The sequence below is a fragment of the Xiphophorus hellerii genome, chromosome 6 (genome assembly GCF_003331165.1).
Source record: "Xiphophorus hellerii strain 12219 chromosome 6, Xiphophorus_hellerii-4.1, whole genome shotgun sequence".
Lineage (NCBI taxonomy): Eukaryota > Metazoa > Chordata > Actinopteri > Cyprinodontiformes > Poeciliidae > Xiphophorus > Xiphophorus hellerii.
The window spans coordinates 9,057,724-9,166,689 of record NC_045677.1 but is presented as its reverse complement, the minus strand read 5'-3'; the positions used below and the strand labels follow the sequence as shown (position 1 = coordinate 9,166,689).

Here is a 108,966-nt window from a genome sequence, read left to right as displayed (position 1 = left end):
GAGTTACATTGCCTCCCCTCATCCACAGCACTGATTATGTGTTTGGTAAATAAATAATCTGTACAGTCACTTGACGTGTGGTGCACATTAATGTGGACCTAATAACATAGGTGCAGCAATCCGCTGTGTTTTCCCAATTTAGCTTCCATGCTAGTTAATACACACACGAAATATTACACAACAGTTTTAAACACATATTTCCTCCAGATACATTTGGTATTTTCCACCCTTAATGCCACTCGACAGAGGTGTGCTGGTTAACAAATTCAACATAAAGACAGGCGAATATCACACAAGCCTAGTTTATGCACTTTACCTAGTGCTAACATTAGCTAGCACGATATGCTACCGGGGATCGCGGCAGACAAAATATAAAAAACTTGTCGTCACAAGTTGTGTAAGATTTCTTCTTTGAAAACTGGGTGGACACTTTAGTAGCTGCTAAACGGAGTAATTTTGTGAAGATTACTTACCATTCACATTCTGTGTCCGGCCACCGAAGCCCTGCAGTTCTGGACAGAGTTCTGAGATCGCAGGGAGTCGGAGTCATCCGCTTTAGTCAGCGCTAACCAATAGGAACACGTCTTACATCGCTTACATCGTCTTACATCTTTAGGCCCCGTCCAGGATGTTCATGTGAGATTCGCAACCAAAAAACGTTGAGTTCAACCAAAAAAAAGAGAGCATCAAAAAAAAAAAACTTAGACTCAACCAAAAACTTAGGCTGTCAACCAAAAAATTCTGATATGCAAAAATAAAAGTTTAAAAAAAAAATTAAGGATTTTAATAATTTAAAAAAAGCTTTTTAAGCAATTTTTTTTGTTTAAAAAAAAAATAATTCTTACAATTTGATTGAGATACATTTTTTGTTTGAAACTTTTTTTTTTGTTGAAAATCCAAAAATTTTGATCACAACTCTATATTTTTTGTTTGACCTGATTTTTTAAAATTATTTTTTATTAATTTATTTATTTTTTTGATTGATTTATGAAACAAATTTAACTCCACAGCAGACTTTCAGCCGTGGGCTCTTGATATCTTTGCTCCGTCCCTGTCAGCTGCTCTCTGGTTGTGATGCGCATGCGCTCAATCCAAAACACGCCTCTTCCCTTTGGAGAAGGCCATGTGGTCAGGCTGCGGTTGGTAAATAAATGCTAAATGGCGACTTTCGCCTAGGACGGGTTTTTCGGGGATAAACTCTTGACTTCTGTGAAGCCATTGGGGCCAAAATGTCTGCGGACGTCGTGAACATCCAGGCGCAGGTGGAGACGGTGCTGAGGGCTCTGGTCAAGGCGGCGTCGGTGGAGTTGATCAAACTGTTTGAGAGCAGATTCCGAGCGGAGCCTGTGGCCGCGGGCCGCGCAGAGGAAGAGCAGCGAAACGTAAGCGTGGAGTCGCTCTGCGCCGTGTGGAACGGGGGCAGCAAGCGAAGCGTCGGCGTGCAAGTGGAGGAGGATATCAAGACAACGGTGGAGCTCGGTGGGTTTGCGTGTTTTGACTTCCATGCACAATGATGGGATAGGGTTAATGCTGCGCTTCGGTGCATGAGGAAACCCGAAGAATACTTTTTTTTTGTGCTTAAATGCTTAAAGCAATCGGTGCATTTTCGCATATCTTGCCTGCATCCGTCATTCCTGCAGAACCGGATTAGTTCTCCGAGTAATCTCTGTCGCTAAAGAATACATTTCCTTCGGTGTCATGACCCCTCCCCCTCTTCTACTCTCCAGACTCTTCCCTTCTGCTTGGTGCGAGTTGCTTGTGGGAGACCAATAATGTGGAAGTGGAGGGCGGTCTGGTTCCGTCCGAAGTCCTTCTGGCTGAAGACACTGACCCTCATTGGGCACCTCAGGAGGATCAGGTCGGTGGGGGCTTACAACCTGTATAAGTGGAGCTGGACGATATCGCTGAGAAACGTATCACGATGTGAGCATTCATATCGGTCGATATCGATAATTATTACGTTTTTTTTGTTTGTTTTAAATATCTGAAATACTTCCAAACTGGTAGTGACATAACCGCTCCTGTTTTATCCACAGTTTTCACTCCATGCTGCTGCTGCTGTTTTATTTTTATGAAGTTATGAGGCAATGTGGCATTGTTCTCAAGAAGTTGTTGCTAGGTAACCAGTACTTGCACTTGTTTGCAAGTGAACTAGTACAGGGGTTCCCAAACTTTTCCATGTCGTGGCTCCCCAAAGAGCATTGACCTCCAGCGGTGGAGCCCTTTTGCACATTTACAGACAGTGCTGCAAAATATGTTAAGAAACATCAATTCTTACAATGTTTTTTTTACCCACCATTCAATAATTATTACAAAATGTAACATAAATGCTTCCTCATATGCCTGATATTAGATGGCCATGAGTCCTGTGGTGGAAAATTTTATCAGACAATTTGTGGTGGGTTTATTACCAGGTATTACTTCTTTTATCACAATCTCCTTTTTTGATTATAAGAAAATATGTAATATTTCATATTAGTCACATCAAATTTTATTTTATTCCTGCAGTTCCTTTGGTTTTTTTCTGTTAAAGCCAGTAACATTTCTTGCTTTAGACGCTAGTTTATGGAGCAAAGCAGCTTAAAGAGTTTGACATGGCAGCCGATCAGAAAATGAGCATCACAAATGACATTGAAATAAATTATTTCATTCTACTTTAATGTGTTGCCTTTAAACAGGAAATCTCACTAGGTCTGGTAAACAAGTTCTATTGTTTTCTGTTCTTATTTGATCAGGTTAAAGCAGATTCTGTGGATGCGTTGGAGCTGAGCGGCCTCGAGCTTGACTCTCTCATTGATGATGATGCTCAACTTAAGGATATTTTACCTGGTAAGCACTCGCATGAACTGATGAACATTGCTATTATTATCCTGTTATTCTTGGAAAACAAGAATAAAAGGATCTTGATGGAGTAAAAAACAAAAAAAAAAAACACTCCTCACACTGTTGGTTTCACCTACAGTTACAGTAAGCTACTGGTAAGAAATGGGACGCAATATGTTCATATAAATCATGTTTGGTAATTGTACTGTAGCTTTACTTTATTTCTCTAATGGTAGAAATACTTTCAAGTCTAATGCTGTACTGAACTTTACTTGTCGACTACACCAGAAACTTCACATTTGGAATTTGCCTTTCAGTCCGATTGCTTCTTATAAATTGTTTGAAGTTACAGCTCTTAAACATTTTCACAAAATCCTCTCACCGCTTTGTCTGAGAAGCTAGCACAATGCGGTCCATATCTGTGACGGGAAACATGGCTGGTAATCTGAAAAGTGTGGCAGTCATTTGCATCCAGCTTCTTTTTGTGTGCTTAAAAGAAGCATTCAGCTTATAAATATCACAATATCTATATTGGGATATTTGGAAGCACCTCCAAATATCACAATATTATCTCACCTCTTCCAGGTGAGACCAGAGCCGAGTTGTATTTATTCATTCAACCTTAAGACAAAAGGAGGTTGTCGGTTATATATTGAAAGATTTTTAACACCCAGTGTAAAACACAAACTCATTTTTTAACAGAGGTACTGTTTTTTTTATATTCCTCATTCTGCACCCTCACTAGAAGGTGTTGTATGCGTTTATGGACGACTGTGTAACCCAAGCCGGTCTTATGTGTTATCAGTAGATATGGTTATGTTAGCAAGGACACAAAAATCATATATCCATAACAACCGGTTGTCTTCAGGAATTAAATAAGTAGCAAGCAGCAATAATCTCAGCATAAATTCAGCCTGGTTTAATTTATTTTATTTTTATTACTTTTGTTACAAATCGTATTCATGTACTAAAATGTCCCAGTCAAAGATTATACCTAAATCTTTTTCGAGATCTCGTCTTCATTAAAAAAAAAAAACAAGAAAAAAAATGTAAATTTGTGAAAATGTCCCATCTGCTTGCAGTTGATTGCGCTTGATTTTTTTAAAAGCCTTTTAGGGTAGAGAGAGAAACATAACACATGGTTTCACTATTATTTATTTTTTTCATTTAATTTTAGTGAAACATTTTGAAACCAAGCTATATATTCCCTTTATTTTCACAATCACACATTGTTTTTTTGTGGTTCATGAAATACATTAAAGTTTGTGGTCATAAAGGGACAAAATATGAAAAAGGTCAAAGGGTCCTTTTGCAAGCGTACTTGTGTATATTGGCACTAAGCATAACAATGAAAGAAACTGTGCTGTATTTCAGTCTCTGCAGATGAAGGTTCTGGAACATCGCAGTGTGGATCTACCCAGATATCACCCGCTAAGCAGAAGCCTCTTCTGATTCAACCAGATACGAGACACACGGCTTCTGGGGAGACGGTGAAGTTTGTTTGCCCCTTAATCCTTACGCCAGACTCTTCGGCTCCTAAAGCTGAGAGTTCAGAGGAGCCCGTTCAAGCTGAGCCCCAGCAAGCCTGTGTCAGCACGGCCAAGGGGACCGCCTACAGCCCGTCGCCGTCCGACGGGGCCGTGACCCCAGCGCAGGTCGGCGTGTGGGAGCGGATCCACTCGCCGAAAGACTCCAAGAACCATCTGCAGATGAAGTTGAAGCTCACCTCTCCAGATCAAAAGTTGCTTCTTCCCTGCGAGGTACAGCTGGTCAACATGCTCACAATACCAGAGATAAAGACCGAGGGTGACGACGCCGCGAAAACTCTCAACGCGAACAACAAATCCGGCAGGACTATCCCCAAAGACCTGCGTCGGCACCAAGGTCCCCACACTGGCCATCGCCTCTGCTGCTTCACGAGGTGCGACAACGACGTCTGGCGCCTCCAGAACATCGTCACACACTCCCGCGACGGATACGTCTGCGGCAATTGCGGGAAGGCCTTCAAGCGCCGGAAGATCCTCCGGCGGCACGAGCGTTTCCACACCGGGGAGAAGCCGTACGGATGCTCCAAGTGCTCCAAGACGTTCGCGCTGAGGAAGAGCCTCCGCCGCCACCTGAGGTTCCACACGGGCGAGAGGCCACACTCCTGCCCGCAGTGCGGCAAAAGCTTCCGGCTGCGGGACAATCTGAAGGCGCACCTGCGGTTTCACAGCGGAGAGAAGCCTTTCAGCTGCATCACCTGCGGGAAGATGTTCCGGATCATGAGGAATATGGAGAAACACAAACTGAGCCAGTGCGATTTCTTCATGCCCTCATTCAGAAAGATCGCCGGCTTGTCGCTGTGAAGGCGGCGGCGGTGGTCACGCGCCATTGTCTACCTCAGACTGCTAACACTGGACTGCTCATGGAGACTGTCGTCCCTTAACGCAGAAGAAAGGACACTTTACGTCAAAGGTCTCAAACTGCATTCCTCGAGGGCTGGAGTCCTGCAACTGTTAGATGTGTCTCTTGTCTTACACACTTGACTTCAATGGTGAAACTGCGTCCCTAACATTCAGTCCAGCTCTCCAGAGCTCTGCTAATGAGCTAACTTTGGAACCAGGTGTGCTGAATGCAAAGAGACACCTAAAAGTTGCACGACACGGCTCTTGAACCCACGAGTGTGAGACCTCTGCTTTAAGCTGTATCTAATCCATATCAGCTCCTGATATTTTGTTTCTACTGTAGCGACACCAGTACTGGTGTCAAGGGGTCATTTTTGTCTGAACCCAGCTGAATGTGGTTTTCTACTTTTTACTTGTTTCTCCTCTTGGATTTGTCCGGTTTGTTTCAGCTCTGGGGCAAGGAAGAGTAAATCAGATCAACTCTTAACGCCCAGCAAATGCGATTGAATCGGATGTGACACGAACATAGTTTGGCTTTTTGAAACTAACTAATTCCAAAAAGCTTTATATAACCTTTGACCCTTTCGCAGAACACTTTATGCTAGGACATTTTGCGAGTGCGTTTTCTGAGAGGACTCTGAGCTCAACAGTGCGGTCGTGATTGAGTCGAAGCAGTTGACTCGGGTAATGGTTAGCTCTCTTGGCAGTTTGTGGGTTGATGTTGCGACGGCATTGGTCAGCCTCCCGACGGTTTTAAGAGAAAATGCACCGGGGCTACCGTCACGAGACCTTTGAGACGCATCCTTTGTTGCCCATTAGCACATTGGACAGGGTTTGCCAACACAGAACAACTCACAGGACTTTGTGAAGAAGCTGTGGTGTGTTTTTACCCTTTAAAATATAAGATATCTGACACTAATTTCACTCATTTCTCTCTGGCCCCACTAAGTTCCCCTCCAGGCCTTCTTTGGTTTCACAATGCCACTTTTATTGGTGCTTTCTTAATCATACCAGGCAGCTAAAGAGGTTCTGTTTGTGGCAATACGAGTATGGAAGAGGCTCTGACTTGTTATGAATCTGATGACTTACCTTTGTGTTTTCTGAATGTAGATTTCTTAACAATTCGCTGACATTCTCGTTTTTGCCAAATGGCCATTCCTTTCCTTAAACTTATAACATTTGCTTTCAGTTTTGTGTCACAACACTTTAAGGCCTACTTTCATTTGATTTCCTTCAAAGAAAAAATCGTTGCATTTGTTTGTTGGTCCAAATTTTACGTCCAACTGAAAACGGTCACTGTCTTTGGTCACATGATTTATGACCTTCTTTGACGGCGTTTCAGATTATTAGGGTTTGTTTTTTTTTAAGCTTATAGTTCCTCACAATCGGATAGGTGCAGCAGGTTGCTATGCACTCTGCAGACTCACTTGCAGTTTTAGACGGGTTGTTTTAGTTCCTGTTTTTGCTTTTGCTTTGTACAAACTGAACCGATCCATTTCGAGTTTGTTTTTTTTTCTCGCCATATGTGTGTTTTTTGTTCTCTATAACAAACCAGGCTAATGACCATCCTATGAAAGGCTATGTCATTGCTTTCCTTACTTTATTAATTATTGTTAGCTTTAACTCCCTAAGCGCTAGTTTTATTCCAGCTGCTGATCACTTCGCTCCTGTATAGTTTGTTTTTCTTTTTGTTTTTTGTGTGTGTCCTCGACTTTTCCGAGTATGAAATGAAGCCATCTGCCACATGACTGTTTATATGGACCATGGTGGTTACTGTGATCTTTTTTTTTGCTTGTTTGTTTTTTATTAAACAGTCGTAGTCTTTCAAATTTTATGAGTCGAGTGGCGGAAACAGATCAGAACCAAAGTGAACAGAAATAATGTCAAATACAAAGCTTTAAGAAAATAGCGTAGTTCTATTGTGTGTGACTGTTTGTATGAACATGTATCTCAATAAATCATAAAAATAGCCAATCACAAAGAAAAACCTATAATGATAAAGTCTTAAGTCCATAGTTTATTGATGGGAAAGGGAGGAAACAGTAACATGTGGATATGAAAGTGAAGTTACTCTGTGAACAAAGTTGGTGAATGAAAAGATTTTTTTTAAAATGCCATATTGCCCACTTTAGATGTTTGCAGGAAATACTGAGGCAGGAAGTGGAAATCAGTGTTATGTCTGTTGTTGCACGAGGAACTCTGCGCCTGGAGAACAACAGCAAGGGTTTCTGGGTAACGGGACCAAACAGTTTCTGAGATGCTAAACTTTATGTGTATACTTGTGTATGTTTTTTTTTTGTTGTTTTTTACTTTTTACTGGGGTTTTTTTTTACCTTACATTTATGGGGTTTTTTGCTTAAAGATTACTGAATATATATAGACGCCCCCCCCCCCCCCCCAAAAAAACTCATTTTGTCGGGCTGGTTAGTTTCTAAAACCAGTTCCAGAGGTGAGGGACTGAACCATCACCACTGTTTCATTACGGTCATTCAGACGTTGGTTGTCTTTTAAAGTTGCTCAAGGATTCAGTCAAACCTGCAGGTTTAAGAAGTTAAAATATGGCATTTGGTTGCAGTATGAACTACTCCAGTGAATGTTCAGGAATTTTTTTCAGCTGACCCACCATTCATCTCTCAAGATGTTCTTCAAAACATCTCATTTATGTTGTTGGATTTAGTCGGGTCAGAAAAAAATTGCAATCTTGAGAACATTCTCAGTTGTGTTGTCATGAGATTATAACTTTGTGTCTGAATGGCCTTGACGAGCTGTCAAGCTCACCTTTTGATGGGTTTTTATTTTTAAATGCATTTAAATCTAAACGAATGATGAATCTAACCTTATGTGTGCTTTGCAAAGACTTTTTCAAAAGTTTTTATGGTTCTCAAGATGTACACTTTATATTGACAAATGTCCGTTTTTCATCTTTTTTAACTGCTGTTGGTAAATAAATTGTTTTTGTCAAACCTAAGAATTTTGTGAAAGATTTATTCAACTTTAAATGCATCAAAGCATGACATTGTGTTAACTGCTGTGTAATTTGTGATCTTTTAAGCAATTTAAAACTCTCCAGACATGAACAGAACCACATTCACAAAAACCGTTTAAGATGACAGTGTTGCGTTAAAATAAAAAATAATTCACTGCAAGTTTATATCAAAAAGGTATAGGTTAGAAAGTTAATTTACTTTTAAAAGAACTTAGAATAAGCACGTTTTTGTAGATGCACATAAAACCTGTTGATGCTTGAAGGTGTGTTTAAACCCAGCTCTGTGCTGCTGCATTGTCCAGAGCTTCAGATTTTTTTAATTTATTTTTTTAATCTCATTGAGCGATTCTTGGTAAATAAAGGTGAAATGGAAATGGCAGCCGCAAACTTGGATCTAAGGTGAGTTTAACACTGACAACACTTTTCAGTATTTTATTTGTGTAAAAAGTTTTTATTGTGAAATCCTAATAGATTAAAGCTTGCACTTTGAAAATGGACAAGCTTTTCAAAGCTTGTGTAAAATATTACGTGGTATGCGTAATATTTTACGTATACCACTTAATACGTAAAATTACGTATTTTACTTTTTAACGTAGTACCACGTTAAAAAATGTAAAAAAATTTTAACGTGGTATTACACTTGGTATATTAGTTCAGTTCCAATATTTCCTCATTCTTTACATGTAGGAGTAAAAAGTAAGTCTTAATTATTAAAGTGTGTATTAATTATAATATATGATGGAAATTATTACATAACCTTAGTTAAAATTGCTGCACATCTGTCTTTTGATTAATTTGTTCATAACTAGTAAAAATTATACTGTAAAATAATTGTGCTAGAACTAGAATTAGTTGTGCATTTAAACATATTTTATCAGATTGGTTGGTCTGCCTTATTTTGATTACTTAATATCGTTCACTCTCGATAAAATTAATCCTAAAATTAGCAAATTCTATGTAAAAATGATGAATATTTTTGTTGAATGTAAACTTCAGTATTTAATTTCTTAAGAAAACTACTTCTATAAAATCTGCCACTCTCAATATGGCGGACGCGATGACGTATGGTCCTAAGCCACGCTTTTATCTGCGTAGTTCATGACCTGTAGACAACGTGCTTGTGGGATTTCTCATTGACGTAAATTCTCAACGTAAATTGCTAATTTTAAGAAAAAGAATTTAAAAAATTATGTTAATATCACTGGACTACTTTTTTGTGTCCAGACAATAAATATTCACAAATCCGCGTAACGACGCGAGAGGAAAAACTGCTATTCTTCATTTCACGTGGCCTGAACTGGGACCGTCACGTGATCTAGTAGGCCCCGCCCCACCAGGAAGTAGAGCTGTGAGTTTCACTTTCACTCTAAACTTCAACCAAAAGCACCGATGTAGCCACCCTTTAACGCCGCTTTGAACCCGCGTTTCTGTGCCTGAGTTCATAACTTTTTCTAAACAACCAGAATATAGTGGTAAATAAATCAACAGCGAAGCAGGGCGGTAATATCCCTGCAGTTAACTCTACTCATGCTCAGCAGCAGGGGGGTCAAGGATGGAAGATGCAGACCAAACCCGGTGGGGGGAACTGCTAAGGTGTCCGGTGTGTCAGGACACCTTCAAGGATCCCCGCCAGCTGCCCTGTGGACACAGCATGTGTCTGGACTGTCTGACCAACCTGCTGGACCACTCCACGGACTCACCTTTCCGCTGCCCGGACTGCAGGGCGGACTTTGGACAGGTCGTCGAGTTGCAGAAGAGCTATGCCTTGGCCAGCATCGCAGAGGACTTCAGGTTGATCAAGAAGAGGAGGGTATGTGTTAAATAATTCAGTTGCACGGACCAGGCTGATATAAATTTACAGCTTTCTTTGAAGTCGGACATGCATACGACATACCTATGCCTCTAACTCTAACTTTCATTTGATTTTTATGCAACACAGTACTTTCGTGTTGCGTTTACAGAACAAGACAACAACAAACATAAAAATAATAAAGTAGATGTTTCAGTGCTGTTTACCAAGCAGAGCTGATTTACGGAAAATTGATCTAGGAGGACGATTAATCACATTAATCGTAATGAATCAATTATTGGAATAACCGTCAACTAATTTAGCAATAGATTAATCATTAACTAGAGTTTCAAGCCTTAAAAAAATGCAGTCGTTGAAAGAGCAACATACTGTATATTATTATTTTGTTTATTTATGCATTATTTATACCTTGGATGGAGTAGCTTGTCAGCAAGTAAGCAATTTCCTCCAGTCTATTCTATAAAAGCAGTAATTAAGCCAAAACTGTACAAAAAATACATTTAAGATAGAAAAAAACATTATTTGTCCACAGATCTGTTCTATACTGAAGTCCTCAAGTGGCATAGCTTTAGCTTCAATTGGTTCAAATTCTGTAAAAGAAAGGTATTAAGTACCCTTTGCTATCCAATCATTAATATGTTAATCAAAAATTAATGAACAGATCAGTCCTACAGTGTGTTGATGTCTGCTTGACTAAACATCAAGTCAAGCAGAAAGCTCGACTTGCAGATGTTAGAAGTAAACATACTTCTAACATCTGCGGATGTAAGAAGTATGCAGAGGCATTACTACAAACGATCAATGCTACTTTATTGCATTTTAAGCAATGCAATGTATGTTTTCTTACTTTAAAATAAACAATTAAATTGTGTTTTTGTTAACATTTTTTAAGTATTCTAATCTTGTATAAAATAGAGTTAAAAGTTGAAACGAAAAAGGTTCAGTGTTCCAGTTTCTCATCCGATTAATCACCAGAATAATCGGCAGAAAAATCGATTTCTAAAATAATCGTCAGTTGCAGCCCTGTGTGTATCTGTTCTGACCTCTGGCTGATCGATCGCTTCCTCGCAGGAGACGCTGGCTGAATGCGTCTACTGCGACTGCTGTCCCGAGACGAAAACCGCTGCCTTCAAGTCCTGCCTGAAGTGCGAGGTGTCGCTGTGCAGAGAGCACGCCAAGGACCACCTGGAGCTGCGGGCGTTCACCGGACACCCACTGGTCGATCCGCTCAGCGACCTGCTGGAGAGGAAGTGCCCGGAGCACCGGGACCAGGTGCTGCGGTACTACTGCAGCTCGTCCAGGCGCTACGTCTGTAACATGTGCGCCCTGGAGAGCAAGCGGCTCGGCTCGGCCTCGGACGCCTCCGCCGTCCTGCGGCGACAGCTAACTGTGAGTTCAGCGTCGCTCCTACAGCAGCAGCGTCATCAGGTGAAAGCTGATCGGGGTATCTGTATTCAACAGGACTACATGGACCAGCACTTTATGACTCTCCAGCAGCAAATGAAAGAGTCTATAGATGCTGTAAGCAGCCAATATGAGGTAAGTGATGTTTTCTAAAGCTCACTGGGTTTGGTTAGACTTAGAGTGAAGGTCTACAACTGGAGCTACAACGCAGTGATTTAGGTCAAAGCCTATCCACGTGTTAGAATGGCCCGAAACCTTTTGGGAGATGTTGAAAATGGCTGTTCAAAGATGTTCTCCACCCAATCCGACTGTACCCGGGCTAATTTGCACAGAAGAATAGACGCAATTTTCAGTCTTTAAGTGTTGCGACGTCAACGGAGACACTCCATAGAACACCAGAAAACTGGAGTTGAAGCGGAAATTGGTGTCACTCAAAATCACAGGAAACTTAATCGAAATTTATGACTGAAACGTGACTAATTTATGTTAGCATGGTTCGTACAAGTGCTTGAAATCCTTCGAAAGGCTTGAGTTTCAATTAGGTGTTTTCAAGACTTGCAAAGTGCTTGATTTCTGCATAAAGTCCTTGAAAGTGCTTGATATTCAAACTGCACAGTTTTGTAATAAAGTGCAATGTAACGTTTGATTCAAAGCCTAAATTTGGAAAACACTGTTTACAGTAAATTTTCACACACTTGGTACAAAGAGACACATTTTTGTTTCACTAGTAGACTAAACCTTTCTTGCTTTAGGTCAGATAGAATCACCAAAATTATTTCTATTTACTAAATGCCAGAAAACGCAGCTGGAAAATTTCTTAGAACTCTTTTTTTGTAACTTTCTTTGTATATTTTGGTTAAGCATTTAATTTGAGCATAAAATTGACCTTAACACAATTTGTTTGGATCCTTTATTGATCTGTGTAACTGAAATAAAGTTTGCCTTACATTTTATATTTTAAACAATGTTATGATTCACAAATGTCTTTGCCAGTCAGATTTCAATTTATTTATTTTTTCTTCTTAAATCCAGAAACGGAAAGGAAACCCTCTTGATCGTCTCAACGGCGTCACGGTGGTCCTGCTCTCTCTGTGGTTCATAGTTCTCTACTACGGTGAGGGAGACGATGCCGGGCCCTGAACCGGGCGCGATCGTTCTGCGTTACCAGATAAAACCGTTGACGTCCATGTTTTGTTTCTCACCAGCCTACAGCTACTCTGTGGAGAACCAGACGCTGTCGGACGCGCTGGAGAGGCAGCAGAGCCGTGTGCATCACATTTATTCCAGCATCGCAGGTGAAACTCCGCCGTCACACACACACATCAGAGCCAGCAATATTGGATTCGATGATGAAAAGACTGTGTCTAGCTCGCGTCTACTAAAAGACGTCAGTCTCCGTGTCCAGGTTATGCTTAGTAAATAGGGAATGTTAGACTAAGAGATAGAAAAACAACTAGTTGTTTAGAAGTTTCAACTTTCTGATCCAAACATTTTTAAAACACGTCGGCTGTTATGTTCAACCTGAGAGTTGTCGACTCGGAGTGAGGGAGGACACAAACTTTCTGACGTTTCAGAAAGTTTGAGCTAACCTTGAAAAGTACAAAAAAAGTTTGAGAGTTTGAAAGGCAGGAAATCAAGTGATTTAGGGAAACTCTGCTAGTGTTGCACCACATCTCAAAAATGTAACAGCAACGGGCGCAAAAAGTGGGTATGCACTGTTTGTGATGCGTACGGGTGCTACGCTAGAAGGGGCGCCAGAGCTATGGCAGAAAACTGATTTCTGGTCGGCATTTTCTGTTTTTAACAGACGTTTGTGCTTGTGTAAACGATCTGATCCATTACAAAGGCACGCCCATAATTTGTCTACATACATCTCAGAAAGTTCAAAGTTGCGTCCGTTGTCAATGTAAATAGTTTGGAGCCTGCTCTCAGTAAATATTTGCTTCCAATTCTTTATTAAAGGTGTGTTTTTTCATCATTCAACCCCGAAAACGGAACAGTTTTAAAGTGGAGCTCATGTTCATTTTGACTCAGTCCCATCTTCTTCCTGCATAGGACACATGGCTGATCATCCTCTGAAGAGGCTTTCAGAAGACAAAGACGAAGGTATGGATGTGTCCCTTTAAATCAGGTGGTACTCACGGCGCCCCCTACTGGTCAACAAGGTACCGCGTGTAAACAACCGTTTAGTTGCCGAGGCGAGCTCAAAGTACGATGCTGCAGTTAGCCTACCAAAGGATTGTGTTTAAAAATAATAACAAATGAATTGCTTAAAAGAAAAGCTGAATCAGAAACGAGAACAGCAGGACAATTTATAGGATCGGAGGAATTTATGTCCATAGGAATATTTTTCAGTTTCTCAGGGTGAGTTGCAAAACTTTTGTTGTTAAAACACTATTAGTGATGCATAGCATGTAGATCTGCTGTAGGTCTGCGGCTGAGCTGAGTGGGATGTAACAGTGAGGAGGTGGTGAGCATCGCTGCGCCCCCTGCTGGCTAAATGCATCACCTAAAACAAAATTATGTCAGGGTTAAAAAAAATGTTTTTGTTTTTGTCAAAATTCTGTTATTCTTTTATTATGCTTCTAAATTACAAAGGAAAAAAAAAAAACAAAGACAATGAGTTAAAAGACTCATATTTTCATTCAGCCGTGTCGGGTTAAGTGGTCGGTGAGAGTTTGTTAATGAGTCAAGTGGTCCTCAGCCTGAAAAAGTTTGAGAAAAAATACTCTAAATGTATGCACAGATGTGGGAATGTGTGAGTGTGACCCTCTGTCGAAACCTGCTCTGTCAGGGACTGTCATGTTGGACCTGGACACCGCCAGTCGTCTCCTTGGACTTTCTGCTGACCTCCGGACAGTGGAGAGAGTCAGAGCGGCGCTGCATTATCCCAACAGCGACGGCCGCTTCGACCAAGCCCCGCAGGTGCTCTCCGCCCCGTGCTTCTCCTCCGGCGCCCACGTCTGGGAGGTGGAGGCCGAGGGCTGCTGGGACATCGCCGTCTCCTACCGGAGCGTCCCGCGAAGGAGCAGAGACGGCAGCAGCGCATTCGGACACAACTCGGAATCGTGGAGCCTGTCCCACAGCGGGCAGGGCGAGCTGTTCGCCTTCCACGACAGACACAGAACGGCTCTGTCCGGACCGTTGCGCAGCAGCAGAATAGCGGTGGAGGTGAACTTTGAGGAAGGCAGAATCGGCTTTAGCGCCGTGGGCTCCACCGAGACGCTGCTGTACGAGTTCAAGGCGGAGCTGACGCAGCCTGTGTGTTTGGGTTTGGGCCTCCATCACGTCGACCCGCCCAGCAGAGCCTCCATTGTGAAGGTTTCATGAAAGCAATAAGACACAAACTACATGGAGCCTGGTGGCCTTGCGCTTCATTACAGCTCAGGAACAAATATTAAAATAAAGAGGTTTTTGATTGTATAAGTAGATATTTCTGGGTTTTGATTTTTCACAATATGAATGTTAAGTTTTACGACGGAGCTAAGAAAATAAAATTAAAACAAGAATTTATTTTTTATAATGGACCAAGGTTTTTTTTTTTTTTAAGCATTTCAAAGTTGTTTTAATAAAGTTACAAGGTTTTACTTTGAGAATAATCTAATTCACTTTCTAAGGAATTCTTTAAATCACTGTTTGATTGACTTTATGTATACAATAGTGATGATGGAGTATTAGGGCCATACTAAGAAAAAATCAAATAAAATTACGAGAATAAAGTCATAATTTAACGTTAGTAAAGTTGAAATAATACGAGAATGAAGTTGTAGCATTACCAGAACAAAGTAACATTACCAATTTATTCTCGTAATATGACTTTATTCTCATATTGTTACTTTTTGTATTATTTTGACTTTATTGTAATTTTTAATAGCCGTAACAGTCATAAACAAAACACAGAACACTTGACACAAAAAGTTTTTCAAATTATAATGATTTAAAGAATTCATAAGAAAATTAATTAGATTAGTCTGAAAGTAAAATCTTGTAATTTTATCTAAACAACTTTGAAAATCCTGGGTTCCGTTTCACAAAAAGAAATTCTCGTCATCTGATAGTGTTATCAGATAACCAAACAATTCTTGTGGGATATCAGATAAATTATTCCTGATTCCAGCCTGAAGCGTTGGGATCAAGTCACAGGAAGGAAAACCAGGATGGGGGTTTGAGAACTAAACACTTTTTTCCCTCCCAAAGGAATTTATCTGTTTCAGTTCATCCAGGAATGACCTCTGACCTTCTGAGAGGCAGTAAATTGCAAAACTGTCCAAACAAGCCCTCTCGACCATAAACCCACACAATTAGAAGTGCTACACTGCTGAGGAAGTTGAAGTATAAAACTTGTCTCCATCTTGGATGTGAAACTATGCTTACTACCAACTCACTGCTTTCACATGGTCCTAATGGGTTCAAGAAGTTTACATGTGCAGGGAAAACCTTCAAAACTAAGAAGGTTGATTCAAATTTAAAATATTAATGGAAAAGGGTGGAGGAAGGAGAGACCGTAGTTACGTCTGGAGACGTCTGCTCCATTGGCTTACAATTGGGATAAAGTTTGTACTGGCTTTTGTATTTATTTTTCTCATCCATCTTTTTTTTTTTTTCTTACAGTAAACCGTTTCAGGTTGATTTTTAAGGAAGTTGTTTATGAAAACTATCTCCGGCGGTGAACCTGCAGCCTGATTTGTTTTGTGCGGTGAAAGGCCATCCGCCCACGGCAGGAAGAAATCATCTGCCCAGAACTCAAATTTAAAACGTGCATAACTCCAGAAATGCATAAGAGAAATATTCATTCTATGTTATGTATCCATTATGCTGTTTCAAACTGTCTGGTTTATATCTATCTAAAGTTTTAAACAGCGTAATAGTTTTGACGAGAACCGACAGGCTCCGTAATTCGCTTCCGGAGATTTAGAGGGAACCTTTCATCCTGAAAAAATGTAATTTAAAACAAATAAAGAATCAAATGGTCCTCTGCTACAGGTTTTTTTTTTTTGTTGTTTATTTAAAAAAAAATAAACATGAGAATTTAGAAACAACTAAACAGCCTGATTAAAAGATCGTACAAAAAAAAGGCATTAGCCCACATGGGAAGCCATCATCAAATACCAAACATACAAACAAATGAAGGCATTTAATGCTAAGCTGGTCTGGAGCTTATTATTTTGTTCACTACTGGGAATGATTTTTATTTATTTTCTGTCTTAAAAAAAAGAAAAAGTAAAATGTTACTGACTTTTCAAACTGTACTAGCTGCCATTAGATCCTCCGGTAACAGCGTTGGCCGTCTCCACTTCTGGATCGGATTTACTGACACTTGTCATTTCTTCCCCCAGAAAACTCGCTGCTAAACTACAATCTAGCAGCTTTGGATGCAATTTACATCCAAAGCAGCGACAACAATCACCACTTATCTTTGTTCCAGTTTTCCAAAACACAAAAACAGATTTTTCAGCTGACTAGTGTTACTAGCAAAATAGTAACTGATATATGTCGGTTGTTGTGTCTGTGTCGATCAGTAGAGGGCGCTCTTCACTTCACCGTCCCCAGGTTCTGGTTCTGGTTCTGGATGGAGCACCACGCCTTGAAGACATCCCTACGAAACAACGTGTTGGAATTTTTACATTTTCTTTTTTATTCTGATGGCTCAAAACAAAAAGTAAAAAACAAACGAGATGACGTCTACACACCTGCAGTGAGTGGCCACGCACTCGTTGCTGCAGTACTCCTGGTCCCAGTCCTCGCTGTCGATGGCCGGGTTTGTGCAGCCCGCTCTCACACACATGCTCTTCACCGAGGTGGCGCCGGAGGACGCGCTCACCTCCATCACGTCCTGGAAACAGGAGCACAGCGTTTGCACATGTGAACGCTGCGCTGCAGCAGGAGATCGTGCGTTTACCGATACATGTGCGGTAGAGTTTCACATTATTGTTGCATTTGACAGCTTGGATTAGGGATGCACATAATTAACCGACTTCACTCATTAATCGATAACTTGCATCTCTACTTTTTTTTTTATAGATATAGATCTGAAAAGTGTGGCATGCATTTGTATTGCACTGCTTTTTATTCTAATCCCTACTTACAAACCAGCGCAGCCTTCAGAAGCCCCCTAACTCGCAAACATCAAGCAAACCTTTTGGTCAACATGGTGGACAGGGCAACCCGATGTTAGAAATACGGAGGCTGCATGGAAGCTGGTCGGAGTCAGAGGTTTACCTCGTCTGAATCCAGAATCTCGGTGATGTCGTCGTCGCTTGTAGCTGCAGCAGAACTCCCGTCTTGCGCCGGCTGCACAGTGGTAGCCGCAGCAGCAGCAGCAGCAGCAGCAGCAGCAGCAGCAGCAGTAGCGGTGGGTGCGACTACGCTGGTGGCCAACCTGTCCTGAACCGACGCAGGGACTATTTTGATCTGGAGCGGAGGTGGAGGCGTCGCCGCCATGGTGACCGGCTGGCCCAGCGTCATCGTCGCTCCCTCTCTGGGTTTGGCCTGCAGCGGCGGAGGGGCCGGCGCCATCTGCTGGAGCCGCGGCGGGGGCGGCGCATTCTGCATCTGCTGCAGAGGCGGCGGCTGGCGGGCGGCGCTGGACACCAGGAGGGTGGGCTGCACGGCGCCGACCCCTCCAGATAACAGCGTCACCACCTGGCCCCCGGCCTGCAGCAAATGCTTGGGGATGATGATCTTGGTGACGGTCTGGGTCGGAGGCAGGACGGCGCTCGGAGCGCCGGCTGGGTTTGCGCCCGCCTGCGGAGGAACGTCCAGGATGATGTTGGCCTCCATGCTGATCCTGCTGCTGGCTGAGGGCAGGAGAAGGGCCTGCTGGCCCGCAGGAGGAGGGGCTACCAGGGTCAGATCCACCACAGGGGGGGAGGTCTCCATCTCCACAGAGGCCGGCTGCAGGGAGGGAATCCAGGTTATAGGGATATCAGTGGGAGAGCGAGACACTGATTTGTTGTTCCTTCGCAGGACAGCATGGCGTTACCTGAGACAGCTGGCTGGCTTTGTACGTTGCCAGCGCCTTCAGGTACTCCTTCTTGGCTGCTTCCGTTTTCTTTTTGTAAACCTGCAGGAAACAACAAACCGTCGTTCTGGATTAGAGCTGAGCGAGAAATCGACCTAATCGATTAATTGAATTTTTGCTTTTGGAAAATTTAACTCTTGGAAAATCTGTTTGTTTTTTTTTCTTCTCTTTTCTCCTGGGATTCAAAAGGTCAGAGAGATGTCGGCGCAGCCAGGGCGGCCATCTTGTTTTACAGCTTCTGTTTAACTGGACTTTGAGTTCAGGTCCACAATGCAGTGGAATATTAAGGCCAGGTTACATATTATATATATAAGTATATATTTATATATATATAATTATGAGAATGAAGTTGTAATATTACCAGAATAAGGTCTGAATCTTATAAGAACTCCAACATAAAAGATAAAATATGTTTTACAGATAATATTTAGTTTTAACACATCAGCATCAGAAGCTGATGATTTGAAATAATCGTGTGAACAACTGTGTCTATTTCAAAGAAAGAACTACAGAACCTGACTGGTCTCATCAGATGCTGAGAAATAAGCTTTACTCTCAATAAAAACAACCATATTGCAATTTTAAAATGATTTTTCTTTTGCTAATATGACTATGTTCTCGTAGCCTCGTTATAATTCTCCATCATTCAACTCGGGAGCCATAACTGACATAAAAGTAAATTTTTGAAAACATTTTCTGTCATTTCATTTTTAAGAAAAGAAAATAGGCAAAAGAAAAAAAAACAAAAGACTAAAATCGGATCTGGTACAAAAGAAATCTGACTTTATTTCTAAGCCACATTGCCCTGTTCCTGTTTCTAGACGTTAATCCTCCAGATATCAACAGAAGGCAAACGGAGCACCTGTTTCTGATCGTCCGCCAGGCTGTCCCACATGGACGCCACGATCTTTGACACCTCCCCAAAGGAGGCGTTGGGGTTCTGGCCCTTAATGGCCGACTGGGTGTCTCTGAAAAACAGAGCGTACGCCGAGACGGGCTTCTGCGGCTCGTTGGGATCCTTCTTCTTCCTTCCTTTCTTTCCTCCCGCCGCCGCTTCGGCTGCCGAGGCCAGAGCGGCGGGTTTCCCTCCGACCCGCCTGGCCGCTGCCGCCGGGGAGGCAGAGGACGGGGACGCGGGATAGGGGGACATGTGGGACAGGACCGGGGAGGAGGAGATGGACACGGGGGAGTCCACCAGCACGCTTCTCTGTAAGAAGAGAGAAGGTGGGTCAAAAAAATGTAAAAATCAGTGAAGCAGACAGTTACAAATAAAAACAGTAATATAAATTATTAGGAATTGATGTGATAGATCCAAACAAAGCAGGACTTGAGGATGAAAAGAAAGGAAAGTTTTTTATTTTGGGGTTGGTCAATCAAAAAAAAAAAGGATTCTCAATTGTTTGCAGATTATATTAATGGATCTCTAATGTAAATTTACAAAACATTGTGCTAAAAAAAAAAAAAAGAAAAGAAAAAGTTTTTTTTATGTTGTTGGAATTAAATTTTGGAATTATGAAAGCACAGACTTATGAGAGTGTAGTTCAATATGAGTTTTCAAAACATTGATAAGGAAATATCTGACGGCTACAGGCATAAAAACCTTAACATGCGTCTGTTTTGGATTGTTTTCTGTCATTTTATGTTTGTTAAGTGATTTTACATACAAGAAGTGATATGTTTGAGGGTTTTATAAGTTGGAATGATTTACGGAGGGGCGTTCTAGTTTAATTTGATGAGAAGGACAGGCCTAAATATAAGCCTTCTGCTTCTACTTGTACCTTTTCAGTCAAGTTGTTGAAATTGTCTCAGTGCTTTGAAGTAGGAACAGCAAATTATTTGATTAACTGAATAAAAAAACCAATAAATCAAAAAGAAGACAATTTGAAGTATGATTGGAACGTGACAATGTTTACAATCCACCGCATATAATCCTCGTTACCTTGAAGTCATCCATGTCCTCATCCTGCAGGGAACCGACTGGAGACGAGGATATTAGCAGCTGCTCCTCTGGCGCATCCGGATGATGGCCCGGGTTACTTCCCCCGAGCTCCAGCGTCAGTTCTGACGGGTTCATGCCGGTCAGCTGGCTGCCTTCCAGGAGACCGTGACCTAATTCGCTCAGCTGAACGTCGATGGTCATGGGAGGAGAGCGGCTGAAATGTGAGCCGCTGGAGTTCCCCATCTCCTGAAGAGAAAATAGAGAGAGAAAGAAAAATCCAGGTTTCAAACAGCATTCAGATTTGACTGATTGATTGACTGATCCCAGAACTCACCAGGGCAGAGGAGCTGAGAAGGGCTCCCCCTCCAGCTTGACCCATTGTCCCGAGGTTCAGCCTCTCCAGACCTTGAGACCCAAAGGTGGAGGCGAACGACGGATCATTGGCTTCCACCACCAGGTTGCTCACCAGGCTCCTGGAGCTGGAAGAGCCGCTGGTGTCGTCTGAGCCGTCGGTCAGGTCAAAGTGGGACACTGCCTCGCTGATGCTGAGAGCCTGGTCTGGATCCAGGGATATCGGTGGGATCTCGAACACCTCATCCCCGAGACTAGGAGTGTGAAATGTCTGCTGCATCTGGAAAAACACACACACACACACACACACAGAGATAGAGATGGGTTAAAAACACCACTAGAAATTAGATGGTTCATCAACGAAGTGACTCGCTAACCTCTGCTGATAGGAAATGATGCCCAGCTCCACTAATGGTTAGATAGCTGTCGCTGCCTTCAGAAAACTGCAACAGATAAATAAATAAAATTGAACTAACTACAGTACAGCGGAGACGGTTTATAAGCAGGCATCCTCGGATGTAACGTTACCTTGTTCTCCTCAGAGTATCCGCCGTATGGCTGGGTGTCCATAAACTCCGTGTCAACATTTGCAGGACAGTCATCCGCCAGCTCAGAGTAAAACTTGAGATCCATTTAGACTTGTTTCTCGAGTCAAACTATCACACTCTTTTAGAAGCTATTCCTCTATTCAGCTCACAAACTGGGGCTAACATCTGTATCAATAGTCGCTAGCAGCTAGCTAGCTAACTAGCAGCCAACAGACGGTTAGCATGCTGCTACAGCCGGACACATATTAAAATAACTTAAATGAGATAATATTTGTGTGATTTATAGTTAACAACAGCTACATAAAGTCCGTTTTGATAATTAAATTTAACGTGTTGGTCTTTTAACAGCCTAAAGTTGACAAGCGACCCTAAACAAGTATGTTCGTCGATGTAATACTACTAGCGCCCTCTAGGGGATGGAGGTAGAAGCTGGTGCTGCGTTTGTGGACTTTCGTAAAAATAAGATACGGTTAACTTTGTTCACTCGGAGCCATAATTTATTAGCGAAGAAACGGGGAGGTTTAAAGCTTCTTTTCTCGCTTTTTAATAGAATTAAATAAAATGAATAATTTAGGACGTGTTTCACAAGTTCCTGGCCAGCGAAAATGTAATGTCTGTTTTTGGTTTTCACAACTGTTGCCTGTATGATGTGTTTATGATGGGTTTTTTAAATGTTTGCTCGATGTAAATAAAGCACTTCGTGTTGCTGAAATGTGCTATACAAATAAACTTGAGTGATTGATTGAAAAAAGAAAGTAAACGAAAGAGCTAATAATTTTTAAAACTTTGTCCGGGTTTTTGCTTACCCAGCCTTTACATTATTCTCTGTGAATTATTCAGGCACAAAGCACATAGAGTAAAATACAATAAGCTGAAAACAGGAACTGGACATAATGAATAAAAAGCAGTTGAGAAAGAACAACTTTGCTAGTATTAGAATTTTAAGAAATTGTAACTGGTCTTAGAAAAATAAGAAAAGAAAAATCTTATCTTTTTGCAGCTTTGTTTTTTAGTTGCATCTCATAAGCCTTTTTGCTCATTTTGCCCTTAATGTGGTCATATGGTTGCTCCTGCAGCATAAATAATATTTGCATTCACTAATCTCATCCTCAATTCTTTGACTTTGGAGAACACCAAACTGGTGCAAATGATAGAAAACCTTGTGTGATGAATTAGAACAAAGACTTGGTACCAGGCTTTCTCATCCAACATCAGTGTCCGACCTCTCAAAAGCCCTTCTGGAAGAATAGTAAAAAATACACATAAAACACTCCTTACCTTGAGGCGACCTTTCCAGAATTGAAGCTTTTATAGCAGCAAGAACTGGATATGTGAAGAGTGTGTGAAGGGAAATTAACCAATACTTTCGGCAATTTAGTTTCCCTTTTTTCATCCTTCCTGTGGTGTATATTTTGAAATATCCTAGTTTAGTGTGATGGACTTTTAACCTTCTAATAAAACTTTTACTAATTTATTAATTTCCTTACTTGGCAACTTAAATCTTCTTTTATATACCTTTAATTCCACATCATCACCTTCCTAAAATAATAGTTTAGGTCACTTTTTTAATACCAAATCTTTTGCCAAAAAAGAGGTAGGGATTTTTTTTTTTTGTGCCAAAAAATTACTTGGGAGCCATTATTTTAGGAAGGTGACAATTTGTTGTAGTTTTTTACTTTATGGTTGTTTTATGTTTAGGTTTCGACTTTATCTAGTGATTGAGAAGTTCTACAAAGAAAAAAAAAAAAAAAAGAAAAGATGAGCAGAGCTGGAAATCAAAAGGTTTGTCAGTTGCTGCTTCACAGAATAAAAACAAAAAGAAAATAGATGCAAGTAGTTTTTGGTATATTAACTTTCCACATTAAAATGATCCAATAAATAATCATCTGGTTTAAACAGAGAGTTGTTCCAATGTGTTGAATTTATTGTATCCAGTTGACGTTCTCCTTTCCGCTCAGGTCGTGTCAAAAAGACGACGCACACAGGAGGGTTTGCTTTCACTGTAGATTGCTGTTATTCATATCACAGATACAGTCAGATCATAAAACAAGAATAATACCTCACAGCCGTCATCTTTGCACCATAGTACACAACTGACGAGCTCTACATTATACAATACACCCATTCTCCTCGCACTGCTTCAGTAACTAATAACGCCATTTTCCTCTCTCCCTCCCTCCCCACAACCCCTCCCCACAGAGTGAAAACACTAACAGTATATCCACACACTGGACCCCCCACACCCCCCAATCTGGCCCCCCAAATTAGTTCACAGGCTCCTCTGGAAAGGAGTTCTGCTCAGTAAATGTATCCAGTTTCATGTAGCGTTCGAGGACCAGCTTTGAGGTTTTTTTTTTCTTCCTTTTTTAAAGATATGAAAAGTGTGTCTATACAGCGAGGGTCCCCATTTGGTCACGTTTGGGAATGTGACGGGAATTCATGGGTTCGGATGGAAGAGAAGGAAATAAAAACGACGAGAGAGACGCCACGAGGAAGATCGAGAGGAGCTTGGTGCAGCATGACCGCGATAGGAAAAAAAAAAAAAAACCGATGGATGCACACTTTGCTCCTTACACAGAACTAATCCTAAATAAAACAAAAGAATAAAGGTAGCAAAAAAAAAAAAAAGAACAAAAACAATTAATTTGTTACATGTTGGTAAAAAAAAAGAAAAGAAAAAAAGAGAGAGATCTCGGAATAGCATGATTTCATTTTGAATGGTGGGGGCGCGAGAGACGAGTCAGTTCAGTCAGTCGTCTGAGCTTGATGAAGAGTCAGAGTCCTTCTGCGCCATGATGACGTCATCCAGCAGCGCCTCTTGATCCGAGCTGTCGTAGTCGCCTTGGGAGAGGCTGTCGCCGCCCTCCATTTTGACGTCAAAGTCCGGGCTGGTGAGGAAGTGGTGGGACGTCTCCAGGTCCTCCTCGTCCATCATGTAGGCTCCGTCCGAAACCAGAGTCTCTTCTTCTACGCCGTCCACGGTGGGGTCTTCGGGCGTGGGCTCGGGAGTGTGGTAATGGTGATGGTGGTGGTGGTGGTGGTGGTGATGACGCCGCCGGTGGCTTTTCTTCGGGATCTCGGAGTGCTCTGTCAGCAGGCGGTGGAAGAGGGACTCAGGCAGCAAACCCTGCAGGAGGAAGAATAAAAATAAAAACATCTGTCTAAGCTATAAAGAAGCTAACAAAAAACCCAAAACGACTGTTAAAGGTAATTCTTTACAGCATGAAGAATAAAATATTTAGCGTACTGATTTTTGAACCGTCTCAGACCACTCGGGTGCAACGGCGATATTAGGATTCTCTTCCAGATACTCCTTCAGATCCTGCAGCATCGGACAGAAAGCAGCTCCAACCTGCAGAGAAATGTCGGAATGTCAGCTGGTTCAGCTCCAACACGACTCCACATAAAACTTCCAGACTTTTCCAGAGTTTCTAGTCGTGTCATTTTTAAATGGAAAACACTGAAGTTCATCAGATGTTGATGACAGATGATTCTATGATGAACAGGATTTACATATAGAACCTTGGAGTTAAGGAAGAACAAATGAAGGGAACTAATGACACAAGAAAGGAATGATGGAAAGAAAAAACAAAAAGAAGATAAAAAGACAAAACAGACAGGAAGACAAAAGACAGAAAAGAGAAAAAACAGCCAAAAAAAGATTGACATAAAGACAGAAATACAAGAACAAAAATATAACTAGACAAAAAGACAAACTGAAAGAAAGACAGAAATAAAAAAAGAGAGAAAAATAAACAAGAGGGTAAAAAGGAAATGAAAATGACACAACGGAAGAGAAAAGAGAAAGATGGGAAGAAAAAGACAGACAAAAAGAAAAAAATGGAAAGTCAAAGGAAAAGACAAAAAAGCAAGACAAAGAAAGAAAAAGACAAAATGACAGACAAGAAAACAAAAGATAAACAAAGAGAAAAAGTCATAAAGACCAAAAAGAAAGACGAAGAATGAAACAAAGAGACGCAAAGAAAAATGACAGAATGAAGGAAGATGGGGTCAAAGGGACAAAAAGGAACATAGAGGGAAGAAGAAAACGGCGTCACCTTCTTTCCCGTCAGCATGTTGATGACCTTGACCTTTTCAGTGCCTGTAAGGGGTTTATTCGCTCGCCTCCTCCTCTTCCTCTTACTCCTGTTCACCAGCAGCTGGTTCACAAAACACAAAACTGAATTATACCCTGGAAGTGTTGAAATACACGCCTGAAGCCCGGGTTACCATACAAAACAACACTATTCTGATTCTTGATGTTAAACAGCCAGGACTTTACCTCCAACATGTCTCCTTCCACCTCATAATCTGGATTCTCTTTCAACCACGTGGGGGGGTCCCTTCGTCGAGGAGCACGCTCCAGTGGGTCATGGAGGCCGTCTAACTCCGATAGCTGAAAGAGATGTTACAGGTTGGTCAGCTTGGTGTTTGCTTTAAGGACGCTCAGTTAAAATGTAAACCTAAGTTGGAGTGTTTTCACAGCTCATAGTCCGGTAGACTCGGCTACTGCAAAATTTGTCACATTTTCAGATGCTGCGGTTCACTTTCACACTGCACTGAGCCAAACAAAAAAAACATCTTTGAAAAACCGGTTCACCTCCTTGTCTGGGGTGGCGCTGCACCAAGAACCACTGAAGGAAACAACATGAAAATCTCAGAAGAAGACATGAGCGCAACTTGCTTCTTCACAAAATGTAAAATAAATAAATGTTAGAGCAGTGGTTGTAAGACTTCTCATTTGTCTTTGTTGGAAGACGACAAGAGATTTTGTCCACTAGCGTTAGACGCATGTTTGTTTTGGTTGCGTTTACCCAGAATGCCCTATGCTATCATAAACTTCCTGGTTTTGGCGCAGACTCCGCTCAGTTTGCATTCACATATGCATTCAAACCACACCACAGTTCACTTCCCTAACACTGAGACCTAGGCTTTTAGGTGGACCAGAATCAATTTCTTGGTACGCATCAGAGTTCGATTCACACCTCTGACAAACGGACTGGATTTTCTATAAAAACTGAATGGATTTTGATTAAATTGGACTAACCAAGGTTGGTATGAATGCACCTTAAGAGCTTGTAACAGCATACTGCTAAATAAAAAACCCCCCAGATCAACAGAACAGGAGAATAAACCATGACGTCATACCTCTTGGTCTTTGCGTTTCTTGCGCCCGCTGCTCTCTCCCCCTGACCCGTTGGGCAGCAGAGCCTGCTTGGAGAACGTCAGCTTCAGACCCTCCTCCTAAAAGGATGACAGAGTCAAAGTTATGGATCCAAGTCGGTACCACCATGAGGAAAGAAGCGGATCGCCAACACCGGGCTAGTCTTCCCGTATGACGTCACCTTGAGGAGTTTTACGGTGAACTCTCCGTCCTCTCCCTCCGCCCCGATGCCGGTCGGTGCGCTGCTGGGTTTCCGGATGACCCGGGTGTACGCCATGTCCTCGCTCACCAGCTCGGAGCTCGGGTTGAGCTGGGCTTCGGGGATGTAGCGCCGCCCCGAGGGCCATTGACCCGACAGCACCAGGTGACACAAGTTGTCCAGGCGGTTGATCAGCACGCGGTCCTGAAACAGGAAACAGAACGTACGCCGTTAGTTTGAAGAAGCTATTAGTAGATTTTTGGTCTGCTGTAAATATTTTTTTAGGTACCTTAGGCCAGTCGACTCTGATTGGCTCAGGTGGAAGTATGCTGTCTTGAGATGGAGTCATGGAGAGCAGACTGTTTTCTTCATCCACGTCTCTTACCTTCATGCCCCCTAAAAGTGAGAACAGTGTGAATGTGAAGTCTTTGGTTCTACTTCCTGTTGTTTTTATTTTATTCCATCTATGGACTTACCTCCTGCTACTTCCTCGTCACTGTCTCCGCTGTCGTCGCTGCTACCGGATCGCTCTGAGGACGATGAGCCCGAGTCGGAGTCTGAATCCGAATCGGACCCTCCTTCGCCTTTCCTTCCAATTTTTTCTGTTCTTTCTCTGCTGTTTTTGAAGCTCCAGTCTGGACCCTGTGCTTTGCCGCCATGGGGACTCAAGGGCGTGCTCTGCAGGTCGCTACCGATTCTCCCTCCAAACAGTAGGGCGGTCTCGTCGGCCCCCTCCCCCTTCGCTCCAGGTAAGTCCATCTCAGACTTGGGCTGGCTAAGCGTCATGATGGGCGGAGGAGGAGGAGGTGGAGGTGGCGGCAAAGCCTGCTGGTTCTGGATGAACTCGTCGCGAGCGGAGTTGAAGGTGAACTGCGGGTCGGAGAAGATGGAGAGCTCGGTGCGGCTGACGCCGTGGAGCGAGGCGCCGAGCATCAGTTGCCGGTCGTGGTCCGGCATGCTCCACCAGGCGGGCAGCTCGGAGCTGCGCGGCGCCAGGAGGAGGCGCTCCTCCAGGGAGGGGTGGGGCAGGACGCGCTCGCGAAGGCGCCGCAGGAGGCTGATGCGGTACAGCGTGCGGGAGGCACGTTCCTCTGTGATGGGAGCCACAGTCTGAGTCAGCTCTGACGGCTCTGCGGACAAAAGCAGGTATTCTGTTATTGCAGGACAAACTGTTCATTGTAGTGAAAACTAGAAATCTACCAATCATTTTCCCTGATAATTATCAAACAGCAATAATAGATTTTTTTTTATTCCTTAGATGCCTTCAACTTTGAGTGCGTTGACTCCAGCACTGTTTAGTCCGCTTTAACAAACTCTAGTTTACTTGCGTGGACCGTTCGGTTCGTTTGGGGGAACGCGCAATCGAACTCAAAAATGCAAACTCTGGTCCACCTACAAAGGTAGGTCTCAGTTCAGTTGAAGTGAGCTCTGGTGCGGTCTGAATACCAGTGGATCGGAGAGTGCTCCAAAAGCAGGAAGTGAACTATAGCGCAGTGCAGTCTGGGTAAATGGAACCAAAAGAAATGCACAAGCCCAGCTTTAGCGGGAGACGTTGATAGTAATCTTTTACCAGAACAAAAGTAAAACCTTACAACTGCTAAAATCTGATGCTACTCAATTTTTATTTACATTTCCAGTAGAAGGAAGCTCCGCTCAGTATCGTCTCCAGAAGATTTTGTTTCGTTTCCTTCAGTAGTCCTTGGTGCAGCGCCACCAGATGTGAAAACGCTCTAAAATAGATCCAACATTTTGGATCTAGAAAACGCCACCATTTTAAGTAGATAAAAATCAGGTAAATGAGGATCGTCTTGAAATTTATTTTTGTTAGAACAGAATTAAGCCAAGTTGGTGAATCTCGAATGAAAAACAACATTCAGACTGTAAAGCAATGAAATAAAAAACCTCAAAATAAACAGCAACTACCTTCACCACGGCCTTGGGGGAGGTGGCACACTCTCCGGCACATCGCGACGAATGAACGGAAGTATCGACTGAGGCTCTCATCGGTTTTTTTATCCAGACGGGCAAAAGTTCGGAAACGCGTCCAATCAAACTCCGCGTCCCCCTCCTCTGAGACACCCGGCTCCTTCTTGATCTTCTCCACTCCAAACGTGGAGACCACGCGGTAGAAGTCGCTCTCTTCTCTCCGCGTCCACCTGTAGAGAAGGCGTGAAAAGACGCTTTTTGGAAAAAAAAAAAACACACTCTAAACTAAACCAGTCGTTCCAGAATGAAAACATAATTGTTAAGTAAATAATCAACGGTTTACCGTTGCTGTCGTTCCTGCCGTGCGATTTCCTTCAGTTTGCTGGCCTGTTCGCAGCGCCTCCGCCGGCGATCCCCTTTGGCCTCGGCTTCGATCTTCAGCTGCTCCTGTCTGTAGCTGCGTTGGTACGCCGTGATCAGCCGCCTCAACCGCGCCGTCAGCGAAGAGCTCGAAGGCCACTCGCACACGCCGCTCTGGACGGCTGCGCTTTCCGTGACCATCGGTACCGGCTTGTCCTCCACCGAGATCTCATCATCCACGTTCATAGAGTCAGGCTGCAAGGAAACGTCGAGCGAAGACTGATGAGTGAACCGTCGAGCTGGTCTAGAATGGTGCTACAAAACTCCAAAGTTGTTGCTGCGATCGGTACCTCATCAAAAAGATCTTTGGAGAGTCTGGACGCTGGCTTGAACTCTGGATCCTCTGAGAACTTGTCAAAGTCGGCACTGCACGTAACAAACGCAACACGATCAAGCAAAAAGAGAAAAATGGGTGTTGAGAAAAGGAGCTTCCAGTTTTTGAAATACGAAACTCCAAACAAAGCACACTCTAAAGATTACAGGACAAAAGAATGTATTAAAAGAATTAAATGAAAAGAATGAACTAAAAATTGAATAGGTTAAAGAATGACTGGCTGGTTGACGTATTATTTTTATGTATTCTTAATCTAAAGACCAGTACACTAATCATAGCAGCTTAAAAATCTGTTTTCTTTCTTTATTTTGACAAAGAAACAAGGAAATTTTGGAAAACAAACATTTATTCGAACCGAAAATACAAATTAAAATCCCTCATTTTCGACAAACTGCAAATCATCCAGTAAATGCTGTGAACTACAGCTAACGTCAGTGTGACGACACCAGGCAGGGTATTTAAGGACTAATTTAACGTTCAAATTATTGCTTTTTATTGTGGGAAAGATTTCAGAAAAATACTATTTTATTGAGAGAAAAAAAACTGACTATATGAAACAAATACCTATGTATAAGGTGTCAGTGTCTGTCTCCTTTGGGTTCATTGCAACAACAGACAATGATTGTGAGTTATACAAATCAATTTATATCTACCACAATCCAAGCAGTTCTTCCCAATATGAATATTGAGTACTGGTGTTATGAAAAAAAACACAAAAAACCCACAACTTACTCGTCTCCAAGCTCGGCGTCCCCAGTGTGCTGCTCAGCATCGATGGCCTTGTCGTCTGGCCGACCGACTCTCTCCACGAAGCAGAGGCAGGGATCCGCCCGCATGGTAGTGTACATCTCATAACCTGGAAACAGGAATAAAAACCAAGGCTGTTCAACTGGGAAAAAAAACATATTGGATAGAGTGCAAGTTCCTCGTATGTGAAAAGTGGAGCGGCTCATCAGAGCACCAAGGCACAAAATGAACCATCCTAAGGGTATCTGCAGGTTTCATCAAGACAAATTTAAGACTTTTTAACGCCACCTTGAATGATAATAAGGCCAAAAATACCTAGAAATATAGAGAATGGTTAGTGGAACTTGCTGCATTACAATCACGACTAGCATAAACAGTGAACCCGGTTTCATGCTTCTAACACTGCATGTAGTTACAGCCAAACTTTTGCTCGACAGGAAGATCCCATGAGAAAAAAAACCTACATTACTTTATTTCTTTCTTTTTTAAATGAATTTAACAAAATGTAAGGCATTCATTTTAGACACACAATTGTAAGACTTTTTAAGGATGCGCAGATGCCCTGAACCTGGACGCGAAAAGCAGAACGGCTTCAGCCGGACCTACCATGTTTGAAGACGCCAGCGAGCAGAGAGCGGTCTGCGTCAGAGTCCCACCAACCTGCAGGCACCTCCTGCTGCTCCATCTCCGGCATCCAGATGTCGACATCCCTGAAAAACCATTCAACCCGTTTCATAAGCTGGATCTCAGTGAACTCTAGTGATGAAGTTTGCTTGCACTTCACTACATTTGTTACCTAATGTCAGCCCCCTTCAGGACAGACTCTGCATGTTCACCTATGACCTCCTGCTTCAGGTAGTAGAGCATACGGACCCTGAGCAACACTCTGGGAAATGAGAGGGGAGGAGTTAATGTTCCACCAGGACAAATTTGCATAGGCAGTGCTTTGGTGTATTTATAACCCTCGACTTATCTGTTGTCACCGCACAACCACAAACTTTATGGGATTTTAGTGGGATTTAATTTAAAGAGCAAACACAAAATGGATGGTGCATATCTATAAAACGTAGAACTGGGCAATAACGTATAACAATAAAATTTCAGAATTTTTTAACACCAAATTCTATAAGATGGTAGTTCTTGAGTGTGTCAACGTCACTCTGGAAACACAAGAAGTGCATTGCTGAAGAAAAAAAAAAAAAATTTATTTTCCAAATTTATCTTCCAAAAATTAAATCGTCAAAAACAGAGAATTTGATTAATCCATAAAACTTATTATTCGCCCAGTCCTAGTAAAACAGAAGGAAAATTATAAATGGCTTCCAAAGGAAAAAATATTTAAAGTCTAAGTTTCAGATTTTCATGTGTAGATAACTTTAAAAGTTTTCCGTTCTTTTCCTTTCACTTCACAATTGCGCACCGAGCTTGTGTTGCTCTACCACATAAATAGTTTATGGGTGTAATGTCATCCAAATGTGACTAAGTTCAAGGGGTGTGAATACTTTTGCAAGGCATTGTAACGTGAATTTAGTTCTGGGAAAGTTTCACCAACTTGTTGCACTGGTGCTTCAGGTGTTTGCGGTAGCTGTCGTCGAGCAGCAGGGTGTCGGGATTGTACTTGCGGATCCACTCCACCTTCTGAACATCGAACGTGCTCTGAGCTTTGACCCTCTTACCTTTCCTGCCTCTTGGAACAGGGATAGAAAGGCCTGAAGCAGGAAAATTAAATGTAAGTAGAAATATTTTGTGTGGGAAATTTATTTTTACATATTGATATACGTGCAGCTTCCTACCAGAGTGGTTTAGTAGTGTTTGGGGTTCTCGGCCATTCTCCGGTGGCGTTATGAGCTCCCAGATGAAACTCTTTATGTTCTCGTCGCCACGATAGTGCATTAGACAAAACACCAGAATGACACGGCAGATGGTTTCTACGTCACGTTCGCTCAGACGTCGCTTACATCTGGCGTGGGCCAAAATGTCCCTCCAGCGGCCCCATCTAAACCGGTCGAAAAAGGTGTAAAATAAAAACGATGTGAAAACACAAACAAAATTTGATAAAGTCATGGTGCGCCTTAAATATTTCTATACCCATAGACAAGGAGGTGTTTCTCCACCCGGAAACAGTCGGTACGGCCGTAACCTCCCCCGCTGTGGCGGTCTGAGCGGCGAGAAGACCTGGAGTGTCTTGAATTGGCAGGCGGATACTCGTCGTCGCTGTCCAAATCCGACAGGTCTCCTCCTTCGCCTCGCAAACTGGAGTACTGACGCGTCTGTTTCCGGATCCTGGGAGTGTCGATCACAAGCGTGTTCTGTGCAAGAAACGACAAACTTAGATATTCCGTGCAATACAAAGTTAATACATTTATCAACCCTATTCAAACAAATGCAGGCCGAGATTTGAATCCAGGAACAGGGAGGGCTTCTGCAGGTTTGACCAATTCAGATTTAAGACTTTTTAAGACAACTATGAAAGGAATTTAAGACCTGCATCACAACAGAAATGTACAAATTTCATCCAGTCAACTGGGAATACATTTTCATTAAGCCATACTAGATTGGGAAAAAAGCCATCTCACATCAGTCAACTCACTGCTAACTCATGTTAGCAGTGAGTTGGCGGTAGCCTCAACCGTCATGAGTTGCATAATGCAATGATGAGTGCAACTCAAACTTTTGCCTGATAGAAAACACATTTAATTTACGAGATTGTCCTGTAAAGAAAAATTTTAAGACATGCGATTAATATATTAAAGACCAACTTAATTTTTCAAATCAATTCAAGACATTTTACGCCCTTAATTTTAGATACATGAATTTAAGGGCTTTTAAGGAGGCGCAGAAACCCAGCAGGAACAACATTGCTAACCACTGCACCAACATGAAGTGTCATTTCTATTTCTATTCTGAAATATAAATGATTATTGTCCAATTACAACACCTAGATCTTCTTATACGTTCTAAAAAAAAGTTTTCACACAGATTAAAGTTTTACAAAACCTGCACATTTAAAACTGGCTTAAAAAAATTGACCAGAACACGTCTACTGCGTTTTACCTTCTGATTAATGGAATCCATGTCGATGTCGGCTTTCTTGGCCCACTTCTCCCAGAACTCGGGGTCGTCCAGGGCGATGTCGGTGCGGTTCTCAGATGCGACGAAGCTGGCTTTAGAGAACGTGGAACCTTTGCCTTCGCTCTCGATAGTAATTGTGGTGGCTCGCCGCTGAAGGATCTGGTCAATGTCTTCCTCGCAGAACCTACTGCCTTCGTCGTTTTCATCCATGATGGCGGCGTAAGCTCCTTTCCTCAAAAGGTCCTCGATTTCCTTCTTGGAGAACTGCTGGAGCTGTCGTACGAGACGTAAAGGCATTTACAAAGCTGACACAAACGGGATGAGAGATTTTTTTCAGCTCGAACTCGGGTGCTACGGGTTTCTCCTTACCCCGTTGACGTTGCTGTCCTTGTTGCCGCTCATGCTTTGTAAAACAGCACGGTCCAGACCGAGTTTCAGACTCGCTTTGTCCAGCATTTCCCTCTCATAGGAATTCCTGGTGATGAGGCGGTAGACCTTAACTGCCTTCGACTGGCCGATACGATGGCATCTTGCTTGGGCCTGGATAGAAGAGACGCAGAACGGTTGTCGCCAGAACTCGGAGTGGCTATCACCACAAAATACAAAACACAACCATGGCAGGACGACATACCTGCAGGTCGTTTTGAGGGTTCCAGTCAGAGTCGAATATGACACAAGTGTCAGCGGCGGTCAGGTTAATACCCAGACCGCCAGCACGAGTACAAAGGAGGAAGACGAAGCGATCCGAATCCGGCTTGCTGAACCGATCGATGGCTGCCTGTCGCAGGTTCCCACGAACTCTTCCATCAATTCTCTCGTAAAGGTATCTGCGTAAAGGAGGGAACTTAATGAAACTTGGACACAAGTGGCTGATGCAAACAATTCTATTACTTTTTAAAATAAGAAAATAAACACTTTATTGCATAAAATGCAATACCACAGCATTCCTTTAGTGTACTCTTGATCACTGTTTTGATAGTGATGTTTCTAATATCAATATTAGATTGATTTAATATTAGTACAATGTAGCAAAATTTTATTAATCTGAATTTATTTTACAGAATTTAAACCAAGTTTAGTTATAACTCTGCCTCATATTTATTGCAAACATGTATATGTTTTTTTGTACTGTTTTGACTTACTGCAGTGAGTATGTTGTTCTTTCATCAAGTGATCTTTTTTAGTCTTCAATCCAATCAACAATATATTTATATTTCCTCATTAGTTTTCAATTATCTCAATCAATTTAGAATCTATTAACCATTTTTTGGATAACTGATTAACAATTGGATAGCAAAAGGTGCCTTTTTACAGAATCTGAACCCAATAAAATTCTGGTTCTGGACAGAACATATTTAAAGACAAAGGATATATATAAATATTTTTACATCTTAAATGAAAATTGTAATGTATTTTTGTACAGTTTTGACATAATCACTGCCCTCAGATTGTTGTTCTTTAAAAAAAAAAGAGCTTTTTTTGGACTGTATACTCCAGTTAACACTATTAATCGATTACTAAATTAGTTGACAATTATCTCAATAATCTATTAATCATGACGAATCAGATTAATGGTTTCAGCTCTAAATGAAAGTTTGTGGACATTGCTTAAAATATCCACAAAGAAAACCCCTATTGATGGCTACAAAATACATGCTTTACCTGAGTATGTATATATTACCTTGATACTGTGTGGTTTAGTAAAATTTTCAACACAAGCACAAAAAAATATTTACAAGTTGAATAACAAAAGCATACCTCTTGTTGATGAGGTAGTCCTCTAGAATGTCTAAGCAGCGCACCATCTGGGAGAAGATGAGCACTTTGTGGCCGCCGGCCTTGAGCCGAGGCAGCAGTTTATCAAGTAGCACCAGTTTGCCGGCGGACCGAATTAGGGCCTGCAAATGAAAGTCCGGGGCCAGGGGGTCGTACTTCTCCCGCAACTCCGCCACGATCTTCTCTTCGGCACCTGAAGAGGACACCAAGCCTCAGTAAAAAATAAAATGTAGTCGACAAAAGATGTCGTTAAAGGTGACGGCGCAGTACCATTAATGAGGTAGGGGTGGTTGCAGCACTTTCGGAGCTCCATCATCGTGTTGAGCAGATTGGGGACGTTGCTGTTACTGTTGGCTCCTAAACTCAGGAAGCTGAAGTTCCTCTCCAGAATGGCCCGGTAGTACTTCTTCTGGATATCAGTCAACTCAACCTGGGAGGAAACAGGGTTTCTGTTGTTTAATTCCCCAGTTGTCTTTAACAAAAGCAACCACCTCAACATTCTTTGGAGTGGCTTTGATGCTCTGTTTGTATGGTTAGGGTCATTTTACAGACACCTAAAAGTTTGTGATATTGTTTTATAATCCAATACTTCCTAGTTGCACTGGATTTTATATTTTAAGGAGAACATGAATAAAGATGTCTGCCCCCGTCGCTTTCACATTTGTAAATATTTTCTAAAACTATGAATCATTTTGCTTCTGCTATGTAATCAGGCTTTACTTTGTGTTTATTTGTTATTTAAAATTTAAATCAAAAACACACATGGACACTATTAAAAACAGTCAGCGATGAAGAAAAACAGAACTTAAACTGGATAAAACAAAAGAATTATTAAAAGAGTAGCTCCCAAACAAAGTGTTTTTATTTTATTTTACTTTATAAAGTGTTGAACGTGAATTGTTCATGTACGTTCTATATGTAAGTGAATGTGAAAAATGTCAATACAAAATAACAAATCCTAATCAAATTTATTAAAGTGTGTAGTTATAAAATTGTGAAAAGGAAATTCATCTGACATTATGCAATTAAAACTTAATTGAAAAATGTTTCTAAATAGTTTGATGGACAATGGTAATAATAATAATAATAAAAGCTGACCTCAATAATGGTCTCCTGCTTGGGTGCCAAGTTCTTCTCCACATCTTCTTTGAGTCTCCGCAACATCATAGGTTTTAAAATGGACTGGAGTTTCTGAACCTATTAAAAGGCAAAATTGCAATCAGTTGCATGTAGAGTTTCAGACAAAGTGGCAGCGAATTGCCCGATTTATGCGTTTCCCACCTGCTCCTCAGTTTTGAGGTCTCCAAACTCTCGGAGGAATTCGATTTCAGACGGGAACTGAGTTGGCTCCAGGAAGTGAAGGAGGCTGAAAAGCTCCTCCACGGTGTTCTGAAGAGGCGTGCCGGTCAACAGCACTTTGTGTTCCTGAGGGAATCCATTAAAACGTTAAGCTGAAGGAAGAAAAAAAAAACCCCCAAAAACCCCGCATATTTCATCTTCTTGATTCTCACCAGGTCGAGCATCTTCAAACTGTCCAACAGTTTGCAGTTTCGGTTTTTTAGCCGGTGAGCCTCATCGATGATGACGCAGCGCCACGAGATCTCCCTCAGCTCGGGGCAGTCCGAGAGAATCATCTCGAAGGTCGTGATGAGGGCGTCAAACTTGTACGCACCTGGAATTAAATGTCCCTGGAAACAGAAACAGAGTTTTAGTTTAATTAAGGATGTTCCACACTTATACTGAGAGCCAAGTGGTATGGCTTAAAAATAAAAATCTGTTTTTCTGATTTTGATTGCTTTTTTTGCTTGCTTTCTTTTCTAAAAAAAAAAAATTGCAGAAAATATTTTCAAAAACTGGAATCTGACGTGACGACTCAGTTTGTGAAGTCTTGTCTTCAAAACTGACTTGTCTGTGCGATTGTTTCAAAAATATTTAAGCGTTCTTTTATACAACTAAGTATAAGTCATAATATTTCACATTTTTGTTGGTATTTTTTATCTTTTACTTCTTATAAAATTATTACTTTTTCAGGTGACAATTCTTGTAACTAAAAAAAAAAACAACAAACAAAAAAAAGACGCTTATCCGTAAAGTTGACCTTAATTCAAAGTCCAAATAAATAGAAGCTGTAGAACAAGCTTGCCAAACAAAATGGCGGCTCTGGGTGCACTGATGTCACTCTGAACTATGGAAACCCAAGTAGTTCAAATCGGTGAAAACAATAAATCCAGATTTTCTCAAAATCAATTCGGTTAATCAATAAAATCCAAGTATCGCCCAGCTCCTCTGTAATCACTTAGCGTGCGTTTTTCACCTTGTCGTCTTTGCAGTACATCTCATACTGCTGGATCATCTGCCGGCTGGCGAGGCTTCCATGGTACACAATGGCGTTCATGTCGGTCCAGGTGGAGAACTCCCTCTCCCAGTTGGTGATGGTGGAGAGCGGAGCGATGACCAGGAAGGGGCCTTGTACTCCGGCGGCGTACTCTTCGGACAGCAGCGTGATGGACTGGATGGTCTTCCCCAGACCCATCTCGTCTGCCAGGATGCAGTTCTGCCTGAAAGACGTCAGACACGAGGGGAGCGCAAGTCAATAAAAGATGGGAGGATTGGAGCAAAACGGCAGTAAAGATGGCAGCGACTAATACATGAATGCATTTTGATTGTTACCTGTTGTACCAGTTGAAGAGAAGCCAGTTGACTCCTTCCAGCTGATACTCTCTTAGTGTGTTGCCGTTCTTGTACTCTCGGGTTTCCTCTAACTTTTTCCATGAGCTGGCAGGAGGCCGCGCCTGAGGAGAGCAAGGAACAAGTCGATCAAATGTCCAAAATAATTACAAGAGAGGTGGTTGACGAGGTAACGTCTGCACATGCACAGTTAGCAACAGTAGATCCACGGTTGCTAACTTGGCAACTTTTCAGGCAAAAAACAAAAAAAAATTAAAATTCATATCGGCTGAATCAAAATTGGCAAGTGAGGGTTTTTAAAGTATCAGTGATTACTGGAAAACTGCAATCGGTGGTGCACTCTTTGTGATAGGGCAAAAATAATGTTAATATAGTTTTTGATAGCAAAGCTTTTTCTAAAATTGTTTTAAAAAATTCCCACCGTAATAATTGAGCCCTTAAAGAAAACAATTTCTGAACACATTTCTATGTGTTGGAACATTTTTAACAACTTTTTACAAAGTATAATAAATATCCAACAGTAAACACTCAGACTGTTCAGTCAAACTACAAACCAAAATACACTGCATTTTAATTTAGAATATTAACACCCACATTGAAGCAAATTTCAACTCCTGCTACATAAAAGTTCACTTAATAAGCTTTAGAAAAAGGAGGAAAAGAAAATGGCTCCTTTTAAAGACAATAACAGCAATGAACAGAACCTCAAATAGTAGCTAAGCTGAATATTACATTTTTCACTAAACTGTCTCTTTTTAAATCTTTTTTTATCTTTCTGAAATTAAAGAGCAACACAATTAACATCCAACAAACAGCTGCTCTTGTAATAGATAAGATTTCAACAACTGAACAGAAAAAAAATCAGGAATTATTGAATCATTTATGAATGGAGAAAAGCCTGCAGTTGATTAATAAAGTGATTTATTGGAACATTTTATCATTAATTAAAACATTCTCAACAAAAATAGAAAGTAAAATCAACTGAACAGGATTTCCTACACTGCAATCCTTTAGAGTCCCCTGTATGTATTTTCCACAACTTCCAGACAATATCTTGAATTCTCTGCTTTATCATTTATCAAAATGTTCTAATCCTTCCCGAGCATAAACATTAAGCTTGGTCTGGGTACATTTAAAATATGCTTTGAACAAGAAACGACTCACCGATCTCTTTAGGCGAGGCTGTCTGTTTTGGATTTTGCCGAACTCTTCAACTTTCCCCTCGTCGACGTCTTCCTTTAGCTCCCAAGTAGCGTCTTCATAAGGCAGAGAGCACCACTTCACCAGGTAGTAGATGACGGGCTGGAGCAAATCAGAAAATATCAACTTCCTGAAAATATGACACTTAAACTAAACAGAGAAGTAGAAGAGTCTTAGGTCTCATTTTGAACCAACTCCTCACAAGTGACCTGTCACCGACCTCGCCGTTGTCTTTGTCCACGCTGTGGGACACGTCGAGGATCCTGTCCACCTCCACGTAGTCTGGGTTAAAAGACTCCTCGTCCTGCAGAGAACCACAGTTAAAGTTCAGTTCGCCGACGTCCTTCCTCTGTGGAAATGTGCGAGAATCGGCCAGAAGAAGCTGACCTCCTGGAACAAATGCCTCATCTGAGCGTGTTTGGTCTTGAATCTCTTGATCTTTTGATGGATCCTCTTGTCTTTCTCCAGCTGCTCCAGCGTGGCCCACTCACAGTGCAGGTATGAACTGAGAACGAGACGGGGAGGTTTCACAGCGATGCTTCACACTCGCTACAGTGAAGAATATTAACAAGACTTACTAGTTTTTGTATTTAACAAAGAACTCTTCGGCATTAGTATACTGGCCTGGGGAAACCTTAAAAAGAAGAAAACAAATTTAGGAAAGAGTCAAATCACAAAAGAAAGTGTTTGTGATTTAAACAAACAAACAAAAAACAAACTTCTTTCTTAGTTATCCTCATTGACAAGACTTTATCTACGATGGCGGCATCTTCCTCACTCGGATTCTCCTACAAAAAAAAAAACAAAAGTTTTAAACAAAATCAAATCTGAAAATAGATATAAATATGTTATATGTATCAGCCATTACTGATCCAAAACAATTTCTCATTTCAACAACTCACCACAAAAAACTGCATGCTGGGCTGTCCGTTGCCATCGAGCTCCACTTCCTGTTTCAGCTGAGCTGCCGCCCCGCCGCTGATGGAGGCCACGGCGGCTGCAGTCGTGGTAACATCCACGTCTTCCTGCTCGTCCTCATCGTCCGTTATCTTAATATCCAAGTCCTCCGTGTACTTCTTCCTCTTCACCACCCGGTTGGAGCGCCTCTTCTGGCCAGAACAGGGAATTGTTAGTTAAAGAAGAGTAATGACGTGTGTAGGGGGGGAAACAGACAAGAAATATCTATTTTATAAATACGTTTTTTCATACTTTAAGATTCGGGCTGAAAGTGAAATGTAATATAAGAAGCAGCGTTTACTAATGCCCCAGTTTAAGCTTGTTTTTTAATTCTTTAATTAAATTGAAATGTTTTATTTCTCATCTGTTTTTGTCGTAAATATACTTTCACATATTTACTAGCTTAAGTAGCTACTACAGAATGGGACTGCTTTTTTATTTGATTGCTCTATTAATCATCAAAGTAACCTATAGATTACTGGATTACAAATACAATTGTACTCTGAAGTGCTGAGTCTTTGTGTCCAGGTATGTTTTTTTTATTTTTATGTCTTACCATAATCATGTCGTCCTCCAGTGCGGCAGGTGAAGGTGGGCTCAGCTCCCCATCAGAGACGTCTGAAGACGCGTTTCTCTTTCTTTTCTTTGCTCCTACCAGGGTAATAGTGCTGATGGAGTAACGTAGGGAGAAAGGTGAAACTTAGATACAAGGTAAGAGCTAACATGGTGAAGTCACTACACAGAGCACAACACTTACTTTGCTTTAGCCTTGCTCTTGCTTTTGTTTCCAGCTCCGGGTATAACTGCGCAGCCGCTCACTGCAATCGCTCCTCCTGATATTTTCACCACTTTGCCCTTCTTGTCGGTCCCCACAATGATTTTGGGTATCGGTCCTCCAGATATGGGACTTTTCTTTTTGCTCCCCCCACCGCTGCTTTTCTTTTTAGCAGTTGAGACAACAGTCAGAGTGCCTCCCATCTCCGGGGAGGTTTGCGTAGACGGAAGCTCGTCCTGATTCAGGACTCTAGGCAGGTTCTTCTCGCCGCGTGCTTTGGCCCGAGCGATGGCCTCCGCCACTATTCGATTGGCCTTCTCCTGCTTGCAGAGGATCTCCACGCGTCGGACGGCCGCGGGCTCGCCGGGGGCCTTGGTGATGCGGATGGCCTGCGATGGAGTCGTGGTCGTAGCGGAGGGGGCTGCCGTCGACGGGTTGATGACCTTCACCACAGAGACGGTGCCGCCGGAAGATGTGGCCGAGCTTGTCTGGAGGGAGAGAAAAACAAGCAGAAGAAATTTTATTTTCTGTACGATTATGCTCTCATGTGTGCGTTTTACATCCAAGTGAGCGGCTCTACCTGCGGCTGCAGCAGCATTTTGAGAGGTACGGCCACCCGCTGTCCTCCTTGGCCCTGGGAAATCTGCAGCACCTGCGGGCTGCCGGTCCCGCCAGCCCCCGATACCAACTGGTACTGTCAACGCCAGAGAGAAAGGTTAACTATAAATGCAATAGCAGACAAAACATTTTTAAAAATCTAAAGAAACTGTTCCTACACTGGCTAGGTTTTAAAATGCAAAACTCACATCTTTTAATATTTTTAGGGCTTCAACTAACGATTATTTTAGTGACAGATTATTCTATCGAGTATTCTGATAATTAATCAAATACAAATAAAGAAATTGGCACATTCTGCTAATTTTTCATTTAACCACTTAAGCCTTTTTTTTTTAACAATGAATTATTTTATTGCATTAAAAGATGAAAGAATAATTAAATTAATTTTATAAATATGGAGAATAAATATTTTATTGCCTAAAATGTAATAACATAGCATCTATAGGATGCATCTACAGCTAAAAATAATTCTAGCATCAACATGTGAAAATCTCAGTCCTTCCTGCTTGACTTAATATACAACTATTCTATATAAACCTACTATTTTTTGGATTAACCAGTTAATAACTGGAGAGCAAAAGGTGCCTAATTGTAGTTTGTTTTGTTTTTTTACAGAAAAACCACCGGTGCAGAATTTGATTTTGAACCCATTAAATATTGCACCCAGATATGACCTGAATGTGATACACTACAGAAACCATAAAGTAAAACCACAATCCCACACTACTTCATATGCATTAGTCATTCTGAAAAAAAGATTTAAATTAGTCATCTCAACAGCGCTCACGCAGACACTAGCTGCAGACGACAGGCCGGCCCCGTTGCAGATTAAACAAAACCTTCAGGGATGTGCAGATGGTCAAGCGGAGGAAAACCAGCAGCTTCATTCAAGACGTTACATCAACGTAACCAACGTTTGTCAATTAAGTCAATATTAAATTACTCAATTTTAAAGTCGTCCAGCTTTTGTTTCACAATGTCACTCACCAACACGGAGAAGCGGTATTCAGTTTTTAACCACCACGAATCTGGAACAAACTTCCAGAAAACTGCAAAGATGCCGAAACACTGAGTTCCTTTGAATCAGGGCTAAAAACCCACCTGTCTAGAGTTGCCTTGGACCCCTAGTAAGTGGAAGATTAGTCAATGTATTTTAATATGCAGTATATTTGCTTGATGATGGATTTTGACAAAATGCAATGTTCATTGCTCGCTTCATTGTTGGTTAGTGTGTTACGTTTCTGTGCTGTGAAGCTCTTTGAACTGCCTTGTTGCTGAAATACAGTACAGACCAAAAGTTTGGACACAACTGTGTGTCCAAACTTTTGGTCTGTACTGTATGTTGTACAAAAACTTGACTTCACTCAAGCCTCTTTCAGACCAGGAATTAACACGCGTCCTACTAAGTCCACTAAAAACTGACATGAAAATCCATTCAGTGTATCCTGTCTGTCAGCTGAGCAACAAACAGGTCTGTTTATGTTTAATACACTTAAGCTACTGTAACATTAAAGCTGCAGTATTTAACTTTTATAAACAACATTTGTAACATATTTGTTTAATATGTTGTTTAATATGAGACAGGTAATCTGTGAAAAAACTGAGCTCCATTTGCAGAAATGTGAGCAGCGAGTACATTAACGTGATTAACAGCGCTAAGCCCCTCCTCCTGGCTCTGATTTAGTTTCTGACAGTAGTGTATTTCTGCAGTTCTGGAAGAAGGCAGATGAGCTCTATATTTGGTTGTGTGTTTTTTTTTTTTACCGATTATCTGTCACAACATAGCAACAGTTTTAACAAATATGTTAAAAAAAAAAGCTCTTTATAAGAGGTTACTTTAAGAAGCTGAGATTTATCAAAAATAATATTGCTAAGGTGTCATTTGAACAGGTGTTGCGTCAATTTTCTTTACTGTTTTCTTTATAAAGAGAAAGTACAACATTACCCTTTACTTTGGCACTAAGTACGGTACTGTAGTTCTATAACAATATAAATAGAAAGTGAGCAGATGCTTTCACTTTCAGATAAAGAAAATGATTCTATCACATTCGGTCATCGCATTTAGGACCATATTCTTCAGAATAGGTATTCAGTACACCTCTAAAAGTGGTCTGAAGAAATCTGTGTGATATTTATTTCTTTTTTTTTTCAGTTTTGCACTCGTTAAATTAATTGTGCGCTTAAGCTAATAGTGTGCTAGCCAAGTGTGCAGTTTTATTGCTGTGCAGTTTTATATGTTCAAATCTCTTCTGTGCTGATGCTAAAGCTTTGAAAGGTCACACATTATTTATTCTCCATTTGCTGTCTCATAAAACATCTTTTAAAACTTCACAGGTGAGCTAATAAAGAGTCTGGAGTTGAAATAACTCAACTCAAATGGGTCTCAGATGAATCTGAGCTGGACCACACCAGCATCGAACTTACAGAATGAAATGAAGACGTTACAGAAAACACCAGCAGATCCATAAAGTGGCTAAATGTTATTAGCATGTGAAGTGTGCAAAATCTCAACACTGATCTGAAGTGTTACTTCCAATCAGCTCAGTCAGGATGCATGTTAATACCAGGTGAACCCACTTCAAATCTCACCTTCACTCCTCCTTGTTGATTGGGCTGCTGTTGTACTTGCAGCTGGATTGTGAGGACCTTGGGCTGCCCCCCGGCCTGACCTGCAGCCCGGGCCTGGGTCAGAGCCGCTAGCTGGCTTCCCTGGAGCACCAGTTTGCCGCTAGGGAGCTGACCCAGAACCAGCCTGGCAGGGGCCTGCGTTGGCTGCTGTTGACCTCCAGGTGCCACTTGCTGTTGAGCGGTAACGGCTTGACCAGCAGGTGCGGCAGAGCCGGACTGGGACGGCTGCTGGAGGACCAGGGTGATGCGCTTTGCTTCGCCACCCTAGACACAGACAGGTGAGAGGGTAGTCATTATGAGATATCCGTAGAGTGGTAAAGGGTTGCCGTCAAAATAAGTTAGTTCAGCAATCCCTCAAGGTTCCTAGAGTTTTCAAATTCGGAAAAAAATTCAACAGTAAATCTTATCCTTAACTTTGAACTAAAAACTATTTTCTAAGTAGCCTGCAACAATTCTCAGTTTCTCAGGTGGAAACCATTAAAAAAGGAACAACTTTGAATAAAGAATCAGAATAATGAGGTTAAACAAAAACATTATTCATAAATGAATGCAAAAAGTACAAACGTACATTGATCAATTAGTACAATAAGGAGATCTAGAACCACGCTTTTTTAAACTCAACTTTCTTGCTGTTGAGTATAAAATAAAAATGAGCTGACATTAATATGTGTTGTTCTGTTCAAATGGTATTTGACACATTACGCAGGAAGGCCAAGCTATATTAATTAACTGCATTACTGTCATTCAAAAGCAACATTTGTTAACCCTGGGATCGTTCTCATACTCTTGATCTAAAAATGTGTTCAACTTAACCTGTCTTAGGAACTTTCCTTTCGCCTTTTCTCTCCCTCTACCTCAGACTGTCGTCTCTAGTTTTACTTCACTCCTGAAAGCAACGCAGCGCACAGCAGCTTCGCAGCCAGACAAGCGGGAAGCGGCAGTGTTGGTTTTTCAACATAAGGCAAATTTTAACATATCACAATAAACTGATAATCTCATTTGCTTCACATTGTGTTGAGCATCTATATTAAAAATTCATTCTGAAGGTGTGGTGTCTTATTTTGTCATGCACCAAGATCAGTTCCTTGTAGAGGAAACCCTGGTATTGCTCACCTGCGTCTGGCCCTGCATGGCCGGCTGGAGCTGCACCTGACCCTGGGTCTGACCTGCCTGGCCTTGAGGCTGGACCTGGATCTGGGCCTGGGGTTGGAGCTGGATCTGAGCGGTTTGGGGCTGAGGCTGAACCTGGACAGTAGTCTGACCTTGAGCCATCTGTGCCTGGGCTGGAATCTGCACCTGAACCGTCTGACCTTGTGTCTGCTGAGGCATGGACGTGAGCAACACCTGCTTGACCGGCCCATTGGCGGACTGCAGCAGGCGCTGCACCCCAGCGGCCCCCACCTTGACCTGGGTCTGTCCTGGGCTGGCCTGATTTAAGACCGTACCTCCCTGCAGTATTGACATGCCGGGCTTGAACGGCGTGCCAGACAACAGACGGATGACCTTTCCACCGGCCTGACCCGCGGTTCCTGATACGGCCTGCAGCACCTGGGCCTGACCCTGGGGACCTTTGAGAATGACGATTTTCCCACCGGCTTGCTGCGTGATGGCAGCTAACTGCTGGGGCGTGAGCTGGTGAGTTATCTGAGTCAGCTGCTGCGTGGTGGCAGTGGTGGTGGTCGCCGGGGAGCTGGAAACAGTCAGAGGTGAGCTCAGCAGGACGGTGCTACTGGAAGCCCCGCTGGCGTTGCTGGCAACAGAGATGGTAGTCTGGGCCTGCATCTGTGGCACAGTCTCAACAGGGGTGGGAGCTGAGGTGATGAAGGCCGCCGCTCCAGCGTCGACGGCCTGGGCGACAGAAACAGTCTGAACGGGCGCCGCTGGCACCGGCTGCTGGGTGGGAACGTGAACGGGGGCCGGGTCCGGGATGACCGGTGCTGCTACAGGAACGCCGAGGCTGGAGCTGATGGCGAGGTCGGGAGCGGACTCCGGATCGCCCGTCGGGACGGCCTGCCCCAAAGCCAGCTTTAGAGCTTCCTCCACGGGGTCCGAGGAACCGTGAGAGAAGGAGTCGTCCGGCAGGGAGTCCAGGCTGAACAGGGGAGTGTCCTCGAAGAGGTCCATAATGGGATCCGCCATCTTTGCCCACTCCGCACAGGGAGACGGGCAGAAAGCTTAAAAGACTCCGAGATGGAAGCGATGTGGTAGTTGTTCCGATTCTTCTCAACTTTCAGGTAGACAGCTGACGAAAAAAAGACAAACAGTTTAATGGCTTACCATCAACTAGAAGCTTTAACTTCCAGAAGAGTATTGCTGAAGACAAGAATTGGGCCAGTATGAATAAATAAACCAATATTTACAACAAAAATACATAAAACGATCTGACCTAACAAGCTTCGACTGTAAAAAGAATTTATTGGTATTTTGATTTGTCATATAGACTCAAGCATTGTATATAAACATGAAGACAACATAAACATCCAGGCGTAGTGGAGGCTTCAAGGATCGAAAAGTTTTAAGCAATATGTGGCCAAATAATAAAGTAACGACAATCTTACGGTATATTAAATTAGTTTATAGAAGTTTGAATTTACATTGAACTCTGTGTGTCATTATCTAAACCTTGTAAAATGTATGACTAAATTCATAAAACTGAAAGAACAGATTATAAAAGTATATCCCAAGTATTCAGATAAATAATTTTATTTTTTTTTAGCATTTTGATGGGTTTGCTAAACACCTAATGTATTTTATGTCAAAGAAAAACAATGTAATTATGTAGTGGAAGAAAAGGAACATGATTTTAGAAGACTTATGTAAATAAATACAAGTTTGAAATATGTAACGTGCATTTGTATTAAGCCTTGTTTACTCTGATATACATAAATAAATTCAATCCAACTGCCTTCAGAAGACGACTAGGTTGTAAAATAACTTAATTTGTGTATAATTAAAATAGATTATTGTGTTTTTTACTTCATGACCAACTGGCAAAATGCTGTGCGATCAAAATACAATGCCACACATCATCTGCATTGTGAGACATGGTGGTGGAAGCATCATGCTGCTCAAACAGAAAAGCAGCTCAGAGTTGATGAGAAGCTAAATGGAGCGAAATATAGAGCTATAACAGAAGAGGAGCTGTTGGAGATAGTAGCAGAGGTTTATTATTCAAAACCTTTATAAGAAACACAATGCCTTAGATTAAAGAATCCCTGTAAGTGAGGCATTCACACACAAATGCACGCCACACTTTTCAGATTTTAATTTTGTAAAGATTTGTAAAATAAGATTATTGTTTTCCTTGTACTTCACAGTGATGTTCTGCGGTGTGTTGCTCTATCACAGGCTGCAACTGGACAAAGTGTGAAAACGTCCCAGAGGAGTGGACATTTCTGAAAGGCATTGCATAAAATATAATAATAATTATTATTACTAATCCTGAAAGGTCCATAAAAGAGTGAGAACTAGTTAGGAAAGAAGTTGGTTGTTTTTTTTTTTTGATACATTCCTGGACAAAATGAGCAGAAACCTTTGTTGGTACAATGAGGGTAGGATAAACTCCGAAAGCATAATTAGGCAAATTCAGTGCTAGTAAATATTTAGTGAAGTTCTAAAGAAATGTTCTGAATGGGAATAGTGTGTAGTAAAGTCAAACAGGCAGGGTACGGATGCTGGACATGTAGGATGTTTTCCTCCCTGCTTCCATCGCAGTCTCTCTTATAAACCCCGTCGGCTAGCATTAGCTTCTACAGCGACCAAAATGTACCGATTACCAAAGCGTCCGAGACACCGGGAGCACAAACAGGGGTCAAAAAGACGGTTCTCTGGACGTCCGTGGTTCTTGGGTCCCCTCTCTGTCATTTACTAGCAACCATTCAGTCTACCGGACTCCTTCAATCTCATCAACAAACCGGACCAAACCAAAGCAACGTGCCACAATAACCACTGCCCGACAACGTTCAGACACAGGTTAGGCCGCAATGCTGTTTCGGTTGGTCCGCGTCTAAATTTTCGGCAAAAATACCGTAAAATAACCATCCCAACCACCCCCTCGACTCTCACAGTAATAAATTCGGGGTGCTAAATTTACCTTTGCATCGACACACATGGCTTTCTCCGTCTCACAACACTGTACGATTACAGGAAACGGCCAAGGAAGAGCAGGAACTAACTTCTTGCTAGAGAGAACGCAGAAAGCGAGCCCACTCTGCAGTTGCTAAACGGTGATTGGTCGGGTTTCTCCCGGCCGGCGGAATGTGGTGATTTCATTGGCTCAGCTTACCATCACTCATTTTTACTCTCACCCAAGATGGGCGGGATGAGACCCCGTAGTTCGGTTGAGAGAACAATAAATGCGGCCTAGCAGGGATCATTTGACTCGGTGATCTTCATCACTGCAGTTTTACAGCTGAAGATGTCGTCAGTTAAAGCCAGCCGCTTTTAGAGTTGACCTGAGAAAACCAAATGTAATTTGATGTGCTTCAAATGACCACTCGCCCTTCAGACGTGTTTGTATTTGACGGTATAATTTTTTTTTTTTTTTTAGCATTTTATTGCATTTGCCATAGCTCAGGTTATCAGCCCCCATCATTTGAATGCAGATTTCCTGAGGTGTTGCTGTTGACCTTTTTTAGATCCGCAAACGCATACCACATGATTACCCATTGCATCGTGTTCTGGTTATTATTATTATATCAAATATGTAAAAGCTTTCCATACTGTATCAAAATGATGTTCGCGCGTCCAGCAGCAATTCCAGTATCCAAGACGGGATTTTGGCGCCCTCTAGTGTCCTGACACTAAAACACAGCCATTTGTTAGAGTTTTTTTTAATGAAAAGTAGGGGTCAGATTAATCTGAGAAGATAGTTATTTGTTCATCCCACCTTTAATGAAATTTATTGTATAGATATTTTTTACGAGTTTCTTTTTAATGTAATGAGATGACATTAGGTTTATAAAATTTTTTCCTGTAATGACATTTAGAAACATTATTTATGACCAAATTGCTCCTGGATTGTGATTCTTTGTTCATATGGCACATGGCTCATAACATCATGCACTTTTTCATCTCGGGGCAGACTTTATTCAAATTTCCCTGGCAGATTTATTGGAAAAAATAATGTTACCCTTCTTAATTCCTGGTGCTCTTTGTGGAATGGAAATCTGTTGCTGATGAGGGTTTTTTTTTTTAGATTCTTTGTTGCCATTCTTGACACCAAACCAGCATCAAAGTCTCAACCAAACTGCATGTGCACAAAAAAAAGGGGAAAAAAGTCAAATGCATTCTTTCTGCTGTCCTTGAGCAGAAACAACAGTGTGTCTGCACTGGTGGCAACAATCCTTAGTTGGCTGATTTGGGGTGCAGTTTTACTAATAGCAGTTTTCTTATATGTGAAACCTGTTCAAGGAGGAACAAATTCATGCACCAAACCCCTTGAAAGCAACCATTCTGCTCCATTTAATCAATAAGATAGATGTCCTCTCCCAATTGACACTTTACCCTCAGCTAACCACCAGATCTTTTAAATTATACTGGCATTTTGGTCATTTCTCTTCGCTGCTAAAGTGATTTGGTTCATTATTTGCATTTCATCAGATGGAGTCCTGACTCACTTCAAACTGTCGCCATAAAAACCGAAGCAGTAAAGCTTGTAAGCAAGCCCATATGAAATGTCTAAATAAAAGACAATCAATAAGAAAGGTTTTGAAAATGATAAAGTTTTGATTAAAACAGATTTTTCTGGTGTATTTACATTGTCACATATAGTTATCATAATGCTTTGGGTCAGTTTGAGTGTTTTTGTACCAATGAACACCAACTCCTTTTGCTATTCTTTGTTAAATGTCCCTGCTGCTCTTCCTCTTATTGACTAGAGCAGTGTGCCTGAACCGTGATGACATTTTTTTTTTTTAAATAAAATTGCAATGGGAGCTCAGTTTAGAGCACAGACCTACTTTTATGTTCTTCAGCAATGAATTTTAGCCAGCAGCCTGTCTAGTGGATTTTTGGACGTGCATATTTTTTCTCTTGTACAAATGAAGACATATCTGTAAAATTATACCATAAGAAGGAGATTTTTATAAAGATAAAAATGTTTCATGGGGACAATGCCTAAAATCCTTGTAGCTGATGTATCAAAGGGGCAGTACTACATATTTTCCAGGTACATATGGGTATTTTATGGCATAATCAACTAAGTATGTTACCACTGGTTGTTGTAAAAATTCTGTATATGTATCAAGCATAGCTTAAAAGAAATTTGACTTCACAATTTGATGCCTTGAAATTGGGCATCTGTCCCTTTAAGAAGCTGCTGTTCTTTTAACACTCTGTCTTCAGTACGCCATTGCAACATTTCTCTGTTAAGCTCTTTACAAACGTTTTCAGGAGAACTGGACTGAGAAATAGTTCACATATTAGCTATACAGACGTGCAGTTCCACCAGGTGATTGCTAATTGCTGCTGCCACTAGTCTGGAGGAGCTGAGTGGCTGGAGCCTGGAGCTACAAGGAGGTGCTTTGTGCAAATAGGCGGAGCTTTGTAGCAGCAAGGGATTAGGCAACCCCAAATGGTTTCCACGGAAAGTTAAAGGATTTCTCAAACATGTACTGTATAAAAGAATCAAAGGAGCACTCCAGGTATGTTTTTGATGAGGGAAATAATATATACATGATATAAAGCCCCCCCAAAAATCATTTTTATATATTGCTGCCCCTTTAACCATTGATCTATTTTAATTTGTAGCCTACGTGTAAAAGAAACTTTGGTGAGTAGGGTTCCAACCGTGGTTCTAGCCCATGTGACCAAATACCCCTAAACCTGGTCATGTATTCATGGCTGTATTAGTAAGGACGTGTGTAAGGAAAAACAAACAGACAAACCAAGAGCGGTGGTTCTGAACCAGGGAAGCGTAAATGACTTCATGTGACAGTGCGCCACACTTTATCCACGGATGTCCCGCAGGGATGAGCCGGCAGGCTCGCCAAAGCCTCCATCTGTCCGTGTCTCTGCAAGGAGCATCCGCCACACTCGGCACTTATACCGCGTCCCACGCTGGTGTGCCTGGTCCACGCCAACGCCAGCTCGGCTGGTGGGAGCTATATTTACAAACCGCTGCCGCCGAACGCGGCAGCATGAAAGGGCATGAGGAAATCTGCCTTGCTTTTGCAGATTATACAGTCACAGTTGCAGTGATTCATAAAATCCTTTTTTTGCATGCAAACAGTCAAGTTGAGGTGATTTCAGTTTTTTTTAGTGCTTTGTTCTTTATAGAAATTTGTTGGTAAATAGACATCTTTTGTATGATGCTGACAGATAGACAGAGGAGAAACAGTCATACAGTAAATTCAAACAAAATGCTTTTTTTAAGCTGGATGGGATATTTGGAGCACAGCTAGCTGTTAACATAAACAAAAATTAAGGCTTGGCATTATGTCAGCACAGGAGCACAAATAGATACTTTTTCACAATCATTATATTCAATAAACAATAAATATTTCACATGAAGACAAAATAAATAAATTATTTTCATAGAGTGTTTGTAGCTTTCAGCAACTTTTTTTTTGTAGATAGTTCTCTTCATTTGTTTAGTCCTAAAATTGGATGTACAACACCTTGCAAAAGCATACACCCCAAACTTTTACACATTTTATAGGGTTACAACAAGAAATGTCTGTTTACATTTGTGGGATTTTTTTTGAGAAGCATAGTTGTGAAGTGGAAGGGAAGTAAACCCTCTTTAATTTGATTTGTTTTCAATAAAATCCAATGCAGCTAGCTGCTTTTAGAAGTTAGACAGTCCAACTGAGTGTTATTTAATATTATTATAACTCCATGTTGTTCTAAGAAAGCCTTGGAGGTTTGTTAGGGAACGTTCCTCATGAAGACCAAGGAACAGGTCAGGGAGAAAGGTGTAGAGAAGTTTTGATAAAAGTATATCCCAAGTTTTCAACATCTCACAGAGCAATGTTCCACCAATTATTTGGAAATGGAAACACTATGGCACAACTCTAAGCCTACCAAGATAAGGCATTTGATCTAAAGTGAAGTAGAGGATCAGTCAGAGAGGCGGGCAAGCAGTAACCCAGAAGAAGCTGCAGAGATACACAGTTCAGATTGGATAATCTATTGATTGGACAACCATCAGTCATGAACTCCACCAATTTGAATTTTATGAATAGTAGCAAGAAAAGGAATCAAAATAAGTACTTTTTGCAGTTTTCCAGAAGTCATGTAGGAGAAATAACAAGTATGTGGAAGAAGGGACTCTGGTGAGATAAAAAAAAAAAAGCCCTCATCCTGTGTTAGAATGACCCAGTCAAAGTGGGCATGTCTTGGAAAATGATGTTCGCAGATGCTCTCCACCCAATCTAACCGAGCCTGAGATGTTTTCTGGAGAACAACGGACGTGATGTCAAGAAGTTCAAGAGGTGTAACTACTTTTGCAAAGCGCCGTAACACCCGTCACTCACACCTTCCCTGTTACCCAGCACTTCCATTTTCCACCCGTCTCACAAGGGGAAGACGAGGAAGCCGGAAAAGGTGGAGAACTTCCAGCCTCCCATCAGGTTCCCTTTCTCCAGTCTGAGGTAGGCCTTGTCGCCCTTCTCCAGAATCACCAGGCCTGCATTGGTCGCCGCTTCTCTGGTCACGTCTTGGTCTCCCGCAAACGCTGAAATCATCGACCAGCCATTCACCATCAGGTTGACCTAAGAGACATCAAACACGCGGATCAGGGAGAACGCGCGAAGCAGCTACAACCTCAACTGCAACTGCTCGAATTAAGGTGATGGCATACCTGAATGGTCTGTCTGTTGTAGGCCTTCACGACATGGAAGTTGAAGCTGTAAACCCCTCTCCGCGGAGCGACGAAGACGCTGCTCTCTTGGTCGAAGTGAGTGCCCACGTTGACTAAAATCTGCAGAGATTTCAAGGGGGAAAATGCAGGCGAGGTAGGCGATGTCAGCAAGGAAATTGTCAAGAGAGTCCAAGGTGTGACAGAGAAAAGAAAGACACTTTGAAGAAGGGTGAGGGCTGTTGTTAAAAGCTTTCTGGAACGTACATTCATGCCTACTCCAAGGTCACTCCAGTAACTCTATTTATTACACATTCAGTTGGCCCTCGGTCTCAAAGCTATTGATTCTCTCTTCTACATTTGCACTGTAAAAAAGCCTTGAATGCGCTGCACAATCTCACAATTGTGTGGGCAGCACACCAAGTCCAAATGTTCAATCTTTACCTTATTATCATTTAGCCTCAGTGCGTGGATGTAATCAGATGTGCATTTGTATTAGTAGACGCAGGACAACAAAAGTATTCATCTTCTTTCACATCTTTCAAGCACTGGAATTTCCTGTGTTTATCATTGTTATGAATAGAGATGCAAAACTTCAAAAATCCAACTTTTTGCACGGTTTTACACTTAGACCAAGATGTTTGCCGGAGGTCTTAACCTGTCAGTGTCGGGTGATGCTCTTTAAAGTAATGATCTTACTTGCTTAGTAACTAGTAGACCTCTAGCACAAACTATTTCCAGACAAAAATCTTTTTGTTATATTTTGGTTTGGAGATGATCTCTCCCAGGAAACTTAACTTGTGGTTCTGAAAAATATCACAGATCCTATTCTGGCATTAATTGTGTAATGTAGCACCCAATTTAGTAATCAGCGCCTAATGTGATCACTTTGGGGCCACTTCTGTTTGCTCTAAAAATGGGTCAGCAAGGAACCAAGAAGACAGAACTACAGACTAATCTGTGAAGTTTCAAGTTCCAATTAGTTTTTCCCTTCCTGGCTTGGTGTTCTCAGTCCTCTTCTTAAAGAGCTCTTATTTTTCTCCTTTTGCCCTTGCTAAAATTGGCTTGGTACTGATCCAAAATGGAAAACTGTCCTCCGACCTACTACAGAACGACCCACGGAGGGAACGGTGTACCACAGGAGACCCTGTTCAGTTCGTTGAGATGTGAAACAAAACAATTCAGGGCAAAATAGGGTGTTTGTCCGGCACCAGTGGCCTTTATATGACAGTAATCTAACAAGTAAGAGGTGAACTCGGTACGGCCGTGATCTTTATACCCACCGTGTACGGCGTGCGCTCTAAACACTGCGCCATGTGACGCTCTGAGTGTTTGGTATTCTGATAAGGCTGTTTTCTGGGCTGAGAGTGGCTCTACTTATTTCATCGTTACAATATTGCTGTGTGATTAATTATCAACCCTGTAAGTGATAGCTCAGTTTTCCGGCTGCATTCTCAATATTCCAATTTCGTCATTGGAACCTCATTTAGTCACCCTAAAGTCTGCAGTACTATGACTCTCTGATTAGGAAAAACAATTTACTCCTTCCACTAATAGACTGATCAAATTTTGATAAACAAATAAAATTCGGTGGCCTGCAACAAATGCCTTCTTAAAGAATATTTCAAAGCTACTCACATTATCAAAGTAGATGATCATGGTGCGGTTGCTCATGTCTGTGGGCTCGTGGTTGGTCTGCCTGCTGGCCGAGAAGGCCACCCGTCCTGAGCCGGAGCGGACGGACATGCCCAGAGCGCTCCCAGCGGGCTCCGACGAAGGCGTGGAGTCACACACCACCAGGCACTTCCCCTCCAGGATGATGGGCTCCGTGTCGTTCTGGGCGCCGCTTTCCAGGGGCGCCGAGAGCAACAAGAGCAGCTGCAGCAGCAGGCTCGGTAACATCAGGAGGTCAAAGTGGACAGACCAGATTGGCATGGCTGAACCTGGTGAAACAAGTCACGAGATGGTCTGAAAATAACTTTTGAGCAATCTGAAGAGTTAAGAGACATGCGTGCGGACAGAGTCAAAAAGATATTTTGTATTCCCTCAGCATAAAAAAAAAAAAAAAAAAATTAGACAAACAAGAAAAGAGGGTGGACAAAGCAAAAAGTGATGAGGCAGGATTCTGGAGGGATGACAGGGAGACCCAGAAGGAGAGACTGAGAAAAGGAACAACTCCACTGAGTGACCATCTGTCTGTTACACAGAGACCCCCTCCCTCCCTCACGCATCCTCAGCACACACACCTTCACGAAAACACTGTCTCAACATATGCTGTAGCTCCACACACTAACAGGTCTTGGTCAGCTCAGTATCCTCCTCTGTCCTTCTGACTGGCTGAAATGAAACATTGTTTTGAGGAGGCTACCCCTGTATTGAGCCTCAGTTTTAATGAATATTGTTTATGAATATTTACCATTACATAGGATGACTATTTGCTTGACAGAATAGATGGTAAATAAAAACTAGACAATCACCTGTTTTCAACTGAAGAAGCTTGTGTCCCATGTCAGCAAACCCTGTGAGATCCGTCCAGCTGAAGTCAGGCGAAGCGGGAAAAATCCTTGTTTTCCAGCTCTTCCCGTCACATTCTCTCACAGCGCTGCAAGTCGAGCTGATCGCCGATCCGGAGTATCCTCTGATCTCTCTCTCTCTCTCTGTGCATGTGTGTTTGTCCTCCCTTCTCTTCTCAGCCACCCCCTCCGTTCATCTGCTTCTTCCTCAACCTCTTACCTTGCATCCACCCACTCACCCTAACAGAGGAATAAAGGAAGGCGATTGGGAGTCTGCTCAGCTCCAAAGAGCAAAGTTATAGAGGGTCTGTCAGTTGTTTTTCCTTTTTCTTCTAGTTTCCAGGAAGAGCAGAGACATGACTCGAGTAGAAGGTTGGCTAAAAAGGATGAAAGCATAATGAATCTTTACGGTGAAGTAATAATCATTTGCTTGGCTGGTAGCTATGGTGCCAAACACTGCGCGGTTTCAAGGCTGTAAATTCAGAAGGCTACTTACCAGATGTGAATTTGTCGAATAAATAAGGGAAAATATTTTTCTTTTTAAGACTTGGAAGTGAGACATCTTTAATCCTTTTGGTTGAAATTCACACATGCAGCAGCCTTCACAAGGATTTGCCCCCCTGCTAAGGATGTGGGAAAATGTGTTGCGTTAAAAGTCAAAAATAATTTACTTTTCTTAATTTGAGTTACACCAAAAGACTTTATGTCGCCATGCGCTCTCACTAGGTTTTCAGGGTTTTTGGAGGAGAAATCGGCCCATGGCATCATAGATCCTCTACCGTGCTTGAATTTTCTTTAAAGCTATATTTTATAGGATGTGCTGACTCAAAAATTGTGTGATTTTGTCAAAGTAAAAATTCTCCAATGAGAACTTTCTCTCTTTGAACAGGTGTTCTCAAATCCAAGGATTCATTTTACATAAATTTTCAATGAAATGAGAAAGTATCCTACTAATAAGACCTAAATAATAAAAAATGGATAAGAATACTTTAAATGTGCTTCAAAACAGACCTCTCTCTTTATTTTAATGAGCGTCAGGTTTCTGTGTTCACATTTCACATAGTTAGAAAGCATTTCTGAAGCAGGCGACCATGTTGATGCGCCATCAACGCACTTTTAGGAGGAGAACGCCGTTACGGCCAGTCAGGAAGAAGGCGTGGCTCACGGCAAAAGTCCCTGTCGCGTCGATCTCCTGCTCACACTTTAACGACAGAGATGCGGCTCTTGAGCTCAGCTTTATAGAGTCCGAAGCCCAAACACACAGGCTGGGTGAAGCTGGTGGAGAAAGTGTGGAGGTGGATCAGGGTGTTGGAAGGTCCCACTTCGGAGAAGGTGATGGTCCCGGAGCTGTAGTCCACGGCAACTGCGACTCGATTGCCGACCATTTGGTACGTGAGCCGTGTCTTCCTGCGGTTGTGCCAGGCAGACAGCTTTTTGTCGTGCTGCTGCGTCAGGCTCCATGACACCTGGGAGTACAGTAGCAATGCTTTAACCAAAGACTCAAAAAAAAAAAAATTACATAGATTGATTGAGCAGTGCATGTGTTCAGGTGACAGCAGGTCCACAGAGAGAAAAACGTGGCGACAGTTTTACCTTGTTGTTTCCAAAAGCATTCCCTTCCTTCCCCTTCCGTCCAATGCTCCGATAGCAGATGGCGACATCCCAGAATCCCTCAGCCTCCAGCTCCCAGTAGTGAGTCCCAGAGGAGAAGGTCTGGACGGTGAGGACCTGTGGCCAGTGGTCAAACCGCTCGGGGTGAGCGGCGCAGGGCAGTCGGCTCTTTACACGCGCGACTGAACGCAGGTCGTCAGAAATGCTCAGCAGAGGATGGGCAGAGTTTGTGTCCAGGGACAGAGGGCTGGTTACTGCAGGGAGAGAGTCCAATGCTTAAGGTGTTTACTTTTTACTGCACTTATCAGTGATCTGAAACCTAACAAGAAATCCAGACTTGTATTCAACAGTGAATCGTTTCCTGGTCGTTTAATTTAAACACTTCCTCTAACACTTGTTCGTCCTTAAAGATCTCACTGTGGACCTTGCAACGGGTTGTCCCGGAAAACCGCCAACGTTTTTAATCCAATACCCCAAAGCAAAAATCTAAGGCAACCAATCGACCGCGGAAATCACTTTATTTGCACATAGCGTCTACCTGTGCGTAATGTGATCTTAATTTTAATTCATATATTTTGTAAAGTCCTTCCTCCATTAAGTTACAATTTCGTGCAACTTAATTTGGATCTGGGAAGAGCAAAGTTGTATTTCTTATATACGTCAAGAGAATGATTTTAAAATGCACAGCTGATGAATTTACCTGGAGTTTGCTATTCAAAAAGCTGTGCTGTGTTTTTCTCTCAAAAATTGGATGAACTATCTTTTATATTTGTTATATTTTTTGTGGATAGTGACGAAGTCGGGACATATCTTCACAACCAAGGTGTAAAATCTGGACCTGATGCCATCAGGCCCAGAGGATGAATATGGCTCAGGTTGCTAACCTGTGCTTCTACTTGACTTACTGTCTTTGGATCCATTCAGTCAAATTTCAAAGAAATATGTATGCATACCTCTGAGCATGTTCCTCTGAACATGCTCATCCTCTGGCATGTTCAGAGGATGAGCATGCCACACTTCTCAGATTGTGTATTTGTAAAAAAAAAAAAAAAAAAGAAAAGTTTGAGAAACAGAAATATTTTTCCTTCTATTTCACTATTATGCACTACTTTGAAATGGTCTATTGCATAAAATACAAATAAATACATTGTTGCTGTCCTTAAGCATATGTAAAAAAAAAAGAAAAAGTAAATAAATAAACGGATATTAATAATTTTTCATGACAGAATTTTCCCTAAAAAGATCATGTCTGGGGATAAGTTTGTAAAATTTAGTAGATATGTGTTAGAAAAATGCAAATATTTCCCTAAAGTCAAACTACTTCCTCATAGATAAGTAATGTTGCTGGTCTTTGAAGCCGATGGGTGAAACTAACGAGCCACTCACAAAGCTCCCTCTTGAGCTCGCTGAGGCAGCGGAGGGTGGACGTGATGAACTCTCGATATTTGCCCTCTACGTCTTCCAGGATGTGCTTCCTGTCCACACAGATGGGCTCAGGGAGGAAAAGTGGGCAGTTCAGGTCTGCTAGCAATCTGCAACACACCACATGGTGCAGAATAAGAAAATCCACTCATAATTATTACATCTTACATTTTTATAGCAGGCCGATCTAGATTTTCCATGTCATCCCAAGAAATGCTTAACAGAAAAATAACAAAAAAACATCCTTCGTTTGGACTTACTTTGTGTCGTCTGATTGAAACGCCTGCAAAGGAAAAGGACAGTAGAAAGAAACGTGACACATTACATTCCCAGAATGAATTACAAGGATTCATGTGAATCTGCTCTGAAAAAAAGAAAAAAAAAACCTTCAAGGTCACTTTTGTTTGTTCATTCGCATGAAGCATGTTTCTGTCTCTTCACTTTTTTTCATTAAATGAAACAGTCATAAAGACAGCATACTACATTTTCAGCAAGAATATTTGAGAAATGGCAAAAGCTCTCAGATTCAGTAAGAATCTATAAGGCCTTATCAGTCTCTGACATTATGATAAAATAATCATTTTTCCAGTCGGCTTTGCAGCTTTTCTTAATTCACTAGTTTGTGTCTCTTGATGTGTTAGAGGAGCATCTCAATGGGACTGCAGCGCTGACCTCCACAGGAGCACTGGAGCATGTCGATTCTTCTGTTTTACAGCAAATTACGATTCCAGGACGTTACAATTATCTGTTAATCAGCTGCATTTGTACTCAACCCACAAAGGGGCTTGAAAGAAGGAGGAGTGAACATGTTTTATTTAACACCACTTCTGTATATTTCGGGTTCATTTTTATTATTTTAAAAGCTAAAGCACAAACATAAATGTCACTTCAGGACATACATTATTTTTTTAACTGTATTTACCAAATTTTAAGAAAAGGTAAAGCCCATGAGCAGACTCAGATGAACACAAAAGGTTTTATAAACAAGTTTAATTTGGCTGGACATACTCTTAAAGGTTCTTCTACATTTACTGAATAATTTTAGGCTTGGCTATAATCATTAAGCTATGATATCCAAACTTTTCTAGATAAAAAGTTTTGAAGTTTCTTTTTTTTTTTTTTTACTTCTTCGACTGACTCTTCTTTGCAAACTATGGCTTTAGTTAAAAGAGACATCCATGTGAGATGGTTGAACTGGCATAGTGTTGACCCTGTGCGTCTTGATTCTGAACTTTAAATAGAGGATGGTTCTGGAAAGTCAAAGTCAAAGAGTGTGTGAACGTATGCGGTCAGGTTTCTTGCCATTTCTTTTAGTTTTTTTTACAATTTCCCTCCAACAGATTTGTGGAAAAAGTTACATTTTATATCAGAGATACCTTATGTCTTACCAGGGTTGTGTAAATGATTTATATCCACTGGATGTGGATAGGCTGAGCCTTGTGGAGGAGCATTCACTGTCAATATTTCACCAGCTGAGCGGATGCAGGTAAGGGCTATTCTGTACTCTTTCCGTTGCCTCCGATCATTTAAATCTGGCGCTGTATATATCTTGGCCGGTGAAGTCAGAAGGAAGTACGCACAAAGGATCCAAAATGTGTGTATTTTTCACTGATCGCTGGGAGTTGATCAAACAGAAGCTCGGAAGCTTGGAGTGGGGTTTGTTTTTTATGGCTGTCTCTTTTTAAACCCATCGTAAACGCAGTGAGTCACTACTCGCGTCTTCTTCTCCTCTTCATCCCCCTCTCTCGTCATCACTAATTACGATGCCGCGGCTTCTCCGGGGACGGCATCGAAGCATGTCTTGCATTTCAACTTGAGCCTGAAGAATTCACAATTTCCCTCTGAGCATCAAGCTAACATGCAGAATTTGGAGGTATGCGCACCTCCTCTTCCAAACAAAGAGGAAAATACAAATGCAAATCCAAGGCAGCCAAACATTTATTATTATGACGAGTGAGGATTGTTCGCTTCAGCTGTTTGGTAACATTACTCTGGCTTCAGCTGGAGAAGCGACAGGAAGGCAGGTATAGTAGCTAGCTACATGGCTAATAAATTGTTTGGCGGTCTGCCAGGCCGGTGTGGTTGTGACAATATTTTATTTTTGCCAGGCGGCCAATGTTCCTACTCCTGATTCAAATTCTGATGCAGCCGATCCCTACTCCAGGTTGCGCCAAAGACTATATGCTTCCATCACAACCAGAACAGCTCCTGCATCATACAATTCCCTGCAAACCAAAATTAAATGAGTAACCATGTAATAGAGGGGTAAAATTGGATCCATACAAGTGTTACAAGATTGATACTTTAGCCTCAGATTCCATCTTGAGATTTTGCTTTATTTTTGTGCTGTGGTTTCTCAACTCTTCCTCAAAAAAGATTTCGTTTTGATTTCCTCTCAAATGATATAGTTTTTGCAATTTGTTCATTGAGCAAAAATGCCCACAAAACATGTTAGTGTGTTATTAAAGTATTTTGCAGATACCTATAAACTTTGCTCAAATGCTATCCTGGGTAAATAATTCAAAAGAAAAACAACAAAAACACCTACAAGTCAGAAGTTTGATGATACATCAAACTTAAAGAAAAAGTACCGGTATTACCGACAATGGCTCTGTATTTACTTGGCATTGGCTCAGTACCAAATTATGCAGCATCACCCATCTCTCCCATGTAATGTTTTCAAGTGGTTTTACTTGTGTTTTTGAATGTAAAGATCTTATGCCATGCCGTTAAGCCGATTCCCACTGTTGCACCGAGTAGCTGGAAGAGTCTTACCCAGATGAGCAGGAAAGGGTCCGTCTCTGCCAGCAGCAGGTTCAGGTAGCGCTGAATATGAACCGTCTGGCTCATGTCGTCTCTCACTTTGGCGCAGTCTTGGTGCACACGCTCTACGATCTGCTGCCTTTCCCTCTTGGTGATCTCCTTCAGAGCCACCACCAGCTTCTTCACCTGGGCCTGCAGGTCCGTGTCCAGCAGCTCCACCTGGCCTTCGTCCCGCGTCAGGGAGTCCTGGAGGAGGTCAGTTGTGTGATTTTTGGCCCATTTTGACACGTGGAAATGTAGAAATAATGATTCTGTGAAATTCTAGAAGTACAACTGATTTACTTAAACTGAAGAAACGAGATTTTATTTGTGCATTTCTAAGATGTAACTAAAAGAAAAAAAATTACAATTTATGGTGTGGAATAAATGAAGACACCCCCACAATTACTCCAAATTGAACTGGAGAATAAACATGGCAGAATCTATCAAATCAGATGAGACCGGTGTCAAACGTTTGTACGTTCTTTCTGCTGTTTTGCGCAACCAAAAGTTTAATTTGTGCCGCTATCGCTTTAAAGATTTTAATAAACGTTTCCAAAGGTCAAGAAAGGTCAAGCAGTCCCCTCACTTTTACGAACTCAAACACAATCTGTGACAATCAACTCTGCTACGTTTGCGCTGATAAAAGTTTCGCTTGTGCTGCTTTTGTTTTGAAGATATTAATTCCAGTTTAAAGGTCAAAAGGTCAACCAAACTTTACCAAAATTAAACAAAATTGGTGTCAAATCTTTGTGCCATGTTTGTACGGCAAATATTTTTGTTTGTGCCGATATCATTTTAAGGAAAAGGTTTCCAGAGGTTATCAAAGGTCAACCGTCTGGAGACCTGAACAGAGGTTGTGTCCTATTCATATGTGAATAATATTATTTATCCCATGGGGGCAACTTCAAGGCACAGGAGTAGTACAAGTAGACTATAAAAAGTAATTAATTAGTCGTAAATGAAAAGAGTTCATAAAAATCACAGTTACTGAATGTGTGTAATAAATATTGTCATAAACAGCATCCCAGGAGAAGAAACCTCATACCAACTGTAAAGCACAGAGGTGGAGGTATCATGTTTGGGAATACCTTTATGCAACAGGAGCGTACTAGCTCACAATCACAGTATCCACCATCAATTTTGCAGGGTAGCAGGAAAATATGAAAGTTTCTGTAAGAATATAAACCACGGCTGAACCAGAACTGGATTCCGCAAGATGACAGCGAGCCAAAGCTTCCCGGCAAATCCACCAAGAACTGAGAATTAAGAAATGGCGAGTGCTGGGCTGAGTCAAAGCTGAGATCTTTATCCTTTTGGGATGTTGTGGTGTGACTTGAAACAGGCTGTAGATGTAAGAAACTCCTCAAACATTTCACGACTGAAAGTAAAGAGAGGAGAAAAGTTTCCCCGCACCCAACGTCAGAGACTGGCACATGGCTACCAGACAAACTTCTCAAAGAAGCTATTATAGTCAAAAGAAGTGAGATTATTCGAGGTAAGGGTGCACTAACGTTTTGCTTAACTAGAAGACATATTTTTTGTTTCACTTTTTTCACAGATAAGCATATCATGCTTTTTGTTTGTAATTTAAGTGCAATCAAGCTTTCTTTTTCAAAGACTAGTCGTCAATGTTTGTTGATGGCGAATGAAATATGGTGTCCTATTTTATTCACGCGACTTTGCATATCACATGTTTGAATAAATTGGGTAATTACAGACGCTGATCACCTTTTGTGACTCCTCAAATGGATTAGCCTTATAAGGTTTGGAATAACTTAAACTGATAAGACCAAAGTCCTTACTTACCGCCATCGCAGAGTCGATGTTTTCATGGTCTTTGAGAGCTTTCTCCCCATCTTTTAGCTTCTGTTCTGCTTTGATGAGGAGAGTCTGTAAGATGACCTGTAAAATCAAGATACCATTAGAGCAACCTTACCCTGACCTGCCAAAATCCAGCAAAAACATGAATAACCCTTGAACCTTTTCTAAAAATCTCAATGCAGTTTTACTTGGATATTATATAATAAACAATGCATTTGTATTCAGATTCTTTGAGTCAATACTTTCTTAAACCACTTTTTGCTGCAGTTGCACCTTCAAATCTGTGCCAGAGGTGCAACGTAACACCAGCTTTGTTTATTCTTCTTTGCAACTGCATGGGCAGTCCCAGTTTTTGAATGTGCTTCGATCTAAACAAAGTGTTTAGAATACTCACAAAGGTAATCTTAAAATCTCTGCCAAGAGAAAGTCACCCATATAATGCAACAACTCCCATTTTCCTGTGTGCAATGTTTTGGTTTGCCACATAAAATCTCAGAAATACTGTACATGTTGAAGGTTGAGGCTGTAGCATGAAAAGGTTTAGGACGTTTAAAGGGGCAGTGTTGTGTAAAATCTACTTTTTTGATATTTACATCATGTTATGATGTTATTCCCTCATCAAAAACATACCTGGAGTGTCTTATTGATTCTCTGATGTATGTTTGAGCAATCCTTGAAAAAAGCGCCGCCTTTTCCCCTCTGTTACAATAAAATATTCTGTTCTATTCTTCCATGCGTTGCCGCAGTTTCCAATCTGAGCTTCTGCATTACAGAGCTGCTCCACCACTCGGCTCCTTCAGACTAGCTAGCGGTAATTAGCAGACACCTGGTGGAACTGAGCATCCGCTGAGCTCATTATATGAACTATTTCTCAGTTCAGTGCGCTGACTAATGTTTGTGAGTCAGTTTAATAGAGTTGAATTGATGACGTGCTGAAGGCGGAGCACTGGAAACAGCAGGAATTTCTTAAAGAGACAGAGGCCCAATTTAAGTTGCGTCGAATTTCTTTTAAGTCAGCAGTCTGCAGCTGCACTCCTGGAGGGAGAGACTTGTGCAACTTTTAGACATGTCCCTTGGTCCCTCACTAGTGTGAGGTTAAGCTTTAAAAAGCTAGTATTGGAACCGGGCTGAAGAGGAGAGACATCTAAACGTTGCTGAACATCGGGTTGCAGTTTGTGACCCCCGTATTATGTTTGATAAATACAACATTTTTATAACTGAAGGTGAGATAATTATTGGATTCTGCAATAAAAAGATACTATCATCTCACATATGGGCAGTGTTGGGTAAACTTTTTTTTTTTTTACCCCATCGCAGGCAGGGGTAAAGCGTGAGATGTGGCCTTCACGGTTCCTGTTGACCTTTGCTGAATGTCTTCCTCCTCTCTCATAACCCACTTTCCTGACTGACCACTCTCAAATAAAGGCCACTAGAGCCGGGAATAACCTTGAAAGAAAGAGAAAAGACGCTATGCGACTGGAAAACGCATAAAACTGCCCCTTTAATAGTTCTGTACGGCCCTGTCACCCAGCTCACCTTCAGGTCCTCCTCCACCTGTCTCAGCGGCTTCACCTTGTGCAGCGCGTGCGCCCCCTCCAGCAGGCAGTCCCCGCAGACGTACACCCTCTCGTCCACGCAGTAGTAGCGGAATACCTCCGCGTGTGCCGGACACCTTCGCTGGGACAAGTCCCCCAGCGGCTCCACCAGCAGGTGGGAGCTGAACGCCGGCCTCTCCAGATGGGGCTGAAGGTGGTCGGCACAGAGCGACACCTCACACCTCAAGCAGGTCTTTACGGCCATCGGGGGCCGACTGTCCTCTGCCTGGAGAGGGCAGCAGTCGCACAGGACTTCGCCGTGCTCCTCCTGACACTGGGGGCAGGTGAAGCGACCTTTCCCTTCCCCCTGAGCGCTCCAGGCCTCACGGATGCAGGCGGGGCAGAAGCTGTGGCCACAAGGTAGAGGGTGGGCCTGGCTGAAGCTGTCTCGGCAAACGGAGCAGGTGAGCTCTTCGTCCAAAGACGCCATGGAGCTCAGAAGGTGATGATGCCTAATGAGAGCTATGAGCTAAAAGATTGGCCCGAAACAGAGCAGAGCAGACAAGTGACTTGGAAGACAATCGGTGAAGCAGAAAATAAATCTAAAAACAGCTTTTCTCTTTGAGGCTCAAATAAAGGAATATCTGCACCAGTTACATGTTCGTGCTTCATGTAACAGCATTAGAGGGACAAGAGGGAAGCCTTTGATTAGTGCCAACTGTTCACTCAAACCAGTAATCCTGTCTACTGGGATTTTGCCTCCTCTGTTCTAAGATTAGATCACTGCCCAGTAAATAAACTAAATCACCATAAAAATAGATGGAAGGATGACACAATAACAGAAAGATAAAATGATCTAAAGTGAATAAACCTAAACATAAATCTGCTCTAACTTGTGAACGGACAACCTTAACTTGGCATTACAATAAAACCAATGCACCAAAGAGGTCAGTGAAAAACAAACATATAACAGCAGATGGAGACAAAACCAAAACTGTTTTTTTGTTGTTTGTTTGTTTGTTTTTTATCTAAGCAAACTTGAATTGAGTAAAACACTAACCTCAAATGAACATTAACTCATTAAGCTGCTGCGGTGGAAAGATCAGGAGATCATCCTCGACACCTCGTTCTGATTTCTTCTACTGGTTCCCTATAGATCGTCTTTTGTTTTAACTCCCGTATCCCCATCTGAGCTTCTTAATTATCAATAAGAGAAACAAACCATAAAACACGTTCCTTACTTGCTGGTGTTACTGGACCACTGCCATCAGCCGAAGGCAGCTGGTATGTTGACTAATCCCAACTGATTCAAGGCAGACGGAGAGGTCACCTGACCCTGAGATGGGAGGAGGTGAAGGGTCGTCGTTAGGTAAGATTAAAGGCAAACAGATATTCTATTTGTGGAGGAGTTTTTCCCTCTGATTTCAATTCATTCTGGTTATAATTTTGATTTTGCCTTGCAAAAGCACTCATAGCTTTTTCACAGTTCCAAACCTTCATGTATTTTAATGTGATGGAGCAACGTAAACTAGTGGAGCTAAATAAAAGTCAGTCCTGCTATTTTAAGACTTGAGACTGGATGGAGTTTCACTTTCTAGTGGACCAACAACCCTAAACATGCAACCAGAGATGCAACAAGCTGGTTTAGATTGAAGTTCATCTTTTAGAATGGCTCAGTTGAAGATTAGGCCTAAAACTATATGAGAATCTGTGGAAAAGCTTGAAAATTGCTGCTTGCAGCTGATCTGTGTCAATCCTGACTGAGCTTGAATTGCTTTTGCAAAGAAAAAGGAGCAAGAATTTAATCTTTCAGACGTGCAAAGCCAGACCAAAGTCCAGCCGGACCTAAATCCAACTGGACAGCCTCCTTCCAGTCTGATGTGTTTTACAAAGTATGTACATGCAAAAGCTGGTAGATGCAGTTCAATTTTTCATACTCTATAAAAAGGTGCATAACGTTTTGTTTCTCCCAGAATGACAGAAAATCAGATGAAACTTTTTCAGTTCTTTTATATTCATGTTATTTGCGAAATGCCAAAATCTTTTTTTGATTTTTCATTGCTTACTTCAAAATCAAACACACTAAGATGTACCTCTAAGCAATTAGCACAAAAACCTAGATAATTCCAAGACTTTATGATATTTAAGTGAAAAGGAGGCATACTTTAAGTCAAACACACTGTTTCCTTTTGAGACATCATGGAAAGTCAAGAAATCTGCAAGAAAGCAGTTGTAATTGCATCAAAAGGTAGTTCAGAGAGGCTAAATAGAAATGCATACAATTCTTTATATTTTTTATATGTAAAAAAAAGGGAAAACCTTGCATATTTTCTTTGATTTCCTGGCTGTGTGCAACGTTGTGTTTGTCATTTACATCCCTTAGACAAAAGATTGAGGATTGCCGTAATAATGTAAAATGACACAAAAAGATAAAGGCAGGATACAACATTGTTTTACGTTACACTTAAAAAAAAACAAAAAAAACTCCCTCCTCAAGGCTCATCATACATCCAATCCATTTGTACCCAAAAAGCTCCGTACTATTATAAGACCCTTTTTCTACTTTGAGAAAATAATTGCACAGGCATTATTTAGGCTTGCTAAAAAAATGTCCTTCACACAGTTCTTTTATAATAAAAAGTACAAACTCAGAGAAGGCTCAGTTTAATAAGATAGGTGTTTAAAGGTGCTCCAACTCCCAAGGCTGGAAAACGGCTCCGCAAAGCAAGGAAGGCTGAATCAGAGAGACTTTGTGGTGGAAAAAAATAGCTCTTGATTACCAGAACAAACCAAGTTTTCAAGATGTAACGAGGAGAAAACATTGCACAGCTTCCTAACCACACAACCCTGTCCATTTCTCTCTGAGGGAGAAAGCTCTCTCTATATGTTGGCTTATATATGTTTCCACTTTCTCATCTTGTGGTTTGTTCAGATGCAGCTTTGCAAACAGAAGTCAAGCTGTCCTGTTTATGTTTGGGCTTCTCAACTTATTTATGAAAGTTTGGTATCTCTCTGGACAATCTCATAGCAATGAATGCTACCTTTAATTAGAAATTGTGAATAAAATGGCCTCTTAACCCTTCCTAGATATGCTTCCTGCAACAATCTCTTTTTTGGGGGGAGGGAGGGCAATTGCAGATCTGTTCAATCAATCAATCAAATTTTATTTGTATAGCACATTTCAGCAGCAAGGCATTTCAAAGTGCTTTACATCATAACACACACAGAAACACAATGCAACATAGAATCAATAATCAAAACACAGCATTAAATCAAGTTCCATCAATAAATTTGTAATTGATTACGTTTCAAATACAATCCTAAACAGGTGGGTTTTTAGTCGAGTTTGCATCCATAAAGGTTTACCTGTTACACTCCTACTGTGTTATATGGAACAAAATACCTATTGCTGTTTTTATTCCCGTTCACAATCACACAGTTTAAAACGATGTAAACAGCATTTTAATGGGCTTCTGGCACAAGGCTCCGTTCACCTCTTTCACTGAATTTCGCTCTGGGACTCCGCCGTCCCTCACGGATTTTTGTGCAATTCTATGGTACCTGTTAGTGTCTAGAATTTACAGGGTTTGTGTTACGCGCAGTGACCCTCAGTCACTCGCTGTTTTTCTTCCGGCACTAGGCTCCGTACATCTCTTTCGCGGAATTTCGCTCTGGGACTCTGTCGTCCCTCACAGATTTTTGTGCAATTTCAACATAGAATCAACAATCAAACCATGACATTAAGTCAATGTCCATCATTAAATGTGTAATTGATTACGTTTCAAATACATTCCTAAACAGGTGGGATTTTAGTCTGGATTTAAAGGAAGTCAGTGTTTCACTTCTTCACCTGGATGTTCCTGAGCGGAAACAGACAGAACTTCTCATTTTCACAGAGGTGCTCACACTTTTTCTCCTCATTGCAGTTGCTTACTTTCTTAATTCCTGTTGGCTCAACAAAGACAGACGTAATCTATCATGTACTGCTTGTGCATTTAAATAAGTAATGAGGTAGTTTAGCATTTCATGTGCTACTCTTTGTCTGAGTTTTCATTTATCCAGTCTAAACAACCAGCTAAGATCTACTCAATTCTGTATATTAGGAACATTGTAGAATTTATGCTGAATTTAAATTTGTGGGTCTGAGTTTTTGAAGCTGTCATCCAGCTCTTTGCAACAGGTCTGTAATGCTTGTCCCACAGCGCCACCTCGTGGATATAACGAGCTCCAGCACCTGGTTACTTCTCTACGTCATGAGATGCCATTCACAAACTAAGTAAATAATAAAAACTGCCGATGTCTTTCCACTGTTTTTATCAAAGGAGAGAAAAGAAAACGTGCCTCATTCTTTTGTCTTTAGGTAAAGATCTGAGAAGTGTGGTGTGCTCTTATATTTAATCACCCTCATCAGAATTGTTTCCATGACTGCTCTGCATTTAGCACCACGCATCTTTCTTTTTTAAAATTTTCTACAACATTATTTTTACAACATGTTGTAGAACATTTCATTAACCTTTTAAAATAAGAGATGCACCAGCTTATAGCAACAACAACAAAAAAAGCAATTTTCCCCCTGCAAGTGTGATTTTTTATGTTTTTTTTCCACATAAGAGATTTTCCAGAGGTGACTAAAACAATCAAACAAAATCTATGTACATTGATTGGTGTATGTTTGTGCAACTGAAATATTTGGAGCACAGTTAGAAACCAAATTTGCTGCATTTTGTAAATGTGGTGCGGCTAGTTTGACCTTTGATGACCTCTGGAAACAATTATCATTACTGTCATTAAAATCACAGTGGCACAAACGAAAAAAAATTACTGCACAAATGTAGCACAGACTAAATTTGGCTTAATTTGAAGAAGGTGACTTCACTCGGCTCCTAAAACCACATAAAGGCTCAGTTGATATTAACACACTGTTTTGTTTTGGTCTATCAGTTGAAATTCCATTAAAATACATTGAGAGCCTATGTGTTTGAACCCACTTTGGCTTTAAATTGTTGACTAAACATTAAATATGCAACATGTGAATTGTGTGTGTGAGTCAGAAGAGGATAATGGAGGTCTGTAAAGCAAATTTGCTTAAAATATGTTGACTATTTACTTCGACTGTGAGCTAGTGGAGCTGGTAAGCTGCTTCTCTGCATGGAAGACAGGGTCGTTAATTATACCAGACAGTAGGCCGGGATAACCGGACAGACAGGTAGGCAGACAGACAGACAGACAGACAGAGTACCGCAGCAAATGCAGACAGGCAGGCCGGACAAGAACAGGCCCCCCGACAAATACAAAGAGAGGAGGAAGAGCAGCGCCAACCAAATCAATCCTCCCCCCCTTCAATGTTCACTCCCAGTTATTCCCCATCCTGCAAACACATCCTGGCAGAACATACCCCTTTGTTTTGAGAGTTAAATGCAATTTACGACAGGCATAAATAATTGAAGGGAGGGAGGGAAAGAAAAAAAAAATGCAGCTGTCCGACTGCGCATCCCCGGGACTGAACAGGGAAATGCTGCGCAAGTGTCCCGGCTGAAAGACGGAGCCGATCAAAACCCCGGAGCTCCGGAGCGTTTCTTCCCTCCCTCCCTTCCTGCTCCTCACCGCTCCTGTCATTCCACAACATCGGCGCCAAAAAAGAGGGGGCTTTAAGAAAAAAAAGCAAACAATAAAAAAATCATCGCTTCCAACACGGTAAGTGATATTTCTGTTATATTTAAGAGGATTGAGGCAGAGACAAGCGGTTAGCGGGGGGAATGCACATCCGGGACAACGTTGTTTTTTTTTGTTTTTTTTTTTTTCCGGAGGAGTCATAACATTTTATGAATCATAACTTGCTATGATGTGGGGAGCGCGCCTGGCGTGCAACAGGTCGCCGTACAGTAGCGGGAGCGCGCATCTTTCACAGTGTTATATAGACGCTGATTTCCAAACGTAGGTGGCACGAAAAAAAGGGGGGGAGGGGGAGAAAAAAAACGCCCAACCACCGGGTAGAAGCGGAAAAAAGAGGCACCGAGTACTACCGAAGCCTTTTGTGCCTAAAATGCGATTAAATCTACTCTTGTAAATGTTTTTACAGCTCGTCTATTATATAAGTTGACTGCATTAATTCATAAATATAACCGTGACATGCAGCTGTGGTGTATTGTAATGTCTTTTTTTGTACATTATTCACCTTTTTCTTGGAATAGGAAGCAGACTTAAGGTCCCCCCCCAAAAAAATTATAAACTAAACTACATCTATGTGTCTCGCTGTTAACTGTAGTTTCCCGCTGCAACTGAAAGATTATCTGCGACACGCTAAAACGCATTTTTAACACGTCCCATGTGTGCGATTCATTCAAACCTTACATCACAACAGTTGTGCGTTTTATTATTCCACCCAAGCCTTCAGAGAGACAGAAAGGACTGGAGGGGGGCTGGAGGTGGGGCTTCCACAGAAGGTAGGGTGGGGAGGGCGCCAGGCACTAAAATGTTGGGGGGGGGGGAGTTTGCCTCCTCTTTCTGGTTGTCCATTTTCCACTGCTACCTTTCACCTTCACCCCACGTGATAAACAGTCTGGTTGTGGGTAAGAAAAGGGAGCATTGTGCCTCCAGTCAGCGGCATTATGTGTTGGAGGATCTGTGTGAGAGGGTGATGTGCACTCAGCTGTGCTCCCCTAACGCCATTGTTGCACATTCCTCCCCAGTTCAGCTGCTCCGGATCACAAAGAGGCCTGCTTTGAATCCCATTGGAGACAGATTACCGCGGAAATTTTGATTGCACTTTAAATTAAATGAGTGCGACCCTTACTACAATTGGAAAAGATGAATTTGAAGGTAATGCCCTCAGAGGAATGCTGGGTTTGTGTTGTTAGGAGAAAGGTTTGGTAGCTTCAATCCAAATATTGGGTCAAAAAAAAAAAATGTAACCCAGTTTTTTGTGGGGCTAGAGAGGGCACTAAAAGGAACCTCCTAATTCGCCATTTTGAACTTCACACTGACCTGACTGGATTTCACTGAAACTTTTTCACAAAATGGGCACTAACCAGACACAACGTTAAGATCCCTGACAGGTAGATAACACAGATTGTCTCTTTCTTACCACGTTACTGCAGGATTGGGTGATTAGTTTTTTCCTAATGTCCATGTCAGTAGAAACAACATGTTCAGAACAGAAACAGCAAGTTCAGCTTTTTATGTGTCACTAGATACAGTACTTAGTCTGATCATGTTCGTTCAAGCAGTAATACTCAAGTTTATCTCCACAAACAAAACATCTTCCTCTTTGACTAGGCCTGTCACAATAACAAATTTTGCTGGATGATAAATTGCCCCAGAATTATTGCGATAAACGATAATATTGTTGTCGTGAGACCATTTTCAAATAATATAATGGTGATGGAATAAAAACGCAAGAACATTCTCAAAGACCAATAAACTTTACATTTTAATGAACATTTAATTCTGGAACTTGACGACATTTTAAATATCCAAAATAAATAAATAACAGAAATAAACAAAATGAATGACGAAGACTCTGTAAACAAAATTGTCCTTCAGAAAAGGAACTTGTTGAGACCAGCTGCCCCACTAGACTGAAGACTTTCAGTAAGACTTACAGATTTTTGCATGAAATGGAAATTTACATTTCATGCAAAAGGAAATTATTGCAATTAATTTATTATGCAATATCGCGACAGGCCTACCTCCCACTTGAGTACATATATTTTTAGGAGTAAGAGATGTACCATATAAGGAAGAAAGACTGTGAAATTATTATTTGGTCTTCATCTGTGTGGGTTTCTACTGCATGGTGAATCCATTCAGCAGGTATGCAAAGTGTGTATTCATACTGTAAATATCAACCAACAAACATTGCATTCCAAATTGTCCTTTACAATACGAATAACGCACTATTACGATTGTGATACATTGCAAAGTCCTTGAGCTAATTGCTATTGTAGCCATCAAAACACACAAATGAAAGCTTCAAATTAAAAGCAGCATAATCAAATTGCAAAATTACCAGTTTGTGGATTTTAAGTGTCAGATTTTCCATTGACGACAAGCCAGGCGGGGCCAACTAAGCCAGATGTGGCTCAATGGCCTTAAAAAGAGCAGGCCTGTCTTTGTGTGTGGGATGCATTTGACAGCAAGTGAACATTATGTCCTCAAAGTTGATGTTTTAGAAACAAGAAAAATGGGCAAGCATGAAGATTTGAGATAGTTTGAAAGGGGCCAAATGGTGATGGCAAGAACACTAGAGAATCTGCAAAGCTGTAGGGACAGGAAGTACGACTGTCCAGAGAGCTGAGTGCTCTTGACACATGGCTCTGACTTTATTGTAATCTGTTTCCTCATATTTTATCCTTACTTGGTAAATATGAATGTTTCACGTGTTAACAAATCATTAATGGTTTTATGTGAAGCCTTACACTTACACAATCCTATGAATTTGTTCTCATTTCAATGCTTTTGATTATGACCCATCACTACAAGCTGCAGCTCTTATACGGCTTTTGCCAAATACATCAGTCTTCCACGCAAAAAGATCATCATTGCAAGGAAGTTTGATTTTAATAATTGTAATCCCTTACCAAGGCCATAGAGGGATGAAGTTGAGCTCTGGTGTATAAAGGTTCACCAAAGAGAGACATAGAGCCCTCGTCTCAAAGGACCTGGAGTTCACTCTCTTTTTGAATGCAAAGCAGTGGATGAACAAGTGAGTGCATCTGTGTGTGTGCAGAAAGAGAAGGGCCAGCCAGGAGTTTTGACAAAAGGGACACTTGTTCAGAGAAACCACCTCTCTAGTATGGGTTTCTTTTCCTCCTAACTACAATCCCACCAATGTGGTCGAACATTAAGTCCAATTTCTTCAAATCGTCATATATCTCAGTGTGATTAATGGCTCTGTGGTTTGCCTTCTTCATTTAACACAAGGTATTCCCAATGTGTTATGTTTCAACCACAAACGTCCTTGCATTCTATTGAGATTTTATGTCACAGATTTATACAAAGTAGTGCATAACTGTTTTGTGGAAAGTAATATAATCTAAAAAGTGTGATGTGAATAAAATCCAATGGAGCCAGCACCTTTAGCACATTATCATGCTGTGGGATTGTTTTTGTTCTACAGTTATAAGGAATATAGTCAAGACCACCTAACCCTGGACCAAGACCAAGACCAGAGTGTATCGAGACCGAGTCAAGACCAAGACCAGCGCCCCGCACTACATGACACAATAAAATGTGAAATATGATCAAAATTGCTAATCAAATTGATCTGAAGATTCACATTCCCATAAAAACACCTAGATATTAAATACTTAGAGCTGAAATAAATTTAACCAATATTAAAAGACTATTAAAAGCAGAACAAATTCTTTGTTCTGCTTATCTAAAAAGATAACGCCCGGGGCATTTGACGAAAAAAGTTAAGACGTAGTCCAAACCGTCTGTGAAAGCGAAGCGCTGCTGCTGAATTAGCTGTCGCCATCGGATTTCTTATGATTTATGCAGCGCAATTCTATTACTGATGATTAGACAGACATCTTCTGTCACTCAAAGAAAACCACTGCGCATGTCTCAGAGCGCCGTGGGAGAGGTTGGAGTGAGGGGGGAGTAACGGAAACACGTAATTGGTAAGTCACGTTATTGCTTGGATTTTAATTGGTGCGTTTTGCATGCAGTGAAAACAAAGATGTTAACAAATAAACTGGACAGTATGCTGTAAGTTTAGTGATATTTCCACAGTTGCGCTCTTGACTGGTCTTGAAATAAAATCCCAAGTCCTCAGCGCCCGAGTCCGAGACAAGACCCAGACCATTAAAAAATGGTCTCGAGTACTCCAACACTGAACCAATCAGAGTTAAATGGAAGATGAGTGGAGCTAAATACTGCACAATCCTGCAAAATAAACCCTGTAGAGACTGTAAAAGACCCCAAAATACTGCCAGAGTCACAATGAAATAGTTTAGAAATATATCCAGGTATGAAATAGCCCAAAGTTCTGAAATCAATGTTCATCCAGTCTGACTGAGCTTGAACTATTTTGCAAAGATGTTTGGGCAAAACGTCACTGTGAAAATGTGCGAAAAGTTTTAAGGAACCTGAATACGTTGTAAGATATAACAGTCAAGTTTATAGCCTAACCGCAAGCACAGAAAGTCACTAACTTTGACATGATTTCAGCAATGCCTCCCTCGTTCTGTTTCGCTCACTATCCATTCTGCTTTGTTTACATACACAATTTAAAATGTATGTTTACATACATTCACTTCAGTGTCTGATTGACCACTTTAGTTCCAAAGATGGAGTCCACACTGCGTCTTAAACTATACTCTTTTAATTAGCTTAAAAGAGTGCATGCAACCCTGCTTTCTCTGCTTGCCTCTGAACAATATCAGGAATGCATTCAGTATTCAGCCGTGACCTCACCCTTAGCACAGCACTGGACTACCAGGGCTCTTGAAGAACCGAAGGCGAAAGAGACAGGGATGAATGAAAGAATGCATTACAACTTCATGTTTTAACGGGGCAGGATGTCTAGTGGTATAAAAGTCCGTTGTTTTTCTCTGCGTTGCCCGGGAAACAAAGTAGGCTCCTTAATGGAAGGGCACAGCTGTGTTTTTTTGTGTGCAGGTTTGTGCTCAGCCTGCATAATGTTTGCTTTTGTGAGTGTAGATGGGGGTAAAGAGACAGCCTTTGATAAAGGAAAAAAAAAATGATCGGGAAAATGAAACAATCAAAACACCAAAAAATAAAGGTAGATTTTAAACTGGTGGAAATAAAGCCAAAAGGTAAACCTTATCGATATATTACAAATGTGTATTTTGCTTAAAACTTGCTTCTCTTTCCTAAATTTAGATTTTTTTTTAACCCTCTCCAGATCACAACCTGCCAGTGAAGTAAATTTCCTTTACAATCATCACGGATTCTCTCTTATGCTCCCCATCTTCTCAAAATTCCCATCTGCCCCTTGCTCTTTGTGCATATTTTGAAGACTTTCAGATCCCCTGCTATCCACACGGGCTCCATTAACACCCTCCTTGCCAGGACAGCCATCCAAAGATTTACCAAACACTTTTTCCTATTACTTTCCATACAGATCTTTCTATCACCAAATATCTACCTTTCCTTTGACTCTGCCTGAATCCTGATTCTCTAGTGCTACTTGGCCACTGTTCCCAGAGTGCACACATGGCCTCTCCCAAGTTGGGCTTGTCAGCCACAACCACCACTTCCTCTTCCTCCTCATCATCCTCAGCCTCACTAGGCCCTCCACCACACCCTGGAAGCCCCAGTCGGGTACCTGAGGGTCCTCCAAGTCCTGTAACTCCCACCCCAAGCCCTGGATTAACATCTGCTTCAGCAACACCTGTAAGGACCCAACTGAGCATCGCTCTGATCCTAGAGGAGCTCCGGGTGCTGCAGCAACGGCAGATCCACCAGATGCAGATCACTGAGGAGATCTGTAGACAGGTGTTACGCCTGGGTGGGGACTCCTACACCATAGATACACCATCCCAGCATATCCTCCCCCCTTTGCCTCAACTCTGTCTGGAAGGTAACAAAAATACATCCGGCTCCATAACCCAGCCAGAAGCACCGCAACCCACTACTTCTTTGGCTCCTCTCTTATCATGTTTCTCTTCCTTGCACCCCTCTCAAACAGCCAACAAAACCACACAGCCAAGCACGTCACTGTCTCAGATCTTACAACCTCATAAATCACAGTTTGAAGGAACAGGAAAGACTGGTCAGTCATGGGAAACCTCCCAATGCTCTTCTTCATTCACAACTTCCTCTGCAGGTGTCTCTGTGCCTTCTTCCACCTATGCTTTAGCTCTATCCTTAGCGCTACCCAATCGCTACCTACATGAGAAATCTTCCAATACTACATCAGCAGGTGGGCAGAGTGATTTGTCCTTTTTAAGCTCATCCCTTACCACACCTCAGTCTATAAACCCAAACTCACAGTTGCAAGCTGCCTCTGTCGGCAGCGACTCATCCGCATCAAGTGCCAACACTGCTAGCCGTCTCCAGCATGTATGTCGCTTTTGTGGAAAAGTGTTCAGCAGTGATTCTGCTCTGCAGATACATCTCCGTTCACACACAGGAGAACGGCCCTATCAGTGTCCTGTGTGCTTCAGTCGTTTCACAACACGAGGCAATCTGAAGGTGCACTTCCTTCGTCACCGCGAACAAAATCCAGAGCTTTCACTTTCACTCCTGCCACCATCTTTATTTGGGTTAGCCTTAGGAGCCAGTGGGGGATCAGATATTGGACAAATCACTGATAGTTCTGGGAGTACCAGCGGGATGAATATAGCACAAAAAAAGCGAAAAAGTAGGGCGGAGGATGAAACATGTGGAGACAACTTGACAATCAGTGGTAACAGTAGTGGGATTTCTATGGGGACCTCGGGTGAGTCAGCTCCATCCACTTTGCCCCTACCACCTAGTGTGGACCTAGCTTTGATTTCACATTCTCTCCTGCAGCTTAATAGGGCTGCTGCTGCTGCTAGTGCTTCCTCTATCCCAACCTCTTCATCCTCCACCTCTTCTTTGGCAACCTCCCTTCTCTCAAACCCTTCTCTGTCTTCATCGTCTACCATAGCTGGGTTATTCAAAGGTGTCAAACAGCAGCGCTTTGATGAAAACACTCCACCTTATGCACCTCTACTATCTCCTGCTGCTTATTCCCAACTAGCTCACCTACCAAAGCTCCTTTTTTCCCCTGCTTCAACTTCTTCATCTACCCAAGCTGCCCACTCACCCCTCTACAGCCATCCATCACTGAGCTTACTACGCACCCAGCTACCTTCTATTGCAGGATCTCAACCACATGCCTCTTCCAGTCATTCACAGCTTTCTTTTCCTATTTCATCCCTTCCCAAAAATCCTAGTTCACCCACTACCACCATTCAGTCCTTTCTGCCCACATCCATAGCAACTGCTACTCCCACATCTGAAACCTCTAAGTTGCAGAGACTAGTCGAGAAGCTAGAGAAGTCCCCGTCACTGTCCTGCACTCCCTGGTTTTCCTCCTCTACTCCAACATCCATGTTGGAGATTTTGTCAAGCCCCACCACTTCATCTGCTGGGAGTTCATCAAACACCCGCTTCACAAATGCAGGTAGCTCCATGACCAATGTAGTTGCATCTCCATCATCAAACATCACCGCATCAGTTTCCCAATTCACCCGTGAGATGGTTGTTGCTCTTAGAATGAGTGGCAATGAAGGAAATACCATGACGGGTGGTGTGCTACCATCACCAAATGCCGCTGGTTCAACCCATAACTTGACAACCAATCAGTGTGGGGTGTGCCTTCGGGTGTTGAGTTGTCCTAGAGCACTGCGGCTGCACCAGGCCACACACCTTGGAGAACGTCCGTTTCCATGTAAGATATGTGGGCGCTCCTTCTCTACCAAAGGCAGCCTGCGGTCACATCTTGCTACTCATCATGCCCGGCCACCCAATGTCCAAAACTCTTGCCCGTTGTGCCAGCGTAAGTTTACCAATGCTCTTGTTCTTCAGCACCACATACGCATGCACCTTGGTGGACAGTTGCCCCCAGATGGCTCAGAGGATTCTGAACAGAAGATCTCATCTGAATCTAATCCCAGATCCTTGCCACAATGTCTTTCCCAGTCCACTGATCAAGTCCCCCCTTCAAGCAAAACACCTCCTCATGCCAGCCCCGTAAAGAGCCCAGAACCAAACTCACAGTTCCAAACTCAAACTCTTGGTTCAGCTCCTGTCTCTTCAAGCAAAAAACCAGCTGAGAAAAATATCGGTAATTCCCCACCCTCCAGCCCAAATCAAATCCCCCCGGCTGACCTCAGCCCCGACCCAGCTATGGACTCTAACACACAAAGCCCACCATGCAGCTCTGAAGATCCTCCTGTCCTTTGTGTCAGTGCACCACTAAAGGTCTCCCAAAAGTCAGACTCAGCTTTGCCTCCTAATGAAGATGACAAAGTCCAACATCAGGAATCTATTGACATGTTCATTCCAACATCTAACCCCTCACCACTTCTCTTTAGTGATAACAAAACTACAGAGTCACCCCCTTCGATGATGATGGACCCCACAAAGATGAAAGAATCACCTAACATTGATGCTTTACTTGATTCCAAACCAAACCCAGAGGACTTACAAAGCACACCCGTTTCTGATGCTCCTTATGATTACACTAGTTCAACCTCTAACCTTATGTCAACTGAAGATGTTTGTGATGCTGGCACAAAGGCAGCTTTGGGATCGCACTCAGACGCCGCAAGGCCACAATCACCAGAACCCATGGAGGAAAACAAAGGCCGATCTCCTACAAATGCACCACCAAAACAAGAGCAAGTAACTGTGCCTGAGAAAGACCTCAAAATGACACCCGTGGTGGAGAATGCAGACCCCATATTTGCTGAAGTAAGGGAGGGATTGCACAAGCAAGCCACATCTGTCAGAGAGACAGGCCAAAGCTTTCTCTTTGGTTCATATGGGAGGGAAGACCAGGCGGATGCAAGTAAAATGAGTGGACTGGTTTCAAACGAAGCTCTGGAAGCTTCACTGCCCATTAGCCTTGCTCCAACCCTCCCATCTCCAATGTGCCGTCCTGAAAAGAAAACTTACTGCTGTGCTGAGTGTGGAAAAGAGTACGCCAGTCGCAGTGGATTAAAGGTAAAAAAAATATTTTCTGGTGTAAATTGTGTATCTGTACACACAATTTGATGTAATTACTGTGAAACTGTTTTTCAGCATAAAATAGTTCTATATCTGTATAAGTCAGCAATAGAAATGAGTTCAAGTAAAAATGTCAATGTAAGCTACATTTTTATTGTGAAGTTTGAGGAAGATCCTGCTAAAGTGTAGCACACCATAAACTAAAAGGGCCCAGGTCTTATGGTAATTGAAATCCTTAATAGATTCTACTTTATATTGCCTGACAATGGTGTTATTTATTAGTCATACTAGAGGTTTTTCAATTACAAGAAATCTATAGCCAGGAAGAGTATGAAATCTGTTTTATGTGAACTTCAGGCATTGAAAGCATGGAAAATACTTGTATTTCCAGAATGTTTTCCTTTAGACATTTGTCTAAAAGTTGCCTCCTTCTTTCCGCCTTCCTTTCCTAGCTTTCTTTCTCCTGTCTTTCTGAATCCATTGTGTTCTTTCTTTGAGAATAGAAAAACCTTATCTGTGTCAATTGGTGACAGAAATTCTTCTTTGACAATGGCTCCATCAACAGGCATTCTCACATAATTACACAGATCCCTCAATAAACACAAATAAAAACCACATGCCAGTTGTAGAAAGAGGAATGTTTAAAACTACTTCAGCTTTGTGTACTTACTTCTGTCATATCTTGTGTCCTGTCTTCCTTCTTTATATTTCATTCACTGTGTCCTGCCTTCCATACTTTTGTTGTTCCTTGTGCCTGTCTTTACTTCCTTCCCCACTTCCTTTCCTTGTGTCTGTATTTATTCATCTATTCCTTTCTTCCTTGGGCATTTCATAACTTCCTTATTCACTTTATCCCTTACTCCTCTCTTCATTTATCTCCTACGTCATTCCCAACTTACTGCCTTTAAGTCAGCCAGTATTTGTTTTTGAAAGGGGGGTAAGAGAGCAAACAGTTCACTGGAGTGAGAGCTATGTTATCCATGTTCCTTCCCAGGGACACATGAAGCACCATGGGGGTGCAGCCAAACCATCACGTCCACCGGCCAGGAGCAGTCGCTCCTCCTCCGACCAGATTCCTTCGTCTACATCTTCTGTGTCCTTAAACATTCCAGCCACCAGGAGCTCAGGGGGCTTCTGGAACCAGTATCAAGCCTTCCTCAACACCAGTACTCAGTCAGCTGATGACCAGAAGACTGCGGGTCAAGGTGAAAATAAATCAGCACAGAAGAATACTGGAACCTCAGAGGAAGCTGGGGAAGAACCAGATAAAGATTCATAACTCAAGTCAGACTGTTTGGCTAGAAAATGTTTTTGGTATTTCATTTTATTGTTTGTCCTTAAGCACAACTCTATTGCCCTTCACAAAGTATCGCTTCCATAACACATTTGAGATGGTTTGATAATCAGTGTAATATGTTCATATGTAAAGTTTGTGAGCCAACCATCTTGGCTGTCTTTGTGTTACAAAAGAGGCAGTAGTCCAATTATTCCTGGGTTTGCCAGCAATTGTCTCAAAGCCTTGAATTATGTGATTCATAGTACTAATCATGAACATACAAGAAGACTCTGTTCTAGCATCTTCATGAGTTACTGAAAACTACTCAAAAAGAGCAAGTTTGCCCATTTTTACGTTGCTTTTGAAACACTTTGTGACTGTTGTGCCATGTGTTACAGCTCATCCATATGGCACCAAAGAAGGTTCAGTATAACCAAAATGAACTGTTTTGGTAATGCTTAGGTGTTGTTTTTTGTTTTGCCTCCTCACCATTTTACCAAACTTTTTTTGAGCTACCAGAAGGACATTTCTTACCCATGATACATCAGGTTGTACCCCCCTTTCTGTATTGAATTTTCCATAATTGTCTGTAATTTCTTCATGCTCTACTGTAAGGAAATGTGCTTATTTGATTCCAGTACATTTGTTTTAAATCTTACAGCAGGACGTTACTCCCAGTTATTGGGGTTCAGAACTCATCTGTCATCTCATCTGTCTCAGAATCAAAAGGTCCAAACAAGATCACCGATCCAATCAACGTAACTACTGCGCAAAACTAAATCTTATGAAAACAACATGCAGTTGAATTTCAGTTTAAAGAGCAATTTATCTCTTACTTGCTAAAAATGTCTGACTACCGAGAGAAATAAAGCAGCGTTACTACATGCGTTCAAATTAGTTCTGCATGTACAAAATAGAAATAGGAAGAAACTAAAGAAGTTCATATTGATACAATTTGGTGAAGGGAATGGTAAAAAAGAAACAAAATGAAGAATTTGCTTTGTAAGAGAATATAAAGGCAATACAATGCAGTGCTATTGGAATAAGAAGTCTTTTGCTCCTATTTTTTGTTACTTTTCTTGTGGGGAGGGGAGCACTGGTTCATGTCTTCTAGTCTATTTTTTCTACTGTATCGTCCTATTGAAACAAAAGCACATGTGCTGTTGTTGTGAGCCCAGCGTGGGCGCGGTCTGTCCTGTGATTTTAGCCCTTCAGCTTGGGGAATGTTATTGTTACTGTTGCTGTATGAACCATGAGTGAGATCTGTAACACATTTAAAGCTACTAAACTTACTAAACCTACATGTTTATAAGTATATATATTAAAATATATGTCAGTTTGTTGTCAGCTGTGCTTTATGTAACCCCTGTATTAAAAAAATATTCACTTTGGGAAGAAAAAAAGTTCACTACTTTTATTAGTGGTTTTTAACACTACAGAAATCCTTGTAATGAGTTGATTGATGTATTATATTTTCCTTAAGCACGGACACGAAGGATCGGAAATACTGTGTGTTTGCCATTATATGAACGGTTGCTATCACTATAATATGTAAACCATCCCTGCTTCCTTGAGTCACAGTGATGTTTTGTCCTATTCTTTATGTGCACATATGTTTGAATTTAAAAAAAAAAATTATATATTCCCCAAAAGTATGACCAAAAATTCACACTGTTTGGTCATCAAGGTAAGTATGTAAAAAGAGAAAAAGTTAGGTAGTGAGAATAACAGGAAAGCTTTTATTCAATGAAGCTTCTCATTAATATTGGCCTTCTTGTATACTCAACCTGCGCTGCATGTGGCTCTCTGACACCCTCACGTTGTCCATTATAAGTTTGGATGGAGACATAGAGCTGAGCAGGTTTTTTTTTTATATATATATATAAATTTGAATAAAAATCAATCTTATTTTTGTTGTTGCAGAAATACCATTTTTGTTTTCGCCACTAGATTGCAAACCACAGGCTTTTCTTCAATATCCTAAAACAAATCATTTTTCATTCCATAAAGTTCAAGCGCTTGTTTTGTTTTAATCTAATTAACTACAATTTTGTCAATAAATTAACACAAAACATTGTTGTTTATCGCAAATCTTTGATTGAAGTTAACATACATTAAAACACAAAACAGATCGATGCACAGTTTCATGTAGTTAACAGCAGCTCAGCGTTTTAACAGCTCAAGCCAGGAACTTTGTAGATGTTTGGTGGATTTGACAATTATAAAAGTAGGATTTTCACTATTCTGCGCTCCAGAATAGGAGTACAACTCCGGTTCTTTAATGTTACGCGAAACACATGTTACATAGTAACGATAACGAAGCGTTTCGCTGTTCTGCACATATCTAATTCCTAGAAGTGAGCACAAAGATTGATCTTCGCAATAAAACGGGTTTTGACCCTCGCTCTTGACCTTACATTGTACGAACGTTAGGGGGCGCAATTACGTCTTCATAAAGCGGATTGGAGGTACAAATGGTAAACGGTGTATTTGTGCTCGTCTTGCATCAGTCCTGAACAACTGAAGCAATGATAATAATAATAATAATAATAATAATAATAATAATAATAATAATAATAATAATAATAATAATAATAATGAAAAACATGAACGTGCAAAGATAAAAATTGATCATATCTTCATCTGTTTCAAAGTGTAAAGTTTTTGATTCCATCTTCTCTCATGACTACACCAACGTTTCCGTGCGTCATTAAGGCTTTTAATTTATTTACTCGCTGGCTGGCGGTAAGAGAAAGCGGTGCCAAGCCTGATCGGTCATCAAGTTAAATCCGTTTAGCTTTCCAAGAGAAGGCGGGTAGGTTTAGGCGGAGGGGGAGGAGGCGGAGGAGGAGGCCTACAGCCCAATATTTTCCAGCTGAAAAACCTCCCGGGGGTATCACAGTACCACGTCTGCAGAGGGAAGAGGAGAGGGGGTCAGGATAGGCTGACGAGAGTCCAGCAGGCAGAGGACAGAAGGAGACAGAGAGTTTTTTAATTTGTGTGGAAACAAAAGCCTGCTGCAACATCTGGAGCGAAGCGCAGGCTGAACTCGGACAGCCCCGCAAGCCCCCCTCTTTACTTCCTGCCTTCAGGAACGACAGCGAAGTTGATAACCGTGAGCAAAGCAAAAAAGAAAAGAAAAGAAAACAGGGAAAGAATGCACAGACCGGAGATTTATCAGTTGAAATAACGCGAGTTTGAAGTTGCAGAGAGGCGCGTTTTTAATTTTTACTATTATTATTATTCAGTTCGTCTCGCCAAGTCGGCCAAGGAGCGTTGTTTTCTTCTTTCTATCCGCAGACGATGTTTTGACAAAAAAAAAAAGAGAGAAAAGAAAAGAAAAGCAGGGGAAAGATTGTGCAGACGTGTACAGGGACATCTGCCAAAGTTAGGTATCTGTTTCTTTCTATTTTTCTTTTTTTTTTGTGGGTGAAGCGATGATGCCCGAGGTGAGATCGGTGGTCCGGCTGCTGCTGGTGGCAGTGGTCTGGGAACTGAGAGCGCATGGAGCGACGCAGCGGCAGATCAACCCGGAGGTGAGAAAAAACCCCAATACATCCGCACTGGGTAAGACAAAACAGGCTTTAATTAAAGGGATAAACAATATGCGAAGTGATCAAATCTAATTAGTATGGAGTAATAATGCCAGTGGGAATGGAGATCACAAATCAGTGCTTAGTCAATCCGAGAGTGACAGATTTATATTATCTTTGTCATTCATATTAGGGCACAACTGGGAACTATTGTGACCTAAGAATATAAAAAGGAATAACATGAGAACCAGGTAAAAAAAAATATAAAAAGGAGGTTGAATAAATAGAAGTGGAAACTTTTCCAATTGTTGTGAGAAATGCATAAACAACAACATGCGCAAAACAATAGAAAACATGTCTTAGGTTACGTACAACTAAAGAGGTAAATGCTCAGTGCTTCACAAATGTATTCACACCAGTTTAACATTTCATATTATAATTTAAAATGTGGCGTGAATTCAACCCCCTCTCATCTGACACTGCTAAATAAAAACCGAGCATCAATATTTTTAAAGTTTTGCCGATAATTCTCTTAAACACATGGGATTGTGCTGATCCAAACCACTCCCCCTTTTATTTGGCTGAATATTTAGGTTTGTTGTCCTGCTGGAAGATGAACCTTCACGCCAGTCTAAAGTTTTCTGCAGCCTCTTATCAGCTTTTCTTCCAGGATTGCCCTTTATTTAGCTCAACTTCCCTTCCTTTACCAAAGAAAAGCCTCCCCGCAGCATCATTCTGCCACTGCCACGTTTTACTATGTGCTTCACCATAAATAACCTGAGTTTTTGTCTCATCGCACTAGAGTTTTGTCCTCTACGTAAAAAATTTTTATGTCCTTCTTTCAAAAAACTGTTTACTTCTCGGCACTACTACGCTGGTGTGAGTTCAGGTCAGGGGCGACCTTCGTTCTCTTCTACAACAATCAGGATTTGTTTGTGGGCTGCATTTGTGAATCCGTTTGCATAAACACCTTCTCAGCCCGGGAATCAAAGCAATCCATTTGACAGCTTTGTGTTTCAGTCCATATTCTAACGGGTAATGATTTCTGTGGCGAGATGGGAAAGGCTTTGACCCTGGGTTAGGGGAAACAGCCCATAATGATGATAGCCTCATAAAACACACACACAAAAAAAAAATGCTGAGAGGGCAAAAGCGCGAGGAGCAAAAGACGGAAGAAATGTGCAAGTAATGCATGAAGTTGTATTGTGGTTTGGGTCAGAGACGGAGGCATTTCTTTTTTTTTTTATTGAAGGAGGGGTTGTGAGATGTGGAGGCAGTTCGGCTCGCAGGATATGAAATGTAGGCTAATTGTCGACATATGTCATAAATTAGGTCTGAGCTGGGATGAGGTGGGTTTTCACAGTCTGGGGGATTTGAAGGATCTCAGCAAAGCCATCTGTGAAGGATCTAAATTTCCTCCAGAAAACCACAATTTAGTTTAGATTCCTCTGCCACGACTCGATGTTATTTGCTGAGATTCGTCCGTGATGTGTTTATCTGCAAAATTCCCATGGAGCCATGGGGGAAGTCCAGTGTTAATTCAAGGAAGTGACTCGGTTATGATACTTGCACACCTGCTTCCTTCAGTACCATCAGTAAACACCGAGCATGTGCGGGAAAGGCCGCTGTTTTCATCACGGGCCCACGAATTGCGATCAACGAGTTATGAAGATTTCTCCAAAAATCTTAGCGGCGCCAATCGTCTCTGTAATATCTGTATCCTGCCTGCGGCCTGCAAGGAATTGGAGCTGCAGCCGTGCCAGTGGAAAAAAACAGAGTTCAGTTACTGTATTGACCTACATTAGGCTGGAGGCTTGAAAGACTGAGCTGCAAAATGTAAACTAAGACGGCAACCAATGTTTTCCAAATGTTTTAGTACCTCAAACGTTTTTTTTTTAATGTTTCTGGATGGTTTTTAGTCTTACCTACACATAATTACATTAGGAAATTGCACGAAATGGTATCTTACGTTGAATGCCGTTCTACTTTGACGCCTCAAAATAAAATCCAGAGCAACCAGTTAATGTCAGAGGTCAGTAGACTCCACTTGTGTATTAATTAATAAATCCAGCTGTTCTTTGAAGGCATCAGAGGTTTGTTCGATGAGAGTAGAGAACAAGCAGAATCATGCAGACCAAAGAAGACACCAAATAAGTGGAGAAGGTTGGATCTGGTCTTGATGGAGTGGCTTTTACTGAAAGAAAGCTACAAAAATCCATTTTCCGTTTTCCACGTAGGGAAAGGTGCTCTGGTGAGCTGAACAGAAAATGGACGTTTTTGGCATGCAAGAACACGCAAAAAGCTGTGTAAAACACCATCCATATAGTATATATTAGTGAAGGATCATGCTAATCCTCAATTAGCATGATGCCTTTTAAAAAATCTTAGATTGGGACGGAAGTTCACGAGTCTAAACATGGTGCATTTGGACACAGCACACTCTTGTTTGAATGACCCAGTCAAAGTATAGACCCAAACCCAATTTAGTATCGGTGGCAAGACTTAAGAACGGACGTGCACAGACAGTTGCACAGTCTAAATGAACTTGAGCTATTTTGCAAACAATCAAGGGGCAACACCTTCAGTCTCTTGAAGTTCAAAGCACATAGAAATCTCCCCCTAAAAGATCTACAGCTAGCCGTGATTCTACACATTATTGACTGGAGGGATAAACGCAGGCATTCTGAAATTAATATGCTTTGCAAAGGCACAGTTGGTCTCATGTTGCAATTCAACTTTAGTTACTTTAGTCTGGTGACAGGATTTGTAAATACACATCAAAGTGATTATATCATCCCCTTCGTTACATTTGGTGATGGCAACATTATGCTACAGGGAAGCTTTTGATGTATTGTGCTCCTTACTTTACTAATACACTTTCCAACAGTTATTTAACTTATTGCTAACTCTTGTGGTCATTTTTGTGTTATTTTTGAACTGTATATTAACTCAGCAAACAGCAGCGTCCAGCTGAATTTCAGCAGGAAATGCTGCATAACATAAAGATTTCCTGGATGAAACTGTTAACCATAAGCGATCTATTCTGAAGCTCTGAGGACATAAAATTGTTAATTTTTGCAGACATATCTTTACGGTTATTATTACCATCATGAGCGTGTTGAACATGTCCGACACAAACATACCTTAAAAGCAGCAGGAACAAAATCCACCATAAAAAACAAACAAACTTCGGTTAAGTGTAATGCAGAAAGACTCAGGTTTCCGTGGACGTCTTGTTTTGTCCATTGTGGGTATTTTACGATTCCTCTGCAGTTATCTCAATCAGGCCAGTAGGTGTTGGTCAGTGAAATAAACACCTGCAAATAGTGTGGCAAAAAATTCCACTTCCTGTGGCCAGCGGTGAAGGAAGGAAGTGGTCAACGTCAATCCAAAACCACCGTGCTGTGTCAGCAGCACCCACCAACTTTCAGGACGCAGGCACATCCGTGTCTACACAAACACACGAAAATGTCTGCAAGCTGAGATCATCAACTACAAAGGATAACAGCCATGAAACGACATGATGAGGACAGTAAAGGGGCTTGTTGAAGGCCATGAGAAAGGAAGGCATTGTGATGCATTGAGGGAGTGAGGCAATGTGCAGGAAAAGAAAGAAGAAAAATGAATCAGTTGTCTTGCTGCATTAGATAGGATGTAAATCAGTTACGCACGTGTGAATAAAACCAACTCCTTTTGCTTGTAAATGCAGTTCAGGACAAGTCGGAGAAGTACATTTATGCTAATTTCATGTTGGAAAAGAGGATAGAAGGAGAAAAGGAAGGAAGTCTGGGTGGTTTTCATTGTTTAAATCCTAACCTGTTAGCTAAATGGCAACTTCCTGGAGGAAAATCAGGAGGGGTCCCAGGATATGAGGTACCACTTAAACAAATTACCTCATCTCCTGAATGTAAAAGAAAAGCCCTTTAACAATGTGTTGCCATTGATATTTGCCTGGCATTTGCTTTTTTGCTCGTAAAAGACTGCTTTATGTCATATGCGTGCCAGCAGGTAGCAGATGGGGAATCCCAGGAGTCTATATGTGTGTCAATGAGGTCTTTTGTAAAGATGGGGAAGAAGTCACAAAAGCCTGAGCTATGCTTCAAGCAAATCTTTATAAAGCAGGGAAACATTTATGCCATTTCTGCAGGCTTGTGGTGAACACACCTGCCCACACACGATCAAATCCTGTAATGGACAGTTGCAAGGGAATCGAAAGATATAATTTCACATCATTTGACACAATTCTGCCACCCTCTGTTTAGAGGAAGGGAGGCGTAATAAGCAGATGTGCGTGCTCTGTTTACCCTGCATGCCTCAGAGGGACTCCCATCATCGGTAACCAGAGTTTCTCTCCGTTGGCATTTAGCTAACGGAACAACTGAGCAACTGTCCTTCTTGCTCCCCTTTCTCATCCTATGCAAAATAAACGCTCTACTGAGTGAGTTGCCGTGTATATATACATAAAAAACTTATTTTACGTGGGTCTACATGTGGAATAAAATGTACATTTTGAGAAGAGTCAAGTGCTGTCACGTCTAAGAGTCTGTTTTGTGTTGTGCGTATGCATTGAGATGAAGGGTGCAACGTTTAGAGCGTCAAATTGCTTGAGGTTCAGTACTTCCCCTGTCTTATCAACATCAAATTTTGTTTAACTACACTAAAGGATCGCAAAGACATAAAGGAATGAGTCCCTAAATAATCAAATAATTATAGGAGCTACATTAAACACTCTGCAAGCCGAGGTGACTGAATCTTCATCAGTGCAGACAGAGTGTCTGCATACCATAGCATGAGATTAGGTTATGCTTTTGAGTCTCTGCAACATTTCAGGAGTATTTGCTTAAATTTAGTAGTAGTTGTATTTATGTTTGATGTCGACGTTTGTAAAATGTTTTGACTACTCTCTGTGGGCATCTGGTGCAGTGATGATATGGTGTGTTCCTGTTGGAGACTCGATCCAACTGGCATAATATTTTATTGGGATGCGAAATGGGAATTCCTGACTCTTGAAATATACTGGTTAACGAATAACGCGGTCATATTGCATCTCGTAGTTGCCAACATATCCAACAAATCTGATGAAACCTGGCTAACTGGTAATCATGTCACTTATGCTACAGTAACAGATGCAAAGAAAAGTGATGATAGAGTGCTATTTACTAAAGGTTGCATACTTTTGTATGCAATGGAAATACAGTGCATGTAAAATGATAGTGTATCTCAAATCATGGGTGACATTACGTCAAAAAATGCGTTTTGTATACACCCTGTGCATGCAAAATGACAATAAAGTCAGTCTAAGTCTAAGTCTAAGTCTAAAAAGGAGCATTGCATTGTTGGAAGCCCAGTTATTCCTTTAAAGAAAGTTGCTTGTGGATAACAGAAAATATGGTCAACTACTTCAGCTAATTTGTCAAAGAAAATAAAAACCAATAGATCAAATGCCCCAGTTTTATTTAGAGTCCATAATAACAACCAGGCATGTTGTAAGAAGTTTGGTCAGGCCTTTAAAAAGACCAGGAACTGAAAATCAAAAGACTGTATAATCCCTACATGTCTCTTCTTATCCCACTGTAAATGCTGACCACTTCCTCCTCCCGGTTCTGCTTTAGTTACCAAATCTGTATGCGCTCTCAGAAATAGCAGTGTGTGACACTGAATAAGACTTTGTGAAGTAACTTGAGGAGCTCATGAATGCCTTAAAGTTAAAACAAGTGTTCTCTGTCATTCATGAGCCTGTTTTTCTCTGAGCTGAGGCCAGTATTAATATGGGATGGGGTAGCATGGGCTTTCCTTTGATTTCAGAAGACGTACGTCGCTTACTGACGACAAACTGTAGGGCTCGTTGTGACTCCTATCTGCATTATCTGGACTCATGTAAAATTCATCTTTTTCTTGTTGCGCTCCACTCTTTCTTTCCCACTCTTGAGGCCGTGCTGTAACAGAAACAAACAGTGGGTCTTTATGTGTCCACAGCGGTGAGTCAGAACCAGAAAGAACTCATTCAGGGGTGAAATCTAAACACTAAGACCTCCATGTCTTTCTAGGATATACAGGGGAGGCAAAACTGGACCTTCAAGGACTTAAAACCTGCCGTTCTGCTCTTGCTAGGTCTCAACCAAGGTGCATGAGCATATTTAACATAAAACTAATAAAAATAAATAGACCTTCAGCTCATTCAGATGGTGGTTATGCTATTAAAATGTGTCTATAGAGTTTCTGGAATGATGCTGTAGCATTGCAAGTCTACAGAAGACACAGGACAATGCTAGAACAGCAGTGGGTCACAGTGATGTTAGGCTAACACAGAAGTGCTAGCTTGAAGAAGTATTGGCCTTGGATAAACCAGCATTGGACTACATTAATGCCATGTTAAGGCAGTGCCAAGCAGTGCTTGACTAAAGTGGTTCTAGGCTACAGGAATGCACGGCTAAAGCTACATGAGGCTAAAATGGTTTTAGAGTGCAGCAGTGCTAGGCTAAAGCAGCGCTACATTAAGTTAGCTTTACATTAGAAACATTGGTAGTGTTAAATCATAACGACAGAGAGTAGTACTAGGCTAGGTCAAAGCAGTTGTTGTCCAAAAGTGTTCAAGGCTATAGCAGTGCTAAGCTGAAACAGTACAATGCTATGCTAGGCTATAGCAGTGCTAAGCTGAAACAGTACAATGCTATGCTAGGCTATAGCAGTGCTAGGCTGAATCAATTCTATGCTACATTAGTGCTATTCTACACCAATTTAAAGATAAAACAGTGAGAGGCTAAAGCAGTGCTAGTTAAAAACAGTGCAAAGCTAAACTTGTTCAAGTCTATAGTATTGCTCGGTTAAAGTAGTTCTACCTAGGCTAAAATAAAGCTACATTACAGCAGTCCAAGGCTATTGTCCTTCAAGCAGTGGCAGGCTGAAACAGTTCCTGACCAAAAGAAATTTGGAAACACTTATGGTTAATTTTATCTTATCTTCTACTTTCTTTAGCTTATTGTTGAATGTTATTGGAGATGAAGAGTCCAGACTATTTAATATGTTTCAAAGCGATTGAGGACATCCACAAATATGCTACGTCATAGTTTTGCAAAATGTTTGAGTGGACATGGCGTTAAATACAGCACAATGTCAGCGGAAAATATAGGGGGAAAAAACGCCGAATAAAAACATTTTGAATTTACTATTAGCAACCAATATCCTACAAAGCAAAAAAAAATTAGCTGGTCGGGGTGTGGCTCCTTACGATTATTTAAGCAAATGGGTTTTCCATAAAAGTGGGGTAAGGGAGACGAGGGGAGGGAGTGAGATGAGGAAAGGACAGAGACATTAACGAAGGGGAGTTTGACTCTGAGGTTTGGATGCGGCTCAGGAGAAATTCCCAGTTAAATTACTGACTGACGCTGCTGCTCAACTGGAGACATCGGCTGGGGTTTGCCCACGGCCTGACTCTCACCCTGGGACACTCCCTTGCTCTCTGCTCTTCTGCCGCTGCTATTCTCTTTTTCTCTCTCCACACTGCCATTACCCACAGCTCCGAAACCCCACCATTCAAAACAAATGACCTTGTGCAATTGTTTGCATCACACCAAACTGCTTCATGCAAGGATTCAAATACAGTATGTTTGAGACATGAGAGAGACCACCTAACCACAGCCGAGATCACAGGGTGACTGCGTACAGCATAAATTTACCATTTACCATTGTTTGGACAGGCCTCCATGTTATTTTCTTGGTTCTGGTTTAAAAGGCAAAGGGTGTAGGAGAAGCTCTGCGGGAGAAGCAAAGCTGGCTCAGATGCCAAACTAGCACTGAATAACTTAAAACTTGAACTTGAAACGGGGATTAATAATCAACCTCTTGAGGTGATTTGTATTAATTCCAACCCCTGTGGCTGTTTGTCGAAACCCAAACTGCCCTTATTAGAGGTTTCGCTCAGCATTAGCACACATATCCACTGGGGTGAGTCATGTTGATGGTTGAATAGGATTTGGCTTTAATAATTAACTGGAAACTGGCCAAGCGCTTGGAAGCGGTGCAACTCCTTCAGGCTAGAAAACACGGAGAAAAATAATTTAAGAGCTCATTTTTGGTTGTCAGAGCAGAATGTGTTTTCGCTGCAGCCACATAAAAACTTTCTGAACTTGTACTCCTTGTAGCCGCCCTTGTCTCGTACGGTACCGTCCACCCAGCAGGATCATCAACAAAAATGAGCTGAAATGGGTTTTTATTTCTTAATTATGTTTTTATCTTAGATAAAAACAGGAATTTGTGTGTGTGTGTGTGTGTCTGGGGGGGTTTTTCCATGAGAAATCTCAAGAGTTTCCTCTTTTCTTTTCTTTTGCTAGTCATGGCTGCAGCAGTATGGCTACCTTCCCCCAGGAGATCTGAGGACCCACTCTCTTCGCTCCCCTCAATCCGTCTCCTCAGCCATCGCCACAATGCAGAGGTTCTACGGCCTCACAGTAACCGGTGCCATCGACGAGAAAACGATTGCGTCAGTACCAATAAATAAAACAACGCACAAAACATAACAGGTGCTATTTCTGACCTTGAGCTGAACGTTGCTTTTGTTTTTGTTTTCTCTCTCTCTCTCTCACAGGGCCATGACGCGACCGCGCTGTGGGGTGCCAGATAAGTTTGGAGCTGAGCTGAAGAGCAACTTGAGGAGGAAGCGCTACGCCATCCAGAACCTGAAGTGGCAGAAGAACCGCATCACTTTTTCGTAAGTCAACGAAGCCCCAAGTGGACCAGATGATGCCATTTTTGAGTAGAAGAAAAAATTATAGACATAATTTAGTGAATGGGGTGTAATTTTTCTTAAAATCCCAATCAAATTCGCGCTCTGTGCAGCATCCAGAACTACACCCCGAAGGCGGGCGAGTACGAGACCTACGAGGCCATCAGGAAGGCCTTCAAGGTGTGGGAGAGCGTCACCCCGCTCCGTTTCCAGGAAATCCCCTACAGTCACATACGGGACAAAGTTGAGGAGTTTGCCGACATAATGCTCTACTTTGCGGAGGGTTTCCACGGCGACAGCAGTCCTTTCGACGGCGAGGGGGGCTTCCTGGCGCACGCCTACTTTCCTGGCAATGGCATCGGAGGAGACACTCACTTTGATGCAGCCGAGCCATGGACGACTGGAAACCAGGATCTGTACGGTGAGGCTCCGAGATGCCCGAAGTAAAAGAAGGACTTTAAAAAAAAATCTCTATATAGATTCTCTGAAATCTGATGAAACATGAAAACGTTTAAATGTTGGGAGTAACTTGTTTGTTCAGAGTCTAGGCCTTTCTTTCTTTTTGCTGTCACAAGCATAACCTGGTGCAGGTCCAGACTCGTGTCAGTACTTTTGAGGTAGAGAAGGTTCGGAGGAATGTGCTTATTTTCAAAGTGCGGAAACCACAGAAATGTCCACTGTCAGCTGTTCAAGTCAAACTTGTGTTCACATGACTTTCGTCTGATTTTATTTTGATCCACTGATGCGATGTGAAATAGTAGCGTGCTTTTGAGTCATCTCTAAATGAGGGAGCAGTTCTGTTTCCTCCTTCTCCCGTCTAAAACTTCGCCGCACCAGAATAAATGCTTCCCTCTTCCTCAAAACGAAGCGGTCGGTGTAACGAGTCTTTGTCTTCCAGGGAATGACGTCTTCCTCGTGGCGGTGCACGAATTGGGCCATGCTCTGGGTCTTGAGCACTCCAACGACCCGTCGGCCATCATGGCTCCGTTCTACCAGTGGATGGACACGGACAACTTCCAGCTTCCTGATGATGACCGCAGGGGCATACAGCAACTTTATGGTGTGTTGCAGGCACAGACTACTGCACACCTTCTTTTTTGCTGTCCTTATTAAGGACCTGAAACCAAAAACCTGTATTCTACAATTTGCCAGCTCCCCCCTTGCTAAAATTTCCAATTAGAATTCTCTTCTGTCCCTGAAGAGTTGGTAAAAATGTTGTTTTATATATTAAAAGTATAAAAAACAAAAAAAGGGCTGGGTGAAAACATCAACCAGAGAGGGTGCCAAAGTTGACCTTAATGGAAGACTGGGAAGTAGAAAGGGAATAAGCAATAAGAAGGGACATGTAGACAGTGTTCTGGTCAAATGAGGTGAGACTTGGATGTTTTTGACCACATAACATGCAGAACTCTGTGTAGGAAAACTAATATTGCACAACTCCCTGAACACGCTGTACCCCACACTGAAACACAGTGGTGGCAGTCCCATGTTTTATAGTTGCTTTTCTTCTGCAACAGCAAGCAAGGAGTTGACCAGTTGAATTATATGTGGGACCTTCATGGGAGAAGTCCAGTTAGAAGTTGCAAAAGACCTATGGCCTCCAGAAGGACTGTAACCCTGAAAGTATAGCCATAGATGCATAGATGTAATGCATGCTTTGTGTATTTGGTTGACCCAGTTAGAGACCAAACCTAGATCCAAATCCAATTAAGAATCTGTGGTGAGAGTTGCCAATAGATGGCCATGCTATCAGACTTAGCTTGAGCTCTTACAGGGCACAGAAATGAGTCTCTGTATGTTTTTAAAAAACTTGCAACGGCTCTGAATAAAAATGAATGCCACAGTTTTTCCAGATTTTCATTTGTGAAAAAAATGTTGCCAATCACTTTACAACGATTGTGATGAAACAGTTCCAAGGTATCTGCAGGTTTCAGCAACTCACATTTAAGCTGTGTTAAGACATTTTTAAGTTAAATTTGAGACATCTATGAATATTGGGATGGTTTGGGGATCCGACTAGATTACAATCAAGCACAGTACAAACAATAAAACTCCTGGGGTTTGTTTGGAGCTGCTGGGATCAGCTTTATGCTTCACACACTGCATATGGCTCTCCACGGCTTTAACCACTGTAGTGCCTAGCTTAAAAGTCTTTTTAACAGAATGCACGTAGCCTTATGAGTCGGTGGCGGAAGCAAAGGTTGTTCAGCCAACTGGCCATGAATTTGTACTTGCACACAAAAATTAAAAAAGTGTATTAGGAACTAGTTAGCGGTAGCCTCAGCTGCCTCGAGTCACAGAGTGAAGATGTCGGCACGCGACTCAAACTTTTGCCTGACAGAAAAATCAGTTGAGGAAAAAAGAAAACCTAGATAGTCATCTGATGACAAAATCAGATGACGTGTTGTGATTAAAGTATTTAAGACAAAATTGCCTTAAAAAAGTAATTTTGGATACATGAATTTAAGACTTTTAAGGATGAGCGGATATTCTCAGTTTGTGGCAAACTGCAGAAATGTTAGTTTTATGGCACTGTGACTTAAAAGCTGAGGTTATATTTCGGTTTTCTAATAGATTAAGATGTCTATGTGCTCCATTAGGGTCTGGATCAGGTCCGCCACCCCCTCCCTTCACACCGCACCCACCTGACCACGACCCTCAGCCCACCTACTCGCCGGACAGACCTCACTATGGTCCCGACATCTGCGATGGACACTTTGACACCATCGGGATCTTTAGAGGAGAAATGTTTGTCTTCAAGGTGAGATCCCATAAAAACTCTCTGATTGTGGTGGTTTTTATTTACTCTTGGTCTACTATAAAGCTTTGTCTTTGTTTAACATTTCAGGACAAATGGTTCTGGAGAGTACGCAACAGCCGCGTGTTGGATGGATACCCCATGCCCATTGGTCACTTTTGGAGAGGATTACCCACTCAAGTGAATTCTGCTTTTGAAAATGAGGAGGGGAAATTTGTTTTCTTCAAAGGTCAGCCAACATACAGAGAGTAAATCATTTTTTGTGTAATCACTAGATGGCTAAGAGGGCACATGTCTCTATGTCTCTGCAGGGGACAAGTATTGGGTGTTTAGCGAATCTATTCTTGACTCTGGTTACCCCAAGTATCTGAAGGAAATGGGCTCTGGACTTCCCAAGGATCGGATAGATGCTGCTCTCTTCTACACCCCCAACGGACAGACATTTTTCTTCCGAGCTAACAAGTTAGTCAACATCTGCGTGTGGCCGGTTGTGTGTGCATCTAAAATAAATAAGTGCTCCAGTTAAAATGGTGGCAGTTCAAAGGAAAACCCCTCTTTTCCCACTTCTCTAAGACATGATTGATTGTTGACCTTACAGGGTTTAAACAAGAAAAGTAAATGACTAACTGTGAATTTAAAAAAAATGCTTCTTGTGTAAACACAAAAATAAACTAAATCAAAACAAAGGCAGCTGGTATGAACCCCATACCCCATACAAAAGTCAGTCATAGGTGCAGTAAGCCACCTCCGTTGTGGCGCAGGCCTCAACATGAGATTTCAGCAAAGATTTCCTTTCTTTTGTTCATTTCTACAGTTCTGCAAAATGACAACAGGGAGGCTTTTACTGTGCTTACAGGGAGTTTTAATCCAAGGTTTTGTGAAGTTTTGTAGAAAAGTGAAGGAACAATCAGCAGTGGAGGGCTACCGTTGTCCCTAATATGAGCTTTTCAATACAACTCAAGCTGAAAATGTCAATACCCGTTGAATGAAACACTTTATATTAGCCATATACAAAGCAACAAGCAACCACTGTTGACTTTGCTGCTGTTCCCTCAATCACACACCGCTGCAACCTTTAATTAGTTGAGGCTGCCAGTTGTAAACTTTGGATTTTGAGACAGGTTGTCAATTTATGCATCATCGTCAAAATCAAATTAGTCGACATCATTTTTTACAGTGACAAATTATTCAATTGTCGCTTGTGACAGTGGTAATATCCAATAGTCCAACATTGTAACCCAGAGATTTTCAGGTGAAGTTATTTTATCCTCTATTGAGCTGTTAGCCTTCAATCTGTCTACTGTGAGAAAGAGAGCCATGAAACTCAGCAATGGATCCAAACTGGTAAATTAAGCTAATCACAGAGGAACTCAGGCATGGATTCATTATAAACCCAGTTTGGAATATAAATCAGAGATTGAATTGGGTCAAAACGATTAGTGGTTTTGACCACTAATTGAATATATAATAATTTATCTGGGTCTTCAAGTCCAACTTGAAATGATGAAATAATTCATTACACAAGCCCTATTCAAATCATTAAAACCAGGTCTTGTACGGTTCAATTTATTTTATGTGAAGTGTGTCAAAAAAAAAAGAAGCAAAAAACAATGTTGAGCAAAACACAAGATTGTTTAAAACCACCAACCAATATAATAAACACAACAAAACATAAAAAACAAATGCAGTAATATTGACCCAAAACAAGCTAAAACAAGGAGCAACAACATAGAAGACCTGATGAGACTCAAATGTAACTGAATGAAAGCAAATGTAAAGTTTACCAGGTGAAATTTAAGACTGGATAGATTCATACGTTTGGATAAAGTTGCGTATTCTTCCATATTTTAAAGGCTGCCACTGCAGAAGTCCAAATCTAAACCATCCAACCATCCTGCTGCAGCATTTCAGACTTACTAGAGGCCATGTAGAGTAGCTCGATCCAGGTCAATGTAGAGAGCTTTCCAGTAGTACAAAATAGATGTGGTGCAAGAACAAAGACATTTTTCTTATTCTTTTTTATGGATACAGAAAACAATTAGATGTACACCGTAACAAAACTCTCCCCTTTAGACCAAAAGAACATTAAAGTCTAAATGAGAAAAGATTGATTGGGTTGAAGTCTCTAGTTGTGTCTAACAGAACTAAAGCAACTAACTGTGCTTAGTAAACAGTTACAAAAATAGAAGGCTGGATTTGTGTTATGTGAGCAAATTCAAAGTTTACCCAAACACTGTCATTAACAAGACAAGTTTGGCCTAGACTGAGGACAATCTTTTACAATTAAAAAGAAAAGGTAATTTAGATGATAGAAAGACCATTTGAATCATGGCAAGGATGTTCAATCAAAAAAACAAAACAAAAAAAAACAAGTAAGGGAAGGTTCTTTCTGGCACGACTAATCCCACTAATCATCTAATTCCGGGTCTGGCTCTTCCTAAGCAAATTTTATATCCTATCCAATGTATGTCTGAAGTCAGATTTCAAGTTTTGGTGTAAAGCGTTTCAGTTTTGAAGATGTGTGTGTGTGTGAGTAGTAACTTACAGCAAATGTATTTCCTTTGCTTCCCGTTCCTCAGGTATTACCGTTTCAATGAAGACTCAAGAAGAGTTGAAGACGGTTACCCCAAATCTATCGATATGTGGCAGGGCGTTCCAGAGAACATCAAGGCAGCCTTTATGAGTAAAGATCAAGGTAAGGTCAACATGTAACATCAGTCCATGCTTGTTAGTCCTTGTCAGAGGTTGTTTTTAACATTTCAGTCTTCCGCCCACCAGCGTATACCTACTTCTACAAAGCCAACAAGTACTGGAAATATGACAATCAGAGGATGCGCGTTGAGCCTGGATACCCCAAATCAGCGCTCCGTGACTGGATGGGCTGCCCCAACGAGGATTCCAAGACAGACGGCGGGAGAGGCGGCGGCGGCCACGATAAAGACAAAGAGAAGGAAAGGGAAAAGGAAAAGGAAAAGGGACGAGAGGATAAGGACAGAACTAGAGCTAAAGACAGGGAAACGGAGAATGAGACAGAGACAGAGGAAGAGGTGGATGTGACCATTATCGAGACGAACCAGGGGAACGGAGCAGTGGCTGTGGTGTTGCCACTGTTCCTGCTGGTCTGTGTGATTGCCACATTGGCAGCCTTGGTGTTTTTCCGTATGTACGGCACTCCACGCCGAATCCTGTACTTCCAAAGATCTCTACTTGACAAGGTGTAGGTGGGGGAAGAGCAGAAGGAGCTAGGGAAGAGGGGAATAGGACAAAATGGGAGCAAAAGTTCAACAGATAGCCAAGCGGGAGAGAAAGAGCCGAAGGAATAGTGCGAGACTTTTATTTTCAAATAATCCTACCACTGCCTACTTCATCCATCTCTTATCTCTTAACCACTGTGTTTTCCTCTCCTTTTCTCTCCTTCCCGCCCTCCTGTGGTAACTGACGCCAGCTTGTTGCTGTTTGTTTTAGCCATTTTCAATGTCTTGTAGTTGTTGCCAATGGTATGGTTTGTGTTCTCGTGAATTTCCAGTTTGAACCTGCATTTCCACAACGCAGAGTGAAGCATGTTTTCTTTGCATGAGAACCCACCTCCAACCAGTCCTTCTCTCCTCTTGTTAAGCTTGAACATACTCACCAAAACACACACACACACACACACACTTGAAAGCCACATTCAAATAGTTGCTGTATTTCTTAGTCTTCCATTCAAACAACATGTTGGAGCCAGTTTGGACCATAAAAGGGAAACAAAGCATCTGCTTCCGTCCTCATAAAACATGACACACACTCACGAGTTCAGTCATTCACAACAGCTGATTCAGTATCTTTATGTTCAGTGACTAATTTTGTCGAGAATGATGTTGTCATTAGCATTATGACTGTTACTATTATTGTTGAATGTTTTTGTTTTACTTTTTTTTTTTGTAAATTGACATTAAAACGTCCTGCTGGACAGAGACATACACTTTGGAAAGTGGCCTTAATTTTATACATGTGGGGACAGTGAACAGGGGAATGGGGCTATGTATGCTTGAAACTTGATTGTTTTTTTTTTTTTAAATATACATTGACTCTATCTCAAATGAAAATAAATTGAAGATTTAAGAAAAAAATGACTCCTTTTTTTGTCATTGTACTTGAACAGTTTTTATTTTTTAATTATGGTGCTACATTCCTAGTCGGGGGGTAAAAGTAGTTCAACGGTGACAATAATAGTAGTGATTATGATTATAATGACAACTATTTGGTTTTAACAAGACTGTGTGTACTTCCTCTTTTCCCTTTTTCTCTTACATGAATAAAGTAATTTTAAAAGGCTTTCTGTGCTTTAATTTTCACTCAGTAAATTTCCCTTTTTTAAACGCTTACTCGTAATCCAGCTCTCACCTGGGCGCTCCAGCTGAATCACTTGTGCCGATCGTGTCTCTTTTCCATCTGGTCTTCCCCACTCTCCCTGGACCTCCAGGTTTCTTGTTCCCCGACCGCACCACTGCAATACTGGGGCTCAGGAACTGGCAGGAACTTTAACTGGGTTGGAAAATGCCGAGCGGATCCAAATCTTAAGTAGAAACAGGGATGAGGACGATTGTATAAACCTTGTTGCTGCACAGCAGAAAAAACATATCTAAACTATACAATTAAAGATACAAAAAGAGAGAGAGAGAGTCTGTGTGTGTCCTTGCCTTTCCATGCTTTTGGGGACCGTGCGTGGAATGCAAGCACAATTTGACGAGGACGCTGAAAAGACGGAGGACTTTGTTTTCTATGTGACTTAATGTTTGAATCCAGAGTTTAAAAATCAGTCAAAAGTTTGTCTATTTTTAATAAATCAGTGATTAAATGTAGAAAATAAAAAAGACAGCAATACAGATGCACATGTTTGTGTTTTGCCAAGATAAGAATGTGTTACAGTGCCTTACATAAGTGTTTATTCCCCTTTTTACTCTTACAACCACAAGCTTTCAGATACTTTATATATGAAAGCTCAACTTTCTCCCTGACCTGAATGTCTGGTTTGTTTCTTGAGCTTCATCAGAGTCAGAATGCTTTATTTAGTTATTGTACAAATAAAAATAATCATATCCCACACTATGTCCAGTGGATGCAGTGAGTGGCTGCAGAAAACCCCCTCTGCACACATAAGGAACATTTAGACACAATACAACAGTAACATGATGCTAATTCTAGTTCTTGCTACCTAAGGGCAGTTCTTTAATGTTCCTTATCAAACAGGTGGGCTCTATTTATGATTTAGTTGGCTTCTGAAAAAATCTGGATTAATGAATTGGGTCAATACCAGTGTACCAGCACTGGTACTCGTAAAAGCATGCAAATACTCCAATATCAACTCAAAGGCTAAACCATACAATAGAGCTTAGATTGGGCCTAAAAACAACACAGCCTGATCAGACGGACTAATTAACATTAATTAAAGGCCTGAGCTCAAAGTAAATCCCACATATTATTTTAGTTAAACTTTTACTACTTTAGTTTTTAGTTCATAATTTGAGTTAGCAGTGTAAATTCTCCCGATTTTAGCTTTTGTTCAACATCTTCCACCTCCATCTTGTCGCTTGTTGTAACAGCAGAGTGAGTCAAGTGCAAATCTTCCAGGACGTGTGACTGATGGGAGCGGAGCAAGACGGAGCTGTGTGCACATTGTGCAGAGTACTTTTGCACCTTAATGTCTTCCTTTGCTCAACAAAGTAAGCAACACACTCCTCTATTTAGACTATAATAAAGTTTCATACATAATAAATACATACAACTTTGTTTCATATATTCTCATTAAGAGAAGAAAGGAGAAGGTGTTGAAAAAAGGTAAGGAGTAACTTTAAGTTATGATAGCTGTGTGGTGCTGAAATAAAATCTGTAAAAAAAAAAAAAAAAAAGGGTGTCTGGCACGCTTTATTAATGAATCCTGTTTTCAGCCCCTTCTTAATCCCAAAAATTGTGTTGTCGTGAGGATGGGTAAAGGTTATAAGCCCAGTCTCTACACCCAGTACTTCTGGGTGGTTCTTCCCATAAGTCTGCAACACTCAGGATGACTGACTGACACTTAGTCATTTTCCCAAATATCCCGCTTCATCCCCTATGTCCACTCAATGCATGGCAAAAGTTTCCTTTCACCCCAAATGTCCTGTTTCATCCCCAAAGACCACTTCCCAAATGTGGCATTCAAATGTGTATACCCAAATATCCCGACGCCATCTGGTGGCGATTTTAGGTACTATAAAGCATTAGTGAATTCCACTAGTAGGCAACTTTGTGCGAAGGCAACTTTGTGCGAAGGCAACTGTGGCAGTCTGTCACGGGGTCACTGTAGGTTCAAAAACTTCTGAAACAGGGACATAAAGGTCATGAAAGATAGGGCTTTCAGGTGATCCTGCCTGTGACCTTGGGTTAAGGATCTACCATTTTTCATAGTTGGCTAAATAATCTTTCAGAATGGTCAGGTTAGGGAGGGCTGGGCCCTAACAAGGGTAAGAGGATAAGTTGTTGAAAGAGGGTCACTAGTTGCCCTCTAGGTTCTCCAGACCCAGGAGATTTTTGACAAAGTTTACCCAGGTTCTGGGCACGGGAAGCAGGGTGAGCATGGTCCCCGCTCCCTGTCTTGGTTCTCCAGACCCAGGGGATTTTTGACAAAGGCATCATTTTGTCAAAAATTCCCGATTTGGGAAGAACCAACCAGAACCAGCACATCTCGACCTGATGTCAGAGCTGTACTAAGGAACAGCTGCCCAGAACCTGGCATCACTTTGTCAAAAGAGGATAAAGGAGGGGTAAGGCGTTGAATACACAACTTTATCTCTTTCTACATCCACAATATTTGACGTTGTGGGTATAATGTTAAAAAGAATAAAGTGGTTTGAGTAATTTTGCAAGCCAAAGTATTGTGCGCGTTATGCACAGTGTGTTTACACAACCTTACATCATGATCCAATAAAGGGTCCACAGTAAACTTAGGCGGTACCCCTCTTCTTAATGACCCAAACAACTTCCATACAAACATTACAGTTGCCGCAAAGAGTTGGGTCGGTGGGCTGGGGAGGGCGTTAAAACGCCTCTATGATATGCAATTATTACAGAAAGGGGGTATCACGCTGCTACAATGATGAGGTAATTTTCCAATTGCGCAAGAAAGATTTAGGGCGCACATTTTCTTTTTTTTGGTTCACTTCTCTGAAGTGTTCTGGAGAGGAGAGTCACGAGGCATTTTAGGGGGGGAGAGGAAGGAGGAGTAAGAGGGGAGCCGCATTTGGAGGCCAGAGATGGAGCAGAATTCCACGAGCAACATCTGGAATTCCAACTGCATCATGTGAGCCAGACACTCAGCAGGACGGAGCGATGAGGCGATGGGGGATGGGATCCATTAGACTATGAAAACAATAAGGAATTTTAGTAGCTTTTTAAAATGTTCTTTCTTCCAGGCAGGGTTTTGAGCCCTTTCTTTTACCGTCTTCATCCCAGTCCTCTGTGGCTTGCAAACAAATCAGACGTTTCACTGAGGGTCAACATCTGATGTTTTCTACCCTTTCCCAGCTGACTCTGCAGAGTGGAGAAAAGAATTGCTTCAGCATAATTCTTCCCCACAGTCTTCTCTCTTCACTTCTTTGTGTGTAACTGGAGAACTTTTCTTCACTATCCGGGAAATGACTCATTGCTTTTTTTCTCTCTCTTCTTTTCACGAAGCCCAACAAAAGAACCTCACCACCATGTCCGGGCCTCTTTTAGCCATCTCCGCTCCCATTTCAACCAGATGCAACTCTGCAGACTGAAATGTTGGACTGCACATCTTAGGAAAATCTCAATGTACTTATTGCAGTAAAAATTTCAAATATAACGTTATTAGAAATAAGGTTGTTAATGCTAACATATGCGACTAATCTGGAGGTTTTAATGCGTTAATATAACATAACGCTGATTAATCAAACTATATATATATTTTTTTTTTACCTTATAGCTTCTGTTCCACTCAGGGTTACATAGGTGACAGCAGCATGTGACACACAGGAGATCAGGTTTTTGATATGGGCAATATGGGTAGTTGCCCAGGGTGGCATCAGAAAGGAGTGGGGCATCCAAGAAGTGGAAAATGAAATACAGTTCTGGAAATATTAAGAGCCCACTGCGCTGAACCCCATTGAACCCCATTGAAAACCTGATGGTTATTCCACCAAATGTTGATTTCTGAACTCTTCCTGAGTTAAAACATCAGTTTTGTTGTTTCTAAATGAATATGAACTTGTTTCCTTTGCACTATTTGAGGTCTGAAAGTGCTGCATCTTTTTCCATTATTTCTCGGTTTCTGCAAATAAATACAAAATTTTTGCTTGGAATTTCAGAGACATGATGTCAGTGGTTCATAAAATAAAGGAGCAGTGCTCATTTTACTCAAACATACACCGATAAAAAGCAAAATCAGAGGAACTGACAATATTAAGTGGTCTCTTAGTTTTTTCCAGACCTGTTTATGTTATCTTTCAGTTGCCCCCTGAACAAGTTTGCTATACTATGTACTTGTTCGCATGTGTAGTGGAGTAAGTTTTCCTTAGCTGCTGTTAGGTATCAGGAAACTTCATTACCTGCCTGTACAAAAATTTAAAAAAATCTGATAACTGTTTGCATTTTAATTGGTTGGAGTGCAACAGAAAGAGAGACCATTAAAAGAACAAGAACCACCACTGCATGCATATTTATAATTTAAGCTTACAAAGTTGGGCATAGGGATTAATTGTGATTAATCACAGCGTTCCAAATTTGATTAATCTGATTAAAAATTTTAATCGATTGACAGTTCTAATTAGAAAATAAGCTACTATAAAAATGACTTTAAATTCAGATTGAGTACCAGAAATGTTTTCATTCAAACTCTTTAAGAAGTAACAAAGTAATTTACAGCAAGCAAATGTCTAGCTGAATGACTTTTTTTTAAATCAATATCTTTTTATTAAAGTCTTTTTTTCTTTAATACTTACAGAAAAGAGGAGTCAGAAATATAGTCTATTTAAACTACATACTCAAACAAAAACAGACTACAACACAATAATCCCTACAAAATAACCTCATTCACTCCTACCCAGGTCACTGCCCACTGCATCCCTACCCCTGGAAAGAATGGAGCACATTTTAATAAAAACAAATTCACCTGAAATATTATTGTATATTTTGAAATGCGTCAAGAAAGGTGCCCTGTTTTTTTTTTTTTTTTATTTCCCAGTGTGGTGCTGAAGAAGACATCTTATTCTTTCCAGTCTCGAGCACGTCATAAGATCATATTAACAATGCTTGTAAGTTGGAAGAGCAACACCCCTCCATCTGATTAGAACTGCGCGCCTCGCTAACAGAGAACAACGCCTGTCTTTTAGAGGCCGGCAACTCCTCACCACTGATGCCAAAAAGAATCAAGCGAGGCCTAGGTGTTATTGCCACTCCGAGGAACCTGGACAGCATATGAAAAACATTGGTACCAGAACTGAACAAGACAGTTTCCATTTGGAGAAGCGGGGTCTACGTACCACTTTAAACTGAACGAGACGATGGCGGACGCTCACATTTTCGATAAACAAGTTTAAATATAGATGTCTCCAGCTGGGAAGTCCTCTTCCCATAAAGTTTTGAGTTTGGGTGAGAAGGTCTATATCGTGTTTAGCGTTTTATTGTAAAGCCACGACATGAGCCCTTTACGGGTGGGGTTCAATAGCAGGACGGTTTCCAATGATGTAGACTCTGGCAGAGAAACCAAGCCGGAAAGATGGGACTGAGTGAAGTCTCTGGCTTGTTAATATCTAAAAAAGTGGGATTGTGGTAGACCATATTTATTGTCAAGTTGTTCAGATGATGCTAATTTCTTCCCTATGAAAAGGTCGTTAAATGAGTAAGATCCCTCCTGTGCCACTCAAGGAACACCGCATCCTGAACAGATGGTTTAAGTGCAATTGGTCTTACACGGGAAAATATTATGGAGTTTAAAGTATTTTTAAACTTGCCCCCATGTTTTCAGTGGATGTTTCACGACCGGATTTAAAATGGAGTTAAATGAAGAGAGGGAGCAGAGGACAGCTGGTATGGGTGTATTAATTAATTTCCATTTTGGGATCAGTAAAGTATTTTTGAATTGAATTGTTGTCGCTGTGTAATTCCATAGTCACCCAGTCAAGTCTCAAATTATGGTGAAAATACCAAAACACTAAGCATCTAAGTCCAATCATAAAATCCTAAACCTAAGTTTTGGGCAATTACCTAGGGCAAATGTAGGATGAAAAAAATCAAATCCATCTCATTAAAGAGCATATGGAAAGCAGTAACCATTTTGAGAATGATCCTTTCATTTGGTTTCAAATTTTCTTTGTGTTTTTGTCACTGTGACACCCAGATATTTCCATTTTGTCTGTCAGTTCTGAACGGCAGATTAGTGAAATCTGACATATTTGCTTTAAGGAAAAAGCTCACCTTTAGCAAGGTTCAGCTCATACCCAGGAAGCTGACCAAATTAGCTCAACAGAATGAGGTGGAAAAGAACAAAGCTGATAGCTTGGAGACAAAAAGCAAAAGATCGTCTGCGTAAAGCGACACCTTATGTTCCATGTCGTTCCTCTACATGCCAGATATCTCTTTACTGGTACACAGTGAAATGGTGAGGGGCTCTAAGGCCAGATCAACCAGCAGAGGACAGCACTGGCGGATGCCTCTTTGTAATTTAAATGGTTTTGAGGTTTAAAAAGTAGTAATTTAATCCATGACTTTTCATGATTTTGCCCCTAAAACATTGAGATTTGTGATTGTAACCTGATAAACAGTCAAGATTAAGGGCTGCAGAGTTGCGATATGAATTTGTATTCCAAAGTAACATGCAAGCAGCCAGATTTTTGGGACTCTATAGATTTCTGCTCCTCATTACAAAAATATTTTTGTCTTTCCTTTTTCTATGTTTAAAATATTGAATTTGTATATCTCTCCATTCAAGGCATCTTCACACCATACTCTCTAGTGGTGTCCAAATATTTTGTCACATGGGCCAGAAATATCAGGTGTTCGAGGGCCACATATTTCTTTTAGAAGAAAAAACACAAATAATGTGTGCATTTTTTTTTACCTACTCAACAATAAAGACAAGAAACAGTTCAGTTAAACAAATAGTCATTTTTGAGGGAAAATGATCTGTAAATACTTGTAGACGCAAAACATAAAACAGGTCTAGGCTTGTCTTAAAGAAACAGTTCACATTCATTTTGCTGGATATTTGTGATTCTGTTTACTATTAAAATTAAAAAGGCAGCAAAAAGAAAACATTGCTATTAAAGTCCACATACTTTGTGTTGTTTCAGTTAAGACAGACAAAAAAAGTCTGACGTGCACAAATGGACACCCCATTTGTGCTAACCCAAATCCTGATTCAGTCTAACCCAACTACATTCCCAAATTCCTTTTTATGTGTCTGTATTCCCCAGAACTGCAAGCTTCCTTTGTAAAGCCGTAAACAGCCTGCAGCCTGGTCAACACAAACTCTCCGACAGGGAAAGTCCTGCTGTTGCATCATGTTTCTCGTAAAAGCCACGGCGATGTTAATGTAAATCCCCCAGTGAAAGACCCAGAGAGAACAGTTGCTATGAAACTTTTCTGCTTAGCGACAAAAGATGTGAGATCATGGAAACGGGAGTACCTGATGCATGGGCATAAAGTTGGCATCTGGCTCTCATTTATGTCATTTAAAGCTCTGCCACTCGTATAACAAATCGGAAGAGGGAGCGTGTGCCGTCTTCTCTTGCTCCTGCACCAAAGAAACAAGGGGTCCCAAAGCACTCTGTTTCAATTAAGTCGTCTTTTTGAGGAGACAAAATATTTTTAAACTTCCGGGAAAAGGATAAGGAGAGTGACAGGATCAACATTTCTCTGGAAGCGAATGATTGGTACCTTTTCTTGCCAACTTGCCAGTCGCTTTAGTCATCCTGCATGTTATTCCCCAGACAAGAGATGCAACTGAAAGAAACAAGGAAACAGTTAAAACATTGCCACTACTTTCTCTTGTGGTTGCATTTTAAATTCTGAAATCTGCTGCAGTGTGTTTTACTCACACTCATTTCAAATTTACATGTAGGAAACAAGTCAAGAAGGAAAAATTAAAGAAAATGAGGTTTTGTCATTTATTTAGGGGAAAACTGCACTCAAAATATTTGCCCAACTTAATGATTAGCCCTTAAATATTCTTTTATTTTGTAGCAGTCTAACATATAAAGATAACTGTGTCTGAACCATTGTGTTGTATGTGTGGCTGCAGGTTTAAGGCCGCGTAAAGTTGTAATGACTTCGAGAAGGCGGAGTTTCAGAAAGAGCAAGAGTTTCTTAAAGAGACAGAGGTCCAATTTCAAGGCGTTAAATTAAGAAGTCAAATTTCTTTTAAGTCACATTTGATACATACAGCATTTTCATAACAACTGAAAGGTAGCAGAGTCACTTTATCATGCTTTAAAATGGAAGTATGTGGTTTGAAAACACGTAACCCTGTCCCTTTAAGAGACGTGAATACCTTTGCGAGACAATGCAAGAGTCTTGAGTAGCAACAAATACCACAATGATGATCGTTCTAGATATTTAAGCCGCTACAAGGGAAAATATAATAAATCATTTTAACAAAAGTACTTCTCTAGTTGTGAGCCAATGTAAGAGGAGTAAGTGAGATTTCCTGAACAACAGCAGGGCTGGAAATCAGCAGCTGGTCAGTAAATGAAACACGAGCCTCCCTCGGTAATCAGACTCACATACCACCGGCCGTAATGCAGCAGGAATATCTGGTTTAAGCACCTCTTTGCTCACCTTCTATATCAGAATCTATGCAGACAGAATCTAGGTTCTCCAGATTTCACTCAACAATTACTCTCGAGTTTCTTTTTTTTTTTTTCGTGGTGTGTATTACCAGAGAAAGAACGGGGGATTAATAGCTAATACATTTTTCCGTTGTGACTGCATGTTGGTTTTCCATCAAGCAACACACATGGAACTGTGAGTGGAAAAACAAAACTTCCACTCTAACATATTTCTGTCTTCCACAGATCTCAGCGTTCTCAGCGAAAGAAATATCTTGTTCTCTTTCGAGATAGTTGCTTTTAACCCAGACCTCTCCTTGCTAAAATGTGCCAGAAGGCATTGATTTAAGTCTGCATGGCTGCTTTTGTTACTTATCACAAGGTCTGCATTTGCATTGGGTGTAAAGTGCCAATGGGAGCAAACCCTTTATATAACTTGCAGAGAAATTATTGTGTTGAGAAGAAAAACTGAGAAGGTGCAAATAAGTGGAGAAATTTATATTTTACGATTTCTTTACATCTCAAATCAGCAGCGCTTAAAAGAAAAGTCTTCACAACACTTGAAAGCTTTCAAATTTTGTCACATTATAATCAGGGATTTTTTATTTATTTTTTGCTATAAGTTTGAAATTCTGGAAGAAAACCTGCTAGAAGGTGCAAAAACATTGAGACTAGGGCAGAAATTCACATTCCTGCAGGACAACCCTAAACATACAAGCAGAACTACGATACAATGGAATAGATCACAGCATATTTGCGCTTTAAAATGGTCCAGTCAAAGGCCACACCTAAACTCAGCTGAGAACCTTTGGCAAATTAATGTTTACAGACACCCTCCATCAACTCTGACGGGAGCAATGGGCCGAAAGTTTCTGCCTTTCGACATCCAAACCTGGTAGAGACATACAGGGCCGGTCCAAGACTTTTGTG

At 41.4% G+C, this 108,966-nt stretch overlaps 8 protein-coding genes across 11 annotated transcripts; 4 read left to right on the top strand and 4 right to left on the bottom strand.

Annotated features, from left to right (window-relative positions):
* Nucleotides 1-1,020: 1,020 nt before the first annotated feature.
* Nucleotides 1,021-8,178, top strand: LOC116722296 (zinc finger protein 674). The gene is made up of 4 exons (XM_032566523.1): nucleotides 1,021-1,479; nucleotides 1,728-1,858; nucleotides 2,736-2,829; nucleotides 4,198-8,178. Exons 1-4 carry the CDS (start codon nucleotides 1,230-1,232, stop codon nucleotides 5,169-5,171), a joined length of 1,449 nt encoding a protein of 482 aa, XP_032422414.1. The 5' UTR covers nucleotides 1,021-1,229; the 3' UTR covers nucleotides 5,172-8,178.
* A 1,350-nt stretch (nucleotides 8,179-9,528) lies between these two features.
* Nucleotides 9,529-16,381, top strand: LOC116722042 (E3 ubiquitin-protein ligase RNF135-like). Its single transcript, XM_032566126.1, has 7 exons — nucleotides 9,529-10,006; nucleotides 11,078-11,395; nucleotides 11,468-11,545; nucleotides 12,443-12,524; nucleotides 12,616-12,705; nucleotides 13,466-13,516; nucleotides 14,205-16,381. Exons 1-7 carry the CDS (start codon nucleotides 9,749-9,751, stop codon nucleotides 14,738-14,740), a joined length of 1,413 nt encoding a protein of 470 aa, XP_032422017.1. The 5' UTR covers nucleotides 9,529-9,748; the 3' UTR covers nucleotides 14,741-16,381.
* Nucleotides 16,382-16,556: 175 nt separating this feature from the next.
* On the bottom strand, nucleotides 16,557-21,655 carry tox4a (TOX high mobility group box family member 4 a). The gene is made up of 9 exons (XM_032566125.1): nucleotides 21,250-21,655; nucleotides 21,099-21,164; nucleotides 20,705-21,001; nucleotides 20,371-20,616; nucleotides 19,294-19,638; nucleotides 18,393-18,473; nucleotides 17,630-18,304; nucleotides 17,101-17,243; nucleotides 16,557-17,006 (listed from the first exon to the last, which is right to left on the bottom strand). Exons 1-9 carry the CDS (start codon nucleotides 21,352-21,354, stop codon nucleotides 16,943-16,945), a joined length of 2,022 nt encoding a protein of 673 aa, XP_032422016.1. The 5' UTR covers nucleotides 21,355-21,655; the 3' UTR covers nucleotides 16,557-16,942.
* Nucleotides 21,656-23,168: 1,513 nt separating this feature from the next.
* chd8 (chromodomain helicase DNA binding protein 8) lies at nucleotides 23,169-47,989 on the bottom strand. Of its 3 annotated transcripts, none has more exons than XM_032565666.1 (39): nucleotides 47,867-47,989; nucleotides 44,887-46,015; nucleotides 43,735-44,037; nucleotides 41,108-41,221; nucleotides 40,510-41,015; nucleotides 40,309-40,420; nucleotides 39,698-39,904; nucleotides 39,515-39,583; nucleotides 39,374-39,429; nucleotides 39,183-39,300; nucleotides 39,016-39,099; nucleotides 38,760-38,897; nucleotides 37,578-37,699; nucleotides 37,222-37,465; nucleotides 36,419-36,595; nucleotides 36,189-36,332; nucleotides 36,006-36,104; nucleotides 35,178-35,337; nucleotides 34,890-35,100; nucleotides 33,763-33,958; nucleotides 33,501-33,671; nucleotides 33,114-33,404; nucleotides 32,148-32,368; nucleotides 31,853-32,055; nucleotides 31,612-31,768; nucleotides 30,856-30,945; nucleotides 30,666-30,769; nucleotides 30,045-30,168; nucleotides 29,269-29,344; nucleotides 28,902-29,173; nucleotides 28,556-28,788; nucleotides 27,109-27,762; nucleotides 26,922-27,028; nucleotides 26,615-26,836; nucleotides 26,418-26,513; nucleotides 25,552-25,665; nucleotides 25,328-25,429; nucleotides 24,517-24,621; nucleotides 24,019-24,396 (listed from the first exon to the last, which is right to left on the bottom strand). In XM_032565666.1, the coding sequence occupies exons 2-39, from the start codon at nucleotides 45,910-45,912 to the stop codon at nucleotides 24,019-24,021; spliced, it is 7,806 nt and encodes a 2,601-aa protein (XP_032421557.1). In that variant the 5' UTR covers nucleotides 45,913-46,015; nucleotides 47,867-47,989. The 3 variants fall into 3 exon arrangements, with proteins under 3 accessions (XP_032421558.1, XP_032421557.1, XP_032421559.1); XM_032565668.1 differs by having other exon boundaries at nucleotides 39,698-39,901; XM_032565667.1 differs by lacking the exon at nucleotides 47,867-47,989 and having other exon boundaries at nucleotides 23,169-24,396; nucleotides 44,887-45,912.
* A 3,024-nt stretch (nucleotides 47,990-51,013) lies between these two features.
* On the bottom strand, nucleotides 51,014-55,293 carry cbln12 (cerebellin 12). Its single transcript, XM_032566469.1, has 4 exons — nucleotides 55,051-55,293; nucleotides 54,212-54,516; nucleotides 52,577-52,696; nucleotides 51,014-52,487 (listed from the first exon to the last, which is right to left on the bottom strand). Exons 1-4 carry the CDS (start codon nucleotides 55,079-55,081, stop codon nucleotides 52,290-52,292), a joined length of 654 nt encoding a protein of 217 aa, XP_032422360.1. The 5' UTR covers nucleotides 55,082-55,293; the 3' UTR covers nucleotides 51,014-52,289.
* A 787-nt stretch (nucleotides 55,294-56,080) lies between these two features.
* On the bottom strand, nucleotides 56,081-65,989 carry trim110 (tripartite motif containing 110). 2 transcript variants are annotated; one of them, XM_032564634.1, is made up of 8 exons: nucleotides 65,341-65,989; nucleotides 64,282-64,809; nucleotides 62,731-62,826; nucleotides 60,895-61,128; nucleotides 58,380-58,402; nucleotides 58,084-58,229; nucleotides 56,680-56,951; nucleotides 56,081-56,552 (listed from the first exon to the last, which is right to left on the bottom strand). In XM_032564634.1, the coding sequence occupies exons 2-8, from the start codon at nucleotides 64,768-64,770 to the stop codon at nucleotides 56,283-56,285; spliced, it is 1,530 nt and encodes a 509-aa protein (XP_032420525.1). In that variant the 5' UTR covers nucleotides 64,771-64,809; nucleotides 65,341-65,989; the 3' UTR covers nucleotides 56,081-56,282. The 2 variants fall into 2 exon arrangements, with proteins under 2 accessions (XP_032420525.1, XP_032420526.1); XM_032564635.1 differs by having other exon boundaries at nucleotides 65,522-65,989.
* Nucleotides 65,990-69,603: 3,614 nt separating this feature from the next.
* Nucleotides 69,604-81,782, top strand: sall2 (spalt-like transcription factor 2). Its single transcript, XM_032565650.1, has 3 exons — nucleotides 69,604-69,974; nucleotides 75,151-78,944; nucleotides 79,942-81,782. Exons 2-3 carry the CDS (start codon nucleotides 75,462-75,464, stop codon nucleotides 80,224-80,226), a joined length of 3,768 nt encoding a protein of 1,255 aa, XP_032421541.1. The 5' UTR covers nucleotides 69,604-69,974; nucleotides 75,151-75,461; the 3' UTR covers nucleotides 80,227-81,782.
* A 1,322-nt stretch (nucleotides 81,783-83,104) lies between these two features.
* Nucleotides 83,105-100,160, top strand: mmp14b (matrix metallopeptidase 14b (membrane-inserted)). The gene is made up of 10 exons (XM_032565576.1): nucleotides 83,105-83,759; nucleotides 92,087-92,235; nucleotides 92,341-92,463; nucleotides 92,592-92,899; nucleotides 93,377-93,538; nucleotides 95,079-95,239; nucleotides 95,327-95,465; nucleotides 95,548-95,698; nucleotides 97,816-97,931; nucleotides 98,015-100,160. The coding sequence occupies exons 1-10, from the start codon at nucleotides 83,661-83,663 to the stop codon at nucleotides 98,455-98,457; spliced, it is 1,851 nt and encodes a 616-aa protein (XP_032421467.1). The 5' UTR covers nucleotides 83,105-83,660; the 3' UTR covers nucleotides 98,458-100,160.
* Nucleotides 100,161-108,966: the final 8,806 nt, after the last annotated feature.

Bases quoted from the DNA above. Each gene is read 5' to 3' on its own strand.
- LOC116722042 (XM_032566126.1), top strand. From the start codon at position 9,749: ATGGAAGATGCAGACCAAACCCGGTGGGGGGAACTGCTAAGGTGTCCG. The intron at 11,396-11,467 runs GTGAGTTCAGCG...TGTATTCAACAG, and splicing joins TCCTGCGGCGACAGCTAACT to GACTACATGGACCAGCACTT. The intron at 11,546-12,442 runs GTAAGTGATGTT...TCTTAAATCCAG, and splicing joins CTGTAAGCAGCCAATATGAG to AAACGGAAAGGAAACCCTCT.
- LOC116722296 (XM_032566523.1), top strand. From the start codon at position 1,230: ATGTCTGCGGACGTCGTGAACATCCAGGCGCAGGTGGAGACGGTGCTG. The intron at 1,480-1,727 runs GTGGGTTTGCGT...TCTACTCTCCAG, and splicing joins CAAGACAACGGTGGAGCTCG to ACTCTTCCCTTCTGCTTGGT. The intron at 1,859-2,735 runs GTCGGTGGGGGC...TTATTTGATCAG, and splicing joins GGGCACCTCAGGAGGATCAG to GTTAAAGCAGATTCTGTGGA.
- trim110 (XM_032564634.1), bottom strand. From the start codon at position 64,770: ATGGCGTCTTTGGACGAAGAGCTCACCTGCTCCGTTTGCCGAGACAGC. The intron at 61,129-62,730 runs GTAAGTAAGGAC...GACCTCCTCCAG, and splicing joins ACATCGACTCTGCGATGGCG to GACTCCCTGACGCGGGACGA. The intron at 56,553-56,679 runs GTAAAACTGTCG...CTGTACTCCCAG, and splicing joins ATGCTTTTGGAAACAACAAG to GTGTCATGGAGCCTGACGCA.
- sall2 (XM_032565650.1), top strand. From the start codon at position 75,462: ATGGCCTCTCCCAAGTTGGGCTTGTCAGCCACAACCACCACTTCCTCT. The intron at 78,945-79,941 runs GTAAAAAAAATA...GTTCCTTCCCAG, and splicing joins CCAGTCGCAGTGGATTAAAG to GGACACATGAAGCACCATGG.
- cbln12 (XM_032566469.1), bottom strand. From the start codon at position 55,081: ATGGGACACAAGCTTCTTCAGTTGAAAACAG. The intron at 54,517-55,050 runs GTGATTGTCTAG...TTGTTTCACCAG, and splicing joins GCTTCTTCAGTTGAAAACAG to GTTCAGCCATGCCAATCTGG. The intron at 52,697-54,211 runs GTGAGTAGCTTT...AAATCTCTGCAG, and splicing joins TGATCATCTACTTTGATAAT to ATTTTAGTCAACGTGGGCAC.
- tox4a (XM_032566125.1), bottom strand. From the start codon at position 21,354: ATGGATCTCAAGTTTTACTCTGAGCTGGCGGATGACTGTCCTGCAAAT. The intron at 21,002-21,098 runs GTTAGCGAGTCA...GTGTTTTTCCAG, and splicing joins ATCATTTCCTATCAGCAGAG to ATGCAGCAGACATTTCACAC. The intron at 19,639-20,370 runs GTAACGAGGATT...CTCTTCTTACAG, and splicing joins AGGACATGGATGACTTCAAG to AGAAGCGTGCTGGTGGACTC.
- chd8 (XM_032565666.1), bottom strand. From the start codon at position 45,912: ATGGCGGATCCCATTATGGACCTCTTCGAGGACACTCCCCTGTTCAGC. The intron at 30,946-31,611 runs GTTGGTGAAACT...CTCATTTCCCAG, and splicing joins CTGAAGCACCAGTGCAACAA to AGTGTTGCTCAGGGTCCGTA. The intron at 28,789-28,901 runs GTAAACCGTTGA...CCTTCTCTACAG, and splicing joins CGGCAGGAACGACAGCAACG to GTGGACGCGGAGAGAAGAGA.
- mmp14b (XM_032565576.1), top strand. From the start codon at position 83,661: ATGATGCCCGAGGTGAGATCGGTGGTCCGGCTGCTGCTGGTGGCAGTG. The intron at 92,900-93,376 runs GTGAGGCTCCGA...TTTGTCTTCCAG, and splicing joins TGGAAACCAGGATCTGTACG to GGAATGACGTCTTCCTCGTG. The intron at 95,699-97,815 runs GTTAGTCAACAT...CCCGTTCCTCAG, and splicing joins TTTTTCTTCCGAGCTAACAA to GTATTACCGTTTCAATGAAG.